The sequence below is a fragment of the Anguilla rostrata genome, chromosome 17 (genome assembly GCF_018555375.3).
Source record: "Anguilla rostrata isolate EN2019 chromosome 17, ASM1855537v3, whole genome shotgun sequence".
Lineage (NCBI taxonomy): Eukaryota > Metazoa > Chordata > Actinopteri > Anguilliformes > Anguillidae > Anguilla > Anguilla rostrata.
Window position 1 is genome coordinate 22927462 of NC_057949.1, and position 144179 is coordinate 23071640.

The window sequence follows — 144179 nt, forward strand, 5'->3', positions numbered from 1 at the left end:
CAATTATTTATCTCTCAGCTTGCTAAGTGCTTAATGCACCTAAAAATAGGCGTGCTGGCCTGGAATTATTGTTGGGCGAGTCTGGACTGCCTGTTAGTAGAGAGATCACAGTGGGTACGAGTAAGGTGTCTGATGTGATAATCAAAAACCAACAGAATCTATGAAGACATTGTGCAAATTTGGTTGCATATTTGAATAGCCTACATCTCAATTAAGCTAACGGACACTTTCCTTAGTGCAGTTGCAGCTGTGTAGTAGGGTTGAATGTCCTGAAGTTGCATCCTTACATTTGAATGTATTCGTAGGAGTCTGTGGATACTGCGATTAGACCAAAGTCGGTGCAGAAACTTCTGTGATCAGACCTAGCTATTTTTCCACTTCCTTTTTAGCGTGTGTTGTTGTTAATGTCGTTGAGACGAAACCCTGTCTAACGGTCTGTCTGCATGAAATTAGTCAGCGACAAATAAAGGCATTCTGGGAAACGTGGGGTGTAGGTGAACGATAAGCACGTTTCTTTCTTACTCTTGGCAAAATTTAGCGAAAGGACAAGCCGTCAGATTATTGCAAAAAATATGAATGGTAATAAAAGCAATTAATTAGGGAATCTCGTCACCTTAGTTCATATCGGTGCATCGTGTCCTGTATTTGGGCATGTGGATGTAGGCAATCTCTGTCAGTATGTGAACATATGAAGGCTCTGGTGATTTTAAGCCAGTAGTGAAAGCAATATGGATTGTTGGCCTACTCTGTTTTGTAGTGAACTGTGAAAGACCTGGGCAGGGAGAGAATGTGGGATGTGAGGACCCATGACCTCTAGCAGATTGTTATAGTAACCAGGAGCCACAACCTTGTGGTATTCATCATGTAACACCTTTACTACACATTGCCCCTCAATACCTAAATGAGGGGAATCCAAAGTAAATGGGTCATAATTAAGGCAAGGTTCAATTAATTGGGTTTTTATAGAGTGAACTTCACAAAGTATTGGCTGACACAGAGTCCTTGAAATTAAGACCGTCCCCCTTGAACTTGTCTCCAGTATGACTGGAGTTGGAAGCATGTTTATGTAATGTTTATCTTTAACTTTGCAAAATTTTGGAAATATGGGGGGTAATTCATTAAACAGTGTGCAGCTGCAACCATGTGTTATTTATTAGTAAAATAAATAATACATCAAATAGAAACAACAAAATAAAAATAAAAAAACAATCCAGTATTTATTTTGGCGTGATGTTGCGATTTTCTGACATTCTGGCAAAAGGGACGTTGAAGATGCTTTCTGCCGAGCTCATCTTTGGAAGCATTCCAGACACGCCCGGCTTCAAACTGTGCGAGGTTTTAAATGGGCGGTACGTGGTCAGCCATTAAACGCAGAGATGAGCAGCTTTGGGAGTGCTGAGTCTTTGGAAATGCAGCACTGGGGCCTGCTGGGTGGCCCGTCCCGTTAAAGCACTATCTGGTGCATGGGTGTGCTCCACACTATCTGTTAAGGTACTGTTCTGTTGCATGCATGTGCTCCATACTCTCTGTTAAGGCGCTGTTGTAGTGCATGCATGTGCTCCATACTCTCTGTTAAGGCGCTGTTGTAGTGCATGCATGTGCTCCATACTGTCTGTTAAGGCGCTGTTGTAGTGCATGCATGTGCTCCATACTCTCTGTTAAGGTGCTGTTCTAGTGCATGCATGTGCTCCATACTGTCTGTTAAGGCGCTGTTGTAGTGCATGCATGTGCTCCATACTCTCTGTTAAGGCGCTGTTCTAGTGCATGCATGTGCTCCATACTGTCTGTTAAGGTACTGTTCTATTGCATGCATGTGCTCCACAGTAACAGTTAAGGTACTGTTCTATTGCATGCATGTTCTCCATACTGTCTGTTAAGGTACTGTTCTATTTCAAGCGTGTGCTCCATACTGTGTGTTAAGGCACTGTTCTAGTGTGTGAATGGGCCCCACAGTCTGGCTTCTGTTAAGGCACTGTTCTAGTGCATGGATGGGCTCCACAGTATCTGGTAAGTTGCTGTTCTAGTGTGTGAATGGGCCCCACAGTCTGGCTTCTGCTAAACCCTTTTCCTTGTATATAATGGTTAATTAATGGTTTAGCACCTTCTTACATCTCAGATTCTCTGTTTTGTGTCTCCTCACCAGCCCTACAGTCCTCTGCAGCTGGTTTTTTAATCATACCCGATTCTACCCAAGAGAAAATCAGGGACGTTGCTTTTATCCACTGTGCTCCTAAATTATGGAATAACCTGCCAAAAAATATCAGAGAGGCTGGCTCAGTGCACACTTTTAAATGGCAATTGAAAACATACCTTTTTAATCGAGCTTATGGCTTGCTGCAGTCTTTTTATTATTTTCTCCCTGTTTTATTATTTTATTATTCTTTTATTTGTACTATTTAATATTATATTTACATTGGCACTCTTTATTTGGTAAATCCCTCACAGATCACACACACACACACACACGTGCGATGTGCAAAGTGAGTATGCCGCAAATCTGGGGAGACTGTGCAGGTGTGTGTGATTTCTGTGGTTACACCAGCTCCGCGCCCAGGAGACGTGCAGTCGACCACGCTGCCTTTCGACTGTCGTGCTGCTGTCACTCAGCCTGCTTGGCCCCTCCCTGCAGACCCTGTGAGTGACGGGTGCCTGGTTGTGGGTCTCCTGGTGTGTAGTTCTGGTTTGACCCGTTTGCCTTTGGCTCATTCTTATCGGGTCAGCTGTTTCAGGGATGCTGTTATCTTCTGATAAAAGCAATGAGTGCATGACCCTGTCTGCCCCTGTTTTGTATGCATGTATATGCAAAACAGAGAGAGCTATAGAAATCCCCACGGGAAGTCTGTGTCTTTTGGTTTGATGCACATTTCTGAAAAGATCTGAGAATGAGAGAGACCGGCCACTGCTTGCACAGGAGTGGATGAGATTAATGCATCATTATGGTTTCAGTTCCTTTTGACCCACGTCAGTTCTGTGAATGGTGATGTCAGTACATCAAACTGTTTGTACATAAAATGTCGTGTCCTCTTGTGGATCGTTGTCAGTGGAAATTTCTGATTTTTCAGTTATGTAGGAGTCTTAAAAAAAAAAAAAAAAAAAAAAAAATTAAATTTCCTGTACGGTGAATATCTGTTAATCAGCGTGCACCTGCTCCCCTGCAGTTTTAGCAGGAAACCGCAAGTCATGTTACAGTTGCACAGGTAATTTTCCTCCAGCTGAAGCACCTGTTTGGAACATTAAGTTAGTCAGACTTTTCATCTGGGTTTGACCTTTGACGTCTGGCGAGACACAGGCGCGTGCCAAGTGTTTCAGAGAGCTGTGCCAAGTCGTGTTTTCACGCTGCTGAGGGGGCTTCTGTTAAATAAGGCTTTGTGCTGAGAGGTTTGGGTCCTGTGTCTGCAGTTACCTGAAATCGCCACTGGGTGGAGCTCTCAACACGTGGAGAGGAGCATCTCTGCTGGAGGGTTGCAGCTAAGAGAATGCAAATTGTAACTAAGGGTTGTTACAGATTCCAAAATAAATCATAAGCAGAATTCACACAATTTTGGGAAGCAATGTAGCTATAATTTGGTATAAGAAGTATGCTTTAGCTGAATTTGTACGTCTCTTGAGACTCGCGGAGACCAGCTTGTGATGTAATGTCGTGCGAGTTGCTGCGAGAGTGATCAAATGCGTTCGTGAATGTGTGAAACCGTGCGTGGGTGAATGAGTGAGAGAGAAGGCAAGCAGCTGATTCAAGGGCAGAATGAATGAGTGAGTCCAGCGGTTCTTTCCAATCACTCATTTTTACTCCTTGCATCTCTTCCTCGCGTTCTTTTCCTGCTTCTTAGCTCCACCCAACGGAGCACGTGAGGAAGAGGTGCGAGGATGAGGAGGAATCGAGGCAACACGCAGTAGACAAATGGAACCTCCTGGCTCAGGTTAGCGGTGGTTCGACGCGACGTCAATTGCAGACGTGCCAGATGCGTATGGAGAGAGATTAGTTTCAGTATTATTGACAAATGTGCGTATCACTTGTCTCTGTGATCGCAGTCGACCTCCCCGAATGTCCCCCTCTGTATACGGTGATGCTCACGTGAAATGTCTTGAAAAATAATAATTGTATCTTGTAACGAATGGGAATCCTGCTTTAAAAACTGTGGTGTTGCAACACCGTCATCAACTGAAACTGGAATCTCTTCTGCAGTGAGTAAAAGCAGAGGGGTCGCCAATACCTTTAATAAAAAGATAGCTATGTTGCTTCTTTATAATGCATTCATTGGAAGTATCCATTGGAAGAATGCAGACCACGTGCATATCAAACAGCCTACAGGATTCCCTTCATAACCATTCCTGTTCATGGTGCAAGATATATAGGCTATATTTGCATTAGCAAAGGTGCTCTTTAGATTTTATGCTGAAATAACAAGGTCAGTGGTTGTGCACAACACGACTCTGACGTGATGAAAGCTTTATTTGTGGTGTGAAAATAGAGCTGCTTATCAATTATGAATGTGGCAGCTGCCTTATTCTTGGAAAGAAAAAAGTGTCTCTCTTCTCTGGAGGTGATTGATTGATGGAACTGGTTCATGTAACCCAGTGAGGATTTGACCGGTTTTGTCCATATTGATGATGTTAAAATACAGACACAAACACACACACACACACACAAAGCATAACATCATACCCTGTTGTAAGCCATGCATGAATTGACGGGAATTGGACACTAGGGGGCGTCTCACTAAAGGCTGTATTGGGGCCATTGCTGTGGAGCAGTTTGATGTGACTCGGCTCCCCTGGTGGGGGCTGGCAGAGTGGGGAATTTGGATTTGTGTTGGGGGGGGAGGACTGGCTAGTGGAGCGCCTGCTTTCCAACTGCCCTGAAGGGGCAAGCAGTCCGTAATCTTCCTACTTTCTCTCCGTCTCTGACTCTCTTTATAAGGTTCCGCCCTCTGTCCGTCTTCCTGTCCACACTCTCACTCTTCTGTCCTTTCATCTCTCTGTCCCCCTCACTCCCACTCTTTCTCTCTGTCTCTGACTCTCTTTATAATGTTCCGCCCTCTGTCCTTCTTCCTCTCTCGCTTTGCTTCTCTGTCCTTTATTTGACAATAATGTTATGTATACTGTTCGCCTCTCCACACTTTCTCACTCTTCTGTCCTTTCATCTCTCTGTCCCCCACACTCTCTCTCTCTCTCTCTCCCTCTCTCCTTCCCTCTCTATTTCTCTCCCCCCCTCTGTCCCTCTCTCTCTCCCTCTCCCCCTCTCTCTCTGTCTCTCTCCCTCTCCCTCTCCCCCCCCCCTCTCTCCCTCTCCCCTCTCCCTCTCCCCCGGCCCTGCCCCGGTGTGTGCTGTATCCAGGCCAGTGCAGCTCGAGGCTGAGGGCGCAGTCTGCTGGTTGTTATTAATGCAGAGCTGCTGGCGGAGGCCTGCGTGTTTCCCTCGGTTAATCACGGAGGCGTACGAAGCGGGGGGGTTTGGGGGGGTGGCGGCGGCGCGCTCGCTCACGCCTCTGCCCGTCCGAATAAATGACCGTCTGGACCCCCGCCCCACCTCCGTGCGAAGGCCGTCCTGCTGAGGCCGTTTCTCCCCCGCTGTGGGAGCGGCCCCCCTGTCTCACGGCTGATGCTGAGCAGGGACGGCCCTGGTTGGGATTCGGAGGGGAGACCCCCGGGGAAAACGGGCTGGGGGTCATCAGTGGGGGACGCTGGCGCTGTGGAGACGCCGGGGCTTATAGTGGAGATGAGGGTTCCTCTGTCCTGGCCAGCGTAGACGTGTGCTCATTCCCAGGCTACATCAAAACCTCAAGCTACTCTCTCTCTCTCTCTCTCTCTCTCTCTCTCTCTCTCTCAACCTCTCTCTCTCTCTCTCTCTCTCTCTCTCTCTCTCTCTCTCTCTCTCTCTCTCTCTCTCTCTCTCTCTCTCTCTCTCTCTCTCTCTCTCTCTCTCTCTCTCTCTCTCTCTCTCTCTCTCTCTCTCTCTCTCTCTCTCTCTCTCTCTCCTCTCTCTCTCTCTCTCTCTCTCTCTCTCTCTCTCTCTCTGCTCTCTGCTCGTCTGTGGTCTGCGTCCTTTTGCTCTTCACGACCACAGCAGTGAGCGTAACCATCACCAAAGTTAACTTTCCAGGAAGGTAATTGCAGAGCACGAAAGTTTAAAATGTTTGCAGTCAGCCAAGGACAAGCGGGTGCTGAATCCAGGCCTTTAACAGGACTTTAATCCTCGGGTTTACACCACCGGACCACCGGACTCTTAACAAAAGCAGGCTTTCCGCCTCTAACTGAATTCATGGGATTCCGCTTTATAAACCTGAGGTGTAAAACCCCCTGCTGAGCATGCTACAGTTTTCACTTTGTGATTGAAGGGAATGAAGACACTGAGCTTGCTTTATGAAAGAGGAACATTAAAGACATTCGTTGATGTTGCAACAAACACAGAGACAATGGTTTTTTTTTTTTTTCTTTTTCTGCTGACTCTTCTTCCCGCACGCTCCTCGGCTCGAGCGCGGGGCCTCCACTTCCTCCTCCCGTGCGGTAGAAAACAGGAAGTGGCCGGCGATTGGCTCTGGCGTGCACACATGACTCCCAGCTTCCCTTGTCACAGTGCAGCATTGGCTTCGTGGAGAGTGTGGGTGTCCTAATGTCACATGATCTGGGCTGAGGGCTGGGGATGATGGGAGGTATCCCCTGCGGCGTTTATGACACGTACTGTGTGAGGAAACAGGGTCACGTTCAGTGTAATGGTTGGGAAACTGGGCGGTGAGGTTGTGGCTTCACTTCCCAGGTGGGGTCCTGCTGTCGTACCCTCGAGCAAGCTTCGTAGTCTCGTAACCTGAAAAGCTTCAGTGTGTATTCAGCTGTATAAATGGATGCCATGTGGAATGTAAGCTGCGTACAGTTCTCTGGATAAGAGTGTCTGCTGAAAGGCTAAAATGCAGTATATGTAAAAACATATACCCTGGAGCTGCTATAGCATGCACTCTGGAGGCCTGTAATGTCTGGTATTTTAAGGGTGGTCGTTTCTCTCCTCTGGGCTGTGTGCAGAAGGGAGTGAGACGCTGAAGGAGCACGTCCTGCTTCAGCGTCCAGTCTCAGCTCCTGCTGCAGCACTGTCCCCACTGCAAGCCCAGGGCTGCCTCACGTCACGAGTTCCACTGTAAATATATGCTGAACGCTCCAAGTGTTTGTGTGTGTGTGTGTGTGTGTGTGTGTGTGTGTACGTGTAGTGTGTGTGTGTGTGTGTACGTGTACTGTGTACTGTGTACTGTGTGTCTGTGTACTGTGTGCATGTGTACGTGTACTGTGTGTGTGTGTCTGGGTACTTTGTGTGTGTATGTATGTGTGTCTGTGTACTGTGTGTGTGTGTCTGTGTACTGTGTGTTTGTGCGTGTGTACGTGTACTGTGTGTGTGTCTGTGTACTGTGTGTGTGTGCGTGTGTACGTGTGTGTACTGCGTGTGTTCTCACAGCAGGGAACAGCTGTTGATGTCAGTCTGTGTGAACATAAACGCATGGTTGAAATCTTGGCCCTGGACGGCTGATTCACTCCAGTGTGAAGGCGTGTGAGTGCAAATGTGTTTTTAACTGCGTTAACGGAGGAAATATGTAAACTATGGCCTCACAAATTCTCTCAGAGTATCCAGTAATTTATGTAACCTGTTGCCAAGCAACAGTGAGATCTATATTTGTATGCAAATTGAAACTTCTGAGAACTAACTAATGGTTAGACAACTGGGCATGTAACCCAGTGGTTGCAGGTGTGATTCCCAGTTGGGGCACTGCCGTTCTACCCATGAATGAGGGCCCGAATTGTTTCAGTATAGGCCTACATCCACTTGTTTTAATGCATGTTATGTGAAAAGTCACTTGGGGGAGAAATAGCATTTGCTAAATGCCTCTAATGTTATTTCATTTTGAGTTTCAAACTGCAGTCTGTAAGCATAGACCCCGCCCCTCCTACATCAGCCAATGGCACGACCCGCCCGTCCTTACCGCCAGTCAGAGCATTTAACCCCGGGGGAATTTAGAAATACAGGGATTGTTGAAATCTGCGGGTTTTGCATGGAGCTGAGTTCACAAGGCTAAGCGCATGCAGGAGAAATGACATTAAAACGCAACTGCAGAGGCTAAGCTAACAAATCCTTACAGTGGAGAGCACGTCGCTGTCACAGCATAACCTTCTTTCAGCCCGTCTGCTGCTAAACAGCAAAATTGTCGCCATAAACAAGTTCGAACCTTGAATGATTTTTTTCCCCTCATGGGGTGTGGTTACTCTCTTGCGTACTTGTAGGACAGTGGACACACAAGCGTGTAGCCTACTGTACCAACCCAATGGGGAAATTCAGAGCAAGGGGATTTCCCCATTCAATTTCCCATATCAGCGACGATGCAAATGCGGTAGCATCTCCTTCACTGCAGCCGTCGCCATCGCCGCTGTTCTGGACATGTCCCACAGTGCAGTCCTTCCAAGTGTGTGTGCACGTGAACGCTTGTGTGCGTATGTGCTTGTGCGTACACGTGCCAGTATAACAGTTGAAAAAATCTTTGCTGATATTTGATTATTAAGTGGTTTAAAGCACTTTCTGCTTTTAAGAGTTATTGCACGTATGCCTGTGTGTGTGTGTGTGTGTGTGTGTGCGTGCATGTACATGCATGCTGTGGGGAACTGGTGGATTATCTAAGATTACTATCTGAGTGGTAGGAATTGGTTAACTAACATTTAACCAGTTTTAATTGGTAGGGATTGATAGAGAGCAGTAAATATGAGAAATCACCCCTGCCATTTTAATCCTCCATCCACTTGGATATTCCAGACTGATTATCTACCATAGTGTTATACCTCACTTATGCCCTTGGGCTGTTGAATGCTGTATGTGAACAGACATGGGTCAGCTTGTACGTGTGTGTGTGTGTGTGTGTGTGTGTGCGCATGTGTGTGCATGTGTGCACTTGCTAGTTTTGTGTGTGTGCATTCTTGATTATGACTCTGTGCGCCTGTGTGTGTGTATGTGTGTGTGTATATGTGCGTGTGCGTGTGTGCGTGTGTGTGTGCATTTGTGTGTGTTTTTTCTCTGATTGGGGAAGTCTGGGGAAGGGAGCAGTCTGAGTCTAAGAATATCTTGCACAGTCATGAGAGAGAGCGAGAGCGAGAGAGAAGGGACAGTTTACATAGAGAGAGAAAGGACACATGCACACACGGAGAGAGAGAGAATAAATAACAAACCAAGCACAGTAGAGCAAGAGTGAAGCCTAGGGAGAGGGAGAGGGAGGGAGATAGAGGACATAACATATATATTGAGTGAGAGAGAAAGCATATAGAGAGGGAGAGAGCTTGTCACAGAGAGAGAGCATATTTCAGAGAGAGCGAGGGAGAGAGAGAAAGAAAGAGGCGAGGAGATCACACAGCAGAGAGCATATTTCAGAGAGAGGGAGAGAGAGATAGCTCATAAGAGAGAGAGAGCATATTAGAGAGAGAGAGAGAATATTACAGAGAGAGGAGGGAGAGAGAGATAGCTCATAACAGAGAGAGAGAGCATATTACAGAGAGAGAGAGCATATTAGAGAGAGAGAGAGCGAGAGAGTGAGAGAGGGAGAGAGTACATAAGAGAGGAGTGAGAGGGAGAGAGAGAGCTCATAAGAGAGAGAGAGAGCATATTAGAGAGAGAGAGAGCATATTACAGAGAGAGAGCGAGAGAGTGAGAGAGGGAGAGAGTACATAACAGCGAGAGAGCGCTCTCTGGATTGAGAGCGAGGAGGAGAGCGCTGGGTGTGGAACGGCGCTCTTGGATTATACGGGAAGCACTGAGCGGAGGAGCCCAGCGCTGGACTGAGGGGGTCAGAGCCGGGGGGGGGAAGGGACCGGTCCATGGACTGGACACGCGGGCTCACAGGGCCTAGCGGACTCGGGGGGAAGGGACAGCGTCCTCCGGAAGTTCCTCTTCGAGCGCTCGCCGGCTGAACAGGGGGGAGGCCTCGGGCGATCGGGCGCCGCGCCGCGACCATGGGCACCGTCAGCGAGCTCTGCGTGTCCAGCTTCCAGGCGTTCCTGTGTCCCTCTGTGCCGGACACCGCCCCAGGTGACTCCCTGACCTCCTGGAAGCAAGGAGGCTTTGGCTTTCAGTTCGTGTGGGGTTACAGTGTGGGGGAGCGGTGCAGCATCGTGGCGAGGGGAACTGTGCTTGTGACTAAAAGGTCGTGGGTTCGATTCCCAGCTGCTGTACGGTAAACATCCAGCTCCGTAAATGGGCTGTGTTTAAAAATGCAATCCGAGTGAGTCGCCCTGGATAGCATGATGTACATCAGTTTGCGTCTGTTCTGAATGCCGTTGAGTTGAGTGGTAGATCTTGCCTGACGGGGCTGATTGGGAATGATTGGGATGTTTTGTAATGGGGGGGAAAAAGAGAGAGCGGGCGAGAGGGAAACATAACATCATGTCAGTGCTTTCCTGTTGCCTTGGCGATTTACTCTGCCTGGATCTGAGGGAGGCACTCACACACAGAGCCTTCAGGGTGCGTGTGTGTGTCTGTGTTCATCTGTGTGATCTCTGAGGATGTATGCGTTTGGGTTGTGTGTGTGTGTGTGTACTGTATACTGTGTGTGTGCCGTATAGTGTGTGTGGTACGTCTGTATGTGTATGTGTATGTACACTCCCGAGCAAAAAAAAAAAAAATGGGCCAAGCCCAAAATGGCAAAATATTAAGCTTTTAATGGTCTTAACAACAAATCATTGGTCAGAAAATTAGCAAGAATTAAACAAATGCACTCCTGAGACCTCCTGTGCCACAATTTGCTCATTTACTTTTGCTGCAGTGAACTGTTTGGGGGAAAAGCTAGAAACAGGGAAATTCACTTATACAGCTAATTTTCTGACTGATGATTTGTTGTTAAGATCATTAAAAGCTTAATATTTTGCCATTTTGGGCTTGGCCCATTTTTTTTTTTTTTTGCTCGGGAGTGTACGTATGCATGTACGTTTGGTGGTGTGTGTGGGAGGGTGTAGGCCTACATTCGGTTTGGTTATAGAGATGGAGGGATGAGAATGAGAGAGAATGGGAGTGGGGAAGTGTGAAATAAGCAGTATGACTGTTGGGTGAGCAGTGTGTCCCTTGGTGATTAGGTTAACGCGGTCAGCGTCTTACTGTATTTGCTGGTGTTCGTTTGCATGTATTTCTGTTTTCTGTACTCCCCTCCCCCAGAGGATGATGTGAAAGACGTTGTGAAAGTAAGAGATTTCCGTTTCTAAACCCGAAAGTCCCTGCTGACCCTGCTCTTTTCTCTGTTACGGCCCGTCTGCGGGCTTTTCCAAGAAACGCCAGCTCTCTCAGTACTGTGGAGCATGTCCTTCAGCACTGCAGGGCAGGGGAATGCTGCCGGTGCTGCTGCCGGTCCTGCTGCCGGTCTGCCGGCGTGGGGGGGTGGGGGGGGGGTGGAAGCGGAGGCCTGATGAGGCCTCATCACAGCGCTCGCCAGGAGGCAGCCGCCTGTCCGTCCGTCCATTCGTCCATCTGTCCGTCCATTCGTCGAGTCAGTCTCCTCGCCCTTAAGTCCTTGCCGCCTCTGATTTCTCTTCTCGCGTGCGTGTAGAAACGGGTGCTGTCCTCCTTATCTAAAGACGGTATTGATTGCCGCTCGACTCCTGATGACCCCCCCGCCCCTCCCCCCCCGGGTGCGGCAGTGTCTGCCACTCAGCCGCGTACTGTGGGTGGCGTTCGTCTAATTAACTTTTGATTGGACGGATGATGGATGTTAAACTTCCCTGCCTTCTCTGGAGAGCTGTCTGGGGCAGCAGGGACCGCCGTCCCTTTTGGTTATTGCTGGCATTTAGCAGGTATTTCTGAGCAGGTGTTTGAGTCCAGAGAGACTTGCACAACTGCACTTTTGACATAGTCTCCATTTATGCAGCTGTATATACAGTATATACTCTATGCTGAATCAATTCAGGTTAAATACCTCTTTAACCCTGGGAATTGAACCTACAACCTTTAGGTTATAAGCCCAAATCCCTACCCATTATACTAAACTGGGAGAGAGAGGCGGTTCTGTGTGCGGACGGCAGGGCCTCCTGGATCTGTGTCCGAGCCGCGGCGCTGCTAACGCCATTACCGGCTGGATTATAGCTTTTAGCCCCTGCTGATCCTCCTGGTAAAGAAAGCAGGGCTGGGTCTCTTTACTGGGGATCCCTCCCACGTAGAGAGCGCCCCCCACCCCCCGCATGAAATTAATTCATGCTTCACCTACAGACGCATCTTGAAGCGAAACCCACAGACACGTGCTAACATTCCACCCACAGACACGTACCGATGCTACACCAAGAGGCGCGGCAACATACACTACACAGACACCAGAACGGCCACGACGTCGTGACACCACGATGGCACACGCTGACATACACAGACACGACACGTCCTGAGTCATAGTGATGTTTCATACACTGACACTCTGTCCACGGACGCGCACCGTCAGTCCACCTACAGACGTGTAACACTCGCTGACACGGACTCGTTTACATCCGCGGGCCGCGTTTCCCTGTCCCTGCCTCCCGCGGGGTGTCTGATTTCCGTGCTCTTAGCGTTAGCGTTAGCCTGAGCAGTCATTTGCACCTCTGAGAACAAAGCAGCGGGGTTCTCTCCTTAACGGCGCGCGCGCGCGGATTAAAATGTCCTCCCCTCGCTCGGCTAATTTCAGTCTGAAAGGATCTGGGAGGACACATTGCTCCGGAGTGCTGCGGACCTTTCAGGGAGACTCATAATGTGGAAACCCTGTACTCATCTCCCTTTAGAATTACAGGAGGAACTTTTTGGAAGAAGAAGAAGAAGAAGAAAAAAAAAAAAAGGCTGACACCAACAAAAACGGGGAGATTGTAATTTGCGGCGTTCTAGATCCGACAAACACCCAGGGTGCTTTTGAGCTGCGTGACGCTGAGCAGAGGAGAGGAGGCTTATGGGAAAGCGTATGGTTTGGTTCTTTTGAGAATTGCAGCGCTGGACATTTTTAATGAGCGCTGTTGAGTGGCGGCGGAGGGTCAGTGACCCGCTCTTCACACACGCGGCCGCACCCGAGAACGTTCCGGAACTTTGCCGCTTATGGGTCATGTGTGAGCGAGCGCCATATTTGCTGTTTCGGTTGCTCCAGCAATTTTTGACAGCTCGAAGACCAACAACATTTCCAGAAATGTTCTGTTTTTAACATTAGTGTGAGCAACACCTTAGCATTGGAAAGCATCTTTGCTTCCGCGTTTCCCGTGGTTTTTCACATTGGCAGAGTCTTGGTCTGCGCCCCCCGGTGGTGTGGAGTGTCACTACATGATCAGTTTGAAGCCGCAATGAGTATGCACACGTTTGTATGCGGCGCCTTGTTTGGCTGCGGTTCGATTTCAGCTGAGTTTGCCTTCATATGGAGTATACACCCAGCTTTAGCCAACCGGCACCGTCATGTGTGAATGCTGCCAATCTGCTGAAATACTGGATAGTCCTTGGTTGTGTCAACAAGAAAGGCCGTTAGAATACGAAACAGTTTAATACACCAGCATTTCATGTTCTCTGTGTGAAAGCGGGTAGGGTGTTTGCTTTGCTGACATGGAGTTTTGGGTCACTGTGAGCCATCGGTATGCAGTCAGTCCGAAAGGAGAAGTAACGTGGTCATCTTGCTGAATAAACTGGTTTGTCCAACAAGGGGGATCAGAGGTCATAGAGAGATTGTAGGAATGATGTCCAAGCAGAATGGAGGGCCAAGTAAGAGATACTCAGTTCTATTTGTACTTTAAAGTCAGTGAACTGCTGATACAGGGAAATGATACTCTAACCTGCTTCATAGAGAGTTGAGTTGGTTTGGAAACCAGCGTACAAACCGCGGTCCTAAAATCTGCTCTCCTTCTCTTCCTAATGAGGGTTGTTTGTCCCTGTCCTGGGGTAGGCTGGTGGTCAAGGTTGTTACAGGTCAAGCAATGAGACGGGTGTTCACCCTTATCTGTGGGCGGTCCCCAGCTCCTGTCCAGAGCCAATGATTGTGCCTGCTTATATCTCTTATGACTGATAGCCCTGGGTAGTGGCCAGCTGCCTGGCTGCCATCTGATGTATCCTTGGAAACAAGCAGGGTTGTTTTGGTTTTATTGAATTTCTTTGACATGTTGTAATGTTTTCCGAACAGTTGATTTTGCTGAATATGTTGCAACAGTTTGAATGCATAACCTTGCTGAATGTGTTTGATCAGGATACGTGACCGTGCCATCAGCTGTGTGTGTGTGTGTGTGTGTGTGTGCGTGCATGCATATGTGTATTCACCTGTGTTAATATTTTCTTCCCTCTATACTGCTGGCAAGTGCTCATAGGTCAGAGATGACATGACATTTCATGACATTAAATTGCATTCCAGAATTTCTCTCTTATTCACAATTGCTTACACAGATTACATTTTTACATACAATCTGTTATTTAGAGATACAGCTGGATATTTACTGAAACAGTACAGTTTAAGAACCTTTCTCAAGGGTACAACAGCAGTGCCTTTTCTAGGATTGGAACCCACAACCTTCAACAAGCTCAGTTCCCTACCCAGTGTGCTACCCTGCCTCTCCACTGGCTAATCAAACACTGGTTTTGGTTTCTTTGTTAACTCCACTATTACTGGTAAGGTCTCATCGCTCTAGAGCATCAGAGCTATGTGTCATGTGATTAGGCAGTGTCCAATCACAGGACTGGACCACACTGTGGTCTCCAGTCTTAGGTAAGAAGCAGAAACACAAGCAGGAACAACCCATCCTGAACAACGTGACGTGTTTGGGTTGATTTTGGGTCTGCTGCTGGGCTTTTGGTTTTGATTTTAATCCGGCTGAGAGCGCAGTGGCTCTTACACAACCCTGTGCACTTGCTAACAGCGGGAGCTGCAGTGTATAGTTAACGAAACCTGCTTCCACGTTTCAGGTGTGGCCAGTGGATACCTTTTTATTGCTTGTCCAACTGCCAACTAAATTGACGTGATGCGTTCTGCACGACCGTAGAGTCTTAGCACTGCACTGCAGCACATCCCGGCTCTTTCTGGGTGAACCCTCTCTTATACGAACCCTTCCTCTCTTACCCCCGTGGAGTGTTGTGTGAACGAGGCAGAGCTGTGCTGCTGTGGCCTGCAGGAGCGTGCCGAGCCCGAGCGCGGTCTCTAATCTCTGGGCTCTTTCACCGTCCCTGCCGCAGCGAATCGAGGATCACCTTGTGTTTCAGCGTTTGAAATTATTCATACATTAAGCGACTCCTCTCAGCGAGGGCTTTGACCTCGTCCTAATCGCACGGGCCAGCCGTGCCGGTGCTCCGAACGCCTCCAAACTGGGGCTGCAGATAACCGCGTAAAGCGGGGTTGTGGTGGGGGGGGTGGGGGACAGATTTTTCGAGATGGACTGGCTCAGTCTGCTGGATGCTTCAAAGTGAGGGGACATTTTGTAGTCCGAGAGGCAGGTCTGTGAATCTGTAATCTCGTAGTTCTGAAGCCTCCCCTGTCAGCCTGCCCGCGCTGGTTTTCTCTGTGCTTCTCCTGTTTTTTAAACGGAAATAAGAAAACAGCATGGGGGCGCTGGCTGTTGGGCCGAGTGGAAAGAGGGTGTTTCAGTTCCATGCAGCGAAAAAAAAAAGGACGTCCTGGAGTTGTAAAAGACCAATTCTTTAAAAATTGAGACTTGTGCTTGACAAGGTCACAGTGTCCTTTTCTCAAACGGCTAAAAGCAGCCACCTGAACATTCAGACTCCCAAGTTACTGTCACTCATTTGAACCCCACCCCCCTTTTTAGACATTATCAACATCAGTTTTTTGACTAAATAGGAAAGTTAGATCCATGAATGTAGAACTGAGGCAAATAATTTAGTTGGATCACTTCATATTAAATCATTTTCTTTCATGCCATGAATATTTCAAATTGGGTAGTGATGGAGAATAGCATAATAAAAATAATAATAATGAAACCAGGCAAGCATTGTGCACATAGAATGGCATAGCCTAGATAGCAATGATGCTTTCGATCTTTGACCATCAAAGGCATTAAGAACGATGGGGCTGAAAGGTTTGTCCTCTTAAAGGATTTCTTGGCATGGCAGACAAGATGCTCAACTCACTGACACAAAGCAGAGGTCTTCGGTTCCTCTTGACAGTAAGCAGCTGGTCCAGTGAAGAGCACTGCCAAGGGAGAATCTTACCTCACTTTCTCCAACTTTAAATGCCAAACCGATGGCTGTTGACCATTGTTAGGGTACTGTAGTGATTCTGTAGACTAACCAGATGGCCAGCTCCACATTCTTGACATTGGAAGTTCTGTGTCTTTATCTTTAAAACGGACGCATTCTGAAATTGTATGCATCTGCAGCTTAATGAATGTTTAGCAGAGGGTGTGGTCAAGGATAGTGCCACTGGCAAAGGAGGTTTTGTCTTTTTGGCTTGCCCCTTCATGAATAAATCCATAAATTACAAAATAGGACCAAAAATTCCTCCTACCAACCCAAATCTTCTGGACTGAGCCAGTAAAGAGGAGAGGAGGAAGGCTTGAGATGGCCATCTGCTTAATCTAGAGAACCTTTAGGGTGCTGATATGCAGGGGTGGGGATATGAGCACCTTAGGTGCACATCCATGTCTTGTCCTCTTGCAATCTTCGCTTCAGCGCTGCGTTGGAATTCTGATGACGCGCGCGACTCCGCCCCCTCGCCGCCGCGGGTTCCGGAAGCTCGCGCCAGAGGAAGGCGTTCCGCAGGGCGTGCCCGGCGTCCCAGACAGCCGGCTCGGACACGTCGGGGGAGTCCTGCTTCGTGTGTTAGTTCAGACAGAGAGACCGGCTTCGGCAGGGACTGTGGCGGTGGATTGTGACGGTGGAGAGTTTCGAGTCAACCGACCTCCGGTTGCAAATCCAGGTCGTCGATGCGGTGCACCGTCTGCATTTGGATTAAGGCTGCCTGTCCTGTCCCCATTTTTCTGGCTGTCGTTTTTTTTTTTTTCATTTGATATCACAATATAACATTACAAACGATAATACCATAAGTGCAGAAAAATGCAGAAATAAGTACATAAACCCATGAGTGTACTGTTTCCAATGTCTTTCTGTAGCTACAGTTAAGACCTGTGATGGCCAGATTATTTCGGTAATCATTTGTTTAGCCGGAAAAGAGAAAACGTTGCTTTGACCCAATTAGATGCGATGGAAAAATGCATTATTGTAACTGATTATTGGAAAGTGGAATAGTGATATTATAATGCCAGTGCCAGACTGATTCCTTTTTTTTTAAGGCTCAGGATAGGCAAGGCAGGAACATCGTTAGCGATCTGCTTCTACAGACCTTCTGTGTCTGTCACTGTAAAAGACAGGAACCAGTGTTCTTGTGCAATAAGGAAACCACTCAATACTTTGCTGTTGTGCTGGGGGTGGAGAGGGGGAGTGGGTGGAGGGGGAGGGGGGGGTCACAGGAGCTCTGCAATACAAATTGCATTGAAGTGATTCAGCCACCTACGGAACTGCACTGACGTGCTGAAAGCGTCCCCCCTGACTGTGTAACAAGCTGCGAGGTGGGTTCAGACAAAGAAAAGAGAGGAAGGAGAGAGAGAAAGGGATAAACTCATGATGATTAAAAAGTTGCTTTTGTGCGACCCCACGTGCCCTTTGGGTTATTTTACCTGCGCCTCTCTTTTCATCTGTTCAGGGCCCAGCTGGTGCAGTAGCGTTAGTGTTAGCACTAGCGCGTAAAGCAGGTAGCAGAGTGTGTGTCAGAGACGGTGACCCTTCCAGTCCCTTAAGCTGATTAATTGTCCCTGGAGATAAGTACCGGGGCAGTGGGTCCAAATGTGGATTACCCTGCTGAACCCCTCCCACCCTTACACACACACACACGCACGCACAGCCTGCCCTGAGATATTACGAGATCACAGGATTACCATCGGAAGGCTTTTTGGAAGAGAGTGACTGCCCTTAAGATTCTGTCATCCCTTCAATGGTCCTTAAGACTGTCGAGACTTTAATGGCTGGAAATGAAGTATCTCTTTGTTGTGTACCTGTTTAAACCGGGCCTCTTTTGCTTTTCTCTAAGGACTATCATGCATGTTGTTATTAATGGCACTCAGTCGATGCCATTTATTTTGGAGGTTGAGCTTTGCAAGGATTTCACCGTTCACAAATGCAACATTGGAAATGCCACGAGCAAGAATACTAGCTCAGTAGGCTTAACAAGTGTTTACAAAATTAAGGACAGGTATTCAAGAGAGGCATAGCAGGTTTGACCAGAGAACGCTCAACCAAAGGCATAAGCGGTGATTATTTTTCTGTTCCAAGAGTAATGCAAAAAGGCCTGTCTTAAATTTCCTTTGTGGACAGCACCACCTGGTGGACAGTATTTGTTATTTTAATCGTGGTTGTTGATTAGCAATGTGTCAAGGTTGGCGAATGTACCGGGGGCACCTGTGCTCTTTTTGGTCAGGCATCTTCACTTTCCCCTGTCTGTAGTTGGGTGCTTGTAGGTTCTCTCTAAGGTAGGGTGAGGATTAGCAGTGTGTGTGTGTGTGTGTGTGTGTGTACACCTGCTGTTTTATGCATTTTACAGAGTGTGTTTTCCGATCTCTGCCACTGAAACTAAAGCTTTACATCATTTTGTAAACGCAGGAGCCTGGAGCACCAATCTCCATCGCCATGACGACCAGATTGCTCTAAGCACAGATTGCAACCTATATAAGTCTCTCTCTCCTTCTCTCCCCCGTCTCTCTCTCTCCTTCTCGCCCCCCTCTCTCTGTCCTTCACCCCCCCTCCCTGGGGCCGCAAGCGGCCACGCTGAACTCACGCAGGATCGTAGGTAGAGCCCTGCCCGCCGGATTCACACCTGCAGCCCCTTGATCCGCGCTGCTGCCGGGGGCCGGTTGCGTCACACTCCTCGCTCTTCATCTGGAGAGCAGCGCGGCGGCGTGACTGGCGCGCGGGGGCGGGATTGCGGGGTCCGGGCCGCGGGCCGGTTAAGGCTGACCGATGGGCCGGCGCGGCGGAGGCGGGTGATTCTGGGTAAATGAAGATGTGTGAGGCTGTTTGTGACGCGGCTCCCTCTCTCCCCGGGTCCTGCAGATCGCATTACCGGCGGGCGAGAATCAGGTTATTATTCACATTACTCTTCCTGAGCTGGCCTGCGTCCCCATCTGCAGCTCCGCCTGGTCGCTCCTCCTCCTCCTCCTCTTCCTCTTAAGGGTGACTGCCACATCTCCCTCCCTCCCTCTCTCCATCCCCCACTTTCTGTCTCGCACTTCCTCTCCTCCTTTCTCTTTCGCTTTTCCTCTCCTCCTTTCTCTTTCTCTCTCGCTCTCCCTCTCTCCCTCCTTTTCCCCCTCGCTTTCACTCTCTCTCCTGCTCTCCCTTTCCCGTTCTTTTTCCCTCCCCCTCCCTCTCCCCTTCTCTTTCAATCTCTCTTGCTGTCCCTCCCTTTCTTGCTGACTTTCTCCCTCCCTCTTTCTCATTTCTTTCCGTCTTTCTTTCTCTCCGTCGCCATCTTCTTCTTTACTCCGTCTCTTTCTTTCTACTTGATGTTACTTATGTCTGCTGCTGGTGGTCATGGTTTTGAGTCCTGGGTTTGTGGTGTTGGTGACCCAGCACGACAAACGTGTTAAGGACAGTGTGCTATGATACATGACTCTGCTCGCAGTGTAAGTAAGGTCAGCTTGAATGATGCCATAAACACAGATGCCTTAAGGACCCTTCCACAGCTGAAATAACATTTTTTGGTCGACATCCACGCCCTGATTAAATTTGTCCTGTCTCCGTTCTTTGTTTTCAGAACAACTAAAGCTCGACAAACAAATTTATGTGGTTTTGTCATTTTTTGGATTGCGTCGACACCCTGAGGCACATTGCAAATGTATTACTCTGAAAATCAAATTAATGATTGCACTACCACAGATGGCCAATAGAGGTCAGGTCAACCACACAGGAACTCAGGGCAGTACGAAGACCTGCAGTGTAAAAACCACAGGAAAATTGTGCTGCTGTTTTGTTTTTGTTTTTTATCAAAGTGATTTTTGCAAACTGTTAGTGAGATGCCGCAGTTCTATCTTGCATTGAAGAGTTGTGGTTTAGCAGCACGTGTCTGTGGCTATCAAATGCACGTGACAAATAACATTACACAAAATGACTTTGCCTGACAGGTGTCTTATTACAGTACATTTTTACCTGAGCATGTGTAAACCATCCATACCCTGCAATTTGCATGTTATCAACTGAAAATGTAATGAAATGTTAATGAAAGAAGTTCAGGTGATGTGCATCTATTGAGAGTAATATGGCAGAGCACCACCTGAAGTTTAGTCCTATAATTTCTCGCCAAATAGTTTGCCTAGCTTTTATATCAGAATAATATTTATTTAGAGGAATCTGACTTCACCTTCTGACGTATTTGTCATATGCTTTAACAGGCTTAACCAAAATCCTCTGTGCGTAAGCAAACAGTTTGAATTGCCTTGTAAGCCCCTGAGCATCTCTGTGCAGCTGCCTGAAAGGGAGACCAGAACTTAAAACCCCAAAGTCACTGAGCGGTACATAAACAAGGCCACCTGAGCACGCTGTGTAAACAGCTGCCCTGTCTTCTTTTTCTTCCAAGGAATTCCAGCCTTCCCCCTTGTTTTCGTGCCTGTGATAGTTACCGTGGCGTCACCGGTGCCTGCGCACGGGGGACACTGCAGCTGCAGTGTGCGCTCTTCTGATGCGCCCGGCTGCAAACCAGCGATTGCACCTTGCACTCCGCATAGCGCACCGTGTGAGCGCTAGTGCTTACTGGAGCTCACACGTACCGCGCCCTCGCGGCGCACACTGCCGTTGGCTAAATAAACAGGAGCCCGAGGAGCCCCATCACAGTTGGTGAATGACACAGTCCAGGGCTCCACCATGTGACTATGGGGCCCAGCGCGGGCTCGTGGTGCACGCCTTCACTGACCCAAGCCTCTGTTCTCGCAGTGTCCTGCAGCTTGGCTTCGCTGAGCACGCTCAGAGGTTTAGATGGATCCAGTGCCTCTGTCGCAAACGGCAATACCAGGTTCGGCGGGGCTGAGGGGCGGGCGAAGCTTCAGCCGCTGCAGCGCCATGCGTCTCTGAAGCCCAGGCAAACACCAGCTTCAGCTGCCAGCCCACAGTCCCCGTGCGTTTTATCACTGCGGCTCCACCGGCAGTAAGCAGCCTGTTTCCAGGGAGACCGGTTTCTAAACTAATGCTGGAGAGGAGCCTGTATATTCTTTTTCCATCTCTGTGCCATCTCTCTCTCTCTCTCACTGTCGCTCCTTTGTTCTCTTCCTCTCTCTTTCAGTTCCCCTGCCACTTTCTCGGCATCCCCTTTTCTTCAGGTTCCTCTGACTCGTTCCCCCTCTGCCTGTCTTCCTCTCTCATTCCCTCTGTCGCTCTCACTTGGTTGCTGACTCATTATATTGTTCCCAGAGAAGCACAGCTGTGTTTCTTGATTCACTGTGTGTGTGTGCGTGTGCGTGTGTGTGTGCGTGTGTGCGCACGTGCATATTGAAGCTGCAGCATCAGAGTAACACATTCTGTGAGAGACACACATACACAAACACCTGGTCTGTGTCCCAGGATATTGCCAGTCTAGCTGCAGATATAAGTGTGTTATACATATACATAAAAACATCAAGAGTGTGTTCCTTTTCCAGCTGAGATAAGGTGACATAAGGTTTGGACAGCTAACGTCACAGTCTTGTTTTTGCATTTTAGACAGTCCCTTTGTACCAGTTCGTCATGGCGATTCACACATGTTAATGGAAAACTGAAATCAATCTATACCAAGCTGAAGAGGGCAAAGGGGCAGAGGCCAAACAGAAATGGGTAGGCTCCATAGCCACACCCAGGGCCACGCCCTTCTTTGTGAGCCCGCTCGGGGGAAACCATCGCAGTTTTGGTCAACCCCCCTCACTGCCCTTTTGGAGTGTATGGGACTGGATTTGTGCTGACCTGCTGATGTAGCTTTGGCAGGACCAGGGTGGCGACACTGTGTTATTCAGGGGAACAAAGGCCCACAAGATGCCAGATTACCCATGATGCCTGTGTGCTCTCAGTCCTAATCTGCTGCCTGATCTGTTATGCAACGAACAATTCTACATTTGTAAATGCACCATCTGAAGTGTGTGTGTGTGTGCGCGCGTGCGTGTGTGTGTGTGCGTGCACATGTCTTGCCCCAACAGTATGTCCAGACAAAGGCATTGAATTGTTGCAGTAAGAATCTCGATAATGAGCTTATTGCATGACTTACTGTATCTTTACGTTGAGACGGCTCATTATTTAGGCTGCCATTTTACACTTTACAGTGTTTTGAAGGCGGCCCCCAGGTGCTAACCGTGCCCCCGCCTTTCTGTTAGGTGGCTTTCTCAGGCGTCGTTTGCACTCACACTTCCTGGTTCCTGCCTCGGGTTCCCTCATTAGCCTGTCTGATTTGGACAGTACTGTACCTCCCACATGTCCCAAGATGCAGTGTGAGCGAGGTCTCGAGGAACAATGCAAGGAAGAACCACGATCCACAAATAGCCCCGCTCGCTTTTTTTTTTTTGGCAGTGTGAAAATAAAACGGCCCTCCCTTTGCGCTGAAAGGTGAGCGGTGGAGTCGGTTTTCTCTGGTTGAGTTCTCGGTCACGTCGCTGGGCCTCCGAGGCAGAGCTGTGCCAGCGCACCGAACCCCCTGCTTTCACTGTTTGCCGAAATTGTCCTTAATTAGTCCTAAACTGTGGCGCGGTAATGGCGGTACAATGCGAGCCATTTATCACTTTTCTTGCAATTTCTGTTCATCACAGTGTAGGACGTGTCTGATTTGCGGCTATTTTTGGGTGGAGCTGTTGGGGGAAAAATCAGTGTAACTAAGGAGATTTGCTGTGCAGTAAACTGGTAGAGGTGGAAACAGGTGGCGCTGTGCTCACACAAAATTGCTGCGATGTTATTGTGACGCGCACGTTGTCTTATTTAGGGAAGCGGCCATCTTGCTGGTGGCTGACAGGCTAATAACTTGCTGCTGGTGTGAAGCTTCTGTTTCCTGCGTGTGGTCTGGAATCACTGCAGAACTACTACAAGAAAAACAATCTCCCATTTATTTTTCTTTTGGGATGTGCAATCAGGAATAGAGTGTGAACAATAAGGAAAGAGGATGGGGAAAAGAGAAAAGTAGAATGTTTAACTGGCAAAACAAAAACAATCTCTCCCATAATCTAACTGAATGGCCTGTGAATCAAGTAGTATCTCATCTCATTTTTCGTGTGAATGTCAATTCAAGTAAAAAAATTTTTTTTTTTTGGCTTGAAACATTAATGTTTTCTTATGCTAATCTGCAGTATAATGAAACATCAGAACAAAATCATGCCAGTTCTTTCAGGGCGTGTTTGAAGTTTGATTCAGCTGGCTAGATTTGTAACAGACAGACAGACACACACACACACACACACGATACAGAGCTTCTTGCTCTCATCTTGTTTTAAAGTGTGTAAAGTCTGCTCTTCAGCTTAGACTGCGCTGTCACTTCAGCAGCTGTGCAGTAGAGGGTTGCTGACAGCAGCTGTGTGGCTCGTTATAGCTGATGGTACGAGCAATGGCTGCACAGTACAACATTTTCCTTTGCCAGAAAACAGCGCATGGAAGGAGGTCGTGTAAAATGAGATTTGACCACAGATTTAGCCATATTTCCCATGGGAATATTTCCGGCACATAGACGCAAGTCTTTAAAAATAAAAAAAAGACACAACACACTGTCCTCTTAATAAATGCACATACAATTTAAATACTATTTGGAGAAGAATGTAACCAAATTAACATCTAGTTCACACCACGGAATGCAGCACTCTTTCTAATGTCCCTCATTGTGCAGAACAGGGGTGTGTTTTGTGTTGGAACGGACAAGCCTTCCCTTTATGCTGTACGGGGACGCATTAAGTGCATGATATGTGCGCACATTTACTCATCCTGAAGCAAGCAGCAGTGAATGAAGCCTTTATGTGTGTCACATGTACGGAGAGTGCAGCGTCACCAATTTCTGCCTGCAAAACGCGGCGCGAGGTCTCCGCAACCCGACCGAAAATTGTGCGGTACGGTCCGTCGCGATTTCCTTGTACTCGCGCGGGTCGAGCTGTTGAACCGTGAACTAAACATACAAAGATCGGTTGAGCCCAGAGATCGGTTGAGACTTTGAAGGCAGTTGTCGCCAAGCAGGGCCGCCCGTGCGGCGCTTCAGAGGAACATTAGAGGCGACAGACGGAGGCAGCTGGAGGTTTGCCGCCCCGCTGTGTCACTCCCTCCTTCCCCTCGCCTCCCTACTACCCGGACAGCATTCCTACTTGTCCATAAAGGAACTGGTTTTACCTGCAGACGTGCGAGGACACATGCAGTACAGTACGTGTGCTTACGGTGTATTAAAAACAACCCAGTACAGTGTGTATATATATACAGTGCAGGCCAAAAGTGTTAGGCCACTTGCTGCGGTTTTTAAAAAATAAAAAAAAGTGAAGCGGTAGTGAAGAATTCAGTTAATACACTAAATGTGTATTTATTGAATAACAAACCAAAATATTAACTTTTTTTTTCAATTTCTACTTACAATAACACAAAAACATGAGTTTAACTTAAAAATGACCTTAGACACAAGTTTCCTCAAAATAGCCTCCATCGGCTTTAATTACAATTAAACAAATTATTGGAAGTCTATCCAATCATTTTGCAAATGGGGGATGCTATGTAAAGGTTGTGTAAGTCACTCTGGATAAGAGTGTCTCCTAAATTCCTGTAATGTAATGTAATGGATGGGGGGAGGTGAGGGGGTAGTTAAATTGACTGAAATAATATCTACTTTAAGTTTAAAAAAACAAATAAACAACAGAGCCTAATACCATTGGCCTGTAGTGTAAAAAAAGTAAAATAGGCTCTAAAGTGGCAAGAACTAGCTATGGCAAAGAAGGTGTTAGGCTTAGATGTGCTGAGCTAAGTCAACATATTGTGGGAAGATTATTCTCCAGGAGAAATTGCAAAGAAGCTTAAGATTCAGTACACTCTCAGGGAGGTCCCGCTGATGAGCAGTAATGTTAACAGGAGAAGACCAGGATGCTCAAGAGACAGTAGACAAATATCTTATGGTGTCTAGGAAAATAAGCCGTTGTAAAATTGCGCCACATCTCCAGGAAGGGCTCAGTGCAGCTGGAGAGAAACCAGCTCCCCCGACTGCAGTGAAACAGCAACTATGATCTGCTGGTCTATGATGTGAGGCTATTTCGAGGAAAGCCATGTCTAAGATTACTTTTAAGTAAAAGTCATCTTTTTGTGTTATCGTTGGTAGAAATTGAAAAATAAAATGTTTGTACTTTGCTTTATAATTCAATAAATGTACATATATTAACTGAATTCTTCTGTAACTAAAGTTTTTTTTTTTAAGCCAGTTGAGAAATATATCTAATTAAAAAAAAAAAATCAATTTAATGCTACCTTGGTGTATAAAAGTTTGAATTTCTTTCAAAAACAACAAAATTCTCAGTGATTCCAAACTTTTGAACGGTGGTGTACGTGTGATAGTAATGCGTTTTTTAAGAGATTAAAAAATAACTCTCAGGAGCTAGTGAAAAGTCCCTTCTGAGAACTTCTGCGCCAATTATTATTTGCAACTTTTTAGTGACGTTTTAACAGCGCAAAAGCATTGCCCCAATTACTGTCTCCATTTTGTCCCGCAAACGCTGATGGGCTTCAGCACCATGCAGTCCGCTGATATGTTGGGGTGGTAGTCTGCCTGCAGTGGCGGTACTTCCGACTGACTGTGCGACAAACATGCACCCCAACACACGGGACAGCAGTCTCGATCGTGACGTGACCGTACGCTGATGCTTTACATGAGAAAATTGTTCGTCGAACTGTTCTCTACCCCATTCTACGTTGAACATGTGCCAACTTGACCCCGATGTATGTGGCCTAGATGCAATATGTTAAAAATCGACCACCCCTCTAATTACTGAATAGTCGCCATTATTATTGGATCTCCATGGTGTTGTACTGGAAGTAGTTTTTGATTGTGAATTTAGGACAAAACGTCCTGGTTTTAGCGCCGCAGTCCTTCCTAAAAGACCTCAGACCTTTGTTACCCAAAATAGGCAGTGTTTAACAAGACTGTAAAATGCATAGCATAAGCTACTTTGCTAATATATATATATATATATTATATACACACACACAAATAAAAAATATTATTTTTATTATTGTTACTATTAGCCCCCAACAACGAACAAAATACATTATTTGGATAAGGGATAATTGAATAACTCACATAATCATAAATATACATATGTAGGTGTTTCTGGCTGTATATATGCGAATGGGTTAGTAGCCTAATGGTTAGGTTACCGGTGGTGATGGTTGATTGGAATTTACCTAAACCGTCTCATATTAGAACTCTCACGTACAGCCTCATAAGTAGTGACATTTTATATCTCAGTATGATGTTGCAGATTAAACAGTTAGCCTTCCGGCTGTGTTGGCGTACCAGGCAGCCGTACTGCATAGGTCAGCACCAGGGCTTCTAGATGAGTGTTTTTGTGATTCACTTTCCCTGCCCAGCCCCCAACGCAACCATTCACTGTCGCGAAACAACTGGATGTGTGTGCGTGTGAAACTGAACACCGACAGCTCTCCGGGGCGGAATTACGCACAGGCAGCGAGCGCGTCATTTGGCTCCCTTACCAACCCCCGCAACCCGGTTGACTAGAACGAAGTATATTGGCCAGTGTGGGCAGAAGTACGTGAAACCACTCCCTACAGCTCCCTCCTACTGAAAGCGATCTGCCAAAGCAAGACTTGTTTTTCGATAGAAAGGTTTCTTTCAAAAGTAAAAGGCGACCAAAACACGATATTGAAACGTTACATAGAATCAGAAACCATTTGATTACCGATCTACTCGCATCTGTTCGGAATTCGCAAGATACGATGGTGTTGAAGTCGGAAGATGGAGTCGGTAAGTTTGAAGCCTGCTAGATTGCCATTAAAACTTTATTGCTCCTCCGGAAACATCGGGAAAACGCGAAATAACTGCTTATTTTTAAATTATTTGAGTTTGCTACATTTGAAAATGTAAATGTTTTGTTATTGTGATTTACATTTGCGAACTTTGCGAAATGATATAATGGTGTTTAGTCAACAGGTCGCGCGTTGAGTTCGGAGTTCAACACTGACTGGTCTCTTGTTTGGGCCGATAATGGAATGTATTCTGTTGACTACAACAAATATGCAGACCCGGAACAATGTACAGAATTGTATTTTGCTATATTAGCGTTGGATATAATTTGTTCAGATTTTCGCCACATTGTTGACTAAGTTTACAATAAAATAACATCTATCTAAGGTCAAAATGCTTGTGATTACATATTAGACATATTATTTAGGGTAAACGAGAGTAACCTTGTTAATGTTAAAAGTAGGGTACCCCCGTTGAGAAAGAGACTTCTGGTGTTTAGTTGGATAACTTTCTGTATTTTTGAACGTAGTCAGAGTCTCTCCCTACTCTTGAAAAATGAATTTTGTCGAAAGTGCATGTTCTGTTTATACAAGTGGTAGACGCCTAAAGACATTACTTCACCATGTCTGTTACTCATAGTTCGAGAGCATCCACTTATGCGACCGAGTAATAGGGGTTCCCCCCCCCGCCCCCCCATCAGATAGTGCAGTACAGGTCCATTATGTCTGGTACTTTTGGATGGAATAGCTAATGCACACAGATGGCTTCAACTGATGCTTCTATTCATGCAATATTTTACCGGTCGTGGGTTGTTCAGTGTCAGCTGTAACCTGATGTTCATGAACAAATATTCCAGTTTCAGCAAATAAGCTCTTCAGGCGTATTGTGTATCTTCCACACTCATGCTGTAGCCTGCACCACTTTTTTTTGTTTGTTTATTATTTATTTATTTATTTCTTAGACTGCCAACCTCAGAAGTAATTTCCACCTGTATCCCGTTCGTGTTTTCTCTGAGTGGCTGCCTGTATTTGTAAATTTGTGTTGGTTGTACATTATAAGTAGACTCTCAGAATTCAGCTGTTCTTCAAGAACAGTGTCCTGAGAAATACAAGCAGTAGGCCTGACAGCCAATTCCATGCACCTGTGATGGCCAGGAGCTCATGGCCTTCCCTCACTGGCCTTGTGTTACAGTGCCGGATGTGGACCTGACTGGCAGATTTGCCATGATAACAGGAGGATCAGTGGTTCTCATTTAACAGAAGGCCATTCAAGAAACGATCGCAAATGCATTTTTAATGTGGAACAAACGGCATGCGTTTTCTGAATATCAAGTAAGGCTTGCCGTTTGCTAAATTAACTTTGTCCTAATATGCTTCATCTCCATATGTATGCATTTGATACAGAAATTCCATTATGTTTATACGTGAGCCGGAAGTGCTTGTTTTGCATTGTGCGCTGTGCATTTCCTCTCCGTGGAATGCTTCAAATGAAGCAGATCTTTAGTCGTAAATCATTTTTTAATCTCATTAGTGGGGAAAGAAAGCCCTTGGCAGCCTGGGTTCATTTTTGCCTGCAGCACTTCAGTGATTGAACTGATTGAACGCTGTAGGATCTGTCTGTTGCCTGTAAGTGGCATTGGGACCGGCGCTGGTTTCTGTGTGGTTTCATGGGTAGAATGCAGATTGCGGTGGATTGACGGTCTCTGGCTCTGGAAGGGTCCGGACCGGTCGCATCTAACAGTCCGTGTATGTTGAGTCCTACAGCTGTCAGATGCTTGACTTGAGCTTGAGTGAGAATTTAGAGCAATGCCCTGAATTTAGAGATGTGACCGGTTTCCTTTTTCACTTCTCTGTAAACGCACGTATTTCTGTTTTGTGGGGACAATTTTTTTGCTTGTTCATTTCCTCCACATCTGTTCCGTTCAGCAGACAACAGGGGTAAAGAATCGGCTTCAGCACATTGATGGTTTCATCTGTGCTGTTTTACACAGTTTTTAGATTTCAAGAGTTTTCTCTGGTTATTCCTGGTCTGGTAACTGCTGGTTGGTAATGCGTTAACTTGAATGAACGTGAGTGGATTCTGTTGGCATTATGCTCAGGAATGAGTAATGGTGATATGTTGGTAGGGCTGGCTAACGTGGCGTCTGTTTCCATCTCTTTTTTTATGTTAAAAATAAACGCTTGCCTTTCGAGGTGTGTTTGTTTTCTTATTACAGTGTTGCTATTTAATTTTTTTTTTGGTTTCGCCAAACACAGCTGTGACTCTATAGCTCTGCATAATTTTGGATGAAAGATCTTCAGCTGTATGCAGCTGCAGGCAGGCTTCTCTAAATTGCCTTTGGTTAGGAGGGGAAATCACACAGGAGAGGAAATCAGGTGCTTCTCAAAGAACGTGATCCTGAAGAAGTGATGTAAAATGCGCTGTTTTCATCCTTTATGTAATTAAAAATATTTGTATTATTTGCAGAAAGGCCTGTAATGTAGTTTTGTGTTTTCTGCTTTCAAAGTATTTTTCACACAAATATTAAAATTGTATTATTATCTATAAATCTCTGTGGTCAATGCCATCGATGAGATGCAGTTTAATTCGTATTAAATACAGAATTTGTTTAATTTAACAGGGACTGTGCACAGGTACATACCTCCCCCAGAATTAGCTATCAAGCTAAAAATTCTAGCTGTTGTCAGATGTCCTTTACTGTAGCTAACTAAGAATTCCAGACAGGGGTCTCCATGCTGTGATTGGGTGACCCACTGAGCGCTTCAGCACTTTTAAAGTTAGATACCCTGTAGATAATTACCCATTCTGTAAACAATAAGAACAGTGCTTTACAATCAAAATGTAATGCAGCTCAATAGACTCATACATGGTCCTGAATGGCCTTGGGATTCTGTATAGCAATTTAGGCCTTAAAGTGAAAAGTGCAAAACGTTTGCCAGCAGCTCAGTGCTTCGGAAATCATTCAGATAAAGCAGTGGTTCACAGTTGTGCTCAAGTTAGGGGCTTCAGTGTACGGTGCTAGTTCAGGATCTGGGAGTAAACAGATTGATTGCTAATTTGTTGTCTCCCACGTGGGGCAAATGCAGTTGTTCCCCTGAGCAAAGGCGCTCAGTGTGAATTGCCCTAGCAAGAGTAAACCGTATTAGAAAATGTAAACTGAAGTGTACGTACGCCTGGCTAAAGGCTACTGCACGCTAGCGCAGTAAATGATGTCATCTAATGAGGCTTTCAGAAATCTGCCACTTCCTGTTCAGTTCCTAAATCTGCGCCGGGGCGAAATCTGACCCGCTTATCGACGGGCGGCGAACCGATCGATCGGGCTTGGAGGTGACCCACATATCGCGCCGCGGTTCTGCCGGAGTCAGGCACGCTAGGGGGCGGGGCGCGCCCTCATCCTTCCCTTTCGGCCGCCTCGCGGGTATTCCCACGCCGTTCCGGCCGGTCGGGTTTCTCTCTCTCTCTCCCGCTCGCCTTGGTTACCGAAGGATATGGCGAGCGCTGATCCCGGTCCGGGTTCACACGCTGTCCGGGGAACGCTGCTGGAGGGGACTAGGTCACATGACCCTGGGCCCTACTGTTGAGATGAGGAAAATGGACGCAGTCATTGGTGGAAGAGGCTGGGTGGAATAGGAAAGTAAGGAAATGAAAGGTTGTAATTTTGATTCCCAGGTAGGATAAAGCCCCTGTACTCTTGAACGAGGTACTCAGTATGAATTGTTTCAGTATGTATGCTGTGTAAATAGATACTGTGTACAAACAAAATGCAAAAGTCGGTCTGGATAAGAGCCCTTGAGATGGCTGTTGTTCTGCATCTCAAGGGCTCAAGCTAGCCTCTCTGGCAGTGACTGGAGGTACAGCCAGCCCTACATGCCCCCCAAAACCCCAAAATAAGTCCACGCTCCTCCCATCCAGCCCTCCCCTGAACATTGAGCTCTCCCGCGCTCTCTTGTCTCTGCGTGATTCTGTCTCGGGCGTGAGTCTGTGGAAACAACTCGCCATCTCCTGACACTCGAATGCAGGAATGCTGCAAGTTTCTGTTCACAGTTGTTTATGGCTAATGGTTATGTAATTGTGTGCTTGCGGAAGATGCCCATGTTGCGTGTCTAAGGTATGAATGTTGTTGTGAAATTGCATGCACAGTGCAATGTGTGTAAATGTAAGGCCCGGCCTGGAAACTAGGCTGCAGTACTGTCCTTTTTTTTTTTACTGTAAGTTTTTTTTTTTTTTTTCCTTCCCCTTCTCTATTTATCTCTCTCTCCATTCCTCTTTATGCCTCCCCCTCTTTCCCTTTATCTGTTTCCCCTTGTCTGTCTTTTGCTTTACTTCTCTCTTCTGTCTCTTCTGTTTTTTTTTCTTGTTTTTCTTACCTCTCGTCTCTCTCCCCCCATCTTCTCCTTGCTCTTTGTCTTCCTTTCTCTGCCTCTTTTCTTTCCCCTTCCGTGCCTCTCTCTCTTCATCACTCATCTCTCTCCCTCCCTCTCTCATTCTTTATCTCTCTTTCTCTCCCCCCCTGCGGCCCAGAGCAGGTAGGGGCAGGTTCTCGTTCCCCTCGTGTTTGGGTAGAGGCGGTGGAGCGCTCATAAAATGGCAGGTTTCAGCTGCAGAAGCGAGCCGCACCTGCCCCACGCGTGGCCCTGTGCGGCCCGCACTGCCTGACTGCAGCTCTGTGCAGGACAGCTTCGGCTCGCTCCCAATGCAAATCAGGCCTCGCGCCAGATAACGATCAAATTCCTGCACCCTTCAGGAACATCGTTTGCATGTTAAGCCTGTGGATATAACTGAGGTGAGGCATAAAGTGTGTGTGTGTCTGTCTGTGTGTGTGAGTGTGGTGTGGTGTTTATACGCTGTGTGTATGTGTGTGTGTGCATGCGTGCATGCGTGTCTGAGCTTGGTGTGGTGTGATGTGTATACGCTGTGTGTGTGTGTGAGCGTGGTGTGGTGTGATGTGTATGCGCTGTGTGTGTGTGTGTCTGTGTGTGTGAGTGTGGTGTGTGTTGTATGTGTAGTGCTAGCTGTGTGTGTGTGTCTGTATGTGTGTCTGAGCGTGGTGTGGTGTGATGTGTATACACTGTGTGTGTGTGTCTGAGTGTGGTGTGGTGTGTATATGCTGTCTGTGTGTGTGTGTCTGTCTGTGTGTGTGAGCGTGGTGTGATGTGTATGCGCTGTGTGTGTGTCTGTCTGTGTGTGTGAGCGTGGTGTGGTGTGATGTTTATGCGCTGTGTGTGTGTGTGTCTGTGTGTGTGAGCGTGGTGTGCGGGTGATGTGCTACCAGGTGCTGGTCTGTGTGTGGGTGACGTCCTGGTCTGTGATGGGGGCTCTCTGGTGTACCCAGGCCTGCACACTCCCTGGTCTGTGTATGGGGGCTGCACACTCCCTGGTCTGTGTATGGGGGCTGGCACTCCCTGGTCTGTGTATGGGGGCTGGCACTCCCTGGTCTGTGTATGGGGGCTGCACCCCTGGTCTCTGTATGGGGGCTGGCACTCCCTGGTCTGTGCATGGGGCTGGCACTCCCTGGTCTGTGATGGGGGCTGGCACTCCCTGGTCTTGTATGGGGGCTGGCACTCCCTGGTCTGTGTGTGGGGCTGGCACTCCCTGGTCTGTTATGGGGGCTGGCACTCCCTGGTCTGTGTGTGGGGCTGGCACTCCCTGGTCTGTGTGTGGGGGCTGGCACTCCCTGGTCTGTGTGTGGGGGCTGGCACTCCCTGGTCTGTTTATGGGGGCTGGCACTCCCTGGTCTGTGTATGGGGTCTGGCACTCCCTGGTCTGTGTATGGGGCCTGCACACTCCCTGGTCTGTGCATGGGGGCTGGCACTCCCTGGTCTCTGTATGGGGCTGGCACTCCCTGGTCTGTGTGGGGGCTGGCACTCCCTGGTCTGTGTATGGGGGCTGGCACTCCCTGGTCTGTGTATGGGGGCTGGCACTCCCTGGTCTGTGTGTGGGGGCTGGCACTCCCTGGTCTGTGTGTGGGGGCTGGCACTCCCTGGTCTGTGTATGGGGGCTGGCACTCCCTGGTCTGTGTATGGGGTCTGGCACTCCCTGGTCTGTGTATGGGGCCTGCACACTCCCTGGTCTGTGCATGGGGGCTGGCACTCCCTGGTCTCTGTATGGGGGCTGGCACTCCCTGGTCTGTGTATGGGGGCTGGCACTCCCTGGTCTGTGTATGGGGGCTGGCACTCCCTGGTCTGTGTATGGGGCCTGCACACTCCCTGGTCTGTGTATGGGGGCTGACACTCCCTGGTCTGTGTGTGGGGCCTGCACACTCCCTGGTCTGTTTATGGGGGCTGGCACTCCCTGGTCTGTGCATGGGGGCTGGCACTCCCTGGTCTGTGTATGGGGGCTGGCACTCCCTGGTCTGTGTATGGGGGCTGGCAGGCCGGGTTGTTGATTTCATTCTGTCGCCTGGCCTGCGGGCTCCTCCTGTTCTGCGTGTGCGGTTCAGTCTAAGGGCCGCACCTTTGCACCTGCTTTTGTTTTCCATTAGAGGAGCAAAAGGCTGGGGCGTGCTCTCGCCCTACAGTAAATCCTCTCCACTGCCTGCTGTAGCTGCTGAGGTTAAACCTGTCCTGCGTGTCTCTGAGAAACTCATCATCCCCTGCTGTTATTGCTCAGCCTTTCAGTATCAGAACAGAGTTCATCAGGCCTTAGACGCAGAAACCATGCAGAGAGCCTTTATAGAGCGGCCTTACTAATGATCAGTAACTGCATTTAGGAAAGGTCTGCTCTCAAAGCTTTTAGTTAAGATGAGGCTAAGTGATTCAAGCGGTGTTTGTTTGTTGATGATGGCACTTGTGCCCAAATGTTTGTATTTGTTTGCCTGGTCTTTGCGCACCTTTGTTTTTAAACCAAAGGGCTGGAAAAAGAGGAGAGTTCATTTCTGCTTAAAATATAATCTGTAGTTACAACCGAAGTTGGATTCAACTTGTTTTATAGTATCTTTTCACCTGGGCTTTTTGGTGTTTTATTTGGGCCTTCACTGTGAAAACAGGCTGCAGGAGAGACTGTTGCTCAGCACCACGAGTAAGAAATGGCTCTTTATCCACAGTTCAGCTTTGATATACAGCAACCAGGCATGGCAGGCAGGTGAGCTTTTGGTGCTGAAGGACTGAGGTAAAGTTCTGAAGTCAAACGAAGAGAATTTGCAGCGGAGTGTGTGTGAGCATGAGCGTGGGTGCACGTGAGCGTGGGTGCACATGCGCGTGGGTGCACGTGAGCGTGGGTGCACATGCGTGTGCAGTTACGGGAGGGGGGTGGGGTGGGGTGGGGTGGGTAGGTTCACTGCGGAGATTGTTTGCCCGCTGATGCTCTTTCAACCGCAGTTGCCGTGGGAACACGGTTACGCTCTCCGCTGTGATATCCTGTGACACTGGCACTTTCGGTGTTCTGCTGACCGCGCAGAAATTGGGGAGCGGCCCAGAGTTCTGTGTGGCCGTCTTGACGTCCTCTTGCAGCTCCGCCCAGAGCTGTGAGAAAGTGCTTCGACAGGAAGCCGCGGCCTCTGCCATCGGCCCAGCAGGAAGTACGCTCCCGTCCCACTTCCTGCCTCTCTCGCCCGCTCTGCGACTCCACCCAGGGGCACGCTGTCGGGTGCCATCGCTCAGGAGGCGGGGCCTGTCGATGTGCGTTTTTCGTGTGAAGGACAGATTGTTGTTCTGGTTACCGTACGAGCTGAGCTTCCTGTGAAATGTTTGTATAATCATGTGATTTCTCTGGTGTAGCGAGGTGGTGACGGTCTTGCAGTTGCCAGGAGACCTGCTTTTGGTGAAGGTGTCAGGCTCCTGACCCAGAGCCAGGTTCACGGGAATGAATGATGACTCCCCGTCTGTCCAGATTGACCCTGATAACACACGGGTGCTTTGGTCGCCTTCCATCCGGTGCTAAAGATAAGAATTGTATGAATTTATGAAATCTGTCATTTCAGTTTCTCTAAATCGTATTATCGCACACTTTACCAAGATTGCCATCTCACTGTTGTATGGAGAAAAACAGCGACTGATCAATGCAGTTCTGTTTAGAATCGCATACAGTTTATCTTTACGGAGTTTGATAGCTCTTCTTTTGAGTTCTGACAGTGGATTAGAGGCTTCTGGCTGTGCGTCGCATCAAAACTCCTCAACAATATGCTCTAAAATCAGAGAACGCTTTCATCCACGTCCTCTCTGTGTATCTCACACTCGCGCCAACGCTACACACGTAATGCAGAAAATGTGTGAGCCATGTGGAGCAGCAAGCCAGGGCCCCACAGTGTAAAAGGTGAAGCGCGCACAACCACGAACACGTTTTACCGGTGAGCACCGTGTCCTGTCTGTTGGTGTGTGAGTGTGTGCGACACAGACACCGTGTCACTGCAGAGCTGGGCCTCCGTGGCTGCTCGTGTGGAGAGGCTGTAGAGATATAAATGCGTATGTGAAGAGACAGGAAACGTATATTCTCACCTCAGGGTGGAGGTGTTTATATAGAGTGTGTGTGTGTGTGTGTGTATGCGCACATGCATTATATGTAGCTGAGAAATGTTGATTATAATATAGTTTGCATGTGCGTATAGGCTACATCTCTCAGAGTGTGTGTTCATGTAGCATATGTGGTGTGTGTGTGTGTGTATGTGTGGAATGTGTGGAAGAGAGGGACAGAGAGGGAGATGAAAAGTGCTTTTGTGTGTGCGTTTGCATGGTCACAGGATGTTTTCTCAGCACAGCTATGTCCCTGTTTGTGTAGAGCAGAGGCCTACGGCCCCCCCCCCTGCCTCCCATCCCAGGTCTGGATCCCCCAAAAGCCCCGTAAGCAGCTCTTAAAAACACTTTCTCCCACCCCGGCCCCAAACTGCTGACCCCCAGGGGACTCACAGCCACACAGGGTTAGCCAGCGCATGGGCGAGGGACCGTGTGAAAGTGTAAGTCCCTCCCCACTCGCACGGTAACGATGGGTTAACCAGCGTACGGACAAGGGACCGTATCAAAAGTTCAATATAACTTCTAAACCCATTCAAAGGAATCATTTTAGGAGCCATAATGAATAATCTGGGTGGTTCTCACATTTTCGAACACCCGCTATTTGAGAGTAGGGGTATTTAGAGACAGCACCTTCTGGTGAATTGCCAGTGTCGGGGAGGTGAGGGGGGTGTCAGAAGCTTGCGGATGAAAGTAGCCGGCTGGCCTCGAGTCAGTAACCGGCCCTTCGGCTGCCAGCGGGCACTTGGGCAGCCCCCAGCTTAGCGCTGCACTCTGGACTTAAATCATGCGACTTGCTCTGAATTATAGGTAGTGTTGTTTTTTTTTATTTTTTTACAATGGTCCCGGCCTACAAAAGAAAGAAAAAAAACTGTGAACCGAACAAAAACGATTGCGCGCGGCGCTGGGCCCCGAGTCATGGCCCATGTTTCCTCTGGCTGTGGGACAGGGCGTTACGGAAATGAGCGCAACCGTTTCCCGTAACGCAGGTGTGACTCCGCCCCCCACGCTCGCGGCTTCGCCAGAACAGCTGCCGCAGACGGCGGGAGGGGCCTTTTTGACCTTTAGCGGGAAGACCAGCAGCTGGACACATAGTGGATGACTAACCTTTCCCCATTGGCCGTTGCCTCTGACACGGGCACGAAGTTCACCCGGTTCCCCAGAGGGGGCAGCGTGGGGCTCGGTAGAGTAGACTGTGTGCGCCGTCGTTAAAGTTCCCCCCAGGAACAGCCCGCCCCATTCGGCCCTGGTTCCGCGCTCACTGGAGACGGTGTCGCAGGAGGGGCGGCCGCGGTTCGGGGTCGAAACGGGATCCCTTCGGACTCTCGGAGCGGCGTCGTCACGCGGCGCTGTTTGCTTTGGGGCAGGGTCGTGTTTACTCTGCTTCCTCTCGCTCGCTTGGAGGAATTCTGGGATTCCGGTCCGGGCGGGGGTGGAGCAGTGTCCCCGAGGGTCGTGCAGGATTCCTGACTCAGCCTGTGATTCAGGGGGCTGATGTGAGACACGCTCAGATCACCGTTCACACGTGTCCTCTTCTCTTAAATGGTATTTTTTTTATAGCTCTGTCGGTGTCACTGAAAATATTACGTGTTAAAACGTAGAACGTTGCTAAAATAGGAAAATGATAATTATGACTGTATGGTGATAATCAGTTGTTAATTAAATTAGAAGATAGACGACCAAATATCATGTTGTCAGTCGTATGAATAATATTTCTGTGCTTTAGTGTTTTATGCTCTGCGGGGCCATATGGTGCCTTCTGGGATCTTGTGTCTTGTATATCTTGACTCATTAATGCTGAGTCACTCTCTTGGCTCTATGGACAGAGATTTAATATTCCCAGGCATGCCCCCCAATAACCCTCCCCCCCCGACACACACACACACACACACACACACACACACACACACACTCACTGGTGTGAGCATTGCTGCGTCATGAGGGCTGGCCGGGGATGAGGCGGTGTCCCTTAAAGGGAGAGGCGAGAAAGGTGCAGTGCAGTATGGGACGTGCTCAAGTCCCACCAGCGTGTCAGTGGGGTGTAGTGGTTAGTGAAGTGGGTTTAGGTGGGTGGGTTCCATTCCCAAGATTGACACTGTTGTTGTTTACCCTTGATTCCTGAATGCAGCCTGCGTCATTTGATAGAGGAGGGAACGTGCGGTGTCATTTTAAGGAAATGGACGATGTAATGCCGTTGTGAAACTCTTCTAGTTAATCGTGTGTTTCTGGCGAGATTATGGCATCAGAAGGAAAAAGTGGTGGGCTCTCGGAAGCCGTGGCTTTACAGGAAGTCAGCCCGGGGGGGTCCTCTGCGGGCGGAAATGGAATGCCCCTGTGATGGCCTGTCCCTCCACCCACCTCCACCCCCGCCAAACCTCATGGGGAGCTGGACAGCCAGTCGGAAAGCTGAGCGCCTGCACATGTCCAGATTAGGTTGTGCAACCATCTGAGAGAGAGAGAAAGAGAGAGAGAGAGAAACATAAAAACAGAAATCAGTTACATATTATTAATATTTGTTAGACTGTTAAATTGTTTTGTTTTACAATTAGCAATATGTGCTTTGGCAAGTATGTGAGAGAGAGAATGAGTGGGTGAAGGAACAGAGTTTGGCCAGTAGATGGTGCCTCTGTGACAGTGACATTACTGAGAGAGAGAGAGAGCGTGAGAGAGAGAGTAAGAGAGAGAGGGGGGTTGCTCTCCAGATGTAGCTGAGTATCGGGAGCAGGCTGGGTAGTGTGCGTTTGGGACTGACAGCGCTGTGGACGCCGGCTCCATCTCTCTCGCTCTCTCTCTCTCTCCGCGTCACCGGAGCAGCTCGCTCGCCCGCCCACCCGCCCGTTTCCTCTCTCCGGTTCCGCGCGCGCGCGCTTGGATTCCCGCGGCCTCTTAGCGGGAACGGCGGGAAGAGCTGTGCGGCTCGGAAGCCCGAGGACCGGGGGGAACGCGAGGAGGAGGAGGAGGAGGAGCAGGGAGAGAGAACAGGAAGGAGGAAGACCTCGGTCACCCGACCCGCGTCGTACTGGCAGGGTACGGTCGGGAGACGGGTACGGTCGCTCGGACGCCTCCACCCCCCCCTCGTTAAAGCCGGTTTAGAGGTCTGTGCTGGAGAGGAGCTTATCGGGGCGGCGCTGGCAGCGCGGAGCCGCCGGGGAGTTTGGGTGCCGCTCGCCGTCGGGCCGAGGCGCTGCGGTGACCCGAGCGCGGTTCTGCGTGAGTAAACGGACCGCGTCTGCGCGCGGCGCCTTTCTTTCCGCGTCTGCGGCTGCGCTGAGCACTTTTACGATTGACGAGTCTCGTTCGCCCGGTCGCTCTCGCGCACTCGCTCACCGGCGAGGAGAGCGGCTCCCCACGCTGGGACCCGGGTTCGGTTCCTGACTGACGTGGGCGTCGGGGGCAACGGTAGGTGTTCCGCGACGCGCGGGCGTGACACGTGCGGCGCGGCGAAGGCATGTTTTTAGCGTGTGCGCGCACGTGCTTCTGTGCGCGTGTGCACCTGGTCTGTCTCTGTGTGTAATTGTGCGTGTATTCTGTGCTTGAGCCTCCATGGCTGAAAGAATAATGTGTGCGTTTGAGTGTTTGCTGACATGCCTGTGTCATTTACTCACTGGCGTGTAGAGTCCCTGTGGCATGGAGTAATTTATAGAGAGACCGAGAGACAGAGAGGGAGTCAGAGAGAGAAAGAGAGAGACAGAGAGCTTCATTAACGTAACGTTTGTATTCTAAGAGTAACGTTGATGTTCTCCACTGTATGTTGCTCTGGATCAAGTGACAGAACTGTAAGGTAATGTGAAGTGCTGTAGCCATGTGCCAATGCTGTCTAGCAAAGGTTTCCTGTGGCTTTGGTTATAGGATCTGCTCCTTAAGCATAAAACGGCAGTCCATTTGGGTGAACTGGGCTGTGTGTCTTGCAGAATTATTTTCCTGACTGTGGATGGCCATTTGTGTTTGTCTGGTGAGGAAAACAGGTGGGTGAGTGATAGGGTTTAGAAGAGAGCGCAGGGATCACACTTTAGCTTATCAGCAGCACTGAAGCCACTCCGAGGCTCACTGCACATGTGCAGTGCAGCTATCTAGTAACTGTGACAGCTACTACTTGTGAGCACTATTTGCCTTTGCTGTGGTGTGTCCTGTATTCCATCTGTAATCGTAATGAAAAGGTAATGTGGTGTAGTGGGCAAGGAACTGGACATGTAGCCTAAAATTGCAGGTTTGATTGTCCCAGGTAGGAAACTGCTGTTTTACCTTTGGTAAGCAAGGCACGTAATATCAGTTGCTTCAGTATTTATCCAGCTGTATAAATGGATTGGGTGTAAGAAATGCAAATAAGTTTTGCAAGCTGTTCTGGATAAGTGTGTCTGTTAAATGCCATTAATGTGAAGCATTGCAAAGCATTAATGAACTGTTAGCTAATACTGTGCTAAACAGTCCTTCCACTCACTTAGCTTTGAAAGGGGCTTCAAAAGCTGGAAAATAATTTCCGGTAAATAAATGCAGATTATCGGGGGAACCCCTCTTCTGGCCTTTGTTGTAGAAGGTCCTATATGTCGGGCGCACAAAGGCGGCTCTGATCTTCCGTGCTTCGTTGTGTTCCCCTGCCAGGAGTCCTACGCCTCCTTTACAGAGCGCACCTCCTCCCCCTCAGGTCGCCCTGCAGCCGGGGGGGGGGGGGCGTCCGAGGTCTCGCTGAATGGGGCGCATTGTGCTGCTCCTCTCCCCCCGTGTGACCCTGCCACGTCTGTGGGAGGAATGTGCGTGGTGCTGTGTTCGGGACAGGGTTCAGAGGTCAGGGGTCACTGGGCTGGAGGTGACTGCTGCGGTCAGGTCTGTACCTTGACCGGGAGGGGCGTTCCCGACCCCCGGGGATTCAAATCAAAATAACCCTCCTCATGCATCGCAGTCTGAGTTTAGCCTAACTGAAGCCAGGTTAGCCCGGGCTGGAGTGGAAGGTGGCTAATGGCGGTATGCTAATGGCGCTATGCTAGCCTGCACATGGAGAAGCCTGTATGGGGTCAGAGCATCATCTGCGTCTCTGACTATCCCTAGCCCGGCTGCTTCTGCCCCCGGCTTAAATGTGCCCCCGTGTGTTGTGTTTGAATGTTCTGCCAGACAGTATCACAGCTTTAAACCAGAACTTCCTGTGCTCCCTCTTTAGGGGAATCCTAGGATCTGTAAACATTTTTGAGATTGGAGTTCGAACCGTGAGCATTTAAAGAGGCTACATTCGTGTGCCAATGGATTTATGTCCGCATTTCAGAGCATATTTCATCCTCCGTCTCTCAGCATGCCGGAGAATCCCGGGAGAGAGCGTCACCTGTCCGAAAACACGTCTTAAGGAAGGGTTATCAGGGCATGTGAGAGAGGGTGTCATGGAAACGACCCCCCCGGTTTTCTCACCCTGCAGTGTGATGTCAGCTCTTCCTCTCCAATCACTGGTGGTTTAAACGGATGAAAGTGATCTGGAAAGACAGATGACACGGTGCAGGCATAAAGAACAAGATGACCTCACTTGCGCTTGTCATTGGTGAAGGATAGAAGGGGGATGATTTTAACAATGTGGTGGCATTTGAAATTCAGAAAATAATTAGAATGGATAGCCAATCAGAAGGCCGCTCTGGGCTTCTCTTCCAACCTCTTAGCCAATCAGCTGACTGAAGCCGGCTGTGCCGATGGGCTGGCCTTTTCTCGGGGGTTAAAGGTCCAGTTGATCTAGAATATCCACCATGTCCGTGTCTGTCGTAGACTAACAGACTTCATTACCATAATCGATGGCGAAAATACAATGTAAGTATTCATCATCATAACTCATTTTCACCATTGTCATCGCTGTAACGGTGCTGCCCTTGGGGGGGGGATGCTATCTTGCGGTTTGGTGGTGGCGGTTCTGGCAGAGAGATGGTTAACGGGGGGGCCGTGTGATGTCGGAGTGGGCGAGCTGTGCAGTGGCAGGCTGGGACGCAGCGATGCTATCTGCTGTCCGCTATCCGCCATCTTCCCGTCCTCCACCGCCCCGCCCCCCGGCTCCCAAAACACCCGCTCCTTCCTGTTTACTTACCGCCCGGGACTGCGCCCCTCTGTAGAGACGAGGGAGGAGAGGAGAGAGGAGAGGGGGGAAGGGAGGGATGAGAGAGGGAAGTGAGGTAGAGAAGGAGAGGGGGGGGGGTGAGGTGGCAGTGAGGTGGTTGAATTCTCCAGGGTCACTGTAAGTGCGGAGGAGTTTCTCTCTGGCCTCACGCTGCCCTGTTCTGTCCTTAAGAGGATCAGACCCCTCCGCCCCGCCCCGGCCTAATCCTGTTACCCCCTCTGCTGGTCCACTGACCCCCCAATCGCAGTCAGAGGCTGATGGAGCTGGGGGGGGGGGGGAGGCAGAGTGGCGGTCTCGGCGGGTATGGGGCCCAAAACGCTGTCGCTGCTTTCCTGCTCCCACCCAGAGACATTACCATGACTGCAAATGTTCCCGTTAAGGATTTAGGGCCAGGGCGGGGCGGCGCCGGGCCCCAAAATCATACACACACATACACACGCACACGTGCACACACAGACGCACACACGCTCGCGCACACACACATGCTCGCGCACACACTTACACACAGGCTTGCGCACATACACACAGGCGCGCGGTAGTGCGTGCGTGCACACACTCTTTTTCGGTGTTTTCGGTGTTCAGTTGTTTGGTTTCGTGTGGGCAGGAGTGAATTGGGGTCAGATCGTTTGAGAGATTGCGGGGATGTCTGAGGTCTTGTCGGTAAAGGCTGGCCCAAAACCCAGATTCCAGCCCGCCTGCTGCCTGGTTGTCTGTCCCCTTTTCCCACATCGCACGCCAACCCCCCCCCCCCTCAGAAACACAGCCCTACACCCCCCCACAAACACACCACCCAACCCCCCCTCCCACAGCACCATCACGCACTCCCTCTCAGAACCCCGTCTCCCTCCAGAACCTCCCTGTCTGGTACAGGGGAGCCCCGGGGTTTGCTGTTTGTTACGGGCGCTGCCTTTGAGGAGGAGAGAGAAACAAGGTCTCCACGGCAACGAGAGCCAGCCCCTTGGTGGTTGTGCGTGTGTTTAAATAGCAGGAGGGATGTTGTGAAATTCTGAGGTCGTCTTTTCTAAGAAAACAAAGAGAACTCCCACACCTCGCCCCTTTTATTTTTGCTGTTTTTGGGGAGGTTTTTTTGGGGGGGGAATTACAACGTAAATTGCAGAAATTTTTTCTGCAGTTCCGCCCAGACGAGAAACGGTTTCTCGCTTTCCCAGAATGCCTTCCCCCCACCCACAGAACGCATGTGAGGGAGAGCTCTGGCTCGGGTGTGCGAGGAGAGAGAATGCAGACAGCAGAAGGACTGGAGAGAGATCGGTCTGAAGCATGATGTGAGAGTCCAACCCTGACCACATTGAAAGGGTCCAGTCTGAACTACACTGAGAGAATCTAGAGTGAACCACATTGACCAAATGACCGAAGTGTTATGTGAGGTGAGAAAATCTGAAGCACACTTCTAGTGAACGGCAGTCCACTCTAAATCTCTTCTGGATGGTGTGAAAAAGAGAGAGACTAGCCCAAAGCTCTTCAGTAAAAGGAGGGTCCAGACTAAAGCATGCCAGGAAAGAGAGGGACTCTATTCCAGAGACAGACAGAGAGAGAGAGATAGTCTAGTCTAGTCCAAAGCAGAAGAGAGCCTAGACCAAAGGTTCCAAAACTCAGTCTAGGAGAACCCACTGTGTATGCTTGAAAAACCACTGGTCTGGACTAAAGTGAGAAGGAGGAGATGGAGAGTCTGGAGACTAAAGTGAGGAGGAGATGGAGAGTCTAGAGACTAAAGTGAGGAGGAGATGGAGAGTCTAGAAACTAAAGTGAGGAGGAGATGGAGAGTCTGAGACCTAACAGTGAGGAGAGATGGAGAGTCTGAGACTGAAGTGAGGAGGAGATGGAGAGTCTGGAGACTAAAGTGAGGAGGAGATGGAGAGTCTACAGACTGAAGTGAGGAGGAGATGGAGAGTCTAGAGACTAAAGTGAGGAGGAGATGGAGAGTCTGGAGACTAAAGTGAGGAGGAGATGGAGAGTCTGGAGACTAAAGTGAGGAGGAGATGGAGAGTCTACAGACTGAAGTGAGGAGGAGATGGAGAGTCTGGAGACTAAAGTGAGGAGGAGATGGAGAGTCTAGAGACTAAAGTGAGGAGGAGATGGAGAGTCTAGAGACTGAAGTGAGGAGGAGATGGAGAGTCTACAGACTGAAGTGAGGAGGAGATGGAGAGTCTAGAGACTAAAGTGAGGAGGAGATGGAGAGTCTGGAGACTGAAGTGAGACAGAGGAGATGGAGAGTCTGGAGACTAAAGTGAGATGGAGAGTCTAGACCCGAGAGCGTCCAGACAGACGGGTTTGGTCGGCGGCCTGTATCAGCTGACAGATGGGCTGTTGTTCACGCTAAAGTGGGTTTTGTCGCGGACGCCGCGCTCCGCTGTCTCCCGGGATTTACGAGCGGCCCGGCGCGATCCCGTCGGCTCTGCCACATCGCTCACGGCGAGCCAGAAACGCCCGCCGCGCCGCGCCTCATCCTGCTGCCCTTGGCATTGTCCTACAAGCTCGCTGTGATAAAAGACCCAATATGTTTTTCCCCAGAATACCCACCCGCGCCATGTACATGGGGTCCAGCTTGTTATTCTGGCATGATAAGGTGGGGGGGGGAGTGGCCCCGGTTCTTCTCGGAACCCTTATTGGGGCGGGGGGGGGGGGGGGTGGGGGGGGGGGGGAGGGGGGGAGGCGGGCGGAGGCGGACGTGGGAGGCGACGTTGTGGGGATTTTTTTTTTTCGCCTTCAAAGACGCTGCAGTCCTGCAAGTGAGCGTGAGGTTGGTTTCGGGGCTTTTGTCTTTGACTTGCAGGGAAACGGAGAGTTCAGTCCCTACAAGCTTTGTGGGCTGGGGCTGTGGGGACAGGATGATTTACTGAGAGAGGCAGGGAGGGGCCGAGCCTGAGAGGCGGGACGCCATGTTTTATGGGTGACTGACTGTGAAGGTAACGAGACAGAACAGTTTCTGCCTCTTGCATAAAGGAGCAAGAATACTTCTGCAGCCCTCTGCCCTGTATGTCATTGAAACCAGGGCTCAAAACAACTAGTGACATCTCTTTCTCTCTGTCCCCCTCTGGAATTCTTTACTTCTCTGCCTTTTCCTTTCTTTGGCTGTCTTTCACAATGGCTCTCTGCCTCTCTGTCCTTCCCTGTTCACTGGTTTTGATGTTGCAGTTAGATAGCCAAACCTCAGCCATATATGCAACAGACACTGAAACTCAGGTTCCTCTCTCTCTCTCTCTGTCTCTCCATCTCACTCTCACAACCCTGGAAAGATGTCTTTTTAAGATAAATTTGGGCGTATTATTCATGAATAACGGCACAAATGAATAATAATTCATTCAGCTTTTCCTTCACTCCTTTATGAAACCTCTCTGTTTTTCAGCGTAGTCCTTTTTTTATAAGATGGAGGTCAGTGGGATTTGGGAGAAAGAGAGAGAGAGGAGAGGTGTACCTGTGCCTTTAATGTGTTCCCTGACCTCTGTCTGACCTCCGCTACTTAGAATGGGAACAGATGATCCTGTACCCTTTCCCCCTGTCCTGAGTGGAGCGGAGCTCCAGAATGCATGCTCCACATGACCTGAATCATTTATGAAGAGAGAGAATTCCTCTGTTTGTCCCAGAGCGAAGAGCGCTCCGGTCAGACCCATCTGCAGATACACCCCCCCCCCCCATTTCCTCCTTCGTAGGTCATGTGTTAGCTTTGTGGTTGCCAGTTTTGGTCACTTGGGTCCAGGCCAAGCATGAGTTTCTGCAGGAATCATTCACAAAAGCAAAAGGCATTAAAAAAAAAAACTGACCCCCAGTCCTTCTGCTTTACCAAAGTGACGCTTGAAGCTGTGTCTTGTGGTGGGATTGGTCCCCTGCTCCTGGGAGGGGGGGGGGGGGGCGGGGGCGGGGAGGTTTGGACTGTGCTGGGAAAGCGTGGTGTGGCCAGGTTTGTGGAAAAATGAAAAAATCCCAGTTTTTCTCAATGTCGCCATCACTGGATTGCAGAGCAAGGGAGAATCCCCCGATGATGCGGACTTTTCCGCCAGGGCCGCGGCCACAGGGCCTGGCCGCACACCAGCTGCCTTAACCCCAAATTTCCCAGAATTCGTAGAGCTCTGTGAATAGCCGGCCTTGGCTGCTCACAGACGTCCCGCACAGGGGGCGGGGGGCGTTGCGTCCCTCGTTCTGCATGGCCCGTGAGGATTCGGTGGCGGTGTCAGTCATGGACAGTGTCTCAAAAATTCAGTGGGTGGACGTGCGGTTTCCTCAACGCGGCGCCCAAAATGACCTCACTCTGACGAATAATTAAGTGGGGAGACTGGAGTTCCTGTTTTCTGCGATTTCCGTTTTATCCAAGGCATGCAAGCGTCTTAACCCCCTGCTGCATCTCACAGTGCTTTGCATTTGCGTTGGTGCATTTGTCCCCCAAACGGTACCGGTTAAGGACAGAGCTGAAGAGAGACCATAGGCCAGCACAAGCAGCAGGCGACCACCGTGACCTGTTACCGCTGCTCCTGGTGTTTGCTCCTAGTGAGCTCATAATAAGGGCAGGGAAGTAACTTTTCCATCCAGTGCTCTGAGTGGCTGGCGTATTCCAAAATTCATCAGCCAATTTCACTTGTAACAGATATAACTAGGTGTTTAGAATAGAACAGGTCATCCAAGTGATGGGCGGTTACTTGTCAAAGTGGCTGGTAGAGTAGGAACACTTTACCAGCATTTGGCAGGAGGCTGGTATTCATGTCCCACCCTGCTCATAATCAACAGAACTGAGTAAATGATTAGGCTAAATACACACAGGTGAGCCTTTGTGTTCGAGGAAATGCCAACCCTTAACAGGTAGTCTGTTGTCTCATCACGTCATTATCGTAAATGATCCGGGTAAATTACTGGATAGAACACAAACCAAAGATGGCCGCCTCTTTATCTGCTGTAGGTTTTAGCACAGTGATCAGTTAGTACTTACACAGTACCGTATTTGATAGGGTGTGGTTTTCCGTTTGTGCTTCCTCCGTGCTAGTGGCCAGCTGTTCGGAGATGAAAGCATGTGACCGGCTGCGTAAACTGTCTGACCAGTAGTCTCGTTCAGTGACACCATGAGGGGGGGCGGGGGGGCAGGCAGGCAGGCAGGCAATGTGAGATCTTCTCATGGGGCCTAAAATCCACGGTGGCGCCCCTGGTCACATTGTTCATCCAATCGGCGATGCTGCCAGGCCACCCAGCCATCAGCTTCATCAGTTCAGTGCCTTGTATGCATGTTGTAGTGTTTTCATTGTTGTGTACTTGTCTGGTTTGTGGGCTACCCCGATGTTTCAGTGGTTTCCAAAGCAGGCCCAGGGACCTCAGTGTAGACTTTGTGCTTGTAGGTCATTGGCCCTCAGTGTGCGTGTGTGCGTGCGTGTGCGTGTGTGTGGATGTGATGGTACTGTGGAGTGGGGGTGAGTGGGTGGGTTGGTCTTTGTGGGTCAGAAGAAAAAGTAGTAAAAGCCTGAGTTAATTAGACTTTTTTAATTAGACAGTGGTGTGGCGGGTCAGAACTGCCTGAGCGGGCAAGACCACAGCCCAGGAGGTCCGTCGCACCTCCACCCCCCCACCCCCCCACCCCCCCCTAGCCCAGTCATGTTGAGGTCTTGGCCTTTGGACTGCTGGCTGCAGGTTGGGTCGGGGGGGCGGAGCCCGGGTCACCTCGTAGCTGAGAGGAATGTGAGAAAAGCCGCATGCTCGGGATGCCTTCGCCCCCTGACGACGGGCCGAGCGGTCCTCATTCCGCACCTCCGCTCTTCCTGGACGGGGCGAAGGGGCCTGTTTAAGGTGCCCGTGCTGAGGAGAGTCGTTATTAGAGTGCTTGGCTATTCCCGCGTTTTTCATGGTCCTGAGCGAGCTGTCAAATCCAAGGTAGCAGAAGTGCTGTATCTAAGCATTCGGGCCCTGTAGCAGAACATTTAGACCATGTTTCAGGGCATTTGGACCCTGTATTTGGGCCCTGTAAGAGAGCATTTGGGCCCTGTAGCAGAGCATTTAGACCATGTTTCAGGGCATTTGGACCCTGTATCAGAATATTTGGGCCCTGTAAGAGAGCATTCGGGCCCTGTAGCAGAGCATGTATCTGAAGACCTAGATTTTCTGCTGCTTGCCCTTGATGCTGTGAAGTGAAAGTTGTCTCTGATAAGAGGCAGGGATTTATGCTTGGGAGGGGACGAGGGAGTGGATTAGGCCGGATGCCTCTGGGACAGGGGCTGTGGTTATTTTATAGTGGATATGACATATGCCATGAGTGTTTGTAAACAGAGGGACGGCTGGCTGTCTGCCTTGGAGTTCTGGTAAATATCTAAGTGCTCTCCTCCTGCTCTCAATCAGGCCCTTGCAGACAGCCCCTCTCTTCCACAGACTCTGTGTGTGTTTGTGTGTGTGCGTGAGTGGGTGAGTGTGTGTGTGTGTGTTTGCCTACAGGCATACAGAGCTCAGCAGTTATGTAGCCAAAACTTAATCAACTATGCAACAAACACTGAAAATCAGACACCTCTGCTGTCTGTCTCTTTCACTCTCTCCCTCCCCTTCTCTCTCTTTCTCTCCCTCCCCTTCTCTCTCTCTCTCTCTCTCTCTCTCTGTCTGTCTGAGAGGAGGACAGAGATGGAGAGGATGAGCTCATTCTGAGCTGCTTCGCTCCTCCACCTCTCAGTGGAGGTCGGCCGCTGTGGCTGAAGCGGTTTACCCTGCAGACAGTGACGCGGACGCGTACTGCGTCTGGAGCAGCTCGCGCGGTTACAGGTGGTGTCCACGCTTAGGTTACCGAGGTTACCGGGAGGTCAGAAGACCCCCGGGCGGATCGTGTATTGACCCTGACTGCACTCTGATCTCGCCCTGCTCTTATGGAAAGCCAGGAAGGTCAGAAATGTTTTCCTGTTTGACGTGTACGAAATGCAACGTGTTCATTTTTTTCTGCGTGTTATTTGCGGTCCAGAGTTGAAAGTTCAAAGCGGGGCATTTGTGGTGTGACGGTACGTGTACTGTGCACGTGTGTGTGTGCGTGTGTGTGTGTGAGAGAGACATACTGAACGCTCGTCCTCTCTTCTCTCTCCACAGTGCCCAACGACCTCACTCCTGAGGAGCAGCAGGAGCTGGAGAACATCCGGCGCCGCAAGCTGGAGCTACTGGAGGACATTCAGGTACTGACCTCTCACCTCTGACCCCTCTGCCTGTCTGTACCTGTCTGTACCTGTCTGTGCTTGTCTGTTTCTGCCTGTCTGTGCCTGTCTATTCCTGCCTGTCTGTGCCTGTCTGTTCCTGCCTGTCTGTACCTGTCTGTGCTTGTCTGTTTCTGCCTGTCCGTTCCTGTCTGTGCTTGTCTGTTTCTGCCTGTCTGTGCCTGTCTGTTCCTGCCTGTCTGTGCCTGTCTGTGCTTGTCTGTTCCTGCCTGTCTGTGCCTGTCTGTTCCTGACTGTCTGTGCCAGTCTGTTTCTGACTGTCTGTGCCTGTCTGTGCCAGTCTGTACCTGTCTGTGCTTGTCTGTTCCTGCCTGTCTGCCTGTCTGCCTGTCTTCTGTCTTCTGTCTTAGTCCCCATCTGTGCCTCTCCTGACAGCAGTCTGGGATTGTGATCAGTATGGGATTGGGGATGTCTCTCTGTTTAGTGAGACTCGGGGATGTGAGCTGAGCCTGAGACCTGATTGAGGTTCTTCTGCTATGGTTTATCCATGGCTGGAAGGTATGACATGGAGCGTGTGTAGTGTTAACAGTGCACTGCACAGCTCTGCTGTCATATGCAGTGTTGTGCTGTGTTCTGCAGTGACCTGCCGGTGCCTGCAGTGATCTACAGTGAGCTACGGTCATCTATAGTGTCTGGCACTGCCTGGCATTGCTATGAAATGATCTCCAGCATTATGATGTTCTTCAGTGATCTGCAGTGTTAGCCAGTGATCTTCACTGACTGTGTTCCGCAGTGTTCTTCAGTGATCTGCAGTGTTAGCCAGTGATCTTCACTGACAGTGTTCTGCTCTGCAGTACTGTGAGGAGCAGTAGGTGCAGCCAGGCGTTCGGTTCATCTCCAGAGGCTCCAGCTGTGTATTTGCTGATTTTTCATTAAAAATTCACTCCCTCCACTCACTCCAGTCTCCTCTGAGCAGCCAAACTCAAATTAATTCCATAAAACCCCCCCCCCGGCGTTTCTGCCCAGGGTAAGTGAGGTCAGGTTGGGTCCTTTCCCAGCAGGCTTTGCGGTTATTCACGGGGGATCTCCTAGCAGTGAACAGCGTGAGCAGCAACATGCTAGCAGGATGTGGGTTCTCCAAACTCCCGGTGCAGTCGAGTGCTTAAAGTAACGCAGAGCCAAGCTACTGACTGGCACTGGCGGGTGTGAGAAGCCCTGTGAGATCCATACTCTGAGAGGACCCGCACAGATCACGTGACATCAGCGACTCATCAAACCAATCACTGACCAGCACTCAACGGCTTCACCTGCAGTGGGGTTCGTGAATCTCTTGGGACTCTTCATCGTTCAGGTCTGGTCCCGGTTTGTTGGTGACATTGGGTTTTATATTTAGCTCCAAAAAAAAAAAAAAAAAAGAATACATTGCTGAATCGAAATTGATTATTGTCCCTCATACAGAAGCCGTAGATTTTTTTTGTCATGTTTTGGGATGTTTTCATCGAGGTCTGTGTACAAGAAATATCTCTGAACTCAAAGGTCAATGAAGTTGGTTAGAACCCTCATGCCACTAAACCACACTGTTGGGTTGCTAAGTGGAACATCTTGTGCATGAGATGCAAGAGTTTTTTGCAGGTCACCAACGTTATGTTAACTGATTGCCTGAAACTCAAGGATATGGGTTATTCGGCCAGTTAGAAGAGATGTAGGGGTGTAGAGTTTTTGGGGAAGGGGGAGTGGAGAGAGAGTGCCCAGAGGGTCTGGGAAATCTTGTTTCCCCGATGTTCCAATATTTACTGGCATTGCTCACATAATCTAATCGCTGCTACGGCAATGTCAGTTATGCTGATTCTATTATCTAATGAGACACTATGGACAGCTGGAGACTGGATGGCATATTGGTGACTTTTAAAGTCAACTCAAACAAAATTCCTTATAGCCTACATTCCTTATACATTCCATATGGTTTGGTTCCACGCCTACTCCTCCTTCCCAGACCCCACCCACCCCCATCCGTGATCTCTCCTCACAAAATGTCTGCCTGCTGGTTCTGATTGGAGGGGTGAGGGGTTGCCTGGAGGGGGTGGGTGTGGCCTTCTTTAATGGGCTGCAGTTGTGGCCCGGCCTTGGCCGGTTTGGGAATAAACCCAAAGGCAGCAGGTGTGACTCGACCCACTTTCCTGCCCTCAACATTCCCTAATCCATTCTACTGACCCGCCTTGAGCCCCCCCCCCCCCCCAGCGTGTCACAGCCTCCCCTCCCCAGCTTGTCCTCCACTGGAGAAAGCTGATATCGGAGGAATCTGTTGTGAAAAGGTACTGCTGCCTTTTCCCTGAGCCCTGATTTAAAGAGAAACAGAAGGATGGGTGGAACATGAAAGTGGAGAGCGCTGGGGTTCATGAGTGGAGATGGAGAAGAAGGGCTTTAACCTTGAAGCTAGCTGTGCGCTGAAACCCTGGGAGACGGACAGCTATTCTCAGCTGGTGAACTCTGGGGTGTAGCCCCTGGGGGAAGGCACTGACCTCTGACCTGGAAGGAATTGGCTCAGCAGGGAGCCGTGGCTAGGCTGGCCTGAATCTCCTGCCCCTGCTGAATGTGTGTGTGTGTGTCAGTTCATGGTTGTATGCAATTGTAGTAGGATGATAGCAATATGTAAGTGTGTGAGTGTGTGTGTATGTATGTGTGTGTGTGCATGCTTGTATGTGTGTGCGTGTGTGCGTGTGTGTGTGTGTGTACGTGCTTGCTTGTATGTATCTGTGTGTGTGTGTGTGTGTGTGTGTGCGTGCTTGCTTGTATGTATCTGTGTGTGTGTGTGTGTGTGTGTGTGTGTGTGTGCGTGCATGCTTGTGTGTATGTATGTGTGTGTGTGCATGCTTGTACATGTGTGTGTGTGTGTGCATGCTTGTATGTGTGTGTGTGTGCATGCTTGTATGTGTGTGTGTGTGCATGTGCGTGTGTCTCCCAGCCAGTCTCCACACTCTCAGGCCCTCTCCGCTGCCTCAGGCTCTGCAGTGGCTGCAGCCGGATTGGCCGATCTGTGAGCGCGGGCAGGCGAGGGTTAAGCCCTTCATTCAGAGTAATGAGCTTTACGGCGGTGCTGCTTAGGGCTAATCGTGCCGGATCAATGCGGCGTGCGCGCTGCTCTCCGTTTCCTCCGCAGACAGCCTGAAATCTCCCTGCAGAGCCTCCCAAACGACTTCCAGGGCCGCCCGCGTCCGTAGCAGACTCACTCACTCACTCACTCACTCACTCACTCACTCACTCAGCTCAGTTTTAGCCTCCGTCTGCTTTACTGGGAGAACCGAGGGGTAGTTGTGTTGCGAGAGGATGTCTCTCCAATGCACCGGCAAGGCAGTATCGCTGGAATGTAATTACACAACAATATAACACGACTACGACTGCAGCAACGTGCCATGATGAGAGAAAGTTTTTTGGTAAAGCACTGAAATAGAGACATGTCACTTATGAAATGGAAAAATGAAGCTGAAGCCGTGTAAAATTGGGTGGTTTTAACGAAAGCGAGAGTCTCTATTGGATCACAGACAGTTTGTGGCAGTGTGAGATTCTGCTCTCCATCTGTCGTGCCGAGAGTTTCTCATCTTTGCTCTCGGTCTGCAGACTTATCTCACATTCTGCCTGCATTCTTATTCTGCCTTCCCACACGCCCCCACCCCCCCCAGCGTGTGATTGAAAATGTATTGAGTCACGGCTGTTGAGGACCCTGTCTCAGAGTATGGAATGTAGTCCAGGCCATCCACGTCTCAATGTATCATGGGACATGTAGTCCGGACTATAAAACCCCTTGTATTATATGGTTGTCCTGTCTGCAGAAACCCATATGACTGAGAGATCCCGAAGAGCTCATCTGGGCCATGTGGATGCTTAGTATGTGTTTATCCATTATGCGCTTCAGTGTGGAGTAATTGATTTGAGCAAGCGACATGGGTTCCAGCTGTCAGATTTAAGAAGAGTGCCCTGCAGTTAGATTGAGTTTGGGTCTCGGGGAGAACAAATGAAATTGCAGATAGCCGAGGCTGACAGGTTTTTGCTTGCTGGGGATTCGCTTGATGAGCCTGCGTCCCTGGTGCCCGACCACACCCTCACCCCCTCTCCAACCCCTTCGTCCTTCCTCCTGCTCGCCGTTCCTCCCGATGCGTTTTGGGAAGAGGAGGAGGGGCGGTGGAGAAGGGCTGCTGGGCGCACACCTCCTGCCTTATTAGATCTGCCTCCTTACTGTCAGTCCTGCTTAGCGGCGCTGCGCTCTGATTGGAGGGTGGGGGCTCCAGTGTAGGCCGCAAACGCCGAGGGCGAGCGCTGGCTGCCTGCCTGTCTACTTCCGTTTGCTTGCCTTCCTGTCGGTCTACTTCTCTGTCTGTCTGTGTCTGTCTGTCTGTGAGTCTCTTGCTTTGCTCTTGCTGCTTTCCTTTCCATGTACCAGTCTCTACGTCTGTCTGTCGGTATGTCTGTCTGCCTGACTGCCGGTCTTCATGCCTATCTGTATTTACCTGTCAGTTTACCTCTTCTGTCTGTTTGTCTGTTCATCCTTGTCCTGCTTGTCTAAGAGTCAGTCTTCCTGTCGATCTGTCTTTATCTCTCTTTGTCCGCTTGTCTGGCTGCAGGTCAGTGTGTGTGTGTGTGTGTTTGACTGAGTGCTTGCCACATGAATATAGGGAGTTACCTCAGGCTCTCTGGAGCATACTGAAAGCCCGTCCTGGGTGTGAGGGGCCCCTGGATACCGGCCGTAGCTCATGTGTGGGTCTGTTGGCATGCGGTGGCAGGTGCATGCTGGGGCTGGGGTCTGGACCGTTAGCCTGTCTCAGCGCTAACGCCGGCGCAGCAGGGAGGGGAGGGGATGAGCCTGATGATGTCACCGAGGCGTGCTGATAAATGTCATAATTTCCCCCTCCCTCCCTACAGCGCCTGAAGGATGAGATAGCAGAGGTGACCAATGAAATTGAAAACCTGGGCTCCACAGAGGAGAGGTGAGTGTGTGTGTGTGTCTGTCTCTGTGTGTGTCTGGTGTGTGTGTGTGTGTGTGTGTGTGTGAGTGAGAGAGAGGGATGGGCTGTGTCGGGGAGAAGTGAGCTGTGTGCTGAAAGTGGCTTTCACTTTAAATGAGATGGAAAGTCGGTGAGTAACCCCATTAGACAGAGATATTTAACATCCTGCCATTTTCCCAGGACATACGCCCTACCATCTTCAAAAACGCCTTTTTAAATGTTTCAACAGCCTGTCCCACATAGATGGGGGAGGTGGAGGGGGGGTTCTGAATAATTCAGGGGTGTCTTGGTGGAGGAGATCCATGTGTCCCATGAGGAAGGGGGAAGGGGAAGGGGAGGGGGGCATGCCGGCCAGGAGCAACATTAGTCATTTATGTGTTATGGGAGGGGGGCAATTCTATTCTCTTCTAATCATCTACTGTACATCTACTTGCCTTTAAAATCTATTAAGATATGATAAATGTATTTAGATTATTATTATTATTATCATTATTCAGTTCCATTTCTAAAGGCCATTTTTCTATTCAGTATGTGTGTGCGTTTGTTGTAAAGATAATTTATCTGGTTTGAGAGAGGTGATGTCACCATGGTGATGCCTGTGAGCTCACGATGCCCCCACTCCCCCGTGCAATTGTTCTGTCAGCCAATAAGTAAGTGGGCCACACCCATGAGCACATTATGAGTCCACTTATGTAATGGAATTAAGTTCTATTTTATCTGGAGACAATGAGTATTGTCTGAGCACCCAGATTGCACTGAATATGAATCATTGGAGTGAATGGGCAACAGAAATGGATTAGCCTGCACTGGATGGTTATATTGATGGTATTATTATCATTATAATAGGCTTTTATGCACTTATATCTTGTTCATCCAGCCAGACTAACTGAAGCATGTATCGCGTTCAAAGGGTCTGTTGCTACACCACACCCTCCGGGATTTAAGCCTGATTTGAACCCTTTAGAACGGGTCCCACACTCCTTGAATATAATTGAAAATCTTAAAATAGAATGGAAAGATAATATGAAGAACTTCAAGAGTACGTAATTGTACAGGTTACATCACAAATGGAATGTTCTAGCCCTAGATGAATATCAGGGGTGCTGAAACTATCAGTACCTCTGTGGGAAGGGTTTGCAAGAGATGCAGACAGACAGACATAGTCACTTCCTGTTTGCTTGCTTGGTCATAGTTGGTTAGGCAGAAATGTCACCATGCCGACAGACATTCATCCAATGGCATAGCTGTCTTTTTTCATGTTGTATGTTTATTACTAACTATTGGAACACCTTTATTTTGTAGGAAAAACATGCAGAGGAATAAACAGGTGGCTATGGGCCGTAAGAAATTCAACATGGACCCCAAAAAGGTATGTTTCAGTGGCAAGAGTCAGGGATCGGTTGTTGAAAATTACTCATTTTGTGTATTAATTGGTCATTTTATGTGGGTCTCTGTGATGATTGGTTACTTTGTGTAGGACGTATAGCTCTGTGTGGTAATTGATTACTCATTGGCTAGACTGGCTACTGCAGATGACTCAGTGTGCTGATTGGTTACTGGAGTGTGATTCTGTGCGTTTCTGGCCTCAGGGGATCCAGTTTCTGATTGAGAATGACCTGCTGAAGAACACCTGTGAGGACATCGCCCAGTTCCTCTACAAGGGGGAGGGGCTTAACAAGACCGCCATCGGGGACTATCTGGGGGAGAGGTAATGCGCCTGGGGGAGAGACAAGCCCCTGCCTGTGCATGTGTGCGGCAGCTCGTTCGCTTGTGAGCACTACTCCACTCAGTTTGTGACTGGGCCCTGATAGACTGGGTCCTGCCCGGGGTTTTTAATGCCGCTCAGGGAAGCCTGTGATGTGTCCCACGTCCTGGAGGGATGCTATGTTTCTGAAAGCGGGACAGTCCCAGCCCTCTGCCTGTGGGTCAGGCTGTTAGAGGCCCCGCCCCGACGGGCGCTGCGTCCGAGGGTCGCCCGTCCTGCATTCCTTCGTAACCTGAGCTGGTGCGCGTGGGTCCTTCTGTCCGCGTTGACCGTCTGCGGGCCGACGCCCGCGCTCTTCTTCTGGCTGGGTGGAGCCTGGCAGGGCCGGACGGGGCCAGCAGGGGAAGGGCGGGGCCATGGAGGAAGGCACAGGGAAGGGGGAGCGCTGGGGAGAGACGGGTCCTTTGTTTTGCTTGAGCTGGCGCAGCGGGCAGAAATGATGTCATAGGCTGGGGGCTGGAGTCCACAGAATCGCTAATCAGTTTCATCAGAACAGTCCTGACTAAGGGAGCCAAACAGCAGGAGCTGCTCACCCTGATTTAATAACGCTGCTTCCAATCCACAGTTACGTATAAAATCATATCTGTATTATAGCCATGTTATTAATGCGTTTGAGCATCCCTTACCTCAGAGAGTGTTTTATGAAGCTGGGTCAATTGCTGGTGAACTGTTCAAGCTCTGTTAGATGGCCAATAAGGGTCTTCCCACCAATCTTCATCATGAGCCCCACTGGGGGTATCCCACAATCCCACTGGGGGTATCTCTGATTGAGAGGCCATGGAGGTCAGGAGTGAGGTAATGCTGTGGGAGAAACTGGATTGTTACGGAGTGTCTTTCTGTTTGCGCCTGTGTGGTGTGAGTGGATGAAGGGCATTTGTCACTGCGCGCCACTGTGATGACGGCCATGTTTCTGTTTCCGTCACAGAGACGATTTCAACATCCAGGTCCTGCATGCCTTTGTGGAGCTGCACGAGTTCACTGACCTGAATCTGGTGCAGGCCCTCAGGTATGCCGTCGCCATAGCGACCCTCAGCCCGGGCCCTTTGCCTCAATGCGGTTTGGGCCTCGTGTCATATTTTTCCCCCTCTGGGCTTGTGCAGCTGATTGGCCGGTTTCTGTCCCCCGCCCACACGCAGGCAGTTCCTGTGGAGCTTCCGCTTGCCAGGGGAGGCGCAGAAGATCGACCGCATGATGGAGGCCTTCGCCCAGCGCTACTGCCAGTGCAACGCTGGAGTCTTTCAGTCCACAGGTGTGTGTGTGTGTGTGTGTGTGTGTGTGTGTGCGTGTGCGTGTGCGTGAGCGTGTGCGTGTGCGTGTGCGTGTGCGTGTGCGTGTGCGTGTGCGTGTGGTGTGGTGTGTCTGTGTCCTGTGCCAGTGAGACGTGTGCGTAGTGCGTAAGCTTGCTGCTCTATGCGGCGTTCTGTTGGAGGTGCGTGAGCGTGATTTGATGAGTTTGTCTTCTGAGTGTTGGTGAGTGCTGCGTGTGTCGTGTCGTGTGATCATGTCCTGTGCGTCCTTCTGCCAGGCGTCATGTGCATGATGGTGCAGTACTTCCTGCTGCTCTAATGCTAGTTCCTATTGGAGGGCCCACGTCGGAGTGTGGTGATTATTGATGAGATTTTGGCTCTTCCTGAAGTGTTGGATGAGGTGCTGCGGTGTCAGCTGCTCTCCGATAACGTGATCAATCACTCACTCCGAGTCTGCCTCCCATTAGGTCGCTGCCGCGTCATTGACTGAATGCCCTCTTTCCTCTGCAGACCCTCTAATCCTTGTTTGCCCACTCTCTGAATCAGCCAGCCTGCACAACCCCACTCACAACCCACATGGAGCGATTCATTCCTGAACCCACACATGGCGTCATGCTATCAGAGCTCCATGTGCTGACCCTGTCCTCTGTCTGAACTTCAGAGCTCTGTCTGACCCCCTCTATTCAGAGCTCTGTCTGACCCCCATATTCAGAGCTCTGTCTGTCTCCCCTTAGTGTGAGACTTTGTATTTATTCTAATATCTGTAAGTTTCACACTTGTGCTGATCTGTCACTGTGCTGATCACTAGGTTTTACACCTGTGCTGATCTTTCAGTCACTGTGCTGATCTGTCATTGTGCTGATCTCTCAGTCACTGTGCTGATCTGTGTAGGTTTTACACCTGTGCTGATCTCTCAGTCACTGTGCCGATCTCCATAGGTTTCACACTTGTGCTGATCTCTCCTCCTCTCTCCTCCTGCAGAACCTGTACGACAGCATCAAGAATGAACCATTCAAGATCCCAGAGGATGATGGGAACGACCTGACGCACACGTTCTTCAACCCCGACCGCGAGGGCTGGCTGCTCAAATTGGGTGAGTGGAACTTTTACCAGGGCCACAAACCGTCTGAGAATAGATCCCCCCAATACTTAAACATCATCCCCATTCTCATTAAAACTGCTATTGCTGCAACTGAGAATACAAATCACTGGTCTTTACACTAGAGTGAGTGAGTGAGCGAGAGTGTGAGTGAGTGAGTGTGTGAGTGTGTTTGTGAATTTGCATTTGCGTGCATGCGTTCAGGCATCGGGAGAATGCAGCACTCAACCAATACATTATTGATGCTGCCTTGAGATCAAACGTGTACATTAATATTTGAAAGCAGGCACATCCACAGACGCACAAGCACCCTCGCAGGACCCTCGCTGCCCTTTGAAAGGAGACGCAGAGCGAATGGCTCCTGCTTTCTGCATCTCCTTATGCATTTCAACACGATAAAAACCTGTTCGGATTTACACAGAATTTGATTGACAGATGAGGATAATAAGACAGCCGCTTTTGCTTTTCAGCAGGATGAGTCAGAAGGAGGCAGCCTCATACTCTTATGAAGTCAGTGATGTTGCAGGGTTCCAGTACAAGTTTCTCTATAAAGATTCCATACCAGAATTACACACCAGGGTTCCACACCAGAGTTCTGTATCAGGGTGTCAAACAAAGGTTGTTCTTCAGTGTTATGTTCCAGGGTTCTGCACTAGCGTGTTCTGTTAGGGTTCTATACTGTGGTTCCCTGGGTTCTGCAGGGCAGCTGACAGCGTAGTGAGCTCCAGTGCCAGCACCATGGCCCTACACCTGTCCAGCTCCGTGCCCCAGCATGGTCTCAGGCCTCTGTTCTCCGGTGTGGAATCACATGAGCGAATTAACTGTCCTTTCTCCTGTGAATAATTGAGGAGGGTGATTTAACACGCGGATGAAGGTCAGAATCACTGGATGAGCTGGTGACGAGGGGGAATCCTCTGGTCTCTCTGAGCGGAGGTGTGTGGACGTTCTCCAGTGGTGCTGTGATCCAGCTGTGAGACTGCCTGACACAGCACACACACACAGTCATACTCACTCACCACACACACACCCCACACACTCTCTCTCTCTCTCTCACACAACACACTACACCTCTCTCTCTCCTCCCAACCTACACCTCTCTCTCTCTCACACACAGTCACTCTCTCTCTCTCTCATACATGCACACAGTCATCCCCTAACCCCAACCACTACATGCCTAACCTTAACCCTAACCTTACCGTAAGTCCTAACACTAAAACAGCCTCCTGACATTGTGAGGACCAGCAAAAAGGTCCCCACAAAGATGCATTTTCCTCATCTTTCTATCCTTCTGAGGACATTTGGTTCCCACAAAGATAGTATTACAAGTTCACACACACACACAGAGTCCCAGGTGAAAACACAGCTCCACTGGAGAACCGTCCTCTCAGTGTGTGGTCCCAGTCCAGGTCCTGCAGGTCTGCTGTCCAGAGAGCAGTTTCCCGCTCTCAGCCAGTGCGTTAGCTGCCTGGGCTCCATGGAAACCTCCTGTACAGCTCTCCTTAGGACCCGGACTGACCTATCCCATGGTCCAGAGCAAGTGTGGTGCAATGCTCCCTATCGGAGGGCCTGCGAGCAGGCCTCTGTGTCATAATCTCTCAAAAAAAGGATCAATTATGACTGAAACTTGCAGGAATATGCATGACTAAAACACTCCCCAGTTTTTTTGGCTAGTGACGCCCCCTTGTGGCCAGCTTTAGAAGCGCCTGCCACATGTTTTATTTTGCCTCCACAAAATGAGAGCCGTGGTGCTCCAACATTTGAACGTTTAAATCGGATATAATTTTAAGACCCTTTTAAATTTGTCACCGTGTTCTCAACCTATTCTGGCAAAAATGAATGACACGTGAGAAGTATTGCACCAAGCTCGTCCTTTGTTCCATTAAGCAGTACGGTGTAATTTACTTATAATTTTAATTTAATTTTTGTTTCCTTTTCTTCCTCGTTTGTTTGTCTGTTTGTTTGTTTTCCATGATTTTGGCTGTTGTCTTTCCTCAGGAGGTATGTACAACTGTTCTCGTCGCCGTGCCGACGTTCTGCCCGCGGGTGCTTTTGGTGGTCCGCCATGCTTTGGTTCTTGTTCTGTTTTGTTTTTTTTTCCCCCCGTTTCAGTTGCCAACTTAACGGTTTCCTTTCTTTCAGTTTGGTTTTTGGTTTGTGCCTCAGTTGTTTAAGTTAGTTTTCTATACGTTTGTTTGTTTGTTTGTTCGTTGGGTTTTTTTCTTGAAGCTGGTGGGTTGTCCATGTGCTGCTTCTTTTCTGTGGGTGCCGGGTGCTTGCGGTGGTGACCCACGGCCAGGCGGACTGTGGGCCACCCAGAGACGCTTTGTGACCACTGTAGTGGAGAGTTAGCCCTCTCTCTCGTTTGCTGTGGTGCTCAATCTCTTGGGCCTCTGTTTTGGAAGCTGCAGTCATTCCCTTTCCGAACCCCAAGCTCCACTGAGTTACAACAGGGAGACTCAATTAACAGCTCCACCATTCATCTTGAACGTTTTGAATTATTTCGAATTTGCAGTCACACACAATCCAAACTTAAAATTTAAAGAACAAAACTTGTGGAAAAAAGGTTTAACATTTTGGATCTGTAAGGATGTGGTTTCTTATTTGTAATATCAATACAATCACTTTGAGACTGAGAGAGGAGCTCTTGCTTGACATAACATTCTCTGATTGGACGACGGGAGTGATCTTTAGAACCCTATTCGCTGATGGGCACAGAAACCTTCTCCCTTAAAGAACCCCTCACTGATTGGTTGGCAGCAATCCTGACCTCTTGGTTTCCCTCTCTGATTGACAAACTGGAGGCTCTTTGTGATTGGATGAAAAGGGAATACTGCACCTGTACCAAAGCAGCACAAGCTGTGTGCCTATCTGTGCTCTAAATGACACTGGAGATTGACAGTGTGCCTGGGGGGGGGGAGGGTGGGGGCTGAATTTCAGTGGAGTGGGTGTGGGGCTGGTGGGGGAGTAGATTCTTATAAGACACCTCTTAAGTTCTTTGGTCAGTGAGACCTTGTAACTCTGTCCCCTCTGGCCCAGCACCCACATCTCCACTACAAAAATTGCCCCTGTGGGGCTTCCAAAAAAATCCCACCCAGTACAGAAACCCACTGGCTCCCCCTGCAGGCATTTTTTGCAAGCGCTGCTTGTCTGACCGAGTGCGACCTGGTGATTGTTAGCCGCAGTCCCCCAGCCCAATCGAGCAGTGGGCTCTGATGTCACCGGGCCGCGCGCGGCGCTGCCTGTCTCTCTTCTCCGCCGTCTGGTCTCCCGGCCTCCGCGATGCCGCTGCTGAGGACGGCGGCGCTATCTTCCCAGAATCCCCCACGGGGTCTGAGCTTCTGTGATGTTGAGGGATGGAGGGAGGGACGAGGAGCCAATCGCAGACAGCGTGAGAGGGGATCTCAGGGAGCACGGGAAGCATCTCCAGTGGCATTACTGGTCTCCTCCTGCAGGGGGAGCTAGCGTACGTTCGCAGGCGGTGTCCCATACTAACGGTGATGGGTGATGCACTAACCGCATAGTGACTTGCCGAGCTTGACGTGAACTAGTGCCTACACAGCATGGCGTCAGCCATTTCCCAGACCATGGTGTTTCTGCATAGCTGTTGACGGTGGTGGTGGAACATGCATTTGTGTGTGTGTGGTTCTGTTGTTGTTGTTCTTGTTGTTGTTGTTTGTGTTCGGGTGTAATTCCCATCACATAGACATTGTCTTAAAGAAGTTATTTCATCATCCTCTAGTTACCCCCCCCCCCCCCACACAAAGGATCCTTATTACCCCCAACTCCCAACTATAGCAGCTGCCATCTGCAGCTGTGCTCAGATTCAGCCTCAGAGAAACAGGGAGTGAGGAGGGTGAGAGGGCAGGGGTCAGGGGTCAGGTGATGAGCCTGTGCTAAGTGAGGGAGGACTCAGAAGGGTGACAGCAGTCAGCTGGTTGCTGAGTGGGCAGTGTTGCACCGATAGCAGAATGCACACCTCTGCCCTCGTTTTCTTCTGCCGGGTGACTCAAGTCCCTTGTAAGTCGGTCGTGAGCGAGCAGGTGCATTTTAGGGTCAACCCGTCATGGGCCAGAATGTGAAAAAACAGGCACAACAGCTGTCAGTCGTTGATCACTTGTAACCAGCAGCCCCCCCCCCAAAATTCCAGTGAGATAAGTGGTTGCAGTTGTTCGACAGACTGTGTGTTTTAAACCTCTGTAGGTTTTTTTGGAATGATTTTTCAGAATTCTAAGTCAGTGTTCTAGAACTTCATTGCTTTCAGTGACATCAGCATTGGAATGTTCAGTTAAGACCATTGTATTCGTATATTTGTGATCTTAGATGTTAAAGGGTTATAAAGGCGCTCTTGTTACCCGTCGAGTTCCTCATGATGGTATGAAGGTGGCTTGGAATGCCGAGGAGGGATTTTTTTTGGGGGGGTGGGGGTGGTGGTGGAGGGGGGGGAGATCCTTGTCTCGTTTCAGCAGCAAGCCTGAACAGCGGCCTTCATTCGTCCGTCCGTCCGCCCGTCCGTCCATCTGTTCGTCTGCCTCTCTTCGTCCTCCGCTGCTCTGTGCTCAGCCATTCTTCCAGTGTCCAGCCCTGTGCTCTGGCCTGTCCTTTGCTGACCTCCATGTTTCTGCTCCCTCAGGGGGACGGGTAAAAACCTGGAAGAGAAGATGGTTCATCCTGACGGACAACTGCCTGTACTACTTTGAGTACACTACTGTGAGTGCTGTTGGAAGAACTACAAATCCCAGAATCCTTGCACCATTCACAAGTAGAAAGGCTCAGCTGCTCAGTGTGTTTTAACTGGGAGCAAGAACTAGCTGTGAGATTATGGTATAGATAATTTTTTTCTCTGTACCATAACAATGATTGGCGGGCAGTCACCATGTAAAATAGCTTCATGTCCTTGTGTGAATGAAGATCTTCAGTCCCAGTGTTTAAGCTGCACATGTGGGTGGAGCCTATTTATTTATTAACATTTTATTTACATCAAACAGGTGGGAGTGGGGCTATTTAATGATGCCCAAGTATGTCATGGAGTATGTATCTTACCTTCCTTTCTCCCTTAATCTTGCTTTGTCTCTCTCTCTTTCTCACTCTCTCTGTCACTGTCACACACTCTCTCTCTTTCTCTCGCTCTTGCTCTCTCTCTCTCTGTAGGATAAGGAACCCAGAGGGATCATTCCCCTGGAGAACCTCAGTATCCGTGAGGTGGAGGACAAGAAACCAGTAAGGAACCTACGCCTCTATTCTACCCTACTTAGTGTATCACAACTGGGCACACCCCATCCTCTAATTGTACTGGAGCCAGACACACCCCCTCTCCTCTCAATGCATTGAAATGTTCCATTATGATCAGAATATAAGAGATCTTCCTCCCTTTAGTGGGGATTGACAGAGGCCATGTAATTTTTTTTTTGCTTTCAGTTATTGATCTGCTAAATACGATCCAGTTACCAGAGAGTGTGGAGGACAGAGAGCAGAGCTAGCTCTCTGTCTCCCCCTGCTGGTGCATCCCATCTAACTTCCCCCCCCTCTCCTCTTCTTTCTACAGAACTGCTTTGAGCTCTTCATCCCCGACAACAAGGACCAGGTGATCAAAGCCTGCAAGACGGAGGCGGACGGCCGGGTGGTGGAGGGCAACCACACCTTCTACCGCATCTCCGCCCCCACCACCGAGGAGAAGGACGAGTGGATCAACAGCATCAAGTGAGTCCGCCCGCCTCTCATTGGTCGCTCGCCGGTCGCTGCCCCGGCTCTCGTTGGTCTCTCATCTCTCACCGCGCTCTCATTGGTCACTCGGTCTCTGTCCACCCGCCTGTCATTTTGGCGCTGGCACATTGAAAATGAGCGCACGCGTTACTGTTCATGGCTTGGGCGTACGCGTGAAGGTGCGTGTGTGTGCGCTCGCAGGTGAAAGGTCTGTGGGAGGAGCCCCGCGCTTCACCTTTCATTTTCTTGGGAACCACAACCGCTCTGTGCAATACGAGACAAACTGATATATCAATAATCTGAACGATGATAAGCTTAGAGATGCCGATTTCTTTTCCCCTAAAACTGAACACGTGACCCTAGCCTCTGACTCTGAACCCCTGTGCCTGAGCCTCATTTTAACGTTGACCTTTGACCTCCGTAGGGCCGCCATCAGCAGAGACCCCTTCTACGAGATGCTGGCAGCCCGGAAGAAGAAGGTGTCCTCCATGAAGAGGCACTAGGCCTTCTCCGGACCCTCTGCATTGGACCGTGCGAAGCTGCTCCCTTTCGGGGCAGAGGAACTGACGTTCTCCAGCGGGACGGGGGTAGGGAGGGGGAGGGGGGGGGAACCTTTGGGATTTTGGCAGGGTTTCTTTCGCTGGGACAGCTGGAGATTGTGGGGTTGGGAAATTGGGACGAGGGAGCAGAGAGCATGCTGGGAGATGGCTGGCATGATGGCGTTGTGGAGGTGGGGGAGGGGGGGTGTCCGTTCTGCTCCCTTCTACTCAAGCCTTGTTCTGTCTGGATGCTGGACTCTCACCTCCCCCATCTTTTCCCCACAGAATGTCTTACTGTGCCCCTTTGACCCTCTCTCTAGAGAGAGAGCACCTGTCTCTCTGACACACTCAGCCAAATGTACACACACACACACACATCTTTCTCTAAACTCAGCAGGTCTGACTGAATGTGGTAAAGCAACCAAAATTTTCTAACTTGGTTACAAAGAAGAAATTTCTCACTGTTTATTTTCTGTGGGCTTTAGTCTGCTGGCTGTGCGCATACAGGTCAGAGCACAGCCCCTGGTGCGTGTTGGCTTTCTGCTGGCTGTGCGCGTACAGGTGAGAGCACAGCCCCTGGTGCGCGTTGGTTTTCTGCTGGCTGTGCGCATACAGGTCAGAGCACAGCCCCTGGTGCGCGTTGGCTTTCTGAGGGCTGTGCGCTCCCTGGTTTGACTGGTTTTTTGAACAAGTACAGACGAGCTGTGCTGAAAGCCCTCTTCAGGTGTGCTCTGCGCTTTTATTATTTATTTCTTATCTTTTGATATTGTTTCGAGATGTTTGAAGCTGCCTCACTGGAGTGTACCAGGCAGTTCTGACGCGTGAAGACACGGGTTTCTCTCTGCGATGTCGAGCGTCACCGTGGCGACCGGGGAGACGGCCCCCCGCCTTTCGAAACCCTGCTCGCTGGTCGCTCGGCGGTTCGCGGGTCGTGGCTGTGACACGGACCGGTCGGTCCCTTCAGCTGCTGCTGTGTGGAAGGAACGAGGCTCGCTGGGGCCCCCTGCAGGGCAAAAGTGTGAAGGGAATGCGGGGAGAAGGAGAGGGGGAGCGGGGGAGAGGAGGAGGGGGGGGTAGGCATCGGGGCGCCCCCTGTGCCCATCCAGAGCCTGGTTATCGCTCTCGGTTGCCTGGGTTACGCCAGCCAGGACTTCCTTCCTCTCCTCCAGGTTGCGTCTGTGCTCCCAGAATGCATCGCTGCATTGTCAGAGCGCTGCGCGACCCTGACCCGTCCCCCTCCCCCTCCCCCCTGCTGCGATCAGGGCAGCCATCCTGTCCCTCAGCTCACCTACAGATTCCTACTGAAGATCAGAGGGGCCCATAGGGGCGCTGAACCCTCGGTTTGGTCTCCATGGTTACTGCATACTACTGTCGCAATGTGGCTCCAGTCCCGTTCGCGTCCTCGTCCCCTCTCAAATCTGCCCAGTAACCTCTGCGCAAATGCCTTCTTAATATTCAAACACAAAACGCCGGACCTATCAGGTTTAACCTGTCCTCACTAGGGCAGTTTAAATGTGACCTTACATGGGTTTTTAAATAATTATTTTGAATATTTTTTGTCCCCCAAGTTACAGAGTTCTGTATCAAAAAATGTAGAAGTAGATACAGTTAAAATGAGACTGTAAAGTTTGTTTGCCATCAGGATTCCAGGCTTTTGGTTGAATACTTTCAGAGGAAGGGCAGCTATCGTACCATTTGAATCAACTGCCACTTCAGGAGTGAAAACTGGTGGACTGGTCAGGGAAAAACCTTTGGTCATGCCAGAATACACATCAAACTATTCAGCAGGGATGTTCGTTTAAGGTGAGAGTCTAGGGCTTATATTTTATCATTTATAATATAGCATGGGCAGGGGCCCTCTCCCCTTCAGCATCAACCAATGGAATTGAAGTTCTTCACTGCATCCACCAATAGAATGCCACTTTTCTGTACTAAAGGTGGAAACAGGAGCATCCAGAGTTTGTAGTCTTCTTGATTTATAATCGTTCGTAATATGTAATTTAAGTTTATAAAAACAGCTTTCCCTTCCCAGGTCGATCAGTGCTTGCTTTTAGTTTTGAAACCAAGTGTTTTTTTCCCTTTCATTTGATTTTTTTATTGTTCTGTTCATCTCCAGTTTCTTACATTTCAATGCACTGATGATTGCGGGAAAATGCATATGAAACAATCTAAAAGACTAAGCAGTATTTGTCTTATTTATCATGGTTGTATATACTTAAATGTGTAGGTTTCTGTCTTTGATATTATAAAAAAAATACTTTGTGTAGAAATATATCACAATTGAGTGCCAGTTGTTTTTCTCCCATTTTGTTTTGTTTCATATTTCTACTTTTGCCATGTAATCCAGAGCCTATTAAATAAAGTTAAAGAATTCCAAGTATGCTTACTCTTTCTCCTTAAAACTGAATAAATATTTCAATATGTAATGTTAATACAAATACTTGGGCGTGTGATTTAAAAATGACCATGCTCTGGGAGTGCCAGAGATGTTTCCTGGTTTTTGATCCCTCCAAACCTTTAATTTGGTTAATCGCTAGTTTTCATGAACTCGGGGGTTCTCAGTATTTCATCATTCGTGCTCAGACGCTTAATAACCGTAGTCTTGCGATCCAGTTCATGGAATCAAGTTGATCCCAACTATGCCCAGCAGATGGCGCCTAAAGACCTTATTCTGCATACAAGGTAGTTTTTTTTTTAATCCAATGTTTTAAAGTGGTTATTGACTGAATTTCTCGGCCAGATCTTTCTTGTTGGAAGATTGAATCGTAGTGGTATGGCTGAGCTGCTCCACGAATTATTCGATCACATAAATGGGTTTCGCATGTGCGAGGTATGAGATAAACGCTGAATTCATTCCCTGTTTTTTTTCCCGACACAAGGCAGCCCGTGGTACACGCATCGTCCTCAGCGTTGGCTAGCCCGCAGATGAACTAGCCTTTACCGGACTCCCATTCCAACCAAACCCGCTGATTCCCAGAAACTTGCAGGCCACTTACCCCACCCGTCTGCTCTCTTATTGCTAAATCAGTAACAAAACCGAGTCCACTTCCTTCGCAGGCAAAATATTCTTGCTGGATGCTCAGTCATTGTGGCCTTTATTCTGTTGGGCTAATGTGTTGTTGTTGGCGACTTTTATCCAGACGTGGATGGATGGATTATAGAAATAAATAGATAATACTTAATTATTATTGTTATTATTATTATTATTATTATTATTATTATGAACTACCTTCCGCGTCATAATTACTGTGAAAGCCCCGTCCAGCGCACGATTGATTGATTGATTGATTGGCTGTCTGTCTGAATGAAGGTCTTCTCAAGTCCTCTGAAATTCCTGCACGTAATAGGCTATGTGCATCCAGTCAGTTGGCAAGATTTTCCTTCTGCTCAGAATCCGCCATTGTTAAGTTTACCGTTATTCCTCCTTGAACTCGATTGCCCAGACTTTTATTAATAATCGTAATAGAACAGTGCAACTCGAAACGAGCTGCCAATGATGTCAGTCAGCAACGTATCCTTCTGTATCTCCTTATTACGGTAGCGGAGAGCCCTGTGTTGTGCCTGCATTCACCCCAGCCACATTAAGAGATGTAATTAACTTCACAAAGACATACTGCGGCTGAGGAAAGGGCCATTTCTCTTTCATGGCAGCGAACGGTAGCTAATGGATTTTATTCACTGCGCTGATGGTTCACTCGGACTGACCTACCTACTTAATTGACCGAGACGAATCAAACCCTGTGAGTTGATTTTAGCAATCAATTACGCGGAAAAATAAATTGCGCACTGAATACAGTCAAGGAGCGATTCGGCGGGGCTAATGAAAACAATATATGAGCAACTAGTTCAGTACTGAACAATCAATAATTCAATCAGCCTGCGGTGTACACCGAGGAGAGGCCCGAATCCAGGACTTACCCCTGTTATTACCGTGTGTTTTCACGTGTGCATGTGCATGAACGATATTGCCTTATCCAACATGTGTGTTGTTGTGACTAAAGCACGGTTCCCTTTTCGCGTCAACGGTCACTTCCCTACACGGAGCAATGGAAAAATAAATTCCGCGTAACGTACATGGTTACACAATCACTTTCTGGAACTGTGTTGTATGTGGAAATAGCAAACAGCCGTAACTACTACGACGTATAGATGTTACCATTTTAATATCTTTGTATTGTACATATTGGCCGTTTTCACAGCGGGATGTAATTCGGCGCAGTTACTTACATGACCTCTTCATGACCTCTTACATGACCTCTTCACCTCTTCCTTCTCAGATTTCCTTCTGAGAAACCTCATCACACCATATTTTCCCGCTATTGAGTTTCAGTACAATATTATTATTCGTGAACCGTCTGCAGGGACCGGTAAATGACTGACAATAATGAATGGGAGGTATGTCGAATGAAATTCTCTGGAACTATTCACGCCTTTGTAGAGATGAACAAAGAAGACAGAACACAATTTATAGTACAGTTAACAAACGATATTGTATGCTCAACAAAATTATATATTTTGATTCTAACACAGTTGCTGAGAAACATATTGTTCAACAAGTTAAATATTTTTTTCAAAAAGGTATGTGTCGCAGTTATTCACACTCCATGTTTTCAGTACTTTGTGCGCCTCCCTTTACAAGGATGACACTTTGAGCCCTCTCTGGTGCTTCTTGAAATTGAACATATAGCGAGGAGGAATGTTGACCATTCCTCTATACAGTCTCTTTCAAAGTCCTTCATATCCTTCAGCCTACTCTTGTGTATTGTTCTCTCTACACCACGCTTTCTTGATCAGGTTTAAGTTTGAAGACTGGTATGGCCTTTGTAAAAGAGTAACTTTGTATTTGGGTAGCCATTTATTGTTGAATTTGATGTATACTTTGGTCTTTGCCTTTCTGAACAATCTTTTGTGTCCATGTCTGAGCTTCCAGCTCAGGGGATTTTTTTTTTTTTTACCCAGGATCACGGGAGGTTTAAGACAACTCTATAACAAAAAATCCACCACAATATTTCACAATATTTGGTCTCCTCTGACTACAACAGCCAGTTTCAATTGAGTCCCATTTGTGAAATTTGCATTGTGACTAATCACTAAAATCTGTAGCAGGTCAACCTTAAGACCACTGTTCTGCTTTGATTCCTTTATCTCCATTGCACTTCTCAAAAGCAGGTGCTCTGGCCCTCCAGATGGGCATGGTCCTGCACTGCTACAGTCTTCTGATGTTTACTTATCACTGTCTGCCAAGGCCAGCTCAGACGATAAGCACTACTGCAGGTGCATCCTGTGGCTGGACACTTTCCAGAAACCACAGGAGAACCGGGATGACCCTCTACCTACTGGAACAGAGAGGTGCGCTACTGAGAGAGCGATGAAGTGTGTGTGTGTGACAGAGAGAAAAGTGGGAACAAGAAGAGGGGGAAAGGTAGTTGGACTTTTTTTTTTTTTGCAAAAAAAATAAATGAATAAAAATAAAATAAATAAACTAGACTAAAAGTTTACTGTAATATAATCTATGAGTGAACCAGCGTTGGTGTACGCAGTCAGTTAGGTCATTTTGTCAGGGTAACTGGTGGAAACAAAAACCTGCTTGCACACCAGCCCTCCAGGATCAGAATTGCCAGTTCCTGTCCTAAACTGACATCCCGGCAATGATGGAAAGCCCAGGGTGTGCACATCACCTCATGAATAGACTTTGTCCAAATGCAATTGAACTGAGATTCATGATTTTTTGTATGAGTTGTTTCCACAGTAAGTTAATTACCACAGACAGGACCAGCACCTTTCAAACTCAAGAATCGAAAGCCCGAACACCAGGCGATGCAAAGTGCAGGAATGAACTAGGACATTAAGCTCTTCCTTATTGGTTGTTGAAACAGGAGGATTGAGACACCATTAAATAAACGCCTAAAATAAAAACCTATTGACCTAGATATTGCTGTGGTTGTACGCAATAGCTTTTTCAAACAAAGATATGCACGCACCCATATAACCATACTTATAAGCCTGTAGCTACAGAGTATATCAGTGGTTCCCAACTCAGTTCCTAGAGATGTACAGTTCTGTAGGTTTTCATTTCAACCCAAAATGGGAGAATTGCGTGGTTCTGGCAGGCCACGAGAGTCAAGCCGCTTCCGGCTGAATCAGCTGATGGCACATTATGTAATTTAAACAACTACCCAAATCTCATTTCTGATGAGATTAGATAAGAGATAATTTAACTGCATAAGAAGGTGCGTTTCCAAAACTATTGTTCAGAAGATTATTGCAAGATACAGGGACTAACAACTGTGCAATAAGTGGTGGACCACCGAAACGATCACCATCACAAAGACGGTACTTAAAGATTTTAGTTTTGAGAGATACAAAAAAAAAAAAAACATCAAGTGCCACTGACACGTGGAGTAAGATTCAGGAGTAAGAGAAGGCAGTTTGTGTGCCGCCAAAGCAACGAAAGACGCTCTGAACCACGTCTACAACCATCAGTCAAAGCGCCGTGGAGCATCAGTGCAAGTTTGGGGTTACGTAACAACATCTGGAGTCGGTGATTTGGTTTTTATTGAAGGCATGAACGAATACTGATAAATGCGAAACTGATGTTAACATGTCATGCAATATCCTCTGGACAACTTTTGATCGGGAGCAAATTCATTCTATACAGCGAGATCGTGACTCCAAGCACACTGCTAAGAAGATCGAGTGGCTGGTGTTCTTGGAACTGGCCACCCCCTGAGTCCAGACATAATTGAATGTGTTTGGGATTACTTGGAATTACTTAGATCGAGTGAAGCAGAAAATGCAACCAACTTCTAAGGCTGAACTTTGGAAGTGTCTACAAGAAACAGGGAAAAAAATCTCTGCAGGTTTCTTTGAATCTCAAAGCAATTCTCCCAATAAGAATGGTAGTTGTAGTAAAGGCAAAATTTGGACACACTAAATACATAGTTGTGGAGGTTTTTGTGTATTTTTGTGACAAATATACGTTTGCTGAATTATTTTCTGACACTGAAAAATGAACTTGCATTTAATGGCTGACTTTTGCACAGTACTATATATACTACACCAAGCCCAGACAAGCTCACGCCCATAGCACAATGTATTTTCAACAAGGCACATCCAAACGGGCTCACTGAAATACACACATATATGTTAATGAACTGCCTTATTTACTAGTTTTGTAGACTGCAGTGATGTAGTCACATGCAGCCATGTGCACACACACACAGACAGACCACTGTAAAAAAATGTTATTAATTCCAGAATCAAATGTTACACTAATAGCAGTTCAGTCTTTGACATGACTTAAGTCCCGGGGTTGTCCATACCAGATAAAACAAAAGTAAGCAAACAGCCTTTTAGCAGACGCTGAACAGGCTGAACTGTGTTTTTTTTTTTGTGTTTTTGTTTAGTGCAGTTTTTTTGGTGTTCATGACCTGACACTGCCAGTGATGCTGGTTATCTCACCGGTACTGGGGGAGCAGGAGCATCAGCATCCTTCCACTGCCCCTGAACATGCACTGCACACACACGTCATTGCAAAAACCAAGGGAGAGAAGGAAACAAAATTATTCCAGAAAGGACGTTCTGATGGACGGACGGACGGAAATTGCGGACCGAACTTGCCGCTTTTTTGCTGGAGTGAGAGAGACCACATGACAGAAGGAGACGGAGACGGGGAGAGAAACAGAGACAGAAACAGAGGGAGAGAGGGGACAGAGAAGCCAAGAAAGTGGGAGAGCGAGAAAGAGAGAGCGGTATGGAGGGAGGGGGAGTCTGCCCGCTTCCTGGAAGTACATTCCAGTACGGGACGGTCTCGCTGGGGAGCCTTTCCTCTGTAGTCAGCTGTGGAACAGCCCCCCCCAGCCCAACCCCTCCAGCGTGAAGCCCCTGCCCCCATCTCCCTCTATCCAAGCCTCATTGCAGGAAAGCAACCACAGGCGCCACCCTTACCACCAAATACACCCAGTCTGCGGAGAAGGAATGACAGGCTTTATTTTCAGCTGCTCTTACGGTTTCTAAGAGAAACACCTGTGATTTAAAGTGATCAGTGGCACAGGCTGTTCCCGGAATGCCGATGGGGGTCAGTCGGTTTCCGGAGTAACCGCTGACCATCTCGAGCCCACTGCTACAACTGTCCATCTCACCGCCACCACTGTGACCTCTGACCTTTCAGCCTCGGGCCAGTCACCCTGCCTCTCTCGTCCCCTGACCCCTGACCCCTGCTGCCGCCCGCGGCTCCGTCCCGTTGCGCCCCAGCGGCCCGGGCGTTCTTCCCAGCAGCTCGAAAAAGTGCTCTGGCAAACCGTAGGAGGCTCTCGTTTCCTAGAACTGGCCGCCAGCCTTGGCTTTATTGAATAAGAGGTCCTGATTGGTCTGGGCTTGCGCGGTCCCTGGGCGCGAGAGCGAGATCGAATTCCGGCGCTGCCCCCGTTGCTTTCTCTCCGCAGAAACGGCGCGCGAGCAGGCTGGACGCGCCGCGCTCGCTCCGAAGCGCATCAGGAGCGTGCCAGCGGGCGCTCGGACGGGGGAGCCCTGCGCGAGCCTCCGATGAAACCCGAGCGGCTCGCGAGTCACGGCTCTCAAACGTCTGCGATCTCGTCCCGTCGAAGCTCCGCGAAACGCAGCCCTGCGGGCCTTCGCCTGCGTTCCGATGACCTCATTGTTTAAATTCCTCCTGTGGAGAGATAACGTGAGCGTAGACCTTCAGTCTCCCTCTCCCGGGCGTGATTGTGATCAACAGGTTCACGCGCCCAGCTCAGTTAGCGCAGATGAGATGGTCATATAAACTACAGTCAGCGATTATCAGCGCAACTCCACGCTCACGCGCATCTTCAGAGACGTACAGTTCTCTTTAAAAAAGTAAAAAATAAAAAAAAAGAGCTCCACAAGGCAAGCAATGCTTTTCGAATGATTACATGAAAAAAATCTTCTTATCTAATCTGCAGTCCAGTCTGCAGGCAAAGCATGAGATCGCATTTCATAAACATTCATGAGAAGCTACTTCAAAGGGCCTGAGCCCTGCGTAAGAATGCAGAACAGGGCACTTAAAACAGCAAAATGCCCCTGAGGCGGACAGTTCCGGGAAGTGCCACACAGATCGGAGTGTGATTAACCTTAAGCACTAATTATGTCATTCATAGACACAGTGCGTGCACTGCACAATGGGCTAAAATATGCGGAATGACACAGGGCATCCATTTCAGATTATTCACTTCGTTTCAGACTCACTAAACAAGAATTAAGTGCTCGGATGATGGAGGAAGAGAAGCAGAGGGGGAGCAAGGGCTTTTTCTTTCTCTACGTTTGTAATTTTGAATGCATTACTTCTCCCGCTGTATCTTATATAAATAATATAAATAATCTTAAAAAATGAGAAAAATTTTAAAACTGGGGAATCAACAAGTAGGGGGGAGGTGCAGGGGGGGGGCTACCCTTCCCCTCCGCTCACCCTCCAGCGCCCTCCCATGGGATCAGAGACTTTCCGAAAACAGTGCCGCTTGTTTGGGTCTCTGTGCAGCCGATTGTTTGTGGCGGGACCGTTAGCGATGGGAGGGTGGGGGAGGGGTGGGGAGGGGGGGGCTCAGCGCTGGCATTTCCAGTAAGAGAGTGGGCCTGCAGCTTTGTTGCTTTGGGCACAGGGCGGGGGACATTTCCTGCTAAGGTCAGTGAGGTCAAAGGTTAGGTTAGGAGTCCGTGTAAGGAGATGAGAGCGAAGCAGAGATGAACGGATGAGTGGAGCCACAGTGGATGCTGATTGCGTTCGAGTGATGGGAAATACGGCCCGAGTTGCAGGAACTGAAGGACACGGTGTCCCCGCAGAGAGGGGACCGACGGGGGGTCTAAAGCAGGGCGGCTGGAAGACGCGAGGGAGAGGAACAAGCTGTTCCCTCTGCACCGGGGAGAAGGAGAAAGGGGACGGGGCCTGGATTCCATCCAGACGCACTTCCTGCCTCAAAACCCTGCAGGAACAGGGGAACTGCGGAAATGCCGTTGGGAGGGTCGAGAGGGGCTTCTGAGAGTTGGTCACGGTGGAACGGCTCGGTCAGACCTGCGCATGGCATTATGGGGCAGCGCGCTCTCAGCGACGCAGCGCACCTGTCGGTGATGCGGAGGTACAGAGCGGCGCCTCTGACGGAGACTGGGGTGCCGCTCTTGGTCCAAGGAGGTTTCGGTTAAAGGGGTACCCACTGCCAGCTGATCGTGTGCCTGTTAGACCACCGGCTCTAATCCAATGGGGCGGTGCTAAGGTCATGCTACTGTCTGCCTGTCTCACTCCCTCTCTCTTACATACACACACACACACACACACACACACACAGACACACACACACACACACAACACATACACACTGTCTGTCTCTCTCTGTCTCCCCCCCCCCTCTCTTCATCTCTCTCACACACACACACACACACTGCCTGTCTCTCTCTGTCTCCCCCCCTCTCTCTTCATCTCTCACACACACACACACACACACACACACACTGCCTGTCTCTCTCTGTCTCCCCCTCTCTCTCTTCATCTCTCACACGCACACACACACACACTGCCTGTCTCTCTCTGTCTCCCCCCCTCTCTCTTCATCTCTTACACACACGCACACACACACTGCCTGTCTCTCTCTGTCTCCCCCCCTCTCTCTTCATCTCTCACACACACGCACACACACACTGCCTGCCTGTACTACTTGCGTCTGCCTCACTGCGAGCCGGAACAGATCATTCCCGGCTTTGATTCCCTGAGTATGTTTCAGCGCAGGCTGCAAGTGTTCTATCAGAGGTCATTGACCTCTCGTGTGGGAAATGTGGCCTAATAAAGAAGAGAGCTTGGAGGTCCAGCAGAAGACCTGTGCAGTCCCACACGCTCCCTCTCACATACACACACACAGGCACACACACACACGCACTCAAACGCACACACATAGCGTATAGCCACCATACCACATTCACACACATACACAAACGCATAGAGACACACACACACACACACACGCACTCAAACGCACACACATAGCGTATAGCCACCATACCGCATTCACACACATACACGAACGCATACAGACACACACACACACACACACAGTGTATAAACACCACACACACACACACACACGCACACACACTCCTCTCCCCTGGGCTGTAACCCGGTCACTGTCCTCTTGCGGATGTGTGGGTGGGCGGGGGTCCCAAGCTCACTGGCTCGAGATTGGAAAGCAGCCAAAGTGAACACAAACAAGGGAGTCGCCCTCAAATACTCAGGGCACCAACACAAAGAGCCGAAAAAAAAAAAAAAAAGAACTCACTGCACTGCCTTTGATCAAAGACAGCTGGGGAACAAGAGTCTGCACATGACCGCTGAGCTTGAACAGTCACCTTTGCATGGCCACTGAAGAGCAGAACCCTGCTGTCAAACTCTCAATCCTGCTCTGTCTCAAACACGCTCTCTCTCAAACTCAAACTCTCTCAAGCAATGCTGGCGCACAGTGCATTTGAATTTATCCCTGCTCTGGCGTGAAGTGGAGCTCAAGCTCATACAGGCACAGCAACGAGGATGGGGGCAAAGAGTGCACATTGATTTGAGCTATATGATGTAATGGGCCTCAAAAGGCTCCGCCCTCTCTTTTGATGGACAGGCAGGCAGCCAAGGGCCCCCAAGGGCCAGCTGCAAAGAGAGCAGTGAAATACAGGGGTTCCACCCACTGCCACTGGCCCTCAGGAGCCCGTATGTATTCTGAAGACATCCGGGAGAGACCAATACAGCTTACCGGCACTGCAGAGGGTCGGATTACTGTGTGTGTGTGTGTGTGTGTGTACAGTATGTTTGTGCATGTAAAATGCGTTTTGTATGTGTATCACTCCTGTCAGTGTTTCTGTTTGTGTGGATGAGTTTTCCTATGTTTGCAGTTCTCTTCTGCAGGTGAGAGTACTGTATCAGATTGTAAGTATTTGCATACTTGTGTGTATGTAGGAGTCTGTATCATTGTATTTGTTTGTGTTTGCATGAAATAATATTTTTGTGCATGCATGCATCTGTGCGTATGTGTGTATGGGTGTGAATGTCTTTGCAAGTGTGTGTATGAGGGTATATGTGTGTATGTGTGCGTGTGTGTGTGTTTGTGTGTGTGTGTGTGCGTGTGTGTGTGTGTGTGTTTGTGTGTGTGTGCATGCGCTTGTGTGTGTGTGCGTGTGTGTGTGTGTGTTGTGTGTGTGTGTGTGTGTGTGTGTGTGTTGTGTGTGTGTGTGTGTGTTGTGTGTGTGTGTGTGGTTGTGTGTGTGGTGTGTGTGTGTGCGTGTGTGTGTGTGTGTGTGTGTGTGTGTGTGTGTGTGTGTGCGTGTGTGTGTGTATGTGTGCGTGTGTGTGTGTGTGCGTGTCAGCACTCATTTCTCCTTCCCCGCACACACTCCCCTCTCCGGTGAGCGCAGGCTGTGCTCCGGCCGGCTGCTTGTGAATGAGGGAGCCGGCGCACTTACAGTAACAGACACGGCTCTGATTAAACATTAATGCAGCGCGCGGCCGCGCGTCTCTGCTCTGCACCTCCTCTCTCTCACATTACAGTTCCTCAGCACTTTACAGCCATGACATCACAGCGCCGCCCCAGCAGGAGCGACAGAGAGCAACGACAACCAATAACGGAACAAAATATTCGTAGACAGAAAAAAAATAAATAAATAAATAACGACAGAAATGATACATCCGTCTTCTCGGATCCTGGCCTGCGCCTCAGGGCAAGGACTGCTGGCACGTTCGCCTGCAGTGCTATTTACCACCAGCAGAGTTACATCACAGACCTATTTCTGGGACGTGTGGGAACTGAAGCCAGGTTTTATTCTGGTTATGGCATTTATATGCGCCGGGGTATTGATCATGCGTATGGCATGCATCTCTCAGTGACTCTTCCAGTTCACAAAATGTGTGTGTGTGTTTGTGTAGTGTGCTTATTTATGAATGTGTGTGTGTGTGTGTGTGTGTTTATGTGTTACACATAGTGTGCTTTTTTATGAATGTATGTGTAGATGTACACGAGCGTACTTGTGTGTAGGGGCGGTTATGCATGTGTGGAAGGCTTGCTTCCTTTTAAAAGTACTTTCACAATAATCAACCCTTTCATGCATGTAGAAAAACAGAGCTTTAATCTGCAAAGAGTGACAATATGCTTGAAGTATTCCAGTTACCAAAACCCTTGTCTTTCCCCAGGTTTTCTAAGATGCTGTAACAACTTGCCATCTCACTATGACCGCATAACCTGAACTTCCTTCCCCCTGATCCATGTGGAGGGCGGAGGGGGACCTGTGCGGTTGAAGTAGTATGGCTGTTTCTGCAGATCTCATGTAAAGATCTCACTGTGCAGGTCTACATCACAGTCATCCCAGTCAGACTCATACCTGTCCCATATTATTAAAAAAAAAAAAAAAACTTTCTGTCTTGTCTTGACAGCTACCCTGGATCTGGGGCTATTGTCCTGGTTGTCATGGTGATCATTGTGAAAGGGACTGTGGAATCACCTCAGGTAAAGCGCATACCTGAGAGAGGTTGGTGAGGGGAAGGAAGTAGGAATGATAAAGTAGGGATAAGACAGACATGATGCTACCTGCCTGCAGGCTCCTTGGAAGTAAATATATCCACAATCACCAGTTGACCTTGTTCTATTTGTTGTTGCAAATACCTTTCCTCCAGAGAGCTCCTCTCTGGCTTCTAGTTAACAGGTTGTAACCATAGAGTTTTCTACAGTGTAAACAGCAACGTTCCATCCAATTTACAATTGAATCATACGCCAGATGCTTTCAGCCAAAGCATTTTGCATGGTAAGCATACGCCACTTTTCAATCACATAAGTGCCTTCTCAATTTTATTACTAGTGAAAGGGGGACAAAATCACGTTTTCTACATTCTCACACAAGCCTATTCCTATAGAAACTGGTTACTGCATTGCAATGTCCTGAGAATATTGGTGAGGATCCTATGGTCTTCTTCTGATCCTTGTTGAACCTTTCATGCCTGACCAATGGGTTAGGGCTTAACTCCCTGTGGAGGTGAATATGGTGCTGTGGCTGTCTCTTTTGGGAGCAATGCCTCAAATGGAAAGGGTGGGGGTATTAGGGGCCATAGAATTGTATTTAATAAAGTCAAATTTTGGCAGAGGCATCCACTTAAAAAGAGAAAAAAAAATGTCCTTCTGCAATTATGACTGCCAACTACACATCACTCTTTTTGTCCACCCAATCCCGTAACGGCAAAAAATGTGGGTGGTGCCTATCTCCCATTATTGCCATCCTTATAGTAATGATTAACATTTAACTACCAAATACTCAGGTGACTGGTATTTCCATTTTGGGTTTTTATGTCTGTCTTTGTTTTGATAACACGTGTAACACGTTACCATAAAGGAGGTAAAAGTGGCATGTGAAAAATCAGGAACTGGGTGGATGCAATTTCAGTTATTGACAATGACAAAAGCCTCTCTCTCTCTCTCTCTCTCTCTCTCTCTCGCTCTCAAAAGAACAAAAAAAAAACTGCACTGTCACTTTCTCCTGCTTTGTCACCTTCAGCTAATAATAGTCTCGCCCCTTTCCAGGAAAGAGATCCCTCAATAAACTTTGAAAAAAAAACCAAAAAAAAAACAAAGACCTAATTACTGCCAACACAACGTAATACCCAAAGCACTTGACTGCGCTCTTAGTGTCATGTGGGCACACCATGTGTATTTCGCCACCTGCACCTGACCCGAGAGAAAGGTGGCTAACACAGAGTGTGCATGTGACTGTGATGCGTGAAATGAAAAGCAGCTCTCCAGCAGCGGAGGTAAGGGGAGGGGTGTAAGGGTGTGACTGCCCCAGGCCCCATGCTCACCAGGGGCACCTCAACCCCTACGGATCTACAGTTTTTATGTATGTATGTAAATATTTATGGGAAATCTTATATTTATGTCTTCATATAGAAAAACGTTGAAAAACTGATGTGTAATATTATTCAGTTAAATCCTGAAAACAGCCTGAGTTTAAAATTTTTTTATTTTTATTAAGCCTTGCTGCACAGCTGTGTCCCTCCCATGGCTTTGGACCATAGACCTGCATATTTAACTAGACAGGCCGGCACACATTCAGCTAACCTAAGTTTGCAAAGTCCGGAAGTAAGCCTGTACCACACATGCTGAGGGTGGAACATTGGAGCTCCCATTAAAATGCACGGGGAATGTCAAAATTTTGAAGGCAAAATAATTTCCCTGACAGTATTCTGAAACTTGATTAACAATCATCACTTTCCATATGAAAAGCAGATCTTCCTGGCTTTCAACGCCTGGCCCCTCCTACCCTCTCCAGTTCCTGTGTACGCTCTATGCTTGGGAGATATGGCTATGCTACTGGCTGCTGGTAGAGAAGGGACCAGGGTCTCCAAAAATGTATTTATTTATTTATTTATTTATTCATTCATTCATTTGTGTTTGTATTTAGTAAATGTGTTTGCTTAGAATCTGACTTCCAATTTCTCACCAATAACCTACTTCATAGAGTAGGCCCTAGTGCCAAAACAAAAACATGAAAATATGTTTTTCTGATGATTATTTTATCTAAAATTAAATAATAAAAAAACTGATCGCTTAAACAAGTTTTTCAATGTTCAACATTAATTTTAAATGACGAAGATCCTGTTTTATTTGATCAATGATATGTAGCCGCATTCTTTAAGAAGTATTTTCCTTCCTCTTCCTCTAATGCAGGGGTGTTCAATCTTATCAGAAACGTGCCGATGTGATTGCATTTTTTTTAGCCCAGCACTACGACGCCAGTTTCAACAAATTCATGAATCGTGGTCTTCAGTCAAGTGAAATCAGGTGTTTAAAAAAAAAAAAAAAACCTGCACACAAACTGGTCGTTTTTGAATAGGATTTGACACCCCTGCTCTAATGGTACAATCCAGGAAGATTCGGCATTAGACAGACGGTACACAGGTTTTCAACCGAGTCTGATGACTATGAAAACAGAAAACTAATCCCGACACGTCCTTCACGAGGCCATACCCTGCCTGACACAAAGGGAGTAACGACCCTGCCATTTTGTCCTTCTGCGCAGGAGACAGGAACACCAGACCGTGTTATTTCACAGCTCATTCAGATGGAAAAAAAAAAAAAAGCTTTCTCAGCATGACTCTCCCATGGCAAATCCCCGAAGTCGTCCGCCAGTTCCGTATTTGTCCACGGCTGAACTCTCTCGCGTAAGGGAATGGGCAGGCGTGGTTAACCGGAGAACATGTGCTGCAGGCAAAGCGGCTTTCAAGGCTGAACAAAAACACACAATCGAACAGCCAAGTAAGTGAAAACACAAACCTGTTTTAAAAAAAGTGACTGTGAGCCCTGTTTCCACAAATTACTCTGGCCTGCACATCCCCCTTTCTTCAAGGAAATGCCTAGAAGGGATATTTACTGTAAACTCGCCGCATGGGAGAATGAAATGCACCGTTTGTTTCCCCCCCCTGGTACGTACCAATTAGCTTTTTTATATAAACTAACCAAATTACATGAGAAGGGTTTCTCAGCATTAAGTGGAATTATTCCTGTGAATCTTTCTAATCAGTCACACCACATCACAGATATTTCGTACATAAGTGGCTTCCTCACCAAGTGTTAGGGCACTGAGTCATGGAAGTTCCCAGCCGGGGTTATAATAATTTGACATCCCATTATCAGGGATGTCCGATTCTTATGAGAAACTTCAGCTTCCAAGAATTCCAAAATTATAGTGCTATAGTACGTTTGTGCGTCTGTTAACTCATCTGGATCTCTTCGTCTGAAGGCTACTAGGCCTTATACGGTTAACTGATTTCCCATTCCCCATGTCAAATTATCCTTACCAACATGAACACACCAAGTTAGCCTTAATACACATTTAGTGATAACAGGTAGCTTATTAACCTGACACAAATGTAGGTTTTACAAAGACGTATACAAAAAATAGGGGGCAGGGGGCAGGGTTGTATGGGATGTTTCAGCTCAGTGGTGGTAAATCGCACACTCATCTCTTTATTTATTTTACACAACTGAGGAAGTTACCAGAACCTCAGACCAATCAAAGTTTTTTGAGTCACCGAGATGGATAATTATGTTGTGCAGGGCATGGGGGAGTGGGGGTGTGGGGTGTGGGAGGTGGGTAAGGGGGCACTCTCTTCACACTGAGGGCCAACTTAACAGGTATTCCCCAGCGCTGTCTGTGGCACAGAGATAAGCCCACGTTTGGTCACAGACTACGTATGGACAGTTCTGATTTGTGGTTGCTGAAACTTTAACTTGGAAAAATTCACCAGAGTTCCAAAGACAAGTGGAAACTACAATGTTGCAGAAATTTCCATTTACATACTCCCTGAATCAAGTATTTTCATGGCGTCCCAGTCAATGCCACTGCAGATTCAGCTGTTTGTTTGTACGTGTGTGTGTACGTGTGTGCGTGTGTGTGTGCACGTGTGTGCGTGTGTGTGTGTGTCTATGTTTGTGTAGGCCTATGTGGGTGGCCTGTGAATCTACGTACATATGCTTTGGCATGTTCATGCTTTTGCATGCACTCTTAAGAGCCCGTGTGAATGCAGGCCTGTGTGTGTGCGCTGTGAGGCTGTGTGCTTAGGAGCCTTTGTGTGTGTTCTTTGTGTGATCCTTGAGTTGGGTGGGACAACTGTCGCATTGTCTGAAATATTTCGTCAGAGACAATGGCTCTGCGGCTTCTGGTAAGGAAGTGGGAATGCTTTTTATGTTCAGACAGTAAAGTAGTCTGTTAGTCTAGTAGTTCTGGTCTTGCTGGCCATCTATGTACAGCAGTACATACAGGCTGTACCTGTGTCAGAAATGCACAATATAATATAAATATAAATACCATGTCTTGTATGCTTTTTCTGTGCGTTTCCTAATCCCTTTTCCATCATAAAAATGCATTTTTATCCATATTTTCCTTATTCACTCTAAATAAGGTCTGTTCTGATATGATTTTATATTGCTAATGTGTTATCATCATATACCTTTCTGAAAATATAAGCTTTCTCTATAAATTTTATTTGAGTAATACATGTGAAATATAATTTATTTATATTTTTATGTTATTAAATTTTTTTTTCTTTATGTTGCTTCAAGTAACTGAACCTTAAATGGTGGACAATCCATGGAACAATATCCTTTAAAAAGGGGCAGGATAATGTGTCTTTCCACCAAAACGGACATCAATGTGCACTAGATAACTGCGTCCAATCTTGTTATTACTCATGTAGTATCATTTACTTAACATTTAACCTGATCCAGAGCTACTTAAAGAGAACACCAGAATATAGAACAGAGCAGGAGATAAATAGAAGATCAGATAAATCCCCATGTATTGCTCCATTTAAAAAAAAAAAAAGAAAAGAAAAAAAAGGGTGCCCAATGAGATGCCAGAGAGCGGACTTTGGGTGTTTTGTAAAGTTTTTTTTTTTTTTTAATTAAAATGGCTACTGTTTCCAATGGCTACTGTTGAGTATTGAGAGGGGCAGACGGGTCTAGAGCTGCCATACTGGGGTGCATTGTTTGACAAATGGAGGACCTTGTGAAAGGTTCTGTGTGAATGGTATTGGAAGTGAATGATAGACGGAGGATTTCAAACGTAAGTGTGGCGGAGTAGCCTTGGAAACCCAGAGCAGGAGTCCACCAAAGATGGGGGAACTGGGGAGCACTTCCGGGGATGGATATCGCATGGAGCACGGCAGCGCCGGCTCGCGCTGTTAAAAGATTACGCCGCGTAGTCACATCGGCAGAGCGTATTGATTGAGACGCGTCTCACTCCTGGAGCCTGCGTGTCTGCCTCCCTGTCCGTTAGGACACGTCACCCCCCCCCCCCCCGGCCCCCGCCCCCCGCCCCCCGAGGACTCTCCGCCTTTCCCAGCCGGGCAGACTTATCAAGCCTTCCCCAGAGTTCCCATAATTCCCTGTTCCCACCTGCGTGCGACTGCGATGACGCCGCGGGCCCTTTCAGGAAGCCGCTGGAGCTCAGACGCTGGAGCTCCGGCTCCTCCCCTTTCTCTGAGTCACGAGGGAGAATCTGCCCTCTGCCGATGCCCCAGCTGCCCCCTCCCAACCGCACGAGAGCAGCCTGCTGCGCCCGGTTCCACAGCTTTCCCCCCGGGGTGCATGGGGGGGGGTCAGAAGTCAGTATGTGTCCCCCCCCCCCCACCCCCCCAAAACCCCATGGCCAGCTTAGAAATGGCCTGTAATGAATTGTGAGAGGAGGGGAGCAGGTAATGCAGCAGGTATGTATGGCAGCTGTGACCACTAATGATAATGGCAGCATTAAGCTGGCCTCTGTCCTCCCAGTTTATGACCCACCGGGGCTGAGTCAGCAAACAAGTGGTTAAGTGTGTGTGTGTGTGTGTGTGTGTGTGTGAGAGAGACACAGAGAGAGAGCGCTAGATAGTGTGCATGAGAGAAAGCGTGTATGTGTGTGTGCGAGTGTGTGTGTTGTGTATGTGTGTGATAAATATACATGTAGTATATTTAGAGAGAGAGAGAGAGAGAGAGTGAAAGGGGGGGGGGGGTGTACTGAGAGTGTATCGTGTCAGGCGATGCCAGTATTTCTCCAGAAAGAAACGTAGGGACTATAAGGGATTTCCTTGTAGTTACATTTATATCAGTTCTGTAGAGTTGCACTTATCTTTTGTGAGAACTCAGCAGTGACGTTTTATTAACAGGAAAATGATAACGATTCAGCATTACTGTAGAAAGGCGGGGTGGTTTGCCTCTGTAATTTCAGTAACCGTCGTTACTACATGACTGCTTCGAGTAAACTATTTCCGCAGTCTTACTTTAAGGTCGTAATTGAACAACCTGAACGTTCGCATTTCTAGTTCAGCAAGTTAGGGTAGTGAACGTTGCTGGCAATTTGATTGCATGTAGCCTGCTTGTTTGAATAACAGCATTTTTAAAAGATACATAGCCTCCAGGCAAGCTATTTAAATAATTTAGTAAAATGTTCCTCGCATCATCGATATGAATGTTGCTTTTGAACTTGGAAGAAAGCTAAATGTATTCCCGAAAAGCTGTTAAAATTTGTTTTGGGCGCGTTTATGGTTGAAGTACCTACTGGATCAACATGGGGGCGCTATTTAGCCATTGGCACCTCGTAAAGTACATGATGTGTGTAGCCATCTTCATTTTAACTGGACAACATAGCATACACCCAAAGTTTATAGCTTGAAACCTATTTCCCTGCTGTAACAGCCAACAGAATCGCCAAGATTTTCGCGAAAAGTGAAGTGGTCAGTTTCATCCTTGAACGAACCTTCTGGTTTGACTAACTTCGCTAATTTTGAGGAAACAGTCGGCGCATGAGATATGTACCGCGGACTTGCAATTACAATTTGCATGATAAGTATTTTCCTTATTGGAAAAAAAAGCTTTGAGTGACAAATTCAATGACAAAAAAGGAGTGTATTAAACTTTAGGGCCCATAGCAATTTGCTATGACCTTTGAGCGGGGACGAATATGCGCAGCCCCGATACGCTGCAGAATGTCCGTGTTTTCCAATAGGGGGCGCGAGAGCAGTCCTCTCGCGCGCACGTAGTTTGGGTAGGTTTGTAACGTTAAATAAATTACCTTACCAGTAAATGTAACAAGGACGACATCAATCTAAGGAAAATAAGAACAAAACATTTGATGGAAAATTTTAACGCGACCTGTAATAGGCTATTAAATGATATTCTTCATTTATTATTATTATTATTATTAATAATAATAATAATAATAATAATAATAATAATAGCAGCAATAATAATAATAATTAATAATAATAACAACAAAAGTACATTGTACAGTGATTAGGTAGAATTTATAGAACGCCTTAAGCTGTTACAGGTTCATAACAATTTTTTTCACCTTGTTTAGAAGAATAGGGGGAGGGAAGGACCAGGAATCGTCCCGTAGAAGAAAAAAAAAGAAAAGAAAAAAGTCATGATTACTTATTGGCAATCTGCCAACGGCCTTTTGCGTGTGCATGCATGCGAGTGAGTGTTTAGCAGACTCGATTTCTTGACTCTTTACAGGAAGCGCCCTGCCGGATTTTTCTGTTACTGGAAGGCCTTCGGGGGGGAGAGGGGGTGGAGCTTCACACACACATTATGAACTCCACTCACTCCGAGCCTGTGGCATTACTGAGCCTTTGCTGACGGAGATCAGAACTCAGTTAATGAAACATTAGCTAAGCGACTGCCGCTGTTCTTCAAGTCCTCCACGACCTCACTGTCCTCTGGTCAACCGAGACACTGTGAGACACAGACGGCAGCAGTGCAACAGCGAATACCCTTCCGCTGGGATTCAATCGGACACATTGCTAAGGAAAGAAGCATTTTGGATTTTAAGAATCACGAGAAGAAAAGTTCCACGTCGGGAAAGAGATCATTGTCAAGGTATTTGGCGAACTAGTTTGTATTATTGCATTATGCTGGACTGTATAGGCTATAGAATGGAGGACTTCAGGATAGCAGTCAAGTAGACGTGCGACCAAGGTTATAATATTGCGTGTTTTGTGTCTAACGTAGGCTATGTGGGCTAAACAGCTACATTATAAATAGGTAGGCTAAGCCGTTATATGGAGAGCTGCATTGCTCATTAGAAACTGATGGTAGAATAGTTTTGAAGGACCACGTCTGCAAATGCATTTTTTCAAGAAGGGGTTTTGTTTAAGCGATAGCAAGAGCGATCTGTGCTGAACGTAGCGGGGTGCTTTATAACTAAAAAATGATAGTCGCTAAACGGGATCATTGCAGTTCAGCTTCATTCACAAAGCGACGAAACTTCGAACTTCAACGAATAATAACAACCGTCAAGTTACTGGCAACAGTGAGAGCAGCAAGGGGGAATGGGGCCCCCTCTTGAAGGAGGGTCATTCTGTCCCGGATTACACTTCCAGTCACAGTCGGACAATGATTTACCGGCACTGGTGCGCTTGCCAAAGCCATTCACAAGCCTCAGACAGAGACGGCACCGTTCCGCACAAACAATTCAGCATTATTCGGCGAAGTGGGGGTATTTTTTTACACCGTAACAAGAGAAAGGGAACGCTTCGCTTGTGATGAATTAGATTATTTGAAATAACCTCAGCATTCATAAGCCGTTTCTGGAAGCCCCGAGGATCGAAGACAGAGAGTATCAGATTCGTTTGTTGGCTCAAAGCAGAATTTGTTTTAACTGGCTATAAATAAACTTTCGATTGCGTCTTTGATGATGTCTTTGGTATGAAAAAGGATACCACGTTAGTGTCTGGGAAATTTGTGCTTGTCTGTGTAGGCAAATTTGTATCTCTTGTTGCGCACGTTAAGAAAGGGAAAATGCTACCAAGAAGAGCTTATTGCAGCGTGATGTAGTTTCACCTCTGCTGAATTCCAAAAAATAAAAGCCGATGCTAATTTTCACTCTCTCCTCTGCAGCTGCCCCCACTCCAGAGTGTGAGAGGATTCTGAATTTGGATGTTCTAGTGGAGACAGAGGTCCAGAGCATCCCCCTTCATTCTCCTGGGAGTTCCTGCCCCGACACCCGATCACCCCTTTTCTGGACTCTGCGCGGCCTTGGCCAGGTAGTCTGAGGCGCGGGTGAAGCGCCATGGTAACCCACAGCAAGTTTGACTCCGCGATGAGCAGCTGCCCCTTCGAAGCCAGCATGCGGCTGCCGTCCTACCGCTACAAGACCTTCAGCTCCAAGCTGCAGCACCAGCTGATCCTGAGCGCCGTGCGCAAGCTCCAGGAGAGCGGCTTCTACTGGGGCACCATCAGCGGCAAGGAGGCCAACGGCCTGCTGGCCGCCGAGCCCGCCGGCACCTTCCTCATCCGCGACAGCTCCGACAACCGCCACTTCTTCACCCTCAGCGTCAAGACGGCGTCGGGCACCAAGAACCTCCGCATCCAGTGCGACAGCTGCTCCTTCTTCCTGCAGACGGACCCCAAGAGCGCGCAGTCCGTGCCCAGGTTCGACTGCGTGCTCAAGCTGGTGCACCACTACATGCCCCCCAAGGGCGGGCCGGCCGGCGGGAATGGCGCCCGCGCCACCTACTTCATCCACTCCGGCGGGGAGAAGATCCCCCTGGAGCTCTTGCGCCCCCTGTCGACCGGCATGTCCTCCCTGCAGCACCTCTGCAGGAAGACGGTCAACGGCCACCTGGACATGTCCAGCAAGAGGGACCAGCTGCCCCACCCGCTCAAAGAGTTCCTCCAGGAGTACGAGGCGCCCATCTAAGGACCCTCTGCCCGCCTGCCTGTGGCTCAGAGCAGTTGGGGTGAGAAGACGGCGAGGCTAACGTCCAAGGAGACGCCTGCGCTGGCTCGCGCTCGCAGACCTGCTGCTTTCTTTCGGACGATGGTCCCATGACCCTGGGTGCGGACGAGCTGCCTGCCTCCCCCCAACCCCCCCCCCCCACCCCGGGCGACGGATGCCCAAGTTGCCGTGAGAACAGGGACCTGAGAGAGGAACACTGTAGACTGGGCCTGTTGGCCGCGGGACGGGCGAATCCTGATCTGTAGTGCCCGGCTGGAGTGCCGAAGAAGTGCGCCTCTGCGAGAGCGCGGTCTCACCGGAGGTCAGGCGCCGCGGCGGCGTGCTGAGGTCAGGCGGCACGCTGAGGTCAGGCAGGGGCGGTGTTCGTGGACTCCTCCGCTCCCCGAGCCGGCTTCTCTCGTTTCTTTTCCCGCCTGACGCTGACTGACTCTCCCCCCTGACTGTTCCTGTAATCCAACTGCTCCTGTGCTTGGAGTCTGGCCACAGCCGTCAGGCCATCTGTCAGGCCTCCTGCGTTTCCACTGCTGCTAGCCAAGTGCAATGGCCCCCCCCCCTCACCATTCATGCGGGCCTGGCACCGAAAAAGGTCCCCAATAGGTGGCCAAAACATTGCCTCTCTTAAACTGAGAACTGAGAATAAAGACTGGAAACGTTAGACGGGACGGGTGGCGGGTGAATCGTACCGAGGACGCTGCCAGTAAATCCGCCCCACCCCCCCCCCTCGTTCCAGGAAGTGGAATGGAAATTCACGGCCGGTTTCTAAAGTAAACATTTGGGTCTTTTGTGGGAAACGGAATAATGCGGGATCGTCCGTATCCGGAGGCATTGAGAGCACGGGCGAGTGAAAAAGCCGGAGAAAATGGGGGGGGGGGGGGAAGGCACAATCGCCAGGGTTACAGTCTTATGCCATGGAACCCCTGCCGGATGAAAGTGGCCCCCCCTGGCCAGATTAGTCCAAATCCGTGTGGTTTTTTTGGCCTGTTACCCTTGCTCAGTTGGCCCAGAGAGAAGGCTGAAGCGGCGGCCCAGGCATGGCCCCTGGGTCCGCGTGACCTCACAGCCTCCGTCCAGGGCAGAGGACCTGCGGTACGGACACCGCCGGCCTGCCCCTGAGCAGAACTCCTGACTCTTCTTGCTAATGAATGTAATGACAAAAGGAAATCACTCTTCCTCGCTCCCGGTGAAAGGGACCGTGGTTTCGCCTGTTGTAATTTTTGATTATTATTACTTTTCTTTTTTACGAGGTCATGTTTACATCTGTGAAGACCCAAGACCAGAAAACATGTCTTCTTTGTGTCTTTTATAAAGATGTTTCCATCTTAATATTTGGCCAGGTAACTGGCCGTGTAGGCTTGAATATCTGAAGAAAACAACAAAAACAAACAAACAGTCTTTGCACATATTTATATTTATAAGACATTTCAATAATTTATATTAAAAAGCACTATTTTTACAAAATTAAATCTTGTCTTGTGTTTTCTTCTTTCTCATCTGCTCATTCACATGGAATGTTATAAACCAATATAAAATTTTTTAGAAGACCACAATAATACTTGACCTTTGAAATACTTCAGTGCTGCATCACCTCACAGAAATCTCTTACAAATTATGATTAACTTACAAGAAAGTAAGACAAATCACACATGTATATATTTCAAGACGTGGACGAGCCAATGCCAATTAAGGAAGACAAAAAGTGTACAGTGTGAGCCAAGAATAAAGTAACGCCCTCTTTTCAGCCCAGACCACAATGGCACTGACAACTGGTGCCAAAGCTTAACTGGAATGCTTACGCATTAATACCCGCTTACTGTGACATCACAATTAAATGTGACCTTACGTAACAATTGCACAAAGCAGCCAGTGAGTTCAGTAAATCCCGGGTCAAACACGTTCCCCACGTTAAGACAATCTTTGCGTTGTGCCTCCTGCTCGTAGAGGTAAGAGAGGAAACCATTGGATAATCACGCCTTGATTTTTTATAATCAAATACATTGTGGCTTTGCTAAAAAAAAAAAGTCTTAAAAACTCTCATTGGCCTTTTGCTCCCAAATGCATCTCTTGAGCCCACTATGTTGTAATTTATGAAAGAATAGTTTTATTACATTGTTCCCGTGTCCCTCTTTTTATTGGTAAATTAAGAGAAAATGTCTTAAGAACCAACCATGGAGATGTTAAAAGGAAATCTTGTGAAAAGGGAGGAAAATACTTAAAAAAAAAAAATAAAACCTCAAGGTGTGTTTGAGATTTCTTGGAGCATCTGAGAAATCTTTATTGTCAGTCTGCTGTTAGAACCATTCTTTCCAATCCACCTCTGAGCCAGTGGAAGCCATCTGGTGATTCAGAGCTCTCTCTCTCTCTCGCTCACCAGAATGGGGCCGAAGTCTTGTAAGTGAATGAATACATTATTGTTTACGTTTTACTAATGAACTCTACAAGGCTGCGGTTCCTTCCTGTGTTCGCGTGCTCCCCAGGGCCCCTGCGTGTCTGCCTGTCTGTCTGTCTGTCCCCTCAGGCCCAGGTGTCTCGATACCGTTACAGAGAATCGCCCACGCTCGCTCTCTTTCTTTCCTCTTCCGGAGGACCGGGCGTTATCTCAGGAGGTGACAGTCACTGCTGCCATCTACAGACACGCTTGAGCGCACTTACGCATGCGCCCGCGAAGGCATGCTCCTCACTCCGCCGATTCATTTCTTGACGCGTTCATTAGAGAACTTTCCTACCCTCGCCCTGTTTTCACAGCATTAGTGATGTCCTTTAACTCTCTGGCCTGCATGAGTCAGTGAAACATTCCCTGGCTTATCACCTTTAATGCCACTACTACTGCTGCGGCAACTAATACTATTACTACTGCTGGTACAGCTATTACTAATGCTACTACTATTGTTACAACTGCCACTACTGCTATTGTTTCTGCTGCTAACGCTACCTGTCGTAGAACTACTTGTTGACAGGAAAACGGACAACAGACGTTCACCTCGGCAAAGCGAAAGAAAAATCTTAACACGTTTCTGAAAGTGGAATCTCCCCTTGTCTGTCAGTGTTTCCTGTAAGGGTGTAAACATTTTGTATTAAGACTGCAAATGTTGGCTGGCCTACATTTAAAATGGCCATCGTAAGGCTGAAAGGTCAAAGGTCGGAACCTCCCGCGGTCCTGAATGTTTCTTGGCGGTTATTACACCTTCACAAAGTCCCGAAACGCTGCCGCGAGTTCCCCTCTCGTCAGCATCCGAGCCTCTTCGGCTCGTGTTTCACATTTACCGTCCCAGAAAAGAGGGTGGCAGCCCAACCACTGTAAGATGGCTCCTAACTATGACTTCACACGTCGATGGCAGTCACTGTTACCTTTTTTGTCGGCCTTGATTTAGATATTGCGCTGTGCGTCGCGTACCTCTCAGTGCTCTAGGGGCCAACAGAACGTCGGCGGTGACCACAGTCCACCCGGTTGAATGACCCTGCTGTAATGTGGACCCATCATGACTCCCCTGTGCTTCCAAAACAAGCACAGGGGAGCCATGATGGGTCCACATTACAGCGAGGTCATTCAACCAGGTGGATTGTGGTTCATTGCTGAGAACTTACATGACTGTGGCCAGGAATCATAGCGAGCCAGTGTGGACTTCAGACCTGGGTTCCAGTCAGTCCCGCAGTGGAGGACCCTTCTGTGTGGGGAAAAAAGGCCACAGAACACACAAACGGGTAAATGCAGAACCGATAGCCGATACAATGAGATTATGTGGAAGAGCGTGACGTGCATATTTCATCTTCATTCGCACGCAGAAAAGGAGCTCTCAAAATAACTCTCTCCTCTTTATTCTGCACTTGCCCACTGCATTTTCATTTTAGCCATTTCAGCAGATTTTGTTATCCAGAGCGAATCATCCAGAGCGGCTTGCAGTCTCTACATACAATTCATTAATATAGCTGGACATTTTCATGAAGCAATTCAACTGAAGTACTTTGTTCAAAGATATAACAGCAATGTTGCCCCTCTACTACAGAAACTACTACAGAAATACCACTGTACTCTACACTAATACCGCTATACTATGCACTAACACCACTGTTCTCCATACTGCTACCCCAGTACTCCACGTTGCCATTGCACTCCATACCAGTACCACTATACTTCACAATTGTTGCCTTAGTTCTCTGGTGTCTTGAACATCTTGGAGGGATTCTTTATTTTTTGTTCTCAAATTGTTGGCCAACCTTACATGCACACATAAGCCCCCCCCCCCCCAACATTACAACTCGGAAAGAGCGAGGTCAGAGTGTATATTTGAAGCCACACCCTCTCATTTCCCGACCGTGTGATGTTATGAAAACAATCTGTCCTAAAACTATGGCATGTCAAACAGCCACCTCACCCTCCCCCCACCCGATATGATTTATGGGATGAGATCGCAGAGGGAGGTGACTCTAGGAATGACACACCCCCAGGGCTGTCTGTATGGTTGGTGAAGTAATTGAAGTCTGTGGAGACTGTGCCTGAAGTGGGGCCTACTTCAGCTGCTATGTGTTGGGAGAGTGGCCAGCACTATCAGATATCAGTCATGTGTTGTGGTCTACCCCACAGGAAAAGAATTTTAGACATCCTGTGCTGTGGGGCCATTTTATGCATGTGAGTGTGTGTGCGTGCGTGCATGCGTGCGTGTGTGCACATTTGTGTGTACATGAGCATGTGTAACTGCATGTGTGAATACTCTGTGGATGGGCATGTTCACATATTGTGTTTGAGAGAGTGATGGAATGGGTATGCTCTGCCTGTGTGTATGTGTGTGTGTGTAAACATGTTTGTGCATGTGCGTGTGTGTTTGTAAATATTACAAATAAAAATTGAGTAGAATAGACAAAGAGCTGCAGGGCACTGCAGGTTATTCTGTGGGTGAGGAGTCCTGACTGGACTGAGGAAACCCCTTAATATTCCTCCTCCCTTAATCCACAGTTCCCTAATATTCCCATTCCTGTTACTCAATAACCCATGCTGATTAGTAGTGTAACTCCTCCTGGCCTTCTTTACTGCTGTTCGCCCCCCCCCCCCCCCCATATTCCCTCCCTCTCTCCTGTGATCCCTCTCAGTCTCTATCCTCCTCTCCCTCTCCTCCTCTCTCCCTCTCTTCCACTATCCCTCCCTCCCTCCCTCCCCCCCTCTCCCTTTCCACGCCACACGCGGCTTCCATTCCCCGTGTGCCGGCTCTGCGGTCGGGTTCCAGGAAGCGGCCCCTGCGGCTGAACAGGGCTTCATTCCCCTCGCCTGGCATTTGGGCACGAACGGAGCAGAGGCGACTCCCGCCCCCCCTCCTCCGAAACGCCCGCCGGCATTCTTTTACCGTAAAGAGCGGCCCGGACGGGGATCCCTGCGGGAACACCCCTGCGCTTCCATCGCCCTGCGAACGTGACACATCTGGGAAGCATTTACACAAGCCTCCGGCTGCCAGTTTGAAACTCGCTTCACGCAAGTGCAGTAAACGCGCTGGGGTATTTTGTTTAACTCTATCCCGATCTGCTGCCAAGAAGCCGCGGCCTTTCCCAATGCATCGATTTACTGGGAAAGAGGTACTGCAGCTTCCACTGAGCAACAACACGCGAGAGCTGTGATTCAAAGGAAGGGTGATTCATGCTCATTGTAAGAAGGAATCTCCCTGAGTTTACAGTCTCTGTAGCACAGCCCAGGAGAGGAAGGGTTAAGGCCCCTCGGCTTCAGCTCGAAAGCCCTTGACAAGCCAGGGCCGGGGATGCGTTGTCCCTTTCTGTTAAACAAGGCGTGCCACAGCAGACAGGTTGAGCGCGTGCACTCCTGCCACTTCTCGAAGTCCGTGCAGAGAAGTGCGTGCCACTTCTCTGAATGCTGGGAGGCATCTTCCGATTTCTTGGAAGCAGTTTTTTTTTAATGTCTTTTCGGTTTTGGATGAAAGAGAGGTCTTTTCAACAATATAATCTAAACCACAAGCTCAGCACAGCTCACGCCCTTGTCTCTCCTGATTGGTCCGCTTACTCGTAGAATTAGGGGAGGTGGCTATGGATGGCTACACTGTTAATACCACTATCCAGATCATGCTTTAATGACAATAACACAGAAATGAGGACAAAATTAAGGAAAGTTTGTTCAGAAGACACAAGAGTTGGTGCCATAATTATAGTCACGTTGACAGAAGTAAGGAAGCCAGAGCCTTACACTGATAAATAAAGGCACGAGTCCTCTATCTGCAAACCAAAGCAAGCAATGCAACGCTACTTTGCGTCTTGCTGCTGTGACGGTGTACACATTCATTCACGACAAAGGGCTCATTTCTTTTTCTTGTGTGGGAGGTGAATGAGGGGAATGCTGGAACTTCCTCTGAGTGCCTTATTGCTGTTGCTTCAGTCAAATTCCCGTCTCTCGGATTTTACTCTTGTGGCGCTCAACTATTCTGAAGACATTGTTCTGTAGTATCTGCAAACAATTAAGTGGCGAACCCACACCCAGATTGAGACTGATCTCTGCATGTGTGTGTGTGTGGAAGAGAGCTGTGTGTTTATGAAGGAGAAAGAAATAGAACTGTGTGTGTGTGTGTGTGTGTGTGTGTGCATCACGCATTTGCAATTCTTACTTCAAATTTCATTCAGAATGTGTGAGGATGATTTCTCATATGACAGCGCTAAGCAGTTTGAAGTGAACTGACTCAATTACGGAGAGAAAGAAGATAAGAAATAAAGAACAAAGGTGCTTGTAGATATGGAGAAAAGGAGGGAGATGGGAAGATAAAGGAAAGACATCAGAAACGGTTTGTCTCTGACGCCGGCTGCTACAGTGCAGCGTGAGGTGAATAAAGTTATATGTGAGGAGATCTACCGCAGCCACCACATCTTCACAAAAACAATACTGAATACCCACGATGCACTGCGTTAACCTCTATCTGCGCTAACAGGAAACACACACAAACAATGCAGCTTTTACATTTTAGGCCTTCACTAGGCACATTCATCCAGAGTGACTTAGTGCAGCTTGCATTCTTCGTGCATACAATCAAAGTATGCAGATGGATGTTCACTGAAGTGCCTTTTCTCAAGGGTACAATGGAAGCACCCCAACTGGGAATTGAATTTGCAACCTTGGAACTACAATGGCTGTTCCCTTATCACATATACACAGCACTGAAACAAAAAAAAAACACGCACATAGATAATATTCACGACACAGAGATATACACGAACACACACACACACAGAGTTTATCAGGTCTGTATGATGTTCAGAGATTTTGAACAGTCTCTGATACTGTACTGAACCAGATGTAACAGTGAACAGCAGAGCAGAGACAACAGGTTTGAAAGCAGTGGGATGAACACAGCAGCTGCGGTCTATTCAAAAAATTCATTTGATCTGTTTCAGTTACTTTGATGGAAATGAAATAAAAAAACAAGAAATGCAGACAATCGTAAAGCGATTGTTGGGGAAAAGCCTGACGTGCGCTCAGGGCATTTTCCATTGGTCAGTCTGTTGTTGGAAAGCTCAGCCATCATTGAATTATAAATGGTGTTTGTACTTTATACTGTAATGCCTGCTAGCCAGGGGCTGGGAAACAATAAAGCTGTCAAGTATAAATGCATAAACTATGACCCCCCCCCCTCACCATTTATACAGAGCATTAATTACACGGTGCTATTTTAGCAGGGGTGTCACATTGTATGTTACCCTGGGACTCTGCTGTGAGAGTCGAGAGTAAATCAGAACAAAAACAGACAAAGGTGTCTGTCATCGAACAAGACTCCTCCCACATGAGTACAGTGAAACTGTGGGTTACTAGGTAGAGGGATTCCAGAGAAATGTGTGTGTGTGTGTGTGTGTGCGCGTGAGCTGTGTGCTTGATTGCGCAACCCAGTGTCGTCGCACTCTGCTTTTATCTCTCTCGGTCCGCGCTTCACGCTTGCGGGGCGATTGTGATCACAGGTTCACCAAACCCTTGAAATCGAGTTCCACTGAAAGGAACACACGGAGCCGCAAGGCCGGGCCCTTCTGAGGAAAGGCCGCGTCTGCGTCCTCGTCTGTTCTCTGAAAGTCTCACTTCTGCTGAACTGACAGAAGTGGGTGGGGGTTGTGGTGAACAGTGTTTCAATGCTAAGTAATTTGGATTGGGCATTCTACAAAAAAAAAAAAGCAAAAAAAAAAAAAACAGAAGTCAAACATTTTTTTTTTCATGTGTAGCGACGTGAACTCTACAGTTGTAATTACTGTGGGCTTGTCTGTAAAACTCTTAAAAATTCCAGACACAAAGAGCGCAACGTGTTGTTGAAGGCTTGGATTTCAGAACAAACATAGAGTACGTCTGTGCTTCCCCTTTGCTTGTCCAAACGCTTCGCGCTTGGCCGTCAGTCCCCCCTGGTGATCCCAACCTGCGGTTAGCCGTCACGTGTTCTCAGGCGCCTTTTCTCTCAGGAAACACCACCATTCCTGAGTGCCACAGGGCGGCGTGCTGTCTGTGACCTCATTCAGATCAGACACAACGGCTGGCTCAGTGTCTCATCACCTGAGCATGCAGCCCTCAGGTGTGCAGGCCAGATGCTTGGATGTTATGCATCACTATTGCTTCATGTGAAGAGCTCAAAGGGGTGACACCTATTAAAAATATTTATATCATATGTGATATTTATATCTTACCTCGTGGTGCTTTGTTAATGTTAGTCAAATGGTTATGTGATACTTTCATTTTCCTTCTTAAATAATATTAAATGCAGCTGCTGTACTATGACTAGCTACTACTACTACGACTACTTCTCTACTGCTGTTGCTGCTGCTTCTGCTAAGGTAGGTTAAGATGAGTCTGAGCTGTCTGTTGAGTTATGTATCTGAGCTGTGTCTGGTAGGTTAAGATGTGTCTGAGCTGTCTGTAGAGTTATGTATCTGGGCAGTGTCTGGTAGGTTAAGATGTGTCTGAGCTGTCTGTTGAGTTATGTATCTGAGCAGTGTCTGCTAGGTTGAGATGTGTCTGAGCTGTGTGCTGAGTTAAGTGTCCGAGATGTTTCTGCTTAGTTAAGACAGGTCTGAGCTGTGTCTTTTGGCAGGAGGGTGGGGAGGTGGTGATTCACCTAAGCGCATTTCTCTGAGCTCACGGGACATTCCGGATTACATGCGTTTGCACATGCAAAGGGAAGCTGCGAAACCTGTTCTCCATGTTTACATTTCCACAATTTGCCGTGACGATGGTTGGCGGATGGGCGATTGGTCCAGTCAATGCGCTCTAGAATCTTGAATGAACTTGAGAGTGGGAGAAAGAAGGTGAGTCATCATTGGCCAGCCACGCCTTCCGTCCCACGTAACCATCAGTCCTGATAGTCTGTTTCCCAGAAGTCCCTCCTAATCTCCTGCCACTCCCACCTCTCATTACTGATTTCCGCACAGGATGACATCACTCCTCATTGTAACACATAGTAACGCCACATTTGCTCCATTGCCCCCCTTTTGCAGGTCACTCATCCCCCTCTTGACCCCCTATCACTGCCCTCATTTGCTTCTTTTTTCAGGAGGGCACCCTTGGCCTCTGAAGTACCATGACTTTGCATTAAGCCACACACACACACGCACACATACACACACCTGCACTGTGCCTTTATCCTTCAACTTTCACCGTGCCCCCAGTTGTCTCGCTGTGACACTCCCCCCCCCCCCCCCCCCCCCCCCGTGACTGACGGAGTGGTCTGTGTAGTGTAATTCCAGTCGCATGGTCAGGAGTCTAGAGGTGAAGGAGGTGTAACAGCAAGCTGAGTCCAACAAAACTGCCCCTCCCGGCAGATCTCCCCGTTACTTCACAAATGGAGGTGGGGCCGTTGTGAGAGAAAGGTGATGACAACGAAAATGAGTAGCCATGAGCGTCCAGTGTCATAGAAGCAGTGAAAGATGAGACCTGGCAGGTCGGCCACTTCCTGTCTCCGGAATTCCAGGAAGAGAAGGCTGGCGTTGGCCGGCGTTCCCGTTGCTCCCGTTACTGATGCGTATGTGGTGCTGTGGACGGCGTGTTTCGTGTGGTGCCTGAGCTCATTACGTACGTGTGAGTGTGTGCGTAGCAGAGTGTGTGGAGTGAAGGTCTCAGGTGCTGTCATCTGTCCCAAGCAGGTTTGTGTCCTGCAGGTGAAGAGGCGATCATCCTGAATTTCCTGGTTAGGACTGCACAGGCACGATCTGGTAGATGCTCGCTTCTCATAAATAAATGGACTGCATTTATATAGCGCATTTATCCAAAGCGCTTTACAATTGATGCCTCTCATTCTCCAGAGCAGTTAGGGGTTAGGTGTCTTGCTCAGGGACACTTCGACATGCCCAAGGCGGGGATCGAACCAACAACCCTCCGACTGATTCTCACAGGAAAGTGAGCTGTGATCCATGACCCATAATTTTAACATCTATGCACCCCGTCACCACACCATTTCCAATCGGAGCCAACCTCATTACTGAATGCTCCTTTAAAAACACTCTGTCCAGCGAATATAAAATGAAAAAAAAAAATGCAAATTCATAGACAAAAATAGAACTCTAAAGAATGTGACTTCATTCATCCACAGAGCCGGAAATAACAAGCTTGCCAGACAATCAGTAAAACGGACACCTCATTGTATACAGACAAAAGGCAGGGACAGTAAATTTACCATACAAACATACATAGTGATCTGATGGGGAAGGATCACAATTACTGGCTGTGTTGTCGAACTCTGTTTGAGCTGCACACTCACAGTCACACCATGTACTGCGTATACACTATGCACAGTGTATAAACCATGAAGCAACTGACGTGGACAGGAATATACTGTAATATATTAGCCATTTTAGCAGGCACTTTCACCCGGAGCAACTTGCGCGGCTTGCATTCTTTTACCCATAATCCATTTATACGACTTAATATTTTACTGAAGCAGTTCAGGTTTAGTACCTTGCTGAAATATACAATGGCAGCGCTCCATCAGGGAATCGGCCTAGTTTCCGGACCATTGTGCAACGATGACATCCACTATCCTATGACTGAATTCTGGCTGGCTGATACCGTACATCATTATTTACCGTGTGATAAATACTTCTGAATTCAAAACATATTCCATATTCTACATGAAAAAGTGCAAATATGCTGACTGTGTGCACACTATTGGAGTGGAGAGGACTACCAGCTCAATGTTTTTGCCACATTACCACCCCAGACGATGTACAGTTTATCATGAGAACTCGTATGTTGTTATTATTTACTCCTCTTGTGTGCTTTCCCTGGAGTACAGGGGCACTGCTTGTTTTTCCAGGTTAAAAAAACTGTTGGACAGGAAATTTGAGAGCCACTATTCAAGGGTGACAAAAGATTTCATTGTCAATGAGAACATTCATCTGAGCCAACGCACGCAATACCAGAGATCCCTCAATCCCTCAAAACGCTATCCAATCTCACACACACAAATGCACACACACACACACACACACACACACACACACACAAATGTGTAAATAATATGTCATCCACCCAAAAATAATTGAAAACTTATTTGTGATCAGAATTATCAATATCATAATTGACAGCATGATGTTATTTCTATTATTAAGTTAAAATGAGACAAAGAATCTTGCCTGGTTTCATTTTTGGAAACAATGACACTTTGTTCATTCTGAATCTATTTACTCAAGAATCTGAACGCTCTATTCCTCATTATCTTTAAAGATTTATTATTGTTAAGTCATGGAAAGACCCTTTGGAGCCAGAAACTCAAAACTCATTGTGCGTATCATTGTGTTTGAGCATATTGTCCTGGCGCTTTAGAAGCCCAATAAATCACAACGGTGGCGCAATGTTTATGACTTACAGCAAGCGATAAGACACTGAAGGGCATTTGAACAGGCTTTAATGTGCTCAATTTAGAATTTATTACTCAGTCCTGCATTTACGGGACCCAATTAGGTGTCTTGCTTTACAGATAACTCTGTATGTGTGAGGGAGACACAGCTGGTTGCGTCGCATGGCGCGAGCGTTTGGACAAAAATCACAGGTTACGGTACGGAACCGCTCATGGTTTATAGAGCGCTTTCAGGAAAGCGTTTTCAAATAAACGGTGAGCTTTACTATCGGAGGTGAAGCCAGCAGGCCGTGAGATTGTGAGTACGAGAAGGAAACGGAAGCCATTGTGTGACAGCTGTATGAATCTGGGCCAGGGCTTTGAGAACACATGCCTTAAATGGACACTGTGCTGGGAACACACAATGAAGAAAAACTGCTGTTTATGAAAGACAGTCATTATGTGAGTTTTCAGTCCTCACCCGAACCCCCCCCCCCCCCAAATGCTAACCATAAATTCAGAAATGATGCATATTTCGAACGCCCTTCTACTGCCCATTCCTGGCAGCACCCACCCTGCCCCCCCTTTCTTCAATGGAAAACAATGAATCCTTTGGAGAGATGGAGAGGGAGAGGGAAACAGAGAGAAAGGAGAGAGAGAGAGATAGAGAGGGAGAGAGGAAGAGAGAGAAGGCGAGAGGGAGGGAGGGAGGGAGGGAGAGAGAGCAAGCCTGTAAAAACCAGGCTTCCCTTCGTGTGTGCGTCAGGGGCGGGGAGACACAGAACCAGATCAGCCATTTCTCCGTGGCGCTGTGCCCAGTGCGGTGCTATGGCAGCGGGCTGGCAAATGATTAACCGAGAGGAGGGGCGAGCCGGGCAGCTGCCACGGGCTGGCGCGGCTCCAGCGCCGCGGCCCCCGAGCCTGCCGCTCACAGGAAGCCGTGACGCGGAGGTCCTTCATCACCCCGCTCGGCTGAGCCACCGGCGGTGACGGGGGAAATGGAGGATGACTGCAGAGGGGTGATGGGAATCTGAGATGCACCGACCCGCTTGACTGGGAGGCATGGTCAGGTGGGGAAAAGTGTGTGCGGGCGGGCGGGGGGTTTGTGGGGGTGGGGGGAGTTAGGCCAATAGCCAGGTAATACACTAAAAAGAAGCGGTCACTGAAATGACATTGGCCCACCTCTCGGACTTGACATTTCAGAGAAGCAGCTGTACATTTAGCCCACTTTTCCATGGAAAACAGTGACATTACTGCCCTGGCAGTTCATTTGGGGTTAGATAAACCGTAGACCCAGGGAAAAGATCACTTTGAGGCCAGAGCAGCAGACTGGCACACACACACACACACACACAAGCACACACAAACTGGAATTGAACATTAATTATTTTTAAAAAATGAGGGAAACCCACAATACACCACAGCATGTTAAAAGTTCATCTGCATTGCCATATTATTGAGGCCATTGCAATAGTTACATTCCCACATACGAAAGTACGGGACTACATATGGAATCAGTATGATTAGAAATCTTCTAAACATCAAGGACTAGAATTGTTAGTGTAAGCTTTTATCTCATTAAATAGCCTAACGGGTTCAGAAGTACAAGAATCCACCCAAAGGGCCCTTTTCATGAAGGGCAAAAGGCGAGAATCGTTAACAACGTGAGTGCACACATAGCTCACATCTGACTTACTATCCAGTTCTATACCTGGATGTTTACTGAAGCAATTAGATTAAGTACCTCTACTGGAGGGCCCGTGACCATTCCAGTGACAAGCCAAATCCCTGAGATGGTATGCCGAGCTTGAAAGTTAAGAGTTCAAATGCGTCCAATAATCCCAAAAAATACACAATTTTCGGGATTTGTATTAGCATTGTGGTTACTAAACGTACAGCTAATTTATGTGAAAGCAACAATCTCACTGCAAAACAAAGCAAAACAAATATCATTGTCCTTTGAGGTCCCCCCAGGAATGCATTACATCTTTTGTCAGCTGAAAAAGCAAAAACTGTAAGGTGACAATACTGTTACTATAAATAGCTAAAATAAACCAGAAGGCCCTCAACAAAAACAGTTTGCTTCTTATAAGAGGCTATTTTATACGTTTTTCAAATATATTTTCAGTTTTTAAATTTTTAAATGTACTTTAACATCATTCACTTGTCTTCTTTGGCAAACAGATTACATCACTTTGGCTTTGGATTATTCATTCAGCCTGAAAACCCAGGCAGTTAGCTCAAAATCTATAGGATCATTTATAGGACATTGTAAAAGCTGAATATCAACTTATGACAGAAAATCACAATTTGTAATCGCAGTACCTCCAAGCAAATCTGCATTTTAGAGAACAAGCACATCCAAAGCTAACGAGCATTTAACTCATGTTATACACCTCATGGTGCAAGCAGTAAGGCACAGTAGAACAAGCCATAGCTTCTACATTTTATTATTGAAGGCACACTTGTGCGCACACAAACACACATGCGCACGCACATGCACATACACACACACGCACTCGCACACATGCACACACACACATACACATGCACACACACACACACACACACACACACACACACGCACGCACACACAAACGCACACACACACACACACACACCTACACACACACACACACACACACAAACGTAATCAGTGACTAGATTCTGTAGTGTTGTGGGAGAACACATATGACAGCACTCTAGCTGTGTAACTGATTGACCTATAGATATTTAATGCTTGGTCACACTACAGGGCGCAAGCATAGCCTCACCTGATTTCATGACGTCATGGAACTTTCACAGCTGTGGGAGGGGCTTGCAAAGAGCAGAGGGAAACACAGGGGGACAGGCAGTCTCTATTGTGATTACTTCAAGCTGGCTCTGAGGTGTCATCACCACTACAGTTTCGTACCACGCCAACCCCGCTGACAAAGGAACACACACACACCCACGCATACAGGAACATTTTCTTGACTGCGGGGTATTTCCCTGATGCGTCCCCTTATACTGCTGGCTAATTCAGATGAATGCAATCTGGGAATTTATCAGACTGACAGAATAACTTTCCCGTGAACATTGCTCTTATGAAACCACGAAGCTCTATGATGAACATTCTAGGAATATGTAGCAAAAACTTTTGATAAATTATGAAAACTATTTTAAAAATAAGTGAAATCAAGGTATATAATGTGTACGTTTTTTGCTTATTTGCTTAGCATAATTCATAATTATATCTTAGTGTAAGATATTGTATCTCGTAGACTTCCCATTGTGTGTATTCTGCAATACATGATCAACTGTACATTATTAGAATATATGAATTATATCACATACAAACACGCGTAACATTTTTCATTGCGTGCAACTTCTTTCTCGTCTACGGGAAATGGAATCTTACATCAAAATATAATGTGACAGTGAGGTCAGAGGAATCTGGCCAACCGCATGTGACCGAGAGTTCCATGGTAATCATGAAGTCATTTTCACCTTTTATGTGTTCTGTGTTTGTAGGGGAACTAAAGATAGGTGATTGTGATGGAGGCCTGTGTCATTACTGGGAAGGGATGTGTGGGCATGCCTTGGGTGCTACCAGGACCCCGCTGCTCCCGAAATAGCAGAAAAGAGGAACATACCCCCCGCACACGCGCATCAACCTCCCTTACCACCAGTCAGCTGCTGGAGGAACCACCCGAAAATAGCCAGGGGCAGCTGGCTGCCATGGCGACACTGTCTAATAACATAAATGAAATAGCAAGGGATACTGGAGATGGCAACAGATAAGCAACAGGCTGAAATGGAAAAAACGCAAAAACCACATATGGGGTATATATGGAAACCATTTCCATATACGTTCCAAATATATTTTTCTTCAAAATATTTTAAAATATGTCACTTAACAAATGTATGCATTTGCATATTTGAATGCATCTGGGAAGTAACCTAGAATTAATTTTGTTTGAATTGATTTATCTTAGAATTCAGTTAATTTGAAATTGAATTGAAATAAATAAATAAATAAATAAATAAAAACAACCAATAAAGCATTGATTGGTCTGAACCCTCACCCACATTTGCATAATAAAGCATGGGCAGTTGACATTCATGCAATTAATGTCTTCCTGATTTATCCAGCAGGCTTTTAATGGAAAATAGGCCACATCTTCAATTTGGAACATAGAAAGACATGCAGCTTACTTTGCCCTACATGCTTGGACACAGTGTTGGATAGACACACACAACAGTAAGACAGGTATTTTCAAGATACTGGTAGAATTTTCAGGAACTATTTAAAAAGTTTGCACATAATGAAAAATTCCAGACTGTGTAGAACTATAGAAGCCAGGGTATTTAAAGGCCAGAGATTGATTCCTGTATGTGTTCATAAAAAATTAAAATAAAAATAAATACAAAACAGGCATACAGAAAAGAGCACAGCCTGGGTTTTTATTGTATTTTAAATGCAGTAGCTCAGCTGTTTGGAAATGATTATAACCTTTTTTATTCAGAGGAGGTGGGAAATTCTGGGAATAGGGCTAGAAATAGAACTTCTATCATGGATTGGGACCAGTGGGGGTTTTCTGTCTAGCACTTCCCCCCACAGAGAAATTAATCAAAACTTCCACAACACTCCTGAATCACACTCCTGTTCCACACTTCCCCTTTAATTAGCCTCCTGACCATGCCGAATCAAACTGGGCCGTCCCCTATCCAGGTGTCCTCAATGCTCCGAATTCCCCCCCCCCCCCCCCCCCCCCCATCAGGCAAAACGCCAAACAGAGAAGCGGTTGACGGCTGCAGTTTCTCATCTCTGGCGTTCAGAAGAAGTAGGGTGTCATTTCCTTTCTGTGAAGGGGCCTGGCTGGTTAAGATGTGGTTACTCTGCTTCTGGATCTGTCCAAACACAGCCGAGCAGCATGTGGGTCACAGACACTGTAAAATGGTGTCGCTATTCGAGTGTCCTGACTCGCTTCCTGAGGCTCTTGGACAGTCTAACATGGCCTCAGTAAGTTAGTTTGTATTATCGGCTTTTAGATTTTGAAAAAAAAAAAAAAGGTATTGCTCCTATATTGATTCTGTTTTGATTCATGTCTTCTTTTTTCATATTTGCATTCACGAAATGCAACCATTCCGATGAACTCGGCCATAAAGCCTAACATTTGCGCTGCTAATGCAGTGTAGCCACAGTCTGAAACGGATAGGCCACATAGGCCAGAGAGCAGCGCATGCGCCGAGGCCGGGTTTAGGTGACACTGTCTCAACACGCAGGGCCCGGAAGTACGGCAGCCCCACTGGAACATACAGTGCCAGCATTCCGGAACACTCTGTCCAGGGTGGCACGGGGTGGTGATTTGACTTGTGTGTGTGCCTGTTTGTGTGTGTGTGTGTTTGGTTTTGGAGCTATTTGGGAGGTACGGTCAGGGCGTGCTGAAGTTCTTCTGTGATTCGAATCACTTCTCCACTATCTAGTCTCTCAGCTCTGCTTTGTTTAGGCCACCCAGTAGTGCTGTGAGTTCCATTGAAGAACGACACACAACGAATCACACACAGATTCCATGACCAAATGCTCCCTTGCATTGGGGACAGGTATAATTGAAATGACAAGCTGTTACAGACCCAGTAGAAAAAAAAGTTTAGATTTTTTGACAGAATACAAGTGCCTTGGATGGCAAAAATATGTTGCAGTGAAAATATTTTCAAAAATATTATTTATTTAATTTTTATTGAATGTACCTTGTAGTGTAGGTTTAAACATATTAGAACATAAGACTGTTCAGATTAAGACCAGAGAGTAAATTGTTATGAATGAAAGTGAACAAAAATGAATTGCTGGGTCTTAGGAGGATATAATATTTCTTGTAGCTCTATCTATTTATTGTAATGATAGAGAAAGTGCATCTCTCTCTCTCTCTCTCTCTCTCTCTCTCTCTCTCTCTCTCTCTCTCTCTCTCTCTCTCTCTCTCTCTCTCTCCTCTCTCTCTCTCTCTCTCTCTCAGTGTGTCAGTTCCTGCTCATTTTTTTGAGAACAGGGAGGTAGCGACAGCTGGAGAAACCACGTGATTTTGCTGGAACTGTCATCTCGTGAGGAAGCTGTTGTTCTGTCCCTTCGGTTTCACTTCCCCATGGAGTGTTACGGAAAGCCTGTGTCTGCAGTGACGCACAGCGTAATGCATCCGACCCGCCAATGGAATGCCCGCATCACCAAACAGCAGCGCTTTCAAAAAAATAAAGAAATAAAGAAATAAACCTTCTTTATATAAAAAAAAACTATATAGTCCCAAAACACAGGTAACTGTAAGAAGTGCAGTCTAACAGAAAAATGGAAAAAAAGAATGTAAAAGACATGATGTGTGCAAGCAGGTGAGAGACAGGTATCCATGCATTCAAGGATAAGCTACACCTGAAGTACTGTACACGTGGCGGATTAACACTAAATCGTCTCCAGAAAATGAGAAACATCATTAAATTAAGGCGAAATTCAAAAGTATATGACATGCTGTCACTACGGTACAAAATAAAAAGTAAAACAAGCCTGTTTACAATAGGAAACCATAGCTCACAACAGATTGTGTGCTCATTGGATGCACAAATATTACATGTTGCTCTAGGCAAATATTTGTCGTGTCGTGAATGCATTAATATTTCACCTCACCAGTATATTGTGGTGGTAGGACAGAAAGTGCAATAAGAGTCCTGGCACTTACATTGGATTCTTGAGACATTTGATCACGATGTTGTCATCTTTCCCCAACAGGAAATTTGAATGGGCTTTAGTGGCTATGTCTAGTGGGAAGGGGCTGATAGTCTATGTGATGCGGCACCCTGCTGCTTCTCTGGCCTTCTGCGAAACTCCGAAATTGCTGTCATCTGGTCATTCCTCCTTCTGAGTGTTCGCAGGCCCCGTGGCCCAGGAGTGAGGAGGCTTTACAGGAAACTCCTAATTCCGACGTTCTGCTCGTTGTACTGTAAGCTCCCTCCCTTCAAACAGGCCTGGCGATTACTGTAATGCTGGAATCGAAGAATACTGTACAGGCGCACTATTCTGTGTGTGTGTGTGGTGGGTTTGAAAAGAGAGAGGGCGTGTTGGGAATGAACTGAGTGCTGTTTTCTTGTTTGTCCAGCAGCGTCCTGTGAACTGGTGAAATGTGAACAAAAGTAGACTCTTCCGTGACACGGTGGCGTGACCCAGATGGCACGAATGAGATGCAGACGGGACGAAAGGGCCCACCTCTTCCAGAATCCAGCGGTATTGTGATCACACCGATGAGCCATCTCTGACTAGGCCCCTTTACCAGAATACCACCCCCCCACCCCCCCACCCCCCCACCCCCCTGTTTTATTTTCATGCGTTTGCGGAAACAGAAGTATCAGGGATAAAGTACGCAAGCTCCAACGTGTTGTCACGACTTCAAAAGGATTCAGTACATACTTGCACAATGCAGTAATGTACGTCCCCAAACGTACACGGTGTGCTTTTTAATGCTTAGACTGAGTGCTGTTATCTCATAACATGTTTTGTTGTTTTTTGGGAGGTGGGAGGGAGTCATGCAGCCACACGCATTGCAGGATTATTGGAGTTTCTCTCCGAGACTCTTACATTATTCCTTCAGATTTCGCTTATCAATTTAGTCAGAGGGACCTACTGAAGCAAAGCAGGGTAGATTCCCTTGCTTGTTTAGGGTACAATGGCAGTGCCAGACCACCGGATTAAACTTGTAACCATCTGGAATATAGACCAGCTCCTTTCCCCCATGCCACTTTGCTCTTTATGAATCCTGCTGGGTGCTTGTGGCAAATACAGCATTAGGTATGGATCTCTCAGAATGTTTAATGCAACTCTGGATGTGAGTGTTTATGTAAAAAGTTGTACAACACACGCGCACGCACGCACACACAGACGTACGCAGTGTTCTTCCACAGGGTCTGCCCGCCCCCATTGCTGAAATAGGCAGGAGTTTATTTTCAGCACTACACTGGTGCTGACCGGAAATTCCCGTCAGTCTGGAATCGTTCCTGGTTAAAGCGCGTCGGTTTAAACAAACCCGCTGCCATGGCGACGCCCAGTGCTGCCGCGTCACGTCGCTGGAAGCCACGCAGAACTGCGCGCGCTCCAAAAAAAGCGGCTGCTGCTGTCGCGGTAACTATGGGGACTGACGGTGAACACTCCAATCTGTCTCTTAGCGACAGTAAAATACTTACATAGGCAGAAATCACTGATTTGACAAGGAGAAGCTGAAGTATGGCAGTATTAAGTATGAAGTATTAGTATGTGGATAACCCGTATATTTGTGAAGCAAAGCTCACTTCAGACAGCAAAGCTCACTTCAGACAGAGCACATAGACAAAGCTGTTCTATTTGGAGTACTGAAAATTGATGTCTTTTCGAGTAATGAAACTGCTTGCAAGTACAAAAAAGGTTCCACTGGCTAAACAGTTCAGCTCCCACTGGGAAATTGAAAAGCTCTGAGATGGTACTGGAGCATAACTTAGCTGCAAATTTGTTTTATTTTGCCAGGAGTCAAAATGAAAAGCTTTTTCACATTATTTTGTCAATGACGTGTTTTTCCTCCTCTGTCCACTGAATCACACTGGGATCTGAATGCACTCAACATTTGAGATGAACTTTGAAGTGGAACTATCATCGAAGTAATTAAATCTTTGCTATTTTCATTAGTTAGTTAAAATTTTTTTGCTTTTATTTATCCTCGCTTCTCTCTTTCTGTCTCTTTTACTCCCCTCTCATCATCTCTCTCTCTCTCTCTCTCTCTCTCTTACGTAAGGGAAGATCTGATGCGAAGGAACGGTGATGAAATGCTGTACGTATTTGCACTGAGCTCACTCTCCAAAACAGCACAGCTGTCGCCCTGGAAACGGGAGTAACGGGCCAGTGGGAACAAAGTATTCCACTTTGGAATTTTGTGAATATCCAGCAGATGTTCCCGACAGCGAACGTAAAACAAAACAAAAGACGAGTAAACAAATTTAAGACTCATCGGGAGGAAAAAAACCCAAAAACCACAACACAAAAAAATCTTTCTGCTCATCACCATGGAAACAAGCAATCCCCACCCCTCTCCCACAGAAATCCATGGCATGGTTTTATGATCCCCAAAATGACTGCTTTGGCCCCTCAGACAGCTGTTGTTTCCAGGAAAATTTTTGGAAATGACTATAGGCGGGAATCATACTACTTTTCAGCCTTTTCTTTTTCTGTAAGAGACTGACAGCTACGCAGCCAAACCTTTCGCATGGTTAACTCATTGAATGCTTTTCTAATCAGATTCTAATCAACATTCTCCTGGGCTCTCTCCTCTGAAGTTAGACAGGTGACGAAATATATAACACAGAAAGCCTTTTGCATTAAAATGTCATCACTAGCAGCTATTACGCAGAGAAGGGATTTATTTGGACGCAATCAGGCTGAAGCTCGGGGACAGAGGTTTCGTGTGTTTGCGTCCGCTGGGATGGAGGTTTACGCGCCCATCTCGGATACGATACGGGGTTTGCGTGCCAGTGCCTGTCGGGATGGGTGCTTCATGTGCCTGTGGATAGAGGCGGGTGGTGCTAGGACAGAGGATTCATGCACCTGTGTCCATGTGTGGCCACACGGGCCCAATTAATGCCTCTAAATTCTGTTCCTGTGACCACAGCAGAGGCACAATTATTGTCTGTCAGACTATCAGACTTTGCGGCTCCGTTATTGGTGAAATGGAACTTGGACAGTGTTCAGTTCTGGCACGGCGCCAAAGCCCAATTGCAGAACCAGAACCAGAACCAGAACCAGAGCGGGAGACATCAGGTTTGAGCTCCTTCCGCCCTCATGAGGTCATCACTGACTGGCCCAATCAAAAGATGAGAACACTGCTCTCATCCATCCCTCTTTCCCAGGAGCCTCTTTGTTTCCCTTGTTCCTTTCACTTGCAGCTCTCACCTCTCTCTCTGTCCTCTGTGGCATTTTGTCTGCTCCTTAGAGATGGGTGGGGGTGGCGGCGGGGGGGGGGCTGGGGGGGGGGGGCGCTCTGATCCTGTGTGGCCCCGCTTTACAGTTTACAGGAAAGGAGCCAGAAGGAGGCTGTAACCTTGAAGACGTGTATGTGTGACTGACAGGGAGGCGGGGCCTTTTGGGGAGGGGGGAGGTTGGAAAGACGCTGAATAATCATTATGAGTGCAGAGCAGAGCTGCACACTTCAAAGTGCGTGTGTGTCTGTGTGTGTGTACGTGTGTGTAAATGCACGTGTCTGTGTATGTGTGTAAATGTGTGTGTGTGTGTGTGTGTGTGTGTGAGAGTGTATGTGTGTAAATTTGTGTGTGTGTGTGTGTGAGAGTGTATGTGTGTAAAGGTGTGTGTGTGTGTGTGTGTGTGTGTGTGTGTGTCTGAGTGTATGTGCGTAAATGCGTAAATGCGTGTGTGTGTGTGTGTGTGTGTGTCTGAGTGTATGTGCGTAAATGCGTGTGTGTGTGTGTGTGTGTGTGTGTCTGAGTGTATGTGCGTAAATGCGTGTGTGTGTGTGTGTGTGTGTGTGTGTGTTTACAGGACTGAACTCAGGGTTCAGCTCAGGACAGGATACAGGCAGGGAGGGTTCCTCAGGAGTGTGACTCACATGTTTATTCCATATGGATTCTAGAGAGGCTGGGAATAATTTCTCTCTCTCTCTCTCTCTCTCTCACACACACACACACACACACACACACACAAAGTCATATCAAAGCCACTGGGTTCCTGCTGTATGCTTGAATTAAAGGCTTCAACTAGCCTGCAGTTAGATTATTGGCTTCTTAGGTGAGGAAAATCTAGCATATGCAATTATTTGCAGTGTGTTGGTAGTCTAAGGGCCTTGTTTACTAAGACCTTTAGCATGTGCAAAGTACGGTGGCTCTGAAGTGCAAAACACAAAAACATTTCTTGCATATTCTTTTTGTATTTGTGTTTTTCACCTCAGGGCTGCTCCTTTTTGTTTTTGCATTTTCTTTTTGTATTTGTGTTTTGCACTTCAGGGCTGCACATTTTTGTTTTTGTATGTTGCATCTGCACCTCAGGGCCACTCCTTTTTGTTTTTGTATGTTGCATCTGCACCTCAGGGCTGAAAGTTTTTGTTTTTGTGTTTTGCACTTCAGAGCCACCGTAGCAAAGCCCTTTAATACACAAAAAAACTAATAACACAACCAATGATTGGTGTAAAATATTATTGATTTTGTGTATGCTAAAAGGTATCAGCTCCTTAGATTAGTGAGTACTGAATTATACAGTCCAAGCCAAGTTTTCATGTTTTTTTCCCCCCTTTCTAATACAAAGTTTTACCATAATCTTATTATCAGCCTTTTCCAGTGTGCTCTAAATATAGGGGTGATGCTGTTATTTGAACCCCAGAAATGAACCCTGCTGTGTTCAAGTTCCATAAATTTGTGCTGAAACAGATTTTTAATATCATGCCATTTTGGTTTGATACCAATTAGTTTTTCTTTCAAGCACACACATTTCAGCTGTGGGTCCTTACAATTAAGCAATACGAACTGTAACAGCATTCAAAATGAACCGGTTGCTACAGCACATTACAGAACATTAGCGCATTAGATGTCTGAAACCTGTACTATTAATACGGTTAATACAGAATGTTCATAAAGCAGCTATTTCTAATGTGACATTAAGGGAGTAGATCATCCCTTATTGGGCATTAAATATTATAATAATAAGAAAAGAAACACATAACGGCTCATTTTGCTTTGGGAAATGAAATTACGGTCGTGAAGGTATTCAGCGCAAACAGGGGTTCTACAGAATCAGGCTGTGGGTAGCCCTGTGGGTGCCGATTGGTCCGTTTCCTTCTAAATGCCATCCTGGGGTTGCGGCCCGATGGCAGGCGGTGATGCGTCTTTCTGTCCGTCTCTTCAGAAGCTTAGTCATGTTTCACCAGCAGCTTACTCCACTTGCACGAGGAGATCTCTCGAAATCCTCACGGCGCGAGGGAAATTACATCACAGCGCCTTCTGACACGCACGAGGACCGGGCCCGGTTTTGCATGAAAGGGCCGAGGGAGGAAGTGACATTTGACTGGTGCGGTCTTGCGCCACCCCGCTCGCTGCCGAGTCCAGTTTCGCAACACTCTCAGTCGAGACGCAGGTGACAAATTAAAGAATCGGCGAGAGGGATTCCCTTTCGCGGTACATCTTCACTACCTGCCCCACCCAGCGGTGAAATTTCGGGGAATCTCACGGATTAAATTGTGATTACTGCATCCCGACGGTATTCAAACCTGAGAGCATGCAGGCAGAAACCTGACTTCCTGAATGTTTTTTTTTTTTTGCGACATCCCACCAGTGGGTGGATTTCCTGTCATCGTCACTGTGGATCCATGAAATAGCGTAGACCCCGGTGTCTGAAATCCAGTTGCTTCACATGCGCTTACTGGGAACCGGGCCATCGTGCCGCTGCTCCTAGTGTAGACCCCAGTCTGAAATCCCATTGCTTCACAGTCTATTCTGAGAACTTGCCCTTGCCCACCGTTTCCACAGTGCCATTACTTCAGACCTGCAATGCCAGTTGCTTCATGCGTTTTACCAGGAAACCAGACGGCAATCCTCAGAAAGTGACAAGCGTTCTCTGAGAAACGGAATGAAAGAGCTAATTGACCGGCGCTGTGGCCATCACTGTAAACAGCAAATGCACTGTTGGTGACTTATTGAGCAACAAGATGAGCGTGGACGATCAGGAATCTGCCCCCCTCCCCCCCTTCCCTCCCCCCATCACTGCACCAAGTCAGTGTTGTGTCCTGGCACCAAACTAGCATGAAAAAGAGGAGGTACCTAACACACAACAAATTGGCAGTCTTATAGCTGTCTCTTATTTCTTTCTCTACTACACCTTTGAGTCAAATCTGAACAGGTGGGGGGATGGTGGTGATGGTCGGGGGCTTGGGGTGAGGTAGTTGTACGGAAAAGCGGCTGCCAAGCTTCCATTAGAGATTTGTCCAGGAGAAGCGGCGTATTCTGGTGGTGGTGATGGTGGTGGGGGGCTTGTTGGGCCGAGTGGTTGTGGAAAAGAAAAAAAAACAGCTGCCAAGCTTCCATTAGAGATTTATTTTGGAGAAGTGCCTTGTTCTCATAAATACTGAGAACACTTTTAAAAGAGATTGCGTCATCTTCATTCTTCCTGGAAAAGTGTGCGCACTTGTTGACTTACGAACGTCTCAGTGGCCGTAAGACCAGCACTCGCTCTCCCCTCGCACTCAGCCGTGTCTCACCGGAGAGGACAGCTGTGCGCATGTTACATACGGGGCAACAAGCAAATGATTAAATGTGAATCAAAATGGATGAACGGATTCAAACTTATCAGTCGGTTCTGACTCAGCCTGCCAGCCATTCCCAATTCCATTAACAGAACTCTGCCCTACATATTATCATATTGTATTGTATGTGGGCGTTTGCGTCCGTGCGTGTGTCTATAGATATATATGAATATAGATATGAATGGAAATATATCCATAAATCAATAAAGGACTCAAAATGCAAAATAATATATAAATTGCAGAACAGATATCTTCTTGATGGAGGTAAATCTTTATATCAAGTAAGGGGCTTATGTGATAAAAGACTTTGATGAAGCTCACATCTGAGCAGGCAGCTGTGGGCCTTGAGTGGTGGGATCCCTGCTTTCTCATTGACATAAATTCACAAAATAACAACAATAATAATAAAAATAACCTTTGCAGATTACATAAAACCTGCAGTATTTCAAGCAGTTTGGATGCTACTAAAGTAATTGCAAAATTGGATTGGCACAAAAACAAACAAAAAAACGAACAAAAAATAAACATCAGAAATAAACACGTTTAATGCCACCAAATGAGAATTTACACGTTGGCCAATTTCAGACGGGACTATTTAAGAGAGGGTCTAAATTGTAGCATGCTCAAATTAAAGAATGCCTGGATCTAAACATTGTGTGATAACGGTTAAAAAGGCAAACACTACTGAATATATTTCAATGAGAATGATGTAATGTCATATCATTCTTAGAATATTTCATTTCCATTGCAATGACCAGTTCCGGGCACAAGTTCCACTTGGCAGACACTTTTAATCAAAGAAGCTTGCATTGCACATTACGATTAAATAGAGACATTGAGGTATGGTGTGTAAAGGTGGATTTTTCTATATTAGTGCAGACCAGCCAGTGAATCTACCTTCCTGACTCATTGGGGAAGTGCGTTTCACTATTGAGAGATTAGGGCAGCACACTATATGACAGTAGCTATTGAAAAGTACAGTGAAGTGCACCTTCAGTTATCAAATGTAAAAACGAAAAGAATAGACATATGACTCTTCAGGCTCAGGACAATATTTCAGCTGTATTCCTGTTTAAAAAGTAAATAATAGAGGCGTGTAGTTGGAAATGAATTAAAGGCGAACTCCAGGATATATAAACCTGTTTTTCTTCCACAAATACATTTATTAATATCGGGAATAACTTAAATACTTATTAGAGGAAGCAGCGCCCGTAGGCTTGGCACAGTGCTCAAGGTTCTCTAACCTCCAGGCAATGTGCGGAACGTTTGCTGGGATGAATGACTCCTTCTCGTCATTGAACATTCTTATGGCCTTACCATTGTCATAGTCAGCACTGGGAGGAATTGTCTGTGGCCTCTGAGAACCGTGACTCATTTTCTGTGATCAGGAAACCCTTCAGATATGGACCGCAATCAGTCTTGCACAAGAGCAGTGTGAATCAGCTCAGTGTCTCCAGATAGATCTCTCTCTCTCTTACTTCTCTCTCTCTCTCTATCTCTCTCTCTCTCTCTCCTTCCTTCCCCACCACTCTCTCTATCTTTCTCCAAATTCAATGTAAATGGCTTATTAGCATTACATATTGTTTTGTATGTCCATAATAATTTGACCGTTAAAATAACAAAAAACAACAAAAAAAGACCCCAACAATCTAACAACAACAACAAGAAAAGCAACAATATAATATTGTAACAGCAAGTATCAGTAATGATAAATGGTGATAGTATATGTGTTCATTGAGCTCCTCTGCTCACCACAATTTTCAACAAGTTCAGCTTTAAGCAGTTGTAGGAATAATTTCCCCCAGATGTGTTCGGTCTTGTTCTTTTTTTTAAAAATTTCATTTGGAAAAGATCCATTGTGAAGGACTGTGCATCAACCTGTTTGTAAAAAACTGCTGTACAAAACTGGAGATGGATTGAAATATATGATAAATAACAGGGATCAGGGGTTACTACTGTTTCTCAGGCAATGGCAGGTAGCTAAAGAGAAGTGGATAATCAATCACCCCTCCCAGTCTTTTCCATGAGTCTGTTTCCATGGCCAGTTTCAAGACATCTCTCTACACCTTTACCCACTCACTTGGCAATCACTCTCTGTCCCTCCCTCTCTCTCTCTCTCTCTCACACACACACACACTGCAAACGCAGAGCAGGATATTGACACAGCCTTTACTGGATTCAGACTCAACAGTATGGTACTGGCAGAAAAATGAAGAAAATATGAATCACTGCTGTGTATCTCTGTCTAACCACACTTCCTGTTCCCCTTCTCACACACGAGTGCGTACAGCTCATAAGCATCATATGCCTACCTATATGCTGTAAAACAGTTTAACTAAACATATTGAGCAGGAATAAGTTTTTATATTTAAATGTTAAAAAGTTATAAAAGAGTTTAATTTAATTGGTAAATATCAGGGAATACTTGAATAGACTAGTCCTAATCAAATGGTTCAAGGCAACTGTTTTCCTTAAAGTTTTTTTAAACTTTGTTTTGTTGATGCAAACATTCAATTTTCTGAGTTTCCAACACATATCTTTAGAGCACAATAGATAACACATCTGTGTACAGACAGATTTTAGGGGACATGCTATTCTGTTTTGGACAGTGGCTGTTATAGTCAGAACATAATTTTTTTATGCCCAGGAGGATATTGAATCACAGATGAATGCTCAGGGAAGTCCTTATGAAATAAAGAAATATATATATATATATATGCCATTTGGCTGTTGTGTGTGGGGTCATATCTTTTGGTTTTTTTGAAAAAGACATTTGGCAACACATTTGTTGTTCCATATTCATATTCTTAATGCTGGATGATATTAATGTGTCATCAACCAATCGGAAAGTGTTTTGTTGTACTGTTATGACAGAAGAGCTGTGATCTATGAGCTGTGGTGGGGATGGGAACATGCCATGGCTGTGTGCACTCACCGGTTCCCACTGTGGAGAGTATTAGCCACAGGCGCAAACCTAACTTTGGAAAAGCCAGCCAACTCTCACATCGCCGAATCCTTGGTAAATAACTGGCAAGAATATCTTCCTGGTCACGTGCATTTGAATCACTGCCCTGGAATTCCAGTTAGAGTATGGCAAAGACTGGGAGAAGCTCGCTCACTGTCCAAGCTCATCTGACCCGAGAGTCGTTATGCACTAACGCCTGCTTCATACATCACTGACACTCAGGCACCCCAAAAATCTGGGGACTGTTAAGTATTTATTTTTTTAAAATCAATGGCTGCAGAAGGTAAAGCGGTGGTTAAATATTATGATTGTTGCTTCCTACGAATCCATGAAAAATAAAGAAACCATTAGACAAATTCGAAAGTATTTTTGTTTGTTTCTGAAGAAGTGCACATCCATTACCAAGAAATACCAAGAAACTCACGGCCACCACAGATCGCCCATTCTCTGTTGTAAACAGGCGGGTAATCCCTGCATTCCTTCTGTACTCTCTCCCTCCTTTCACAAGAATCTAGAAGGTTCTAGTTGGTTTCTGGCACTCTCACCTAATAAGCGACTTAAGTGGCTTCTTTGGGCCCAACGATTGAAAGGGGGGGAGGCCTAATTATTCTAACATATATATCATTTATAATGTTGGGGTGGGGGGACCCCCAAATCTGATCTTGCTCGGGGCCCCTCAAAGGCTAGGGCCGGCACTGCTGATGTTGTATTACAGTTTATGAATTATCATAAAGGTAAATTATTATTATTATGACATCATTACATCAGGAGTCTTTTTAAGACAGGTGGGTATTTAGTTCAATGTGATTATATTACAATCACTCAGGAGAAGAAACAGAATTTGTGAAGCTGAAATGTTTTCCTGCAGCGCTGAGCTGCAGAGAATTCAAACCCAAACAGTAACCCCGGTCACGGCCCTGTCACCAGACTGGGCAGATAGAAGAGAACCAAATAACCCAGAACCCTTTCCAACAGCTCTCTGCGGTCAGCCGTCCACTAGAACACAAACACTAATTTGGGGAATGAGGTTTGCTATTTTGCTGGAGCTGCTGTTCTGTTTTCATTCTGTCTTGTTCTGTTGAATGTTGATTCATGTCCTGAATTTATATCCTTCCCAGACGGCTCACCTATTTTAGACAGGATTTTCAACCTTTCATGGGAGGGGAGATATGACTTATGAGATTAATAATTATTGTCGATTGAGATGACTGATTGTGGATTGAGATGACCAACTTGGGCTTGAGATAACCGATTATGAATTGAGATGACCAATTGTGGATTGAGGTATTCTATTGTGGATTGGGGATTGAGATGATCGATTGGGGATTGAGATTACTGATTGTGGATTGTGATGAACAACTGTGGATTGAGAAGGCCAATTGAGGATCGAAATGACCATTTGGAGTTTGAGATGGCCAATTTTGGTGGCTGATTGTGGATTAAAATGACCAACTGGGGATTGAAATGACTGATTTTGGATTGAGATAACCAATTGTGGATTGAGGTTTGAGGTGGCTAATTGTGGGCTGAGATGCCCGATTGGGGACTACGGTGGCCGATTGGGGATTGAGATAATCGATTGGGGATTGAAATGACTGATTGTGGATTGAGATGACCCAAAAAGGATTTCTGCCAACAGGCCTGACATTTATTCTATTGTTCTCAGTGAACACATAAAACAAATGCATAGAATTCAGCAGAACAAACTTATATTGCTTGCCTGGGTAACTAATTAAACAGATTCATGGTACTGTCATATTTAAGGGGTGAGTTGTAAAAGAGATCGTAAACCTCTTTCAAAACTAATCTTTAAACTTTTGCCTGCCATCGTTGATTGCCTTGTCGATTTGTTAAATCTGCATCATACAATGGATGGAGTAATTCTGTTTTGATGATTAACTGTTATAAATGCATTTAAATGTGACTGCATTAGTTGGGACATATCCATATTGATTATATACACTGCACATGACCGTGAGTTAGTGAGTGTGTTGTGAGTGACTCCTCAGTGTCATAAAGGGAGTGACATGCTGGAAGCACCTCCAGTGCACCTACAATGTTGCTTGTGGTGAAAAAACCCCAAAAAAAACACAAACACCCACCTTTTCCAGACAGACAGACAGAAGGACACTAATGGCTGCATTTGTCATAACTTCAGACAGATTATTTTTACGGTTTGGGCCAACTGAAAACCCCATTCAATAAGAGGGATGAGGGGGTTGTTTCCTGTTTGTGTGTGTGTGTGTGTGTGTGTGTGTGTGAGTGCACGTGTGAATGTCTGACCTCACCTTACTAGAAGTTTGGAGACTGTAGTCACCTGGATATTCAGACCGGAATGTCAAGAGTAAGGGAGAGGAGTGAGGGGTCATGATGTATTACAATAAGCTTAATATGTTGCACCTATTCAGTGTCTATTTCCCTATTTAAAAAGAGCAGTATGCAATAAAAGGTTGAAATTGATTAGTGTAGAACTAACTACAGTGGAAGAGCACCTCCCCCCCCCCCCCACTTCCACACACACACACACGCACACGCCCCACCCCACTCTCTGTCATAACTGTAGCAGTCTGACTCAGGTATGTCCTGTGTAAACAAAGCTCTCCCTACAGTTCCTGGAAATGGTCTTTGTGGGTCTTTTGGGGTCTTTGCTTAATGCGATTATATGAAGGGTAGCTTAGTGTAAACGAGACATTTTTGCCGCCAGAAGCAATTTTCTGCGTTCCGTAACAGAACTTCAGGTCTTTGCCAGACCAGTATTCTTTCTGCGTTTTATTTTAGTAAGGGGTAGCTTTGAGTCAAAGGCAAATTTAAACCATGTGGAATCATAGCAGCAGTGTTTTGTTTATTTGTGATATACAGCATGTGGAGAGAGAAGAATAAAAAATAAATAATGAATTAGCTCCATTTGTACTTCCAGCAGTTTCCGTAAACCATGGGCAAGGGGATGGGGTTTTTTTTTTAGTTCAAATTCTATAAAGTACTATATAGTACTAAGTTGTGTTATAATGTGATTGACTTTAAAGTAAACCTATCACATTTCAGATGGCCAAACATTTGCTGTATGTAAATTTACACAGGGTGGTCAGATGTTCTAAGTGGACACTTGTTGGATTTATTTGAAAATGGCGCCTGAGCTAGCAACCAGCTTTAGCTTGAATACGAGGCTTTTGGTTTTTTTTTAGTTCAAATTCTATAAAGACTGAACAAACGCACTCGGTTGTTAGACTTTGAGCAGTCAGGTATGCAAAACCTGTGTTTCTGAGGAACGTCAGAGCTATTGTAGCTGAAACATTCCAGCTAGCCACTGGAATAGAGAGGAATTCGACTGATGAGGATGTTGGGAGGGACACATTTTCGGCTGTTCAAATGTTCAGACTGTTCTTTCTCTGCACATGAACTTCAGCGAATGAGACCACCTCCCCTCTGTTTCAGTGGCATGAAATATGGATGTTTGTCCATGACTAGCCACTGCTAGCTCTGTGTTTCATGGGTGGCAGTGTAGTATAATAGGTAATAAACTGGCCTTGTAACCTGAAAGTCACAGGTTTGGACACTGCTCTTGTACCATTGCACCGAGGTACTTAACCTGCAATGCTTCAGTATATATCCAGCTGTATAAATGGATGCAATGTAAATGCTGCGTAAGTCGCTCTGGATAAGACTGTCTGCTAAATGCCTGTAGTGTAATGTAATATGCAATATTTTATCAAGCTGGAACCTCTCTTTTCTAGGTTATGCCACCTCTTAATTGATAGCACTTTTCACAGTGAATGATATACTGTAGCTTGTTTGCTACGGACTTGAATGAATAAATCTCATTCAGTATGGTACTGGTGCTCACGTCATTGTAAGTCGCGATGCGGAAATCACATAATTTTTCCTTTTTTTTTCTAAAATGGTAATATGCATTTTAGAAAGGCAACCAGCTGAGGAAAAAACTTATAATATGACTCCAAGGCTGAACTGAAATAGAAAAACAGAATAATTAAATGTTTATATACAGCACACCACAACAGATTACTGTAACAATCAGTAACGGAAATAAAGAGTAAAAATCTGTTATTTTATCACCACAGTGACCTTTCTAAGCCATAATCTAAATTTGCTCTGTTGCATTGTGACAGATTCATGGGTAATTTGTAATTAGTAAATGTCACAGGTATTGTTTCCACCAATTGTAACTCACACTTGACTAAGATGTGGGGTTTACTATTTGAAAGGCTGTATTCCTTGGAAGGAGCAATATGACGCTGTCTCATCACTACAAGAGAAGAGTATAAATGTGTGGGAGGGTACTTGTGAACTGGCGTGGGTTACTCGTATCGTAGCAATGCTGGTGGTTAAACTGTTTACGCATGTGTGTGCATGTGTGTGTGTGTGCTGTGTACAGTGTGTGTGTGTGTGTGTGTGTGTGTGTGCTGTGTACAGTATGTGTGTGAGTGTGTGTGTGTGTGTGTGTGTGTGTGTGTGTGTGTGTGTGTGTGTGAGTGTGTGTGAGTGTAAGTGGCAGGTTTAAAATTAAGTGGGTGGGTCTGCACACTGGTGACAAAGCTATGAATGCATGCTGGGAAAAGAGTTCTATCAAACAGAAACTCCATCAAAGCAAAACGCAAAGCCATAAAAACGTAAATGATGACACAGAGGTTCCACCAACTAAACATTCTCACAAGTCTCCTCGCAAACCCCCATTGGTCGATTTTGACATTTGGGGAAATGTTTAAAAACTGTGGACTTACATGCTGACCAGCAGGCCGATCTTTCTGTCTAGAGCACCCTTTTCAAGAGAGTATCTACTTTCCAAATCTGGAAATAAAGCCCCTAATTCGCAATCTACTTTTTCAAGTTTTTCAAATGCTTCTGTCACTGAATCTTTTTCTCCAATTCACCATGAATATAAACATATCGTATAGCACAGTACTAAGTTGTTTTGAGAAATAGGCCACTTCAGTCTGTGCACACTCTCTGCTTGTCCGCACAATCTACATTACACACAGACAGGGGCAGGCAGATGTGCACTTAGGTTACTTGCGAATGGCTGGGCCCATAGACAACAATGCAGGCTCATTTCAAAGCTCACAATCTTATTTATTTTGTCCTATAATGTGATTGACTTTAAAGTAAACCTATCACATTTCAGATGGCCAAACATTTGCTGTATGTAAATTTACACAGGGTGGTCAGATGTTCTAAGTGGACACTTGTTGGATTTATTTGAAAATGGCGCCTGAGCTAGCAACCAGCTTTAGCTTGAATACGAGGCTTTTGGATTACAAAGACATTTACATGGACAAAAGAACCATAAGGACGCAAGTGTTCAATATAGCGAAAGTGAATACAATGTGAGTACATTCCATATGGACATTTAAACCTGTTTTCAGAAAAGATCTGAGGCACTGTTCTGAAAGCTGAAACGGTTGAAGCCATTTCCATGCAAAGATAAATAAGACAGCATAACTAGAAAGCTTTACGATGCGGTTTAGGGTGTAATGAGCGACCGGGGCTGGGGAGGCTCCTTTTGTTTTACTACCATTTATTGCCCTGAGCGCTGACAAGGCAACAAGCAGCATTGTTGGCGAGAAACAAGTCTGTTGCAGGCGCAAGTTCAAATTTTCGCTGGCGGGACAGCCCGTGCCACTAGGGGGCGGGAGGGACAAGGGCACCATGTGAGTAGGACAGGGGCACGTGCCGGGTGCCAATCTAGTGTAATGGGTAGGAAGGGGGATGGCAACCTTTAGGTCGCAGGTTCGATTCCCAGGTGTTGTGCCTTGGAGCAAGGGACTGAACCTGAATTGCTTCAGCGTACTGCGTATCCAGCTCCATAAGCAGATGCTACATTTAAAAAAAAAAAAATCAAAAAAGCTATACAGGCTGCTCTGGATAAGAGCATATGCTAAATGGCAGTAACATAATGTAATGTAATGCTGGCATTCCGGGTCTAAGGGGAGGCATGGACTGCCGACAGTACTCATGCAGTCTGGCTATGTTAAATGTGCTTTCCTGCATGAAGGTGGAAGATGGCTCCTTGGTGGCTCCCCAGTGTGACTCTCAGAGATAAAGGGTAAAGCATAGGCAGCAGCAACTGCAGTTTCCTAGGTGAGTAGGAACAGCTGTTCCGTACCTGAGGACACGTGTTTTAAAAAATTTTTTTTAACCGTATTCCCAGTCACTCATACTGTATGTGAAATGACCTGGAAGAATCACTAAATTCACTATCTTTTATAATGCCGTTCAGTGGACTCCCCTACATGAGAAAATCCATACACGCTGGAATAAAAGCAGGCCAATGTTTTCACTCATGCACATTATGCACGCACATACACACACACACACACACACACACACACACACACACACAAATATGTTTGGACACAAAGCCTCCCACAGATACAGTTTAAACTATATATATATATATATATACACACACACACACACACACACACACACACACACACAAATATGCTTGGACACAAAGCCTCCCACAGATACAGTTTAAACTATATATATATATATACACACACACACACACACATATGCTTGCCTGGGTTCTGTAGCACTGCACAGATTGTTCTTCATCTCTCAGGGCTCTAGTCTCGCCCCCTGATTTTAATTTACTTCAACTGCTTTATTTTCTGCGCAGAAAGAGAAATATTTGTGGTATTTCGGGAATATGCACCAGTTGACCAGTATATCAACTCCAGTCAGACAGTATCATAATGCTCTGCTCTGGTAGCCAATCGGAGGCCTCCCCTCGTGTGCCCCCCGTAGCAATGGTTTATGGAGCTGCGCTTCAGGGAAACCATGTGACTTTCCACTCGGTGCAGAGAGTGAGCGAGGGGGTGAAAAGAGGGTGAGAGAGATTGGGGGAGAGGGAGAGAAAGAGAGCAAGAGAGATAGGGAGAGATAGAGAAAGAGAGATGAGAGAGAAATGGAAGTGATCATTGAGCAAACGGGTAAATGAGTAGAGACAAACAAAGCATGGAAACAGACTCATGGAAAAGACTGAGAGGGGTGATAAATGGCAGGGGAAGGGGGTTGCAGGCACAATTGAAAAGAGGGAAGGAAGGAATGAAAAGTTAGGAGGATATCGACCATGACTTTCTGCATGCGCGTGTCTGTGTACACGTGCATGTACATGCGTGTGTGCGTGTGCATATATCTGTGTGATTGTGTGTGCACCTGTGTGTACGTGCATGTGTGTGTGCGCGCGTGGTGTATGGGTCTGTGTGGGTCTGTCTGTGTGTCTGTGTATGTGTGCAGGTATGTGTATGTGTGGCTGGCTGACTGTGTTGCTAAATGAGCAGAGGCTGTTCAGGACTACAGAGGACCGACAGTTTTACAAGAGGAATGTGTCTCATTCATTAATCACACTGATTACAGGGAGGGGGTGCAGAGCAGGGACAGAGGGACGCTGCTTGCTGTCTCACAATGTTGGGGGGATGGGGGGGGGGCGTATGTCGTGGGTGGCTTCTACCACATTTTGTCACTCAACTCTGTACTTCTACTTCTCTGTTTCCAGGGGCTTCTCTGTTCTTTTACAGTAATGCAGTCACTGTTGCCGTGTGTTACCGTCTTTCCCACAGCATGCTGGGTAATCTTTTTTCGCTAGGTAATCGACAGCCCTCTCATAGTCCAGGGCAGGCCTTTGCAAAGAATCAGATTTTCCAGATTAGAGGTTTCCTGACAGGCCCAGCCCCATTACGTATTGCCTGTACAGAAAAAAGTGATAACCCTGCAGCTCCTGTGGAAGGCAGAAACCCTACAGCAAAACCCCCTCTCTGCTCGGCCAGCTTGGTCTTTTCTGTCAAATCAGTTGAATTGTCATAGATTTTTATGTGGCTTATTGGATCAACATATCTGTAATTTTTTTGTTTAAAACTGTCAATTTAGTAAATAGACGCTATTTTTAAAGTTTTTTTTTACGGTGATAGCAATAACTTAGACGGAGGTATTATGTGTGTTTTGCATTGCATTTTGGTAGTCAGCATTTGGACAGTTATCCAGGGCAATATACACATGCAATCTCCAGCTACACATGCGTATAGGAGCTGTATATTTTATTGAAGCAATTCAGGTTAAGTACCTTGCTGAAGGATGCGATGGAAGTGTCCCTGGTGGGAATCTAACCGACAACCTTTGAATTACAGGACAGTTTTAGCTACTTCTCTACTTGTGTTTTCTTTGTGACATTTGTTGTAAAAATGCCATTTATCAGTTTGCTATTTATTTATCAGTTTATTTATTCCAAAACTAATTTTATAGCGAACATTTAACCATGCAAAACACTCTTGTGTGTGTGTTTCTGTCCGTGTGTGTGAGTGTGTGTGTGTGTGTGTGTGTGTGTGTGTGTGTGTGTGTGTGTGTGTGTGTGTGTGTGTGCATACATGTGCATGCTCATGGGTATGCTGGTCAGACACCAGTCTATCACAGACAGTCTGAATTCTCGGAACACAACACAGCATTTCCGCCAGCTTACACCCTTATCGCAGATGAGGTCAAGCTTTGCTGACTTGCCTGTCATTTCTTACTACCAAGAAGTGAGGGCTGGGTGTGGATTCTGGTGATGTGTGTGTGAGATCCCACTGCGCAAAATATTTCATGGTCACTTTCCCTGAAAGTTTTATTTGTGCCATATTAAAAGACGAGTGAGATATGGACCCGCACTGTGATGGTGGGAAAGCAAAACTGTGTTTCTGTCCCGCATGTGCAAATTGTCGTTGTCAGCATGCCATTGTGATGGAAATGTTCAGGTCTCTTGGAGCATGATACATGGCTCTTTTATTGATCACTATGATCAGCATCCAATTGCTTTTGAGCAAACCTAAGTAAATAAACTGGTTTTCCTTACTCGTATTTATGAAAGAAAGCCAAAAGAATCTGCACCGACTTTTACACTTTTTTACTTTTTCCTTTCCGATATTTTTGCACTGAGTCATCTGTTACATAGAGGAAGATCTGGAGAAAAACATAATGTTAATTTATTCCAGCGGAATGTCTGCGTCATGCATAAACTTCATATCGCTAAAAAAGAAAACAAATGGCATTCTTGGGAACAGAAAAATATTGATCTATCTACTTTTTATCTACTTTACATTTTCCAATGAGGTCATGGTTGTATCATTTGTGGTTTTGAACAAAATGTAACAGTGCATATAAAAACTTGTTATGAAACACTGACAGCACAGTGGGTAGGACAAGAACTTTCAACTTGCGTTCAAAAAGCAGTGATGCAAGGTTTTTGCACAATGCACTACAGCCTTTTACTCCTCATGCCAGGTACTGTGGGTGAAAATGCACGTCTTCTAGAGCGATGGTGGTCACTCTGAGCCCGAGATCAGCCTGAAAGCAAAAGAAAAGGCGTTCCTGTTTCAACATGTCCCCCCAGTGGTTGCTCAAGAAATGTTAAATTTCCCCTTCTCAGCTTTCCTACGGCTGTTAGTCATGCGCGGATAAGTGGCAGACGTAGCAGAACAGAGAGGAGAGGTCTGGTGGGTCCGTAGGGCCTGATCACGTGTTCGCATTGAGGGAAGACCAGGTGTTTGTGAGCATGCGTGAAGGAGAGTGACCTGATTTTTGTTTGAACTCAGGACAGCCTCATAATGGCTTGTTTTGGCTTCAGGTTATCTGAGAATCCCCTGTAAATTCAGCTTGAAGACACACTGGTGTCCCACTGCAAAGTCAAGCCCAGCTGTGTATAGGAGACAGGTCCAGCGCAATAAAATATGTATATATTTTATTTTTATCCATATATTTGCTTTGATATTTGTTCAACTTTTAAAGTCAAAGGTACATTGGGGTTCTCTTTTAAGTATTATTTTTAAATTAATGCATAATGTGAATAGTCGTTGACATTATTGCTTTATCAATACCCTGTACAAAGCTCTACAAAGAAATGTAATTTCCAGCCAATTAAGCAATCGGAGCAGAAGAGACAGACGTAGAGAGAGGTGGAGTGAAAATGCTGTACAGTGGAGAGAGCAGACAGAACAAAGAGATGAATGAGGAGACGAGATGGGAGAGAGAGAGAGAGAGAGAGAGAGAGAGAGAGCAACAGACAGACACATAGAGAGATGCACTTTCTCTTATGTTGCAATAAATAGATAAAGCAATGAGAAATATTATATTACATTTTATCATTTCAATTATAGCTCCCACACTGCAACCGAGTGTCTGGGTGTTGAATGCGTCTATGAATAACTGTGTCTTTCTCTGATGGAGTTCACAGCACTGTCGGCTGGCCCTGAGACAGGGCTAGCGATAAAAAAACAGGCATCATGTTACCTCTAAATACACAAATTATGTATCCTTACAGCCAGTCTCATCAATATTATTTGCACTGTTAAGACACTGGGGGGTATAAAAGAAGGAAAGAGAGAGAGAGAGAGAGAGGAAGAGAGGCAGAGGATTGCAGAGAGAAGGAGAGACAGAGCACCCGCACAGCCCTCATGCAGAGGCCATGTGTACATTCACTGCGGATTACAGGATATGGATCTGCCGTCCTGGGCTTTATGGGAAAGGCTTGGCCAGCCTGTCGCCACAACAACCGGGTGCTGTGTCACGTGGGGGCCCAGAGCTGGGGGGTCAATTCTGCAGTAAAAGGAAGGGGGTTTCAAACGATCAAAGCCCGCGTTGAGAGGGGTCGCAGCGATTGACCGCGCCAGGGCAGCTTCCCCGCGGTCCTGAAAATGCGGGGGCACTGGCCTAGGGTCCAGCCCTGAGGTGAAATCATTCCTGGCTCGCACTCAGCTTTTAAGGAGCAGTTCATATTATCACTGGACTCTTTCCACAAAACCTCACTGGCTGAGCTGAGCTGAGCCCAGGCAGGCTGCACTTTTAAAGCACAATATTAATCGAAGCAGTCAGCGGTCAGGTCCCTTCTTGTTTTGTTTTTTTTCTCAATCAGGAACCAGGAAACCAAGAAAAAAAAATTCCACTGCCAGCATTATACATGACATGGACAAGGTTTCAGAAAAGAAGTTTTAAAAACGCTATACAGCTCTCTCTTTTTTAGCCATGCTTAGCCACACTGAAAAGTCTTTTCTCAGCGCAGCTTTACTTACAGGGGTCCTGCAGGGGGTCCCTGGTGATACAGGGGTCCTGCAGGGGTCCCTGGTGATACTCTGGTCCTGCAGGGGGTCCCTGGTGATACAGGGGTCCTGCAGGGGTCCCTGGTGATACTCTGGTCCTGCAGGGGGTCCCTGGTGATACAGGGGTCCTGGAGGGGGCTGCTGGTGGTACAGGGGTCCTGCAGGGGGTCCCTGGTGATACTCTGGTCCTGCAGGGGGTCCCTGGTGATACAGGTGTCCTGCAGGGGTCCCTGGTGATACAGGGGTCCTGGAGTGGGCTGCTGGTGGTACAGGGGTCCTGGAGGGGGCTGCTGGTGGTACAGGGGTCCTGGAGGGGGCTGCTGGTTGTTATTATTTGTATTATTTGTAACCCAGCACTTTGATTTATCAGTTAAAGGAGCTGATTGCCCAGTTAACTCATCTCACCTGCTTTCCTGGGTCTGTATTAGTGTGCATATATATACACAGTATATACACAATAGGCCCTGTGGTTCTCCAGGACCAGGGTGGATAAACAGTGTCATTAATAAGGTATGATCATATATATATGGTATATAAATAATAATAATAATAATAATAATGTGCTAAAATCATCTGGGTCTCACGATTCAGACTTGCATTGGCATTCAGTTTACATAAGAAGCTAGCTTTCTCTTTGCACTGTCTCTCTCAGCTGGGCCCAATACACTCATTATGACATTCTGGCCAGCTGGTGGGGTAACTGTGGATCTCAGAGGGACGGATATATGTGCCACAGTGCATTTAAATAAGCACTGTGGGTCCTGTAGGGTGTGCTTGTTTATAAAGTGTGGGTCCAAGGCTCTGCAAATAGCCATGACATCAGCTAAATGACTGTTACTCGCCTTCACTTCATGTTAGCTTGAGAAAGGCAAAAGTATTTACAGTATGAAGACACTGTATAAACTACAGCGTACCTCATCTGTCACATGGTTTACTCAATTCACGCAATGATACGTAGTACATGTCTAACACAATACACCAACAGATATTGTTTTAAATGGCCTTTCAGTTTATTCAATTATGTGTACTTCGTTTGTGTGACTGAGGCCAGCTGAAATTCTGGGTTAATGGGACTCCATTCTCTCTTCTCCTCTCTCTGTCTGAATTTGTCAATGGAAGTCACTGATCGTCCTAACTGAACTGGCTTTTCACCCAGGCACCACGTTTTCCCAGCAGTCAGGTGATCAATTTCTCTCAGTGTGAATCAGGTCAGTGTCTCCCTCTCTCTCTCTCTCTCTCTCTCTCTCTATCTATCTATCTCTATTGCTCTCTCTCTCCTGCTGAATGGGAGTCACTGCACTGGCTTTACAGGGTGCTTGGTTTTTCCCCCCCTATCAGGTGATCTGGTGACCTGTCGGATCCGGTCAGTTATAATGCACAGCAGTGCCGCAGCCTGGGAGCTACCTTCACAGGGCTGAACCCCCTGCTTTGGGCCTGGTGCTGAGTGAGAGACTCAGGGTTCTGCTCTGAGGTCATTTGGGGACCACTTCCGATGACTGCAGCTCTGCAGTGGATCAGATAACAGTAGGGAGACATGGGACTCAACTCTCTGCAGCACACACACACACACACACATGTACACTCTGCAGCACACACTCACACACATGCACACACATACACACAGCACACACACACATGCACACACACACACACACAGGTATTTTCATACATGCACACACGCACACACATGTCCACGCGAACACACAAAAAACACACACACGCGTGCGTGCACATGCACACGTAAACATACACACACACACACGCATATGCACACATATGTACAGTACATACAGGTATTTTCACACATGCACACACGCATGTGCATGCACACACAAAAACACTCACATGCACACACACACACACACACACACACACACACACCAGCTCCCTCGCTGAACTTTGCATGCATGCATTTCTCACGCTTTCATCTGAACCGGCACTGCTGCAACCAATGAGAGCAGCCTAACAGACGATGGGCGTGGCCGGCTTGAACAAATGAAACCTGCCTGCTCTTTTTTGTGCTTTGCCTCCAGGCTTTCCAGTTAAGGTTGCCAGTCAAATGCTAAATAACATGTGACATGACAACTCATCGTGCTGTCATGCTTCCTGTGAGGTCTGCACAGTGACTCCAGGGAAATCTCACCTGCTCTAAGCTCTCGGTTGCTTGTGGCCCTGATAGAAGCGATCTCTGAAAAACGAGCTGTGATATGCCATCTGAGACAATGCCGAGAAAGCACCACCACAACAGGAAAAAAAACAGTGCACGCGCTCAGAAGGTCATGTGCACGCGTAACCAGTGGAGTTCTCAACAAACATCTTGAGCTGTAGGAACCGTACCGTAAACCACGCCCTCCTCCTTGGTGCGTGTGTCTGTGTGTGTGTGTGTGTGTGTGTGTGTATGTGTGTGTGTGTGTGTGCGCTTGCTGGCATGTGGGTGTGTGTCTGCTTGTGGTGATAACATCTCTTGTACATAAAGTACATTTCCTGCCTGCATTCTCAGAACACAGTTCGCACATCTATTAATAATCTGTGTTTACCAGGTGAGCTTTACTACAGAATGCAGGTGTTCCTCCGCAGCAGTGGGCAGGAGGCAGAAGGAGGAGGAGCCTGTGGTTGTGAACCAGGACATCAGACTGCAGCTGTTTGGAGGCCCAGAGATGTGAAAGCTACTGAGTGAAAAATTCCATTCTGGTGCTGCGGACCTAACATTTATTTATTTTATTTTATTTTATTTTATTGTTCATTTTTACAGGGACAGTGCACAATTAAAAAGCAATTGCACCAGACTTAGCTAGCAGCTAATTTACATGTGTTGTCCCTGAGCAGGTTTACAAATGGCAACCACAAAACAGCAAATACACTACATAAAACAGCATAATACATGAAAGTCCATCAATGTGAGATAGTTAAATCATTACCACCCATAAGCTCCTCCTCATTGCAGTTTTATTTTGAGAGAGCACAAACACACGCACATACACACACACACACACACATACAGATGCATGCAAGCAGAAACACACACACACATACATACGCACACACATACACACACACATTGACATACGTTCACAAACATGCACATGCCCACACACACGCAAATGTGCACGCATGTCAGGCTTCTGCTGTGGCGTCCCAGAAGGCTGATAAAATGCTCGCCTCTCATTTGTCGACTCAGCAACTGAGTTGTATCTTCCCTTACCGATACAGTTTTATCAGTTTATCAACAGTTTTCCCTCCTGTCACTAGAGCTCACACAGACTTACGGCACCATCCCTTGTTTACAATCCCTGTTAAACTAGAACACTATCAGTAACAGGTAAGTGAAACAAGCATGGTTGCCAGGTCTGTGGTATTATAGCTATTACATAACAGCTGTATATCTGGTATGTAATATAATACCAGATATGCAGCTGGCTACATGCATTAGCAGGCTAGTAAAAACTCAGTTTTTAGGCCGGCAAAGCTCGTATCACTACCTGACCTGTAGATGAACCTGTGTTCTCAGTCTGTTTGACTTTAATCTCTTCTTCCCTCTGTTATATTTTCCCGGATCGTCCAATTGCGGAGGATAACCACAAGACAAGTCATCCCCCCGCCAATTTGGCAACCACAGGGAGTGACACAGAGTGCCAGTCTCGCCTTCCTGTCTCCAAACCCCCCCCCCCCCCAAACACAAACACACACACACATGCACACACACGCACACACACACACACAGACAGATGCCTGTTTCAAGACTTTTCAAACTTGTCACAGCTTCTTTTTCTAAACCTCAGACCCTTCTCCTGCTAAGTCCTACCATGAAATATCCTCATCATATGACCACCAGGTGCAGGATTTGCAGTGTGATATAGAGATGCATGCAGTTATCAGAGAGTGTAGAATCCTGAAGAGTGGCTGCATGATCAAAGGGTGGAGGCATCATTTTCTTTCTCAACTTCTTTTTGTTTTTTCCATATTTTCACAAGCACACATCGAACTGGAGTTTGGGGGGGGGGGGGGGGTTGTGGTGTGTCAATTCTAGACAAATACATAAGAAAATGTCACAATTGCCCATTGTGAAGAAATCACTCCAAACAGGGTAGAGCTATCGTGAGTTACCAGGCGTTCGCTGGTCTGCGACAGCGGTCATGTTTTCCGTCGGAGAGAGAATGGTAATTTCGAGCGGCTGGTAAGAGCTGATGGCCGACAGCTCGCGGTATCCCCGCTGCCACTGAGACCGCAGGGCGTCCCCCCCCCTCCGCCACCGTAAGGCGGGAGGAGCTTGGAGGTGCCAAGGTGGTGAGGTCACGCCCGGCGGCGGCGCCGGCACCTCTGGCTTGCCGTTAGCTCCGGCGCCCTGCTGCTGTGGCGCGGCGCGGGCAGCGTGGCGTAGCGTAGCGTCCTCTGGGGCAGGGGTGGAGCTGGGGGGCCCTCGCGGTCACGCTCTGCTGCGACCCACAGGGCGCCGAGCGGCCCGTAAGCCAAAACCGCAGACCGGCTGATGACGAGGACAGGAGAACGAGCCGATTGCAGATGTGCGTTTGGAAGGGGCTTCTCTAAGTGATGCGATGTACGGGACTGCATGCGCCACATTGAATGGAGCATAACATATTTATGCACCCTACATAAATGGTGTGCAGGGTGCCGATGCTGATTTGCAACTGTCGCATCATTAATCCTGAAATGTGCTCACACACACACGCACACACACACACACACACGCACACACACACACGCACACACGCACACGCACACACACAAAAACATGCACACACACGCACACAAACAGACACACACGCACACACACCACGCACACACGCAACACACCGCACACGCACCACCACGCACACACACACACACACACGCACGCACACACGCACACACACACGCACACACACACACGCACACACACACACGCGCGCACACACACCACCATGCACACACGCACACACACCACCACGCACACACACACACACACGCACGCACACACACACCACACAACTACACGCAACACACGACCACCACACACACACTGCACTCCCACACACTCACAACGACACACACGCACACACTCACACACACCACACAGCCACCCACGACAGCACACACGACACACCAACCAACGCACGCACACACACACGCACACACGCACACACACACACAACACACCACACACCACACACACACACACCACGCACCACACACACACACACACTCACACCACGCACACACCACACACACACACGCACACACGCACCACACACACCACACACACACACACGCACCACGCACACACACACACACACACGCACACACACACACGCACCACGCACACACACACACGCACACACGCACTCACCACACACACACACACCACACGCACCTGCAGCACACCAGCACACACACACAGCACACACGCAGCACCGCACACACACACACACCGCACGGCAACCCCCACACACCACCACACACACATGAAGCAACTCACCCAACTAGAATAACCACACATGACTCCCAACTGTAGCTCATGCAGAGAGACAGAACGCTGGTTCAGACTCACTTACAAGCCATTCACAGGCCACCCAGAGCAGCAGCTAGACTGTAACCCAACCAATCGGAAGGCCCTGTGCATGCAGTTTCTTTAAGTGAAATGCAGCTTTTAATAGCTTTTTGAGACCAAGTGAGGATGTTAGAAATACTGCACATATCACAAGAACGTACTGTTCTGAACTGAACTGACCTTACAAGAAAAAAAAGGGGGGGGGGGGGAGGGGGGGAGGAGGGGGGGGGGGGCGGTGAAAGTACACTCTGTCCTCACTTCAATTGGTAATATATTCTTACCAAACCGGTTTTGTATTAAATTACTTTACGTTTATTTAGCAGGAACCCTTACCATAACAGCTCATTCACCTGAAAATAAACAAAACTGATAGACATGTCTAACAATATTCTGAAGATAACTATGCTAATGACTGCACCCATAACAAGAAAAAGCAACCCTTAAAAAAGTCTTAAAACTGCTGTATAAATACCAAACCAAAAACTTTTTTTTTTTAAACTACCACAATAATCTGAATTAACACAGATGACAGGAGGCCTAGGGCATGTGGATAGGAGGGGACACAACATGTAGTCCGAAGAGGCAGATCTTCTGTTTGTGCTGGAATACAGCCAACACAGAGATGGGGGAGACAGGCACACTGAGGAACGTGAGGCTCTAAAGGGTGAGCTCAGTTAAAGCACGAGCAGCCATCTTTGCTGATTCAGTGAATCGTCTCGACTCTCCGGGCTGCTGAGGGTCTGAGGGCACAGGAGGGTTTCCTTCACCAACCCTCACCACCGCTGAAACTGCAACTCGCGTAACCATGGCGACGGCTCCGCCGGGTCGAGGAGTTTCCCGTATCATGTTTTTTTTTGGTTCTTTTTTTTTTTTGTCGTCGAAGAGATCAGGGACTTCCAGGAGAACGAGGTTCTTTTGGGGACAAAAGCACAGTGCCTTTGTTTTCCTCAGAACAACAGGCGCCCTCTTCCCCACATGAAAGACAGACGGCTGCGCCCGGGACGTGACTGTGCAACTACCCTGCAGGCCTGTGTGGCCTGAACACAAGACAGGGTGTTTCCCAAACAAGGGGGGTGGAGGGGGAGGGGGGAGGGGGGGGGGGATGTATCCTTAAACCAGAGCACAGAGTAAGATATCTCAGAGGAGCTGCACAAGGAAGATGATCTTTTGGAAGATGAAGAAAAGGTCACTGCTGGCTCTGAGGCGATGAAGGTGAAAAAGATGAAGGAGAAGAAGGATCCTGTCGCTGTGCTGTTGCAAGCTCTGCCATAATTAAAATCTCGCTCACTGAAGTGTGCGCAGTGCAGTCCTAACTAAGGCTGTCAGAAGGGAATGTGAAAAACATAGAATGTGTGTTTCGGTGTGTTTTTACCTGTCTTTATTTGTGTGTGCGTGTGTGTGTGTGTGTGTGCGCCTGCCCCCACATACCACATAGCTGAGACTTTCTGCCTGTGTGCATGTGGAGTGTATGTGCATGAGAGACTGTAGCATAGCCAATCAGAGCAGTGATGACCGCGACTCACCCTCTAAGGCCCCCGAAACATGGCGGCGGTGACCCGCAAATGCAGCCGCCGCCGCTGGGCAGCGGAGGGGGAGGGGGAGCCACGCCAGCGCTGGGGGCACAAGCAGTTCGTGACAACGTGAGTGCACAGTGCCAGTTGGCATGCCTGCCACGCCAGCCTGCACTGGAAGGACACAGACTTAGCTAAAGGCTAAACTCCGGCGCTACGGCAGGAGCGCACAGGCCCAGCTTCCCAGAGGAACATGGCATGCACAAACAGGGCCTCCCCCCAGAGGGGATTCCACCGTCCTTAAATGACACGCCGTGCGCCGACTGCCTTCTCGGCAGTGACAGGTCAGACTGTCACATGACCCACTGTACCGTGCCTGCGGAGACCCGGAAGGAAACGGGCCTCCCACGCTGACCCTGGGTCAGCCGCCAGCCCTTGCACGGGATGAGCTTGAGTTAGCGTCCGGGGCTATTCGGCTGGTCCGAGCTCAGCTGCTGTGGGGCAGAGGCGGTCACCGCAGGCGTGGGTTGCTCTCTGCCTCTGCGATGCGGTAAATGTGAACGTGGGTGAGTGTTCAGGTGCAAAATGGTGGCCGTGTATCTCCTGGGCAGATGCTGCAGTGTGCTGGTGGATTTTACTGTGCAAGAAGTGCTATATAAACACAATTATTATTATTATTATTATTATTATTATTATTATTATTATTATTATTATTATTATTACCTTGCTTCAGACAGTGTGCTGGGTGTTCCCAGGACTGAAAGAGTTTGCGGTGCAGCGGTTAGTCACAGCAGAGTATGCAAATCAAGAGTTATGTATTTTTATTTATCGCCCCAGGGACAGGTACGTTCATCCAGAGGCGTGCGCTTGCTTTAGCATGTTGCACAGCCACACACATTTTTTGAAATTCTCTTTCGCAAGATTTTGTACATTGTGTACACTGAGAAATGTGAGTTCTACATTTTGCCTCCGTGTACTTTTCGGCGTCTCCCAAGCGAGGTTTACCATCTGCAACTGAAGCAATTCCGGGTATGGGGTCTTGCCCAAGGTTCGGCCGGCCACAGAGCTGAGGCCGGTCTGTTTTTAAGCTGGGCTCATGCCTCATGGCCTGTGACGCTGCATGTGGGAGAAACGCTGGCTTGTGGGGCTTTTTTTATGGTGTTTATAGTGTTAGCGTGGGCCAAACCAGAGTGCTCGCGAGCAAAGACCTACGAGTCGGGAACCGATGGTCAAGGATGAGTCCACTGCCTGTAACCATGAAAAGCAAAAAAAAAACAAAACGCTAAATGGCCCACTGTGCAACAGAACATTCATAAAGGCGTGGGGCTGCGAATTTTTAAGTTTTTATATTTACGCTGTCTTGTATGCATCCTAATGCCAAAAAGTGAACATATAATAATATAATATAATATATATATAGAACATATAAAGCGCTTTTTTATTTTTTAAAAAAGTCTTCTTGCCACATTCTAAGTCATCACACCTTTCAATGCTTTTAGCTCTGCATCTTTTTCCGTGCAGATATTTTAAACAAATGAATAAATTTTGCATTTATCACAGTTACACCCAGGCATTTCACCACTCAAAGTCACATATGCACCCAGGAAGAAGCTTACATGGGGGAAAAAAAACTGATTCATTTTTTGTAAAATACTGCATAACATTTATTATTTCCTTTTGTGTGGCAAACAAGAAAAAGTTGTGAAAACATTAGCTTTCTCACATTTCAAAAGCTTTTGTATGACTAATCTTGGGGTTGGAATCGCCATGCCGATTCAATGAGGAAGAATGGCACAGCAATCGCCTTAAGCAATGAGTGGTTTCTTCAGGAAATCAAAAGAAATACGCAGTGTTCTCCAATATTTCTATAGTTCAAGGGGTTCCTGAAACGTAGACAGACTTTCCTGGAACTACTTACTGAATTACACTGCAAAATACTGATGCAATAGTTAAAACTTACATGGCCTAGACAAACTTCAAAAACAAACCTGACAATAATTTCAGTACAAATGATCAATTGTTATAATGTTATAAGGAGGTCCATTTACATACTGAAGGGAACTGGGAGAGCATGATGATTCTGGGAAATTAACATTTATTAATCAATATATATTGACAAAGATTACACATGAAAACACAGCAGTGATGTTTTTCTTTTCTTTTCTTTTCTTTTTTTTTTGCAGTGACTTCAGCACTTAAAACACATTTAACCACAGGAACATAGAAAATTTTAAAATCTAAATCACTTTCTCAAGTCTTTAAGTACTATGCTATTATCTCCCATTATGCCCTGTTTCAAATGTTACAGCCAGTCTGACAGGGTACTTCATTAAATGATCATCGAATAACAATCAGTGCTCAGCTGTGCAAATGGAATGCCATTTAATTACTTTCAGTGCATACTCTAACTTGGAGGAATCGGCAGCAGTGAAATGCAAGCAACTGGAAGAAGTTGCTGGCCATGTTTGTAGTCTCAGCTGTGGTCATGGTCTGAGAGAAGGCTGCATGGACATGCCACATCTGGCCAGACATTAACGGTGTGGTCAGAGTGCTGTTGGCCAGTGTGCCACAGTAAGTGTGTCAGGACATATATACACGTAGGTTGCAATATCATAAAAGTGATTTATGGCTCAGTTTTGACAGAGCCATATAATTAATTCAGCACATACACTTTTTTTGGACTATTTAGTTACCTCACCCCCCCCCCCCCCCACCCCCCCCCCCCTCACAGTACATATAAATTGTGGAATTACATTGCCTGTTGTCCGGAACTATGCAAATGCACATAAGGAGAATGATGACATATGCAGCAGTGACGGAACTTCAAGAGGTTTTTTTCCCCCACAATGACTTGCCTCTGCCAACATAAGGTGTGATATGAGTAAAAATATGCAACCTCATAGAGAGGGATTTGATGACAGATGAATAAAAAACTAAAATGCATATATACTAACCCACTCAGAATATTTACATAAAACAGATTGTTAACGGTAAATTCATCCACATTTTTATTTGATGAATTCAAGATTGCTTCTGTTACTGTAATCTGCTACAGTGGACTGGATGGATATTTCAGACTATTAGTTGAACTGCAGTGGCTGCAAGTCGTTCTGATAAAAGCATCTGCTAAATGACAAAACCGCATGTTTGCATCATGTTTTATTTGCAACATTATTTCTGCAGTTTGCGAGGTTTCACTGCAGAAACGAGTAGTTTGTATTATTGTGAAGTATTGTACACGTGGGAACAGTTTTTGTCAGAGCAATTTTAAAGAAAAAAGTAACTGATTATCTGTGTTAGAGCGGCATCATGTGGGCGAATATTGAAAGTGTATTTTTGCAGAACATGAGAAAGGTCGGTGCAACTCTAAATCATCAAAGATAATTGGTCGTTTTGAACAATTTTTTTATTTTTCAAAAATAATAAAAGTATATTTGTTTATTTGGTAAGGGTTCCATGTAATAATTTTTCTGTGATTTGCAAGGGACTCTTACGCGTAGGTTACTGTGTTATCACTTCGTATATAGGCTATATTTTTTAAATAAATGTGCCTTTAGCCTACATTTAATGCAATGCAGAGCGGAACATGCGTAAAAATAGACCGTTTTCAGCAGCAGTGTGTGAGGGAACAATATCGTAAATTGCTTGTTATAATGCTTAAATTATTTTGAAGTAACTATACTACAAAAACCCAAAGTTTCCAAACAAGCTAATTTACTCAAATGAACTCAAATTACTGAAGATTTTTTTCATTTGTGGGCGGTGTTTTATTTGTCCAAATTCTTAAGAAATAATTCAGAGAATGTTAATTGATTGTGCATGATCGATTACACCTGCCTTCAGTTGTAAACCCGGAAATCAATGATTGCCGAATACTGTTGTGTTTTTTATACGATCTATGTCTAAAGTTCAGAAATAATATAGCTAATCCCAAGAGTCAAGGCTATACGTCGTTAGGAACTGTGGACAGACAATGAAGATGACTGCTAAGACCCTTCGTATTTCAGCGCAGGCGATACTGCTCTTCGGGAATCATAATGCAAAACAAGTCGCCCATTATGGGCGCCCGACACTGGGAAAAAGTCCCCCTGCCAGGCATTACTATACTGCTCAGGACAGCTCGGTTTCGGTTCGGACGGTGGACCTTCGGAGCGACACTGTCACCAAGCCCGGGCCAGCAATGCGCCAAGCCATGGCCATAGCTGAAGTTGGCGACGATGTTTTCGGAGAGGACCCCACTGTTAAAGGTTAGAAATTTTTCACGCTTTTAGGTTTAATTTCAGATGGCTGGATAGGTAAGCTTGTTAACCCCACGCTTACTTTATCTAGCCAGGTAGCGCATCGGTGTATAAACACTTCAAGTTGAATTTCTACCATAATGTGTTTATTAACTCGTGGTTCTTAGCAAGTTAGCTATCGATTTTGCCTGTAGCCCGAATGAAAACGCAAGTATTCCTATCAAAAGTTTAGCACTTCATGACAGCTTCATGTCACCTGGCTATTTAGATGACATACATAGCCTATATGGAAATTAAACTGGTGCTTTTTTTTGGTTAGGTGATCTAGCGAAATGATCTTACTGCGGATTGTATCATATTTAATAGCCTATTGCTTCTCTTGCCCGTCACAGAGTTCAGTAGAGGGCAGCTGCATGCAATGAAGAATCAGCGTCAGTTTGGAAAACTAAAGCCGCGTTTCCACCGCAGGAACTATACCCCGGAACTAGGAACCTTTTGAGGAACTCAGTGCGTTTCCACCGCAGGAACTAGGGTCTAAATTAGTTCTGGGGGCTTTGTTTTACCCCCCAAAACGTTCCTGCTCGGGGGGTAGTACTTTCCGAAAGTACAGGAACCTTTTGGGTGGAGCTTGCAGCGCTGAACATTTCTGATTGGTCGAGTACTCGTAGCATTTGTGTTGTATTTATTTTCCGCCATTACCCGCCATGTTTGAAAATATGCAGCGGCAAACCAATTTATTTTCATAATAACTTCAAATCAAACTTGTATGTTATGCGGCGCAGTAGGCTACTTTTGGTTATAACCTGTCAACGTCTTGGAATTATAACGTGTGCTCTTCTGTTCTTTTCTTGCTTTGGTATTCGTTTTATAAAATGCTAAGCATTCGTGCTGGGACAGCATATTACGTAGGCTACCAAAACACTCAAACGGATTAATTCGGTTGCTGAATATTTTCTTCTGGATTTTCTTTGTTAGCCCGTTGTAATTGACTCAAAACGTTTGACACAGTTATGTGAGGTATGCGGTAGTTCTGCATAATTAACATTGGTGATACAGTACAAGCAAACTGGAAATCACCTTCCGCACTTTTTATCCGGGTAAAATAACAGGTTAATTCTAGTAATCTTCCCTTTAGCTTTTTCAGACTGCCGTAATTTTACTCAATTTTACTGCCATTTTTCAATTCCACGAAAAGACCAGGAAGACTATGGACTCATTTATGGTGCATGGTTCGCATCTGGAGGGCACACTTCGCTGCTCGGGTAGCAGTAACTTCGAAGGAAAGCAAACGGTGGCTGTACCACTACTAATTTACATTTTCACGCAAGTCCGAGTTTTCGTTCTATTCTTGTCATTTTGCGATTAGCCTATATGGAATTGACGACGAGAAAGTAATAAAACAGCAAATTGTTTACAACGTGTGCATGTTTTCTGCTGTTAATGAATGTGTTTGAGAGGATATATGAAAATCAATAAATACAAAAGTAACCATATATAGTCATTGTTGGTAACCCGTTGTATATAAGTGGAATAAACCCCTCCGGGCTGTCCCGGTTATTAGAAAATAATGTAGGCTACTTCGGTGGTAGTATGGGGTTACAGAAGAAATCATATGACAGATGGACCGACGACAACGTCAGTGGGCTAATTTGCCTAATCTTCGCGGTACTTTAGACCCCGGTGGAAACGCAGACAACCATTGGCTGAAGGAACCTTTTAGTTCCTGGTAAAGTAGTTCCTGGGACTGAAAGTTCCGGGTAATTTGTGGAAACGCGGCTTAAGATCTCATAGCACAATTTAAGCCTGGCATCACTTGTAGATCTCTATCAGGATAGCCATGTTATCCCTCCCCTATGCCGATTGTGTAGGCAGTCGTGGAGTAAATAGGAAAACGGACATTAAACCCCTGTCCGACGTTCATGAAGTGTTATTTATCTTCCTCTGTGTTTCTGTAGACCTTCAGCAACGGGCAGCGGATATATGTGGCATGGAAGCGGCCCTTTTCGTGCCGTCGGGAACCATGAGCAATCTCATTGCCGGTAAAGTGGAGAAAGGACTCTTGATTTGCCATATTGACCCCCTATGACGAAGAATTCATGCCTGTGTGTGTTTGTGATCTCCCCAGTGATGGTGCACTGCAGAGAGAGAGGAGACGAGATGATCGTGGGGGATCTTTCTCACCTGCATGTGTATGAGCAGGGAGGCAGTGCACAGGTATAGTCACAGGTGTGTGTGTGTGTGTGAGAGAGAGAGAACAAAATCACTACCTAAAATTAAATGTTATCTGGCACTAAAAAGACACTGTAGCGAACTACCTGACCACAGTCACAGACAAAAAACAGAGAAAGACCCTGACGAAGTACAGACTCCGTGAGCACCAACCAGCCGTAGAGACTGGCAGGCACAGAAAATCACGGAATAAAAAAGAATGTGCCAACAAAATTGAAACCGAGAAACGCTTTGTCATAGAATGTGCCAAATTTGCCAAAGATTCTACCCTAAAATGACCCAAAAATGTTCCCGATTCAATAACACACCTGATGAAGACGGACTACCCTTCTTATTAGGGAAAAGAAGGTTGCTGCGTACTAGCAGCGCATTTTGTGTTCGCTTGTCGTACTCTGAGGGATAATGCGTGACCGCGTCATGCACACACAGCATACACACGTACTAGCAGACTCTCATTCACTCACGCACACGATACATAGACAGACAGACACACACACGCGCGGACACACTTAACATCACTTCCATATTCATTATATGGCTTGGCCTTTAAGGGAAGTAATTCATAATCTAGCAGTCATTTTGTAAGCAGTTGGAATTCAGACTTGGTAATGCCCAGTGTTCTTAATTCCTGTTTTGTTTTTTTCTTTGTGACAATGTGTCTGGAAAAAGCGGTATACAAAAAAAAAAAAAAAAGTTATTGAGTTGCCCCACCCTTTAGCTGGCTGGCGTTCACTCCACCATGGTTACCAACCTACCCGACGGGACCTTCGACCTGGGCCAGCTGGAATCCAAAATTCGCCACGGATATCCCGATCCCCACTACCCCCGCTCGCGCCTGGTCTGCGTGGAGAATACCCACAACATCATGGGGGGCCGGGTGCTGCCCCTCTCTTTCCTCCAGGAGGTGAGGCCCCCGGTTTGCCCCCGCCCCCACCCCCACCCCCAGCTGCAGAGGGAACAGTGGAAGACCAGAAGATGCCCTTTGGGAAATCAGTTACACTGACTTTGGAATTCCTCCTTAAATAAGTATAGCTGTGGTGGCTTAATCATGAAAAGGGAAGAATATTATGCTACACTGTGGCCTCTGACTTTATCATGTAATATTATTTATTGATGATTTCTGTAGGTTATGTCCCTGATGACTTAGCACCCGCACTTTTGGTTGCCTGAAGCTGCATGCACTTTTGTAAGTTGCTTTGGAGAGGAGCATCTGAAATTCCTAAATAATATAATATTTTGTAATATCACTTTTTATGACATGCAGTTATTGGCAGTTTAGGACTGTCATTCCGATTCTCGCGTGTGCCTGCGCGCATGCGTGTGAGCTTTTCTCCGTGCGCGTGTGCGTGTCCTGGTGTTTCCCTTAGCTGCGGTCTGTAGCGGAGCGCTACGGCCTGGCGGTGCACATGGACGGGGCGAGGGTGATGAACGCTGCGAGGGCCCAGGGCGTCTCTCCGTCTGTCATCACGCAGCACTGCCACACTGTCAGTGTCTGTCTGTCCAAGGTACGGATCCTCATCGCACTCACGCACCTGCAAAGCAGGGACTCTGCATGCTCATTGCATGGCGTTACCTTCACTTGGCACATGCTGTTGTCCGGAGTGAAGTACAGTGCTCGTGCACGTGCGCACATACGCAGTAATCTCACATGCACGTACGCAGTAATCTCACGTGCACACGTACGCAGAAATCTCACGTTCACATGTACGCAGTAATCTCACGTGCACATGCACATGTACGCAGTAACCTCACGTGTACGTGCACACGTACGCAGTAATCTCCCGTGCACATATACGCAGTAATCTCACGTGCACACGTACGCAGTAATTGCACGTGCACACGTACGCAGTAATCTCACGTGCACGTGCACACGTACGCAGTAATCTCACGTGCACACATACGCAGTAATCTCACGTGCACGTGCACACGTACGCAGTAATCTCATGTGCACACGCACACGTACGCAGTAATCTCACGTGCACACATATGCAGTAATCTCACGTGCACGTGCACACGTACGCAGTAATCTCACATGCATCCAGGGTCCTGGAGTCTTCCATTTAGTGTGATTTCATTGTGCACAGCAGATGGCGCTCTCTCCTGGCGCATGTCCCAAAACCTCTCCAAAGTGCATATTTTGGATATTTTGAACATTTTATGTACACAACAAATTTTCTTCACTAAAAATTACATAATATTGTGAACAGATAATAGTTGAGAATAAATTCTAACATGTTTTGAGTGTAAATATTTTACAAGAATTAACATTATGTTGAATGTTCAACTATGTATGTTAGCTGGCAGGAATTATAACCAAAAACTAATATTAGTTTGGGTTGAATGCACTTTGCCATTGCTAACGTCACTGCTGCAAACGAAACCCACCTATTGCCAGAGAATTGATCCCTTAGAAGATTTTCAAAATAGAGAGGGACGGACTGTATCTGTGGCAGCGGCAGCAACCGATTGTAGCTTGCATCTGCGAGTGTGTTCACATTCTGAATGTGTTCATCAGTGGGAAATTTTCTGATGTGAAATCGTAGATATCTCAAAAAAGCATCTGCGCTTTTACACAAAAAGCACAAGCAGCTGTGTGAAGTTACTGGTCAAACTTGGTAGATCTTGCTGAAATGCTGTGGGAGGAGTAATGTACAGAATGTTGATGTGGAAGAAGAAGAAATAATGAGAACACTAAACTCGCTGGACTTAAATGCCCCTCCAGTGAGGCTATAGGTTTGTCTAGCACCCCCTATTTGAGCAAATCTCCACTTTATAAACATGAAAATGAAGTCTCAAACCGAGATCTGCTTTTTCAAGCTCTTCAAATACTTCTATCACAGCTTAAGACCGTTTTCTCCGATCCGCTGTAGTTATAAATACATTGGACTGAAATAACAGGGTTTTGGTGGTTTCCTTTCGATCAGCACTCCGGTATGGGCCTTTAGTATGAGATGTCGGACTCTTTAGCCAGTCTCTGACTTAAATTGACCACTGCTGCTAAAATCCACCGAAAACCAGACTCCCGGGGCTGGAGTCTGTCGTCTGTGGTCTAGGGAACGGGGCACTGCTATCTGTATGCTTCAGCTGAATGTTTGTTCATTTGTATTCTCTGCAAAGTGCTCTGTCTTTAAGTGCTCTCAAGCCTCTTGTCCAGAGCACCGGTGCAAACGAGAACTGATTTTCACCTGATCTTCCTGATTAAAGAGTGGCACACAGAGTAGGGATGGTGACCTCGCCCTGCAATGAACCGTAATAAATAAATTAATGTTTTACTGACAAAACATTTATTTGTTGGCGCTCAAAGAATGTCTAAAAAGTGCATCAACTAAAAGACTAGGAGCACCTGAAAACGTTTGATTATGTATTTTTGAAAAACATTTTGTGAAGATTAGTCAATAAGGGGACACCCTGTGCAACTTGAGATCAGGAACGGAAACGTTCTGCGTCAGATGGAAGCCCCATGTTCTAGCACCTCACCTGCATCTCTTACAGCGCAGACAGAGTCATGAACTACGGTCAGCAGCTTAAATGGCTCCTACGAGTGTGTGCTTGAATGGCCTGGGGGAAATGTGTGTGTAATTGTATTGACTAAAAGTGGTTAGGAACTGCCTAAAAAAAGGCAGTTCTTAACCAGGAGCCTGCAAGAAGTGTAGGGTGTGCAGGTTGTATCTATGGACTTTCACAGCGTGTGTGTGTGTTTGCGCTTGTGTTTGTGTTTGTGCGTGTGTGCGTGCATGTATGCGCGTGTGTGTGTATATGTGTATGTGCATGTGTTTGTGCGTGTGTGCGTGCATGTATGCGTGTGTGTGTATATGTGTGTGTGCGTGTGTGTGTGTATGTGTGTGTGTGTGTGTGTGTATATATGTGTGCATGCATGCATGGTTGTGTGTGTGTATATGTGTGTGTCTGTGTGTGTCTGTGTATATATGTGTGCATGCATGCATGCTTGTGTGTGTGTATATGCTTGGCAGGGGCTGGGGGCACCTGTGGGCACCATGCTGGCCGGGCCGAAGGACTTCATTCAGAGGGCAGTGTGTGCCCGTAAAGCTCTGGGTGGCGGACTGCGGCAGGCGGGTATCCTGGCAGCAGCTGGCACCATAGCACTGACTGCCATGGTGGACAGACTAGAGGAGGACCACAGACATGCCAAGATCTTTGCCCAAGGTAGCACCCAAGGGGTGTCCCCCCAAAAAAAACTACCCCTTTATGGGGACACAATCATTTATTAGTTTCTGCAAAGCCTTCCAAAATCAACTTGCTGTCAAGTTACATCATTTTTATTTTAAAAAATTTGAGACACTATAAGATACTTTTAACCGTAACGGCTGGAGATTACCTGTGTATGAGATTATTTTTTTTCCTATAAGCCT

General features: G+C 47.1%; 3 protein-coding genes across 5 annotated transcripts in view; all 3 read left to right on the forward strand.

Moving 5' to 3' along the window:
* Window positions 1-9590: 9590 nt before the first annotated feature.
* LOC135243374 (cytohesin-1-like) lies at window positions 9591-66286 on the forward strand. Its single transcript, XM_064315156.1, has 13 exons — window positions 9591-10045; window positions 48501-48583; window positions 53477-53541; window positions 54862-54928; window positions 55149-55267; window positions 56250-56330; window positions 56461-56613; window positions 57154-57180; window positions 57489-57664; window positions 62301-62377; window positions 62819-62887; window positions 63213-63367; window positions 63795-66286. The coding sequence occupies exons 1-13, from the start codon at window positions 9970-9972 to the stop codon at window positions 63871-63873; spliced, it is 1227 nt and encodes a 408-aa protein (XP_064171226.1). The 5' UTR covers window positions 9591-9969; the 3' UTR covers window positions 63874-66286.
* Window positions 66287-79824: 13538 nt separating this feature from the next.
* LOC135243301 (suppressor of cytokine signaling 3-like) lies at window positions 79825-88634 on the forward strand. Of its 2 annotated transcripts, none has more exons than XM_064315032.1 (2): window positions 79825-80207; window positions 86331-88634. In XM_064315032.1, exon 2 carries the CDS (start codon window positions 86503-86505, stop codon window positions 87130-87132), a length of 630 nt encoding a protein of 209 aa, XP_064171102.1. In that variant the 5' UTR covers window positions 79825-80207; window positions 86331-86502; the 3' UTR covers window positions 87133-88634. The 2 variants fall into 2 exon arrangements, with proteins under 2 accessions (XP_064171102.1, XP_064171101.1); XM_064315031.1 differs by lacking the exon at window positions 79825-80207 and adding an exon at window positions 85050-85310.
* Window positions 88635-137169: 48535 nt separating this feature from the next.
* Window positions 137170-144179, forward strand: part of tha1 (threonine aldolase 1) — an 8344-nt gene continuing 1334 nt past the window's right edge. Inside the window, exons 1-6 of one of the 2 annotated variants that reach the window (XM_064315033.1) lie at window positions 137170-137589; window positions 139536-139619; window positions 139706-139794; window positions 140528-140713; window positions 141177-141314; window positions 143781-143973. In XM_064315033.1, coding sequence (XP_064171103.1) covers window positions 137316-137589; window positions 139536-139619; window positions 139706-139794; window positions 140528-140713; window positions 141177-141314; window positions 143781-143973 — 964 coding nt within the window. In that variant the 5' untranslated portion in view covers window positions 137170-137315. Of the gene's footprint in view, window positions 137590-139535; window positions 139620-139705; window positions 139807-140527; window positions 140714-141176; window positions 141315-143780; window positions 143974-144179 lie in introns of those variants that run through there. The other variant, XM_064315034.1, reaches the window with a different exon arrangement.

Bases quoted from the DNA above. Each gene is read 5' to 3' on its own strand.
- LOC135243374 (XM_064315156.1), top strand. From the start codon at position 9,970: ATGGGCACCGTCAGCGAGCTCTGCGTGTCCAGCTTCCAGGCGTTCCTG. The intron at 57,181-57,488 runs GTCATGCTATCA...CTGATCTCTCAG, and splicing joins TTCCTGAACCCACACATGGC to TCACTGTGCCGATCTCCATA. The intron at 63,368-63,794 runs GTGAGTCCGCCC...TGACCTCCGTAG, and splicing joins GAGTGGATCAACAGCATCAA to GGCCGCCATCAGCAGAGACC.
- LOC135243301 (XM_064315032.1), top strand. From the start codon at position 86,503: ATGGTAACCCACAGCAAGTTTGACTCCGCGATGAGCAGCTGCCCCTTC.